At 39.4% G+C, this 144,179-nt stretch overlaps 1 protein-coding gene across 1 annotated transcript; it reads left to right on the forward strand.

Annotated features, from left to right (window-relative positions):
* The first annotated feature begins 2,407 nt into the window (after positions 1-2,407).
* Positions 2,408-113,120, forward strand: khdrbs3 (KH domain containing, RNA binding, signal transduction associated 3). The gene is made up of 9 exons (XM_053513956.1): positions 2,408-2,529; positions 56,120-56,238; positions 65,821-65,937; positions 67,041-67,187; positions 70,826-70,965; positions 74,716-74,893; positions 87,962-88,044; positions 110,928-110,986; positions 112,465-113,120. The coding sequence occupies exons 1-9, from the start codon at positions 2,436-2,438 to the stop codon at positions 112,554-112,556; spliced, it is 1,029 nt and encodes a 342-aa protein (XP_053369931.1). The 5' UTR covers positions 2,408-2,435; the 3' UTR covers positions 112,557-113,120.
* Positions 113,121-144,179: the final 31,059 nt, after the last annotated feature.

The following is a 144,179-nucleotide window of genomic DNA, read 5'->3' on the forward strand; positions in this document are numbered from 1 at the left end:
GCTTCTGGACATGTCTGTAATGAGAACGCATGTTCCCTGCAGCCAGCCGTCAAGTCCTGACCGTCCATTAGTGCTGATTGTGTGGTTTTGATGTGAGCTTTGAATAGGAAACTTCCTCGTGCCTGACTGAACCTCCGGACATAATGTTGACCTCATTTAGATGATCACGCTCGTACCGTGAAAAATGCATGCACAAATATGAACACTTATGCAATCCCAATAAACAGTGAACAGTAAAACAGATATTCACATGTTTTCTTTTACAACAGGGACTGAAATGGACATGGTTGGGGTTATTTGTCAAAAATCTACACCACAATAATGAAAACATCAAGCTAAACAAATAAATAAAATGTTTTTGTGGTTTGGGGTTTGTTTGTCCTTAACTTAGAGTTAGGCAAAATCCCAGAACACCAGAAGCATGATGGTGGTAGCACCACAGTGTGAAAAAGCTTTCAAGTGCCAGAAACTAGGCCAAGATAGTTTATGGTTAAAATGAAAACCTGTTCCAGTCCACAGGAAAATTGACATAGGGAGGAGCTTCACTGTCCAACAAGGCACAAACTTTACCCCAACTTTACTCACAAAGCTCAGGGTTCAAAACCAAGAGTGTAAATGTTTCACAATGACCACACGACAATTCAATTATCAATCTATGGCCAGACTTTTAAAATGTAACATCTGATGCTATCACCACAGTTATCCACATGTTAAGTGTTAGGTTTCCACCAAATGTAGTGCTTTGTACCAAGAAATAAAACACTTTCCAAAGAAGCCTGAGCAAAAATATCAGCATCCAGATGTTCACACCTGAAAGAGACATGCCTGAGAAAATTGCAGCTGTAAATGCAGCTAAAAGTGAGTACTCCAGGGAGTGAATATTTATGCACCTGATGTAGTTAATTTTTTTTTTATTTAATGGTCTGCTAAATGTGTAAATGTTTAATTAGTTCAAATAATGCACTTTAAATGTTAGACATTTTTTGAGTCAAATAAAAATCCTGTGTATTAACCCTGGCTTCTTGAAAGTTTAATATTTAAGATTGTTTATAATACATTTAAAAGCAATTTTTATTAATCTGTCAGTGTTTACATTTTGATATTTATGACTTTAAATAGGCTGTCACTGTAACGGTGCATCCCAGTGTCTGGGCTTGATTTCTGCCTCCGGGTCTGTGTGCATGGAGTTTGAATGTTTTTCCCATGCTTAGTGGATTTCCCTTCGGGTACTCGGGTTTTCTCCCACAGTCTAAAGACATGCAGATTAGGCTCATTGGTGTTCCCAAATTTGCCTGTAGTGTTTGCTTTGTGCCCTGGAATTAGCTGCAGGCCCCCCACAACCCTGTGTACAGAATAAAGCAGTATAGACAATGAGACTTGAAACACAGGAACATGACATTCAGTACTGATATTAATTAATACGTTTATATATGATATCAACATTAATTTAAACCATTGTTAAATGAGGGAGAAAACTAAAATATTTGCTAATAAATCCATACCTCTATGGACATTATTAGAACATAGGACCAAGATTGAATTTATCCATGAAACAATAGGCCTATATGAATGATTTTCAATAGCTTAATTTTGCATAAACATGTGATAAATAGATACTACTGTACACACATTGTTTTAACAATAGTAAACAAAATGCTGAGCATATAGGCTCAATCAATAAAAACAATTGAAAATCAATATTGTTAAACAAGCATCAACACATTAAACTTACAAAACCCAAAACAGCACATTATGGATTATTTAAATATAATTTTCACTAAAATATGAATAATACAAATATAATCAATATTACAATATTAATCGTAGTTAAACCTAAATAAATGTAAAAATATGAAAAATATTTTACTATTAAGTAAAACAACAAAAGAAAAAAAATCTATAAGAATGATTAAAAAAAAAAAAAAACTACTGACACCTGAGGGAAATAGTTAGCTCCGCCCATCTTCTTTGCATGCCTTGACTGCCACCTTTAGCGGACCAATCAGAGGGCGGAGTGGGCGGGCTCCCGGTTGCCCGTGGCTACAGCAGGGGGAGCTGGAAGCTGTAGAGAGGCAGATGCAGCGCAGGAGCGGGACGGATGGATGAATAGAGGGATAGAGAGACAGAGAGAGAGAGAGAGATCTACAGATAGATGAAGCCGAATCTCTGGGACTTTCTCCACCGCTGGCTCTTTCAGAAACACACCACTTACACACTCTTCCAGTGATGTGGAGCTCTTAGCTGATCCTCATGTGTGTGTGTGTGTGTGTGTGCGTGCGTGTGTGTGTGTGTTTTTTTCTTCTTCTTGGTGTATGTGTGTGTAACGCACTGGCGGACTGGACAGAAATAACATTCTTATTTACTATTTAAAAAATTATATTTATTACAATAGAGGAAAACAATTTTATTTATAAAAAATATTATTATTAATATTGATGATGGATAATGAGAAGTATTTGCCGGAGCTGATGGCTGAGAAGGATTCCCTGGACCCATCTTTCCAGCACTCCTCACGCCTCTTAGAGCAAGGTAAGGTCTGATCTCTCTCTCTCTCTCTCTCTCTCTCTCTCTCTCTAACTTACTGTATAAACTCCTTGCAAAGCGTTTTCATTTGTCCGGAGTCTTACTGCACTGGTGTTACTTTTTATAAATGTTACCCCAAACATCAAAGAAATCTCAACATAAAGAAACATCTGTGCAAACTGTTTATTCAATCATATCCTAAAACAATACAAGATTTATGTATTTATTTATTTATGTATTTATTTATGTGTTTGAAGTACACCTTATATTTGTGCCTATTACGGGTCAGATGTTTTGGCACCCTCTGCATTCTCACCCTGTGCTCCTGACTGTTTTGATCGGTTCACAACACAGATTCAGAATATTGTGTTCATGCTCCAAGCACTAACAGATCTGGAATTTATTTATTTATTTATTTTTTTGCTTGCACATCATGAGGAGTGCTCCTACTTTAAAATGATTACGCCGTCTTATCAGGAATAACCGGTTACACTTGATTTCATACTTTTGCACTCGTTTCCGTTTGATCATTGATACAATGTTTCAGTTTTTAACTGACACAGGGGCGCTCCCGCGAGACACTGGTCTCTGGCGCGCGTTCAGAGCGCTACTGTCGGGTTACAGTGGTTTGCTTGTAATGCGCGCGCGTGTGTGTTTGTTTGCGTGTTTTTTTTGTTTTGTTTGTTTTTTTACAGTTTAGAATGTCATACTTTGCTGTAATAGGGATTAAACAATGGATACAATCTGGCAACCCCGACGGAAGCGCAGGAATGAGCGACCTCCTGCTGATAATGCACTCGTTTAAGCATGACGTCACGTGGTTCTGTACTATAATAAATAAAGCACTGTACATGAATAAAACTTTAAACAGATAAAGAATAGGAATCTATCTATACACTATTTCTATCTATCTATCTATCTATCTATCTATCTATTGTTCAAAGATATTTCTATTCCAAACAAAAGATGTTTAAGTCACACCGGGACTTGTGATTTAATTTCTGGAGAATGAAGGCAAAAAAGCAATTGGCATTTACAGAAGACATGAAGCACATTTGCCACATTTGAAAGTTGAAACCGTGAACATTCTGCAGGTGAAATGCATGATCCTTAAAAAAACAACAACAGATAACTTGTAGCCAACTTGCAGAAGAAACGCATCTGACTGTGGGAACTGATACACAATTATTCACCAACACCACTTAACAATCAGCTGGGAGTTATTGCTACATTGACTGTACAGTCCTGACCTCTCTCCAGGCTGTTTCCACATGTTTGGTCTGTTAACGGAGTTCCTGGGGGGCCAGCATTTTAGATGTGAAGCAGACAGTCCGACCATGACTCCGGCTTACTGAGAAAACTTTTTACCTAGATGGTGTTTAAGCACTAGTGAAACACTGGGATAATTGCATTAGTTTAGCCGGGGATTATGTAGAGAAATAAAGGGAGTTTTCACTCTTATAACTGTGGTTTATTCTGCACAATCAAAAATCATGCTTTGATGTGTGTCCGTGTGCACGTGTGTGTTAGAGAGGTGTTTTTAGATGATGTGGATTTGCTAATAAACCTGAGACACAACACCACTCACATCTAGTTTACCTACAATGTTTAAATGTGTGTCAATAGACAGATGGACAGATCAATACTTGAGACCCTGACCAGTGAAAAAAACCTTTCTGAAGATTAAATAATAAAGCAAGCAAGCAATCAAATAAACGAACAAGTAAACAGGAGAACAAGCAAATAAACTGGCAAGCAAACAAACAATAAATAAACAAACAAACAAGTAAACACACAAGCAAGAAAACAAAAAATAAGTAAACAAGCACAGGAGTAAACAAACAAACAAACAAGGACACACACAAGGAAACAAACATACAATTTGAGAAAGAAACTTTGACCAAATCTTGTTGCTGGAGTAAACAAACAAACAAACAAAAGCAAACAAACAAATAAAGATCAAACCTGATCAGAAGAAAGTGGTTCTTAAAAATCAAACAAACAAACAAACAAACAATAAAATAAATCAAATAAAGAGTAAAGAAGAAGAGTGCAACCTTGATCCAAAGCTGTTAGTCAAAAATGAGAAAACAAACAAATAAACAAACAAATAGTTAAATAAATAGACAGAAAGCTGACCAGGAAATGGTTAAATGAATAAATTAATAATAAATCTGACTTAAACACCCCTCTTACTGTATGTCATGCATCATGATGTAAACATGCATACTGTACATTCTCGCATGCTGCCAGCTCTTCAGAAGTGCTCTTATAAAAAGGAATTCTTAATCTGTACAAACTGATATTTAACAATCAAAAACATAGTGATTTAATATAAAACCAGCTGCTTAATTTATTATTATTATTATTATTATTATTATTATTATTATTATTATTGCCATAAATAAAACACCACAATGTGCAAGATAGCTCAAAAAAGCAATAGATTTTTATGGTGCACTAAAAGAACTCCCGAAAGAGAGAGAGAGAGAGAGAGAGAGAGAGAGAGAGAAATAGCAGGGGTGTGTACAAGTACAGAAGTCTGTTAATGTTTTTGTCTTTATATCTTTGATTTATTAATTAAATACCAGTGTAAATACCTATTGTTGGTAAATAATTTGTAAAAATAATTAAAAGGATAAAGCTAAAAAAACAATAAAAAGATCAGTTTTAATGTTATAGTGTACTTGCGTTTTTTTGGAGTAGGCCATGCTGTGTCGTGATTTTTTGTGTTTTCTGATGATTTGGGCGCTTTGTAGTTTCCGTGTCTACTGCATACTCTGTGTATTTACACTAAACTATCTCACTGATTGGCTCTGTTGGATGATGCTTGTAGCCACACCCACGTTTAGGGAAAAAGTGCTATGTTTGTGCAGAAAAGCGCTAGATGCTGTGACGTAATCTGCCACAAAACTGCTCATAATGTCCCTTCTACTAACATTTAAAATTAATTTATGGTGTATGATATAACTTCAGGCAAATACTAAAGGACTGGCAAAGTTTCATAAAATTTTGTCCAGTCAGTTTTGCGTGGTGCAATAAATAAACAAACAAACAAGTAAACACACAAGCAAGAAAAACAAGTTAGGAAACAAACACAGGAGTAAACAAACAAACAAACAAACAAACAAACAAACAAACAAGGACACACACACGGAAACAAACGTACAATTTGAGAAATAAACTTTGACCAAATGTTGTTGCTGGAGTAAAACAAACAAACAAACAAACAAACAAAAGTAAAAAAAAAAAAAAAACCAAATAAAGATCAAACCTGATCAGAAGAAAGTGGTTCTTAAAAATCAAACAAACAAATAAACAATAAAGTAAATCAAATAAAGAGTAAAAAAGAAGAGTGCAACCTTGATCCAAAGCTGTTAGTCAAAAATGAGAAAACGAACAAATAAACAAACAAATTAACAAATAGTTAAATAAATAGACAGAAAGCTGACCAGGAAATGGTTAAATAAATAAATTATTGCTGTGATTCGACTCGATCTGTGGAGATCACCTCATAACTCTACCCTTTGACAAATAAGGAGTGCCATGAAATTAGAAACAAGGACAGGACAGATTGGGGTAGCGCACACACACACACACACACACAGTGGAAGTGCTTTTTTTTTACCTGGGATTTTTTTTTTACCGTAATGTAATACCCTGAATTCTTCTCTGTCTCCCTTTCCACCTTGGTGTGTGTGTGTGTGTGTGTGTGTGTGTGTGTGTGTGTGTGGCAGGGAGGGGATTTCCTCCAGGGCTTGCTGTTCTAGAGCATTTCCAAATTGAATGTGGTGTGTGTGTGTGTGTGTGTGTGTGTGTGTGTGTGTGTGTTTTTGCTTATCCTGTACATTTCAAGAAAGTTTAAGGTTCTTAGCATTGAAACTTTCTCATACAGAGCAGTGACTGCTGGTGTAAAGCTGTCTGTCCTGTAGTCTATTGATGTTCACCATGGAGGTATGGATAGCAATATGGATGGATGGAGGTATGGATACTAGGATGGATAGCAGGCAGGATGGATGGATGGATAGATAGATGGATGAATGAATATGAGACAATGTGTTGCAGCTGTTGAAAACTGGGCCGTACTGAGAGTCTATCCCTCGCAGAGTTATAGTGACTCAGAGCGGAAGAGAAGCGCAGGCTGTAAACATACTGTGTATATTTAGACTTGTTATATTGAGGTGTGAGCAGCTTCTCAACAGCCCGTGTGTGTGTGTGTGTGCGTGTGTGTGTGTTCAACAAAGATTGCAATTCAGATCTGTCTCATTAAGGCGGTTTAACTTAAGTCATAGTTGTTTCTTTATAAAGCTGTGATGTTCCATGAGGTATCACTTGAGCCTCAGGTCTTAGGTTGTGGGCGTGGCCTGTCCCAGAGTTTCCTCATGCGGTGCCGGGTTCTACTTTAGTAAGCAGTGTAGCACTGAATCCCTTAAGAATGATTTGTTTAGGTTTTCGCAGTGTTAAGTTGATGTAAGCAGAACCCGGGTGTTCTCTGTCCCTTGCTGTTCCTTGTTTTGTTGTATGATGGTCGACTCGGTGTAGGAAGTGAATCAGACGGGACGCTGCGGCACTGAGCCGCACACGGTGCCGAGCTGTAGAGCTGCAGGACCTCCATCTGCTCCACAGAGGGAAGGAGAACATACTGTAGGCCTTGGAAGAGGGGGGCAGGGGACACTAAACTTTTAAGTTATTGCAGTATCTAGTAATACTTGTTTTCTGTGTTCTCCATGTTTTTTATGTTCTCCATCGTCTCTATGTTCTCTGATTGCTGCGTTCTTCATGTTTTTGATGTTCTTTATATTCTTTCTTTACTGTGTCCTCCATTTTTTTATGTTCTGTCTTCTCTATAATCCCTGGTTGCTGTTTTCCATGTTTTTGTTTTCTCAATGTTCTGCACTTTTTATGTTCTTTAGGTTCTCCATCTTCTCCATGTTCTTTGATTGCTGCATTCTCCATGATTTTAGTGTTCTCTTTGTGCTGTATGTGTTCATTATGTTTTCATGTTCTCTGTGTTGATGTTCATGTTTTTAATGTTCTCCATGTCCTCCATATTCTCTGTTTATGCATGTTCTATATGTTCTCCATTTGCATTGTGTTATATGTATTCTTTTTAATGTGCATATTCTTTATGTTCTCTATGTTCTTCACATGTTCCATGTTCTGTCTTCTCCATGCTTTTCATGTTCTCTGTGTTCATGTTCATGCTTTTCATTTCTCTGATGTCTCCATGCTTTCCATGTTCTCCATTTTCTCTATGCTTTCCATGTTCTCCGTTTTCTCCATGTTTTTGTGTTCTTAATGTTCTGCATTTTTTATGTTCTTTATGTTCTCCATCTTCTCCATGTTCTTTGATTGCTGCATTCTCCATGATTCTAGTGTTCTCTTTGTGCTGTATGTGTTCATTATGTTTTCCATGTGCTTTGTGTTTTTTTATGTTTTTAATGTTCTCCATGTCCTCCATATTCTCTGTTTATGCATGTTCTATATGTTCTCCACTTGCATTGTGTTATATGTATTTTTTAATGTGCATATTCTTTATGTTCTCTATGTTCTTCACATGTTCCATGTTCTGTCTTCTCCATGCTTTTCATGTTCTCTGTGTTCATGTTCATGCTTTTCATTTCTCTGATGTCTCCATGCTTTCCATGTTCTCCATTTTTTCCATGCTTTCCATGTTCTCTGTCTTCTCCATGCTTTCCATGTTCTCCGTTTTCTCCATGTTTTTGTGTTCTCAATGTTCTGCATTTTTTATGTTCTTTATGTTCTCCATCTTCTCCATGTTCTTTGATTGCTGCATTCTCCATGATTCTAGTGTTCTCTTTGTGCTGTATGTGTTCATTATGTTTTCCATGTGCTTTGTGTTTTTTTATGTTTTTAATGTTCTCCATGTCCTCCATATTCTCTGTTTATGCATGTTCTATATGTTCTCCACTTGCATTGTGTTATATGTATTTTTTAATGTGCATATTCTTTATGTTCTCTATGTTCTTCACATGTTCCATGTTCTGTCTTCTCCATGCTTTTCATGTTCTCTGTGTTCATGTTCATGCTTTTCATTTCTCTGATGTCTCCATGCTTTCCATGTTCTCCGTTTTCTCCATGCTTTCCATGTTCTCGATTTTCTCCATGCTTTCCATGTTCTCTGTTTGCTCCATGTTTTTGTGTTCTCAATGTTCTGCATTTTTTATGTTCTTTATGTTCTCCATCTTCTCCATGTTCTTTGATTGCTGCATTCTCCATGATTCTAGTGTTCTCTTTGTTCTGTATGTGTTCATTATGTTTTCCATGTTCTTTGTGTTTTTTTTATGTTTTTAATGTTCTCCATGTCCTCCATATTCTCTGTTTATGCATGTTCTATATGTTCTCCACTTGCATTGTGTTATATGTATTTTTTATGTGCATATTCTTTATGTTCTCTATGTTCTTCACATGTTCCATGTTCTGCCTTCTCCATGCTTTTCATGTTCTCTGTGTCCATGTTAATGCTTTTCATTTCTCCGATGTCTCCATGCTTTCCATGTTCTCCGTTTTCTCCATGTTTATCATGTTCTCTGTGTTCTGATTGTCTCTGGAGCTTTAGAGGCAACAGGGTAAAGAGAACATCTACCTGGATGGGGTGCGCTAAAGCTTTCAGTTTTCTATGTTCCTTTGTGTTCTGAATCTTCTCTATGTTCTCTGTTTTCCATGTTTTGTTTATTCATCTTCTCAGTGCTCTCTGTGTTCACTATGTTCTTCTTTCATGTTCTTCAGGTCCTTCTTGTTTTCAGTGTTCTTCAATTCTCCATGTATTTTGTTCTCCGCTTCTGTCGACACTCCATGTTTGTTCAAGCTTCTTCATGTTCTTTATGTTCTTTGTGTTCTTTGGTGATGGTTGAGAACGCTACGGACACTTGTAAAAGTTTGTTTTTCGTTTTCTGTCTTCATGTCTCTGACTGTGAGTACACACTCCTCAGACAGCGCTCGTATCTGCAGTGTGTGTGTGTGTGTGTGTAATTATCAGATTTCACTCTCATACTCATAATTTAGTGTAGAAACCAACTTCCTTCCAAACTTCCTTGATTCATTTACACCATAAAATGCTTCCATGGAAACCTGTTTCCCCACTGATCCGATGTGTGTGTTCGACCCTCAACACTCTGTGTGTGTGGGTGTGTAATGATTATCTATAATAAACAAAGGGGCATCTTCTTAATAAAGTAAAAACAGCAGAGTGGGAAGAAATACACTTTATGTCAAAGCGCAGCTGATTCACAATAACAATTGATTCGTTTTATACAGTAAAAATATATACATTCATTATTATTCATAGTGCGATGAAATGTTTCTGAATAATTCATAAGTGGTAAGACGGAGAAGAACCATCCTCAACTAGAATATCGCAAAGTTGGGCAAGTCATTTGGGAAGTAAAAGAGTCGACTCGTATTTGTGTGAGTCAAATCATTCCCTGATTCACAGATGAAGGAACTCCCTGCTTCGTCTCACACAACTAGAACTACTTTAGATAGCAACAGGGTAGTCCTAGGATGGGACACACACACACACACACACACACACACACACATAAACACTTAGGTATTCCCACTTTCCGTCATCACTCCTGGAAAAGGAAGGCTGAATCAATGTGTGTGTGTGTTTCCTGAATTAGGCGCCGTGTGTGAGCTCATGGTTAATTTTTTATCTGTCTCAGTGGACACTCACCACTCGTCTGCCAAATCGAAGAGAACTGAATCGCTCTTATCTCCTCCACCACGCTGTGTGAGCTCCACTTCATTATTCAGCTGGCAGCACATGACACAGAGTGATACACACACACACACACACACTCCGAACATGAGCTGGATGTCTGTAACACACACACACACACACACACACTCAACTTATCGCCCTGAACAGCAGCCCTTGCCGGTAGTGCAGCTGCAAATCACAGCTGTATACTCATCATACTAATATGTTACAGTTTCTATAGTAACGACTCATTCACTAGTACAGCTAATTCATGATATAAACTCATTCAAATACGACATGTAATATAACGTATATAGTGGTAAAGCTGTGAGTTTAATGCAAGACCCTAGACATTTTCAGGACAGAGGAGCTCATGTGTCCGTGTGGTTTCTGGTTGAAGCGAAACAAACAGTGTTTTTGTGTCTCATTAACTCAAAGAGAGAGAATAAAGAGAGGCTTTGTTCTCTGCAATAATGGAACTGCAGTAATGATGTAACTATAAACAGATAAAAAGCATGATGTGTCTTTCTGTACTAATAAAACACTGTTACAGTGGCTGTGGTGTTGAGAACTCGATCGGTTAATCCTTCTGTCTCTTTCTCTCTATCAGATTAAAAAATATCAGATTTTAGACTCAGACATTTTTTTTCTGTTTTTGTGTCATAATATGTATAACTACTGCTGAGTAAATAAGAGACAACATCAGGGAAGTGCTGAAAGTTAAACTGAAGCCTGGAAAAAAAAGGCACCCTTATTGTAAGGGCCTTGCTCAGGGGCCCAACAGTAGCAGTGTGGTGGTACTGGGGTTTTAACCTGTGACCTTCCGATTCACAGGCCAATACCTTTCCCTCTGCCCATAGACAGGCAGACAAACAGACAGATAGAGACACATTATGCAGACAATGAATCCAAACAGAGATTTACTGACAGAAAAAAAACAAACATCAGATTAGACAGTGAGACTCACAGAAACAGACAGACAGACATATACATGGATAGAGAGACATTAGCAGTTACACAGACAAACAGAAAGACAGATTGCTACAGGGATAGCCACCACTGCACAGCCAGCCAAGAAGACTGATGGACAGAAAGGGAAGGAGACAGATAGCCAGACAGGAAGGGAAACAGACAGACAGGGAAGTGGACAGAAGAACAGGTAGACAGACAGACAGGAATGGATACAGTCAGACAGGGAAGCAGACAGATGAACAGACAGGGAACAGGGAAACAGACAGACAGGGAAGTAGACAGATAAACAGGAAGAAAGAAAGACAGGAATGTATACAGTCTGGACGGTAAACAAATGGACAGAAAGACAGGCAGTCAGACCAACAGACTGATGAGTTGGAAGCTATATGGAAAGACAGGGAGCAGACAGACAGGCCATTAAGTAGACAAGGGGTAGACACCTGAACAGAAAGAAAGACAGACAGACAGGCAAGGAAACACACAGACAACCAATGAGACAGACAAGAAGGTAGACAGATGAGCAGGAAGACAGACATGAAGAACACAGACAGACAAGCTGATGGGGAAACAGACAGATAGAGGACAGGCGAACAGGCAGTCAGATGAGGACCGACAGACAGGCGAACAGATGAAGGACAGACAAGCATCCAGACAGACAGGTAGACAGGGGACAGACAAACAGACAAGCAGCCAGACAGATGGGGGACTGACATATAGACAGACAGACAGACAGGGGGCAGACAGAACAAGAGGGAGACAGACAATTTAATTCAATTTAGGAAAGCTGTGTTCTCCCCCCTGTCCTGAGTAGGAGTTTGGTGTGACCGCTCTGGGAGAATCAGACTCACACATCACGCCTCTAACGACTGTGTGTTTAACAGCACCACTAACACACATGGATTTTCCCATTAACTTCTGATTCACACCGCTGCAATTTACAAGTGACTGATCCACGGACGAGAGAGCTGTAAATCTCTCGTAACTCAGCCATGAACCGCCTCCGTCACTCATCCCGCTGCAGACGCAGTGACACTCATCACACGTCCAATTCTTCTTAATTAAAATGACACATGTATTTATGATCTCCTGAGTGTCTGGATGTTTTGCGCTTCTTCTTCCTGTTCTGTAGTTATAGCTTTCAGATTTATCACTGTTCAACAATTACTGTACTTACGGTGTACGCTATACACATCCCTTAAAAAGGAGCTGTTGCTATAGTAACCATAACATATAAGAACAAGTATGTTAATATACAAGTGGGATTTGATGCTGTACAATTGTCAGAGCTGCTGTTATAGGAAACTAATCGACTCCTAGTTTAGAGCTGTGATGTTAATGAGGGAAAGTCTATATGGGCTGAAACGCTAGCCGAGGCTTTGTTGCTGCCCTGAATGTACAGCATGCGGTTGTTTTGCTCTGTTTTCCTTGAACATCCTGTTCGGAGACATCTCCTTCCACCCTGTTCAATAATGCACAGCCTGTCTGGCTTATTCAGGGCAATAAGCCTTAAGGAAACACTTTCACCCCCAAACACTAATGTTATTAATAATGAATGATAGCCAGTTGGGAACAGTTAGTGCTATGCAGATGAGAGTGCGCTAACAGGCAACTGCTGGGTTACGGTAATCGTTAACTCTGTTAGCATTTCGGGGTGTAACTTTTTGAGGTTGAGGGAATTCATTAGCCCACTTGTGTATGTACAGGTCTGACTTGAGGGATGTTCCTTAGGAGCATCCTCGACCGACACTTCTTAACGTTTTAATCACTTGTTAGAAGGATTTGCTATGGGGACGCCACCTTTAAACATGAAAAACATAAACCGATACGCAGAGGAATATGGTTTATTTATTTTATCTTAATTGCCACTTTATTTAGTACAGATAATGGATATTGTGTTCTATTATGCAAAGGAAGTGCATTCTGATTTGTTCCAGGAACTACTCTCTGATTGGGTACCCGGACATTACAAGCAGGAAGTGGGCTCTGATTGGGTACCCTGGCATTACAAGCAGGAAGTGAACCCTGATTGGGTACCCTGACATTACAGACAGGAAGTGAGCTCTGATTGGGTACGATGGCATTACAAGCAGGAAGTGAGCTCTGATTGGGTACCCTGGCATTACAAGCAGGAAGTGAGCTCTGATTGGGTACCCTGGCATTACAAGCAGGAAGTGAGCTCTGATTGGGTACCCTGGCATTACAGACAGGAAGTGAGCTCTGATTGGGTACCCTGGCATTACAGACAGGAAGTGAGCCCTGACTGGGTACCCTGGCATTACAAGCAGGAAGTGAACCCTGATTGGGTACCCTGGCATTACAGACAGGAAGTGGGCTCTGATTGAGTACCCTGACATTACAAGCAGGAAGTGGGCTCTGATTGAGTACCCTGACATTACAAGCAGGAAGTGGGCTCTGATTGGGTACCCTGGCATTACAAGCAGGAAGTGAGCTCTGATTGGGTACCCTGGCATTACAAGCAGGAAGTGAGCTCTGATTGGGTACCCTGGCATTACAGACAGGAAGTGAGCCCTGACTGGGTACCCTGGCATTACAAGCAGGAAGTGAGCTCTGATTGGGTACCCTGGCATTACAAGCAGGAAGTGAACCCTGATTGGGTACCCTGGCATTACAAGCAGAAAGTGAGCTCTGATTGGGTACCCTGACATTACAAGCAGGAAGTGAGCTCTTATTGGGTACCCTGGCATTACAAGCAGGAAGTAAGCCCTGATTGGGTACCCTGGCATTACAAGCAGGAAGTGAGCTCTGATTGGGTACCCTGGCATTACAGACAGGAAGTGAGCCCTGACTGGGTACCCTGGCATTACAAGCAGGAATTGAGCTCTGATTGGGTACCCTGGCATTACAAGCAGGAAGTGAACCCTGATTGGGTACCCTGGCATTACAAGCAGGAAGTGAGCTCTTATTGGGTACCCTGACATTACAAGCAGGAAGTGAGCTCTTATTGGGTACCCTGGTATTACAAGCAGAAAAGTGAGCCCTGATTGGGTACCCTGGCATTACAGACAGGAAGTGGGCTCTGATTGAGTACCCTGACATTACAAGCAGGAAGTGGGCTCTGATTGGGTACCCTGGCATTACAAGCAGGAAGTGAACCCTGATTGGGTACCCTGACATTACAGACAGGAAGTAAGCCCTGATTGGGTACCCTGGCATTACAAGCAGGAAGTGAGCTTTGATTGGGTACCCTGGCATTACAAGCAGGAAGTGAGCTTTGATTGGGTACCCTGGCATTACAAGCAGGAAGTGAGCTCTGATTGGGTACCCTGGCATTACAAGCAGGAAGTGAGCTCTGATTGGGTACCCTGACATTACAAGCAGGAAGTAAGCCCTGATTGGGTACCCTGGCATTACAAGCAGGAAGTGAGCTCTGATTGGGTACCCTGGCATTACAAGCAGGAAGTGAGCTTTGATTGGGTACCCTGTCATTACAAGCAGGAAGTGAGCTCTGATTGGGTACCCTGGCATTACAAGCAGGAAGTGAGCTCTGATTGAGTACCCTGACATTACAAGCAGGAAGTGGGCTCTGATTGAGTACCCTGACATTACAAGCAGGAAGTGGGCTCTGATTGGGTACCCTGACATTACAAGCAGGAAGTGGGCTCTGATTGAGTACCCTGACATTACAAGCAGGAAGTGGGCTCTTATTGGGTACCCTGGCATTACAGACAGGAAGTGAGCTCTTATTGGGTACCCTGGCATTACAAGCAGAAAGTGAGCTCTTATTGGTTACACTAAGCGCATAAGTTGATGAGCAAGAGCGAGCTTTACTTAGCTGAATCTGCAGGTTTAATCAGCTTCCTTTAGGCTCAGTGAGAAGCCAGAAAGAGCAACAGCTCTATAAACAGGATCCTTTTGACTCCTAGGTGCACTCTCTCGTCCCTCAGAGGTTTCACGCCTCGGTTTTTATCCTGTAAAGTGCATTCTTGGCACAGGTTACATTAATGAGAATGCGAGCCTGTACTCTACTGCAATGCTGTTTAGAAAAGGCAAGACATGGGAGTGTGATGGAGGAAGATAAACAGTCGATAACAATCCATTATTAATAATACAAGCCTGAAGCCAAATGTATGTAGGTGGTACAGGTGTATGTGTGTGTAAATATATCGTGTGTGCGTGTGTGTGTGTGTGTCCCTGCTATGAGAAGAGCACTCATGTTAACCTGGTCTGGAGTCGTCGCGTCCCCATGGCGCCTCCCTCGTCACTTATGCACACATTATAATTTCATGAGCTCAGCTGGGTAATGCAGCACACGGCACGGCATCAAAGCAGAACATAATGACACCGGATCACCGACACAGAGAGAGACAGGGAGCAAGAGAGCAAAAGACAGAGATAAGTCAAAAAAAAAAAAGAAAGGCACACTGAGATGGAGAAAGTGAGATCATCTGATGTAGTAAATAATTCTGTGAAGAAGTGCTGATGGTTGCCAGGTCTTAGTAAATTGTGCAGCCACGACATCTGGAAGCAAAACATACAAAAATACCTGAAACTAGCTGAAAGATCCAATTGCTACGGGAACAAACAACAGAAACATATCAAAGCTGGGAAATATGATGATATAATATCTATATTGGGATAAAATGTCTTACAATACATGTTTCTGAGATCATTATTATGTTACAGTATCTTAATGAAAATTAGTGTAACATCCACATATTAAAACCCTGGTGCTTTTGTCACTGTAATACTAATAGTTTTGGCACCTTGATTAATATAATGCATTTATAATATTAATAATATTCATTTATTTATTACCCTTCATATACACTACTGTTCAAAAGTTTAAGAACACTTGCAAATTTCTTTTTTTTTTTTTGTTTAGGGATTTATTTTCTACATTCTACAACAATACTTGGGATTTCAAAACTATAAAATAATACATAAGGGATTAGGTAATTATCTTACAACAACAAAAACAACAGTTAGTTGTTATTTTAAGACACAGAGGTCAGCCTTTCTGTAATAGTTCTTGCAAGAACAGTATTGTCAAGTGCATTTGCAAAATCCGTCAAGCACCATAATGAAACTGGCTCTCATGAAGGCCGTCCCAGGAGGGCGAGACCAAAACCTACCTCTGCCACAGACCAGAAGTTCATTTAGAGTTATCAGCCTGAAAAATGACCAATTAACAGCACCTCAGATTAGAGGCGTTATGAAGTCTTTACAGAGCAGAAGTAGCAGAAACATCTCACCATTAACTGTTCAAAAGGAGATTAATGCATTTTTTGGACGCCTTCAGCATTCCTTTAGAATGTAGAAAGAAATAAAAATCAGGAACCATCATGGAGTTAGAAAGTGTTCTAAAACTTTTAAACGGTAGTGTAAATATATATTTGATACCACCCTGTATGGAATATTGTTCTAGACTTCTTAAAGTAACATTATTCTGTAACTGTATTTAATCACTCGCGACCTGACTTTGGATAATCGGTTGAAGATGGATGGATGGATGGATTTAATTAATTATTTAGAGACATTGTTTTAAGTCTCTAAAGTTAAATCCCATTTTTTCCCAAGTAAAAAAGTTGCTTTTACAATTGTTCTAAAAACCCCTTAGTTATTTCTTTCCCTAGACGTCTAGTTCTAGAACACTTCAGTTAATATATTTTTAAATGCTTTAATTAACAAAAATCTCTGGTCCAGAACTCTATTAACTCTTAAAATTTTCTAAGAACTATTTGAACCATTTAACTGGATACCTTTATTTAATATTTTCTAAAGCCAGAACTGGACTACACCCCGTTATTGACTATTTCTAAATGCTCTATAATCTCTATAGAAAAATGCGTTTTTTATTAATTTATTTAAAATTGTTGTTTTAAAATTTGCTTTAGATTTGTTTAGTTAAGGTTAAACAACTCTTCAGAAAAAAAAAAAAAGATTGTGATGTTTTATGAGCATTTAAGTATTATTCTGACATCAACCTTTCAGCAATATTCTAGTTATAAAGAACGTATCAATGTTGAAGAACATCACACACAGAACCGAGCACAATGAGGACGCTCGGGGGAAACGGTTTGGTCAGACTGACTTGTTGAAACACAAGTGCTGAGATTAAACACATGCTGTGTTAATATTATGGGAGGACTTGTGTGCTTCTGGTAGCTGTGGTAACACTGACGCCAAACATCCTTCCTCGGATAGGAGTACATGGACGGTTGTTTTATAAAAAATAAAAAAAATCAAGTTTGATGTGAGCACAAAGAGTTCATCTGAAAACTAGTCCGTGAAATAAATTATTTCAGATTAATAAAAAGACCAAGAGTGATAAAAGACAGCAACAGAGATGTAGGAGAGCGAGAACGATAAAGAGATGGTGAGACCATGTGACAGTGAGAGAGAGAGAGAGAGAGAGAGAGAGAGAGCATCAGAGCAACAGAGAAAGGAGAGACAGAAAGGGACAGACAATAAGATGGAGCAGAAGTACAAGCAAGGCAGTGAGACAGGCAGAACAACAGAGAAAGAAAACGTTAGAAAGAAAGACAGAAAAAGGGACAGACAAAAAAAAATAATCCAGACATACAATGTGTGCAAGTAACACTAGTTTATCAGATAGAGGGCAAGCTGCATGCTGTGTGGTGTGTGTGTGTGTGTGAGAGAGAGAGAGAGAGAGAGAGAGAGAGGAGGGTGTTATTTATGAAGGATTGCCCACAAATTAAATTTCAAAAAGGAGTGAAAAGGCAATAGAGGAAGGAAAAAATGAAAGACTGAGATTGGAATTGAAATGGAGGTTAAAAAAATGACGCCACAGGGAGAAAAGAACGATGCGATAAAAACAAATACAAAAAGGCACTCAGCTTTTTTTTTTTAAAGGAATAAGTGTGAATGTGAATAAAGTGGAAATTGGGTGTAGAAACAGGAGGAGAATAAATCCCAGGGGACGCGTGCTTCCTGCAGAGCGGCTGAAGTGGTTTTCCATGCGGCACTGATTGCGCAGGTTAAAAAGGCCAAGCACGGCTAATTTCACACGGTCAGGGTTAAACACACGTGTGTGTGTGTGTGTGTGTATGTGTGTGAGGGACTAAACAGAGTAAATTCTACTGACTAGCTTTTGTTATTACCTTAAAGTTGCTTCACTATTTAGACAAATGCATGAAAGGAAACAGAAAGCCTCACAGGAAGAAGAGTTCTTCAGGATAAGAACAAGATGCCCTGACTGGACATGACTACACATTCACAGAAGTTCCTAAAGTAATAAACATAATTATAGACACAGAAGGCAGGTAGATAGTGGTGGACTTGGGACTGCTGGTTCTGGGGAAGTTCTGGATCAGGGGTTAATCTGGGTTGAATACTGTTTGAAGTATCAGTGTTTATCTGAGGGAAAGAGATGTTCTGGTTTAGATGTGCTTTTGGATCATGTGTGGTTCTGGTTTATGATGGATCAGTGATTGTTCTGGTTTGCGGGTGTTGCTGGATTATGGATGGTTCTAGTTAAAGGGTAGTGTTGGATCATGGATCGATCTGATTTAGCGGTGATTGTGCATCATGGATGGTTCAAGTTTAGGGGTGATTCTGGTTCAGGTAAGTTTTTGGTTTAGGGTGTTGCTGGATCATGGCTGGTTTTAGTTTATGAGTGATTCTGGTTCAGGGATGTTTTTAGTGTAAGGATTTGCTGTATTATGGATGGTTCTAGTTAATGGTCATTCTGATTCAGAAAAGGTTTTGGTTTGGGGTGGTGCTTAATCAGGGAATATTCTGGTTTAGGGGTAATACTGGATTAAGAAAGGTTTTGGTTTAGGAGTAGTGCTGGAAGAGAGAGAGTCTGGAACCCAATTCTACTGTTTGGATAGGCAGGTCTTGTATGCTTTTAGATAAGGGGCACTTTTGCTTGTGGTTGGTGCTGGATTGGGATTGTTCTGGTACAGTGCTGCATCTGGGTTGGTGCTGGATTCCTCGGTTTTTGTGGTTGGGGTGTTGCTAAATCTGATGGTACTGTTTGAAAAGGCAATGCTGGGTCTGGGGAGGTACTACATCAAAGGTGTTGCTGGATCTTGTATGGGGCTGGGTTTAAGGTGTTTCTGTATTAAAATTGCTCTTGTTTTAGTTTACGGGTGGTGCTGTTGAGGGGCAATCCTGGATTTGGGCTGGTGATGGTCAGGGGTAGTGCTGGGACAGGATAATTCTAACTTCAATTTTTAGTCTAATGCAGTTCTGGCCGTAAAGAAGGTGCAGTTTGCAGGTTGGTACTGGACTGGTAATTTGAAATAGTTTTATTTGTCATTTTAAGAGTTCTTTTTTAGTATTGTAAATTCTGCAGATCGATGCAGGGCTTGTTTTGTAAGAAGAAAAGGGGAAGGAGCAAAGCTGTTTAGTCTTTTTCTCAAGTACTGATTAGATGGCAGCTCAGCAGGTTCTCACAGGAAACTGGTCTTGCCCAGCTCTATGTGTTTCTCTCAAGCCTCTCCCTCTTTCTCTCTCTCTCTCTCTCTTTTCCTCATTCTATCTCGTGTATACTTGTGAATCTTTTTTATAGTTTAACTTGCTTCTCAGAAAAGTTCCTCACTTGAAGTATTGCTTCAGAAACCACAATTCCACACTTACCCATAACCAACAGTGTACTGGTAATGCACTCAGCATTTTCTACTGGTCTGAGCCAGTTAGATTTTCCCCCATTATGACCTCATATAAGTAAATACCCCTCCCTGAACTTGTTGCTCAGATCTGCTGTTGTCTGCAGGTGAGAGGCTTAGCTATAGCTCTTTTACATAGACACTGAAATGGTTAATTCAGAGAAGGAGTAAAATATAGGGAGTTTGAAGTATGAGATAATGCTTCATTATATTTGCCATGCATTTTACACGTTTAAGGAATAGTTACGTATGGGACCTTTAAATCCTTTTGATACCGTCCCTATTGACCCAAATTTTAGAACGGGATAAAAATGTGCGAAGTACAAAAAACTTTTTTTGTTGTTGTTATACCCCCAATATACATTAGAGGTAAGCTGCAGGAGACTTTAGCACTCCAAATCCGAAATGTGACATCAGATGGAGAGACGCAGGATCATGAATGGCAGCGAACCAGAAAATAATAGAGAAAGTGACAATGAGAGAAATAAAAAAGAAATAAAAAAAATATATAAAACTGAGACAGCAAAATATAGGCGTGAGAGGAAAAGTTCAAGAGCGAGGTTGCTTTTTTCTTTCTGACAGTGTGATGAGTGGCGCTAGGTACGAGCTCTTCACTCTCCTTTATTACTTTATTACTTAGCGCTCTCTATTCCCAGTGTGAGAAGCTAAAATTAGCACGTTAGAGACCGGATTGTTGCAGCAGAGCGCGACGTGGCGAAATGAAGACGCTCCGGCATGAAAAAGTGTGTTGTGACAAAGGATATTGCTGGTAGAGCAGCTCTATTACTCATCCCTAGTTATTAAAGGGGCTTTGGTACTGAGCTTTGGGGTTTAAAAGTGCTCAACTTGTATCTTAGTATGAGATTTTCACTTTATTACAGCCTTTGAAGCTTAGAGATCTCCGAGCTTTATTAATGTAGTTCTATTACTCTGTGCAGGAGGTAAAAATGACCACTATTACTCTGCTACTGCAGCTCTTTAACTTAGATCACGGTTTCAAAGAAGCTCAAGTACCCATGCATTAGTGTTATAATACTCATCTTTTCGTATTAAATGATCTTTATTACTATTAAACGTGTTCTATTGCTCGTGTCTCTGCAATAAAGGAGGTCTGTTATTGAGCACTGGGGATTAAATGCACTTTATTACTCAGTTCTTGGGAATAAAAGATGCCCCATGTTTTTGGAATTCATAAAGCTGCATTTTTTATTCAATTTAGGTTTAGTATTAAAGAAGGAGTTTGCGATTCTGGAGAAAGCTTAATGATATGTGAAATCAACAACCGAACAAATACACTCCTCAAATCTGGGGCAGGGGTAGCTCAGTGGTTAAGGCATTGGACTATGGTTCGAAAGATCCCAGGTTCAAACCCCACAACCACCAAGTTGACATTGTTGGGCCCTTGAGCAAGGCCCTTAACCCTCAACTGCTCAGATGTGTAATGAGATAAAAATGTATGCCGCTCTGGATAAGATTGTCTGCCAAATGTAAATGTAAATCTGCTCGTAAATTCATGGACACGCTTTGCCAAGACAGTGATGCTAACACCACGACTAGATGACCAATATAAAACATCGCCAAGCACACAAACCTTCCTGTAACTCGTCCCTGGGTCCGTTGTTTGTTCTTTGGCATTAACAGAGGTCGGTTACTCGTGTCACAGTATCAAAGAAACACTATTCCACTGCACTTTCTTTCTCAACATTAAAACTTAGGTTTAGGTTTTAGTTTTCAAAAACCTCTATCAGTCATGTCTGGAAGTTTATTTCATATGTCTGGGTATTAAAGGACCTTTAATTGAGTCTAATTTGAGTATTATTTGAGCACTATTACTCAGCTCTTTGCTCCTACCTCAACTTTAAAGGTCCTCTGAGCTGCATATGCAAGATCCTGTAAAATCAGTTCAGCGCATTAAGGGTTTTAATTGATTATGACCCTCTGGGTTTCAAGGCATATTTTTGTAGATAAGATGTACATGAGTGAGAGCAAACACACACACACACACACACACACACAAACACACAGGGCCCATATCGGGGTAATGATGTGTATAAAAACACCAGATGTTTAACCCCAGCATGAACAGTGACAAAACACAAGCTGGCTGGTGTCAGGGCTCAGTATGGATGATAAACTGCCTGCTGCTTTATCGAGTATAAATTACACACAACAACAACAAAACAACCACAACAGCAGCAGCAACAACAACAACAACAACAATCTATTATATTTTGATTTCTGTAAATGTAACATTTTCTTTATTATTACTCGATAAGTATTTCATAATTACTGTAATGCTGTTTATTAACAAGCCCTAGTCCAGTTAGGTTTACTATTTTCCCTTGGGCTTTCCCAGGTGTCACCACATCTGATCATTTGATTTGCAGGATCTGGCACTAGTGTTATGCCGGATGCACTTCCTGTGTTTGCAACCATCCTATTTTCTACCTGGGCTTGTGACCAGCACTGGGTTGTATGAGGTGTAGTCTTACCCAAGATCCCAACAGGGGCACCCAGTGGTTGCAGGGCTTAAACCCCCTGACCCTTTGATTAGTCTTCTTCTTCTTTGTCTTTCGGCTGTTCCCTTTCAGGGGTCGCCACAGCGAATCATCTGCCTCCATCTAACCCTATCCTCGCCTCTTCTCTTACACCAACTAACTTCATGTCCTCTCTCACTGCATCCAAAAATCTTCTCTTTGGTCTTCCTCTGGACCTCCTACCTGGCAGTTCCAACCTCAGCATCCTTTCAACAATCTCTCCTCTGAACATGTCCAAACCACCTCAATCTGGCCTCTCTGACTTTATCTCCAAAACATCTGACCCTTTGATTAGTAACAGCTAGTAAATGTCATTTATTTATGCACAGTGAAGGTGGTGTGGCCTGCATACTTGTCAGTGTCATGAAAATGAGGGGGGTCCATACACCTGTCAGTTTCATTGATCGAGGAATGGCCTATATACCAGTGGGTTTCACAGAAAGGGGTGCGAATGGTCCAGCACCCAGTTTCCTCCCAGCTCTAATCACACCTCGCACCGCACCATGTTCCCTCTGATCCTCCAGCACTGCTCAGCTGGTCCCACAATTTCTCAGGGATCGAGGAAGACATGCATCCAGACTCCTCTAGATTCTTGTACTGGCCTTTGCTACATTTGAAAGTTTTATCCAGAAAATCTGATGGGGTGTACAATACGTGTAGAATGAACTTGCAAACTGTGATATATGGATGTGTATACCAGATGTGATGTTTATAGAAGCTCAGTGCTGCTATTTGATCTCTCATCATCTCACCTGATCAGACACCTCGACCCGTTCGGTCCGGCCCTGTCAATGCACTTCCAGCTTCATTACATCATGTCACACTGCCTTCTGACCTTTTCACTCATTACAAATCCTGACCAGGTTTTAGGATCATTAAAACCAGATTCACTTACAGACACACAGCCACACACACACACACACAGCTGTCTGTGTTTGACATGGCGAGGAGCTTTGTCTCTGCAGACTCTTTGGTGTTGCAGTGTGGTGTTCACTGCAGAAGCCCATTAGCTGGAGCTCTTCATTGCTGAAGTGTGAGGTGAGAAAAAAAGTAAGACAGGTGACACATCTGAACATGAATTTTACTTTCACAGACAGAACTCTTCGCAATTTCCATTTTTATATGTAGGAGCTGTATATATACATACCAGAGAGAATTTTAGTTAGCGGTTCAAGATGATGATGATGATGATGATGTAGAGAACAGAAGAGGAGATAACAGGAGAGAGTCACGACCCTATTCGGCATGGTGGCTTACCGGTTAGCACCGTCACCTTACACCTCCAGGTTGGATTCATGCCTCGTTTCTTTGTGCATGGAGTTTGCATGTTCTCCCCGTACTTGGTGGGTTTCCTCCTGGTGCTCCGGTTTTCTTCCAGTCCAAACACATGCGGTTTAGATTGATTGGTGCTCCCGAATTGCCATTTTGATGGCCAATTGATGGATCAGCACCTCGTCCAGGTTGCTCCCCGTCTTGTGCCCTACTGTAAGTCTCTTGAGATAGCCTCCAGGCCCCCCGAGACCCTGTATACATCTGGAAGATGTATAGACAATGACTGACTGACTTATAACTCTTAATTACTCTGTAAATGTAAACAGAGATGTTTATAACCAATCATAATGTAGAGGGCAGGGTTTATAGAGTGCAGGGTGCAGCGAGTACGTCCAGGCTGTGGGTCAGCTGCTCACTGTTAACTGTTCCCTCCAGACAGTGTGTCGCAAACCTCACACATAGGGTAGGGGATTCTCCCTTTTACACAGACGATGTCTCGCCCCTGTCATTACCTCTGCTTCCAGAATAAACGTGTGACAATGACCAACAAATTTCACCACCATTCATTACATACAGGATGCCAAGGTACAACATTCCGTGCTGAACCGGCTGAACTCTCTCTCTCTCCCTCTCTGTATCTGTTTATCTTTCTGTATGTGTTTTTCTCTCCCTCTGTATCACTCTCTGCATCTCACTCTCTGTGTGTTGATCTCTCACTGTATCTCTATTTGCATGTCTCTCTCACTCTGTATCTCTGTCTCTCTCTTTCTGTGTGTGTGTGTTTATCTCTCTCTCTATCTATCTCTATATACTGTTTGTTTTCACTGGGTTATTCCTTTCTATAAATAAACACTTTTTTAATTAACGCGTTGCATCTCTCTTCACTTACACACATACACACACACACACACACACATGGGCACAGTGACGAAAAGCCAGTGACTTAGGTTGAGTTTTTAGACAGTGCTGTGAGATTGTGCGTGCGTGTGTGTGTGTGTGTGTGTGTGTGTGTGTGTGTGTGTGTGTGTGGTGGCTAAAGGACAGAACTCTGAGCTGAGGGACTCGAGTGACCTTGGAAAGGAAGCTGGTAATAAACAGTCACACTGTTTTACTACGCCTTCTCTATGTGTGTGTGTGTGTGTGTGTGTGAAACATTATATTTATTATATTTATATGCTGTATAATACACAATGTGATCCAGTGTTTTATCTCCGCATGCTCTTTTTTCCTTATTTCATTAACACTCATGATGCTCTGAAACAAACACTGACTCAGTAACACTCCTCTGTGTGTATCATTTTACTGCGTTCAGTTAATGAGAACGCACTGTACTGGACTGTGAGAAATATGATGATGTCATCTGTTTTATGATAAATTATGTAATGCAAATCTGTTTCTAAGCTTTAACAAACGAGAGCCTTGCTCAAGGGCCAACCGGTGTTTGTGCTGAAACACCTGATCTTCAGTCTTCTTGAATGATCAAGTCAAAACCTTAACCATTGAGTTTAAGCCATTGAACCTTAACCATCTTAACCTAATCCCATTTTTTTCTCTTGTTTAGTGGCATAAATCTATGTTAGTCCCAGTATTTAGGGCTCTGACCCTTCATTAGTCACAGTCTTTTAGGCTCCTACGACTGACTAATCTCAATCACCATTTTTTAGGCCTGTTGTACTAGCTAGTCCCAGTCTTATGCTTGATTATTCAGTCCTTGGGGTTGTGATCCTTGCTTATTCTTGTTTTTATTGCATGAAAATTCTCAGTATTTTGACTTCTCACTCTCAGTTTATTCTACTATTTTAGGCTCTGACTCTTGGTTTGACTTTCTCTTAGTACTCTGACTCTTGATTTTGTTCCAGATTTTAGAGCTCTGACACTTGGTTAGTCCTGGTCTTTAGACCTGTACCTCTTTGTTAGACCCAGACTTTAGTGCTCTGACTTTTGGTTAGTCCCAGTCTTTAGCGCTTTGACTCTTGGTTAGTTCCAGTTTAGAAGTCTTTGACTCTTGTTTAGTCTCAGCCATAAGTTCTTTGGCTTTTGGTTAGTCCCAGTCTTTATTGTAAGTCAGAGCACTGAAGATTGTGACTAACCAAGAGTCACATCATTTAAGGCGGAGACTAACCAAGGGTCAAAAGCCTTTAAAATGGGATTAAACAAGATTAAGAGCACTAAAGACTGGGACTAACCAAAGGTCAGACAACTGAAGGCTGGCAATAACCAAGTGTAGGAGCTGTCCCAGTCTACAGTGCTCTGAACTCTGGTTAGTCTAAATTGTTAGTGCTCTGATTCTTGTATTATTCCAGCTTTTGGTTCTCTGACTTTTGGTTATTCCCAGTCTTTAGTGTTCTTACTCTTAGTTCGTTCCAGAAGTATTTGACTCTTGTTTAGTCCCAGTCTTTAGTGCTTTGACTTTTGGTTAGCCCCAGCCTTTAGTTGCCTGACTCTTGGTAAGTCCCGAGCTTTATATTTCAAAGCCTTGTGTAGTCTTTGTTTGTTTGTGTGTTTCTGCCTCTTTTAGATGCAGACTCGGGAGGTTTTCTAAAAGAACAGCTTCTAGTAAAATGTGTTTTTACTGCTTTCATTGCTTTCTTCCTTATCCTATATCCCATTCAAGCGCAGGTCTGTGAGGGGTCACTGATTTCACCTGCACAGAATGTAGTTTCTACTTGGAGGGTGTTGATGCAGAGACAGACCAGGCGTATATGAAGGATGTTGTCAATGTTTGGATCAGCGGAGCTCGTGACAGCCTTGTCTTTTGAAAATGTGAAAAGTTTGTGTAGACCTTTAAAATCAAATTTTCTGTCAGAACAATGGAAAGGGCAAAGAGTTCTTCAGGGTGGATGTTAAAGTGCTATTAATATTAATACTGAAGCATTGAAGAGAGAGCCTCACTCAGTACCTTTGCTCACCGTTTAAACACACTTCAGTTATCATCGAAACACACACAGACACACACATATCCACTATATTTCTCAGCTCATGACAGCTCTGAGTGGATGAAAGTCTCAAGCTCTTTAATCCTTCCTGTTCTTTGCTTCACTCTGATTATTGTGGTGTGTCATTGAACTGCTGACATTCTCCTTTTTCCTCTTAGAAGTGTGTGTGTGTGTGTGTGTGTGTGTGATCACACTCATTTTTGGGACGACAGGACGATGCTAAAGTGGCTTTACGCCTTTAATGTGACAGCCCAATTTCCTCTCTGTCAGTCCAAGCATTGCCTTGGTAGACAGCGCACACACACACACACACACACACACACGCACAGTAAGGACAAGAGAAATACACTAGAAAGTATTAGTTTTTTTCACTAACTTTAAAAGTTAGAAATATTAACATATTCCATGTCAAACTGTAATTAAATCAGCTCTTTGTGTGTGTGTGTGTGTGTGTGTGTGTGTGTGTGTGTGTGTGCACGTGTAGAGAATCAGATCCCTGTTTCAACTAGGTGAACCTTCTGAACCCTGTTTTGTGTGTGTGTGTGTGTGTGTGTGTGTGTGTGTGTGTGTGTGTGTGTGTGTGTGTGTGTGTGTAATCTGCTCCACACTCCATCCTGACTCCCACCACAAAGCCCGTTTGTTTTAAAATCACACCTGTCCCTTTTTTCCCTGCTCCTGCTAAAAAACTCTTTCTCCCTCCCTCTCCCCTTCTCCCTCTCTCCTTCTCCTTCTCTCCGTGGCTCTGGTTAATGAAACCTGGCTGTAAGAGGCCGATAAAGATGCAGTGAAATGTGCCGGAATCCAGCTGAGCCTAAGATTCTATAATTGGTGACCCTGAGGAACGAGAGAGAAAGACAGATTTATATTATATTGAGCGAGCGTTTTAATAAATGTCTATCTACCTTCTAAATAAACAGTCAACTGTCCTATCGAACGTGGACTAATGTTTTAATAACCAGCTTGTTTGACTGATTTCCACATGTGTCCATACGGGTTCCTTAAGGGTTCTCTTTCATTTTTTCTTCCACGTCTCAATGACATACCTGATTAGCTACTCTTAATTAGTCATGCAGTCTTTAAAATGTGCTTCTTCAATTTTCTATTAAATTCAGTTTGAACTCCAAGGTCTTTCCCGAATGCTTAAGGCATCCAAAATATGCATTAATCTCCTTTGAACAGTTGATATTGAGATGTGTCTGCTACTTATGCTGCTTCTTCAATTCAATTCAATTGAGTTTTATTTATATACTGCCTGGTCATTGTCACAAAGCAGCTTTAATTAAAAGAGAAGAACCAGACTCAACAAGGAACCCATCCTCATTTGGGTGATACCAGATAGCAGGGATTGATTTGTGGTTATTCTGAGAATTTTATCGTTTTGTAAAAAAAAAAAATCACTTTGGTCCTGAATGTAAATTAAAATAATAAGGGAAAACTCCCTGAGATGACAATGGAAAGAAACCATGAGGAGATCCAGACTCATAAGAAAACCCATCCTCATTTGAATGATATCAGATAGTATGACCACAAATCAGTTCTTCATGCATTTATTTCAGTAGTTGTGAACTTCTCTGTGGTAAAACGTTCTACATAGAACCTTTAAGGGTCAATTTTCAAAGTTTCATTACCATTACCAGTTCTAGATGTTGATGGCCTCCATAAATTTTCTTTTCATTTTGTGAAGCTGCTTTGAGACCATTGTTAAAAGCGCTATATGAATAAAATTGAATGGAATTGAATGAATGGTACCCCTCCACAGTGTATCTCACTCCACTTGGAGTGTACAGATATGCTTGGGTTCCTCTCAGACTCAATTCTGACCAGGATTGAAGCTTTACCTGAAGATACATGTAGATTGTAGGGTTCTACAGAGAACCGTAAGGGACGAAGGTTGGAAGATTTGCCACCAAAAAAAACTTTTTAATCATGTCCACCTGTTTTTGTTTTGTACATAAAATAAGCAGCATCTCATTACTCTAGGGTCATTGTTCTGATTGGGATCCCATTTGGGGTTCCTCCGGTTCCTCTGATTTCCTCCTGCCTACCAGTACAAGTGGATTCAAAACTCAGGATTGTCAGTATTGGTGGATTGGTGTCCTGTGGTGGACTGGTGTATCATCAAATCCAGGGGGTGTTCCCACTTCATTCCCAGTGCTCCCAAGATAGACTCCAGATCCACCAACCACCCTGAACCAGGATGAAGATAAATGAAAAAAATGAATGAATCATTTAACCTTCTGAAAAAATGTATACTAGCAAAACACAATTTGGTTCATCCAATGTATCCTGAGGACTATAAGTGTGTATATTTCAGTGTATTGTATTACAGATGTGTGTAAGTGTATAAATTCAACATTACACTCGTGTTCATCTGTATGGTAGCTACATTACAGCAGCTCAGATCTCTGGCACCTGCTTATTGATCCTATCTTCTGATACTCGTACACAAGGTCCTGGCTGGATGTCATATCCCATCAGGCAGTGCGTTCCAATAATGTCTAACGACCCATGTGGGGAAGCGGGCTCGAAACCAATATTCACGTCTTTCCCGACAATTAGCAGTGAGCGGATCGATCGCTGTCTGCACGTCTGAGGTTTTCATTATGATAGTGGAGAGATTGCGATGATGTAGTGGTGGGCGGACTAGTGGAAATGAAGCTGAACATGAAAAGCGATGAGCTGCAAGCTCTGTCAACTTTATTTCTGTCTCTACACATTTTTTGCCATCATCCCCCATCCACACTGCGTCAGTTTTCTCTCTCTCTCTCGTGCCCTGTTCTGAGGTGGTGATAGCAGTGTTGACTTTCCAAGAAATCTAGGAGAGGAACTCCATCAGGGTGTTAATCAGTCACAAATCAGACAAGTTGACTCTCTCTCTCTCTCTTTTTTTTCTTTATTTTCTATCCCCAGGTTTATTTAATTGATTAGTTCATTCTGTTATGGTTTTCCTAGACCTGTGTTCTCCCTCTCATCTATTGTCTAATATGATTTATTTTTGCCACCTTTCCTTATAGTTTTTTTATTTTATTTCAGCAGATGTTCCTTTCTCCTCTTGTCTGTTGGACCCTCTGTATCTTCTGTCCATTCTCATTCACTTTGCACCTTCATATTTCCTTGTTTCTTTCAAATAAATATATGATCCCCTTCTGTTTCTGATTCTTCTTCCAGTTTCTCATCCAGTTCTTTCCTTCTTTTCTTTAGTATCTTGAGACCTTAACCTTTCCTCCTGACTCTTCTGTTTCCATGTCCCCTTAAGGATTCCTACTGTAATTTCTGTTTTATACCTCTCTCTGTCAGCCATATACTCTCTACCCCCCCTCTTCTAGATCTTCATTCGTCCTCTTCTTACTCATTCATTCTTACTTCTTTCTTGCCCTTGTCCATCCTGCTTCTTCAAGCCTTATTCTTTCTTTCTCCTATTGGTTTATTAAGACCATCATTCTTCCTCTTATCCTTCTTCTCACGTAGCTTTGACAGTCCTTTAGTCCCTCTGTCGTCACTCTTCTACCCTGTGTTTTTTTTTTTTCATTCTCACTTCCCTTTAATTTTTTTTTCAGATGTTAAAACCTCTACATATACATTTCTTTTTTATGGTTTCTTATAATTTTACGACAGTAGGTCTCCATTTATTTCCCCTGACCCATTTTGTCTTGTTTTTCAATACATTATTAGCTTCTGGTTCTCTGTTCTGTGTTTCCTGTTTTTTTTTTTTATTTCACCCCATCATTATTTGTCTTTTCTTCTCTTTTGTTTGGTTTCTTTGGTTCCATCCTGCTTTTTCTGAACTTTCATTCATTCTGCTGTCAAATTATGAAGACTATCATTCATCCTTTCATCACTTCTTCTCTACACCTTTATACCTCTTCTCACTTCTTTGTTCTCATGGTTAATCCAGACCTTCATTCCTCCTCTTATTCCGTTTTTCTTGTGTTTTTCTTATTCCTTCTTCCCTCCTTTCAAGTCTTCGTGTCTCCTTTTGTCCTTCAAAGTTTTTATACTTCCCTGCCTCCTTCCAAAGCATTCATTTCTCTTTTTTTCTGTTTTTAAGTCCTCCTTCCTGCTTTTCAGTCTTCATTCTTAATTTTTTTGTTTTTAAGCCCTCATTCTTTCTTTCCTGCTTTTAAACCTTCAGTTTTCCTTTCCTGCTTTTAAGATTTCATTCCTCTTTTCCTTCTTTCAAAATTTCATTCCGCATTTCTTCTAAGTCTTCACTCCTTCTCTGTTATATGAAACTTTCAGCATCATTATTTTTTTCCACTTGTTTTTTTCAAGTATTGCTTTCTCCTTTGTTTCCTCTGATATATAGTGTAAACATGTAGGACAACATCTCAATGTTTGTTCAATCAAAAAAAAAAAAACCCACCAAGCTATACTTTCTGTGGCCCTCCAGAGTACCTGGCAGTGTTCACACAAGGTCAGTGGATACAGAGATCACCAGCAATGCGTGTGCTTCATAATGCATGAGCCTTGTCTCAGCCTTGATACACTCCTCGGAACTATTTGTTGATTAGAAAGTGAAAGAGAGAGAGAGAGAGAGAGAGAGAGAGAGAGAGCATTACACGTCATGTGCATGCAATACGACTGAAACCTGAGAGAGTGTATATCTTGTTAATATTTATTCTTCCCCTCATTATTCAAGTGTATTGGATTTCTGTAAGAAGAGATGGTGCTTGATAGTCTCTTAAACACAGCTCTTGTCCTGATCGAGTCAGTGTGCCATGACCTTTAATTCCTACCCCATCATTTACTCCTTAGTGATTGTTTTATTGATCTTTATTACCATTTTATTGGGCCATCAATGTCTAAGCATGATTGTAAGCATAGGCCCCTCTTACTAAAAGTTTTAACACCATCAGTGTTTGTTATTAAATTAATGTTAAAAATTAAAACAGACACATGTCAGATTCTTGTCTCCACACGCGTTTAAGCCCTGCCCCTGTAGCTAGCGCTACATTCACATGCAGAATTTATGTAAACGACACTATTTAAATTTAAGTAAATGCTAATTGCTGTTGTTTGGAGGAGTGATGTCCTGATGCATGCCAACAGAACAGGAAGGGCTTGAATGAAGGAACGAAAACTATTTTTAAAACTATTTTTATGTAAATATTCTTATACAAATATTCATGGAGATAAAAATCTCTCCATGATAAAATGATTCGTGGCATGAATCCACACTAAGCGCTTCAGGTTTAAATAATCATTCAATGCTGGACACAAACAGCAAAAAAGCATGATAATATAATAATAATAATAATAATATTATGTAGCGCAGCCACATAAAAGGGCATTTTAAACAAACAGGGAAATGGATTAAGGAGCTAATGCTGCTCACCTGTGCTCGTAAATTTGCCCGATCTGGTTTTATTTGTCCCCATTGACTGTGTTGGTCACAGGGTAAGCTCTCGCGAGCATGCGCGATCGCAGCGCGAAGGAAACCCGGAAGCGGCGTCGGGTCACGTGTGCCGGTATAAAGCCGGAACCGGCAAGTGGCTTGACACGGAGAGATTTACCCAGCGCGCTGTTTTTCAGAGAGAGAGTTTGTTGGATGGTTGTAAAGGAGTACTTTTCCCCGGTCGGATTATTCCTCATAGACACTAACAATTCACCTCTCGTTCCGTTGCTCGAGCTCCCGGATTTGTCATCAATACCGGTGAGGCCGAGCCTATCTCTCCCGTGCATCATTTCACACACTGCAATATCATTAACTCTGGACAATCATACACGCACTCACACACCCGCATACACCATACACATTGTTTATATTTGTATATATTTTGTATATATTGGTTTTGGTGCACCTTGTTTGTTTGGTTGTTGGTTTAATACACTTTGGTTTGGTTTATATATAGTTATTGTGTGGCGTCTTTTCTTGTTCTGTCTTGATTGCGCAATACCGGAAGTGTTGTTTAAAAACCCGTATTTTGATTCTCGACCCCGTAGCAAAGTAACTAGTGGTTTAATTAAATCCAAGTGTTACATAGTGGTGGCCCGTACGGGGAATCGGTATTTTCGGGTATTTTCCGGTTTTGTGTGTCTTGGCAGAACAAAATGGATGCTAACATTGCTAATGCTAATGCTAGTGGTGCCGTGCAGGCCGACCTTGCTGTAGCTAATAATGTGCTGGAGGATGTAGATGATGCATTTGTTACACGCCGTAACCCTACAGCTGAAATAACCTCATTGATTAGCTCACTATATATATCTGACAGACATGATGATGATGATGATGATGATGTTGTGTCTGATATTAATGTTGTGCATACATTGCAAACTGAACTGAATCAATGCAAGGAGGATATGGGGGCGCTTACTGACAAAGTGAACACGTTGGAGCAGGATTTTAGACAATCCGTAAACAGCAGTTTGAACAGGGAAACCAGTTTTCGGGACGCAGTGGACGCTAGCTTAGAAGGGCTGGAGCGCTACTGCCAAGAGGCCCTGGAGAAACTGGAAAGAGCTGTCACTGACTGTTTTCTGCGACGTGACGTAATCTGGGAAAACCAGATGAAAAAACTACGGCTCACAAGTACGCCCACCATCCAAAGGTTAAAGGCCTACACCCCTGCATCCCCCCAATCTCCTGTTCTACATTCTCCCAGCACGGCGATTACAGCATCTACGGCAAAGGTAAAGCACATAAGCAGTCATGAAACATACGACATTCCTCCTTGTGTTCAACCACACGCTTCTGCTCAGCTTACCTCCTCAGTTTCAACCTCTTCTTCTTCCTTTTATGGCCGACCACCCATCCGCCTGGAGTTTCCAGCCTTTGGCGACGCTTCAGAGACGGCGGATGTTCTAAATTTCATCGAACAGTGTGAAAACTATCTGGAGATCAGACCACTGCCCAGCCCAGAACTGTTAGGAACCCTCAGCACGGTGCTACGAGGACCTGCTCTGAGCTGGTGGAAGGCAGAGAAAGGCAAGGTGAAGGATTGGAAGTCTTTTAAACAGGCATTTATGGCGGCTTTCTTACCGGATGACTATCTCACAGAAGTGGAAGAAAACTTAAGGTCTCTGGTACAGCAGCCCAGTCAACGCCTTAGAGACTTCGCCTATGACTACCGCGCCCTCTGTATGAAGTGGAAGCCTGATATCTCCGAGGAAGAACTAGTGGGGCGAATCCTGAATAACATCAACCCAAGAGTGGCAGGATGTCTGAGAGGAACAGTGAACACCGTGGAACAGCTTGTGAAGATAGGTTCTAGGGTGGAAAAAGACTGCAAGGGCTCCAAAGACTATTGGCAAAAGGTGGACTCCCAGCACAACAAGGAAAAGAGTCATAAGAAGGCAGGTGAGCGAGTTCCTTCAAAGCACGCAGCGGGACTCTCCATTGCTCAACCTCTGGCAACTCCTTCGCTTCTCCTGGTTCCAGTAACAGTTCAAGGAAGGAAGGTGAATGCTGTGGTCGATACAGGAAGCTCCTACACGTTGATGAGGGAACATCTATGGAGGCAGCTCTGCGAACGGGAAGTCAGGTGTGATGTTCCTTCTCCTCAGAAGTTTGTGATGGCTGATGGGAAAACACACCAGGCGCAAACCCAGAGAAGGCTGCGTTACAACTGGCACACGATCGACTGTGAGCTAGACACTTACGTCATGAGCAACTCTCACCTGGCTTTCCCTCTGATCGTGGGGCTGGACTTCTTAAAAGCCACAGGAGCGACCTTGGACGTCGCACGCGGGGAGTATGGGCTGAAAACAAAGGAGGGAGTCACATATCATCCCTTTATAATGTCCCAACCCCACTCGGCGCCATCGAAGTCAGCTCCAAGGACACACACACATCTCCTGGCTACAGCTAACCTGTATCTAGCCTTACCTGTGACTCCTGATGATCTCCTATGTGCGGAGGAAAACTTAAAAAGTGTGACATCATGGGACACCGACAACGAAGAGGAGCTGCTGAAACTAATGGCCGCTTGGCCCCGCACCACCTCCAACATCTTAGGCAAAACAGCATTAGAGAGACACAGAATCACTTTATCTGACGACACCCCATTTAGATCCAGAGCGTACCGAGTATCACCCTTAAAGAAAAAGATTATAGAAGATCAAGTCGACCAGATGCTGAAGGACAACATCATCGAACCTTCATGTTCATCATGGTCGTCACCTGTTGTTTTAGTACCTAAACCCGATGGGACTTACCGTTTCTGTGTAGATTTTAGAAAATTGAACAGCAAAACCAAACCTGATGCATATCCAATGCCTTTAATACACGACATCATTGAATCACTGGATGGCGCCTCCTGGTTCTCAACATTGGATCTGCAATCAGCTGTGAGAAGACCGCCTTCATCACTACCAAAGGTCTGTTTTAATTCCGGTCCCTGCCCTACGGACTCAGAAACGCAGCTGCAACGTTCCAACGACTGATGGAGAAAGTCTTGGCAGATCTAAGAGGAAAGTATTGCTTTGTCTATATAGATGACATTATTATTTACTCACAATCACTAGAACAACATAGAATGCATCTCAACGCAGTATTTTCCAGACTCACCCAAGCCAATCTCTCCCTCAACATGAAGAAGTGTCATTTCTTCAAAAGGCGGCTGAAGTTCCTCGGTCATGTCATCTCTGAAGAAGGTGTGCAGTTAGACCCGGAGAAAACCAAGGCGGTGGCAGAATATCCTCCTCCTCAAGACTTAAAATCTCTTCAACGTTTTCTGGGTCTCGCCGGCTGGTATCACAAGTTCATTCCCCACTTTGCAGACATAACAGCTCCATTAAATAATTTAAAAAGGAAGGGAGTAAAATGGGAGTGGACCGAAGAATGCCAGAACAGTATGGATGTCATCAAACACGCACTTCAAAACCCACCAGTACTAATACAACCAAACCTAAATCTGCCATTCCAATTGCACACCGACGCCAGCGAAGTGGGCCTGGGAGCCATCCTCACCCAAACTTCAGCAGAAGGAGAACGAGCAGTAGCTTACGCCTCGCGAACGTTGAGAGGAGCTGAGCAGAATTACTCCACGTCAGAAAAGGAGTGTTTGGCCGTGGTCTGGGCTGTTGAAAAATGGAGGCACTATCTAGAAGGTCGTGCTTTCGAGGTCTTTACCGACCATGCCGCCCTGTCATGGGCCTTCAACTGCCCGAAAACCAGCTCTCGTCTCACCCGATGGACGTTACGCCTACAACAGTTCGTTTTCACAGTACATCATAGAAAAGGCTGTTTAAATCTGGGACCAGATGCGCTATCCCGGGCGCCCCCGCCGTTAAAAGTGGGCACCGCTCCATGTCTCGCCATCACAACCTCTAAATGTTCATCCGACTTACCAAACGACCTGTGCGAAATAACTCAAGCCCAACATGAGGACCCCACCATCACGAAGCTGCTCTCTAATGACCAGCCACGAAGCACAAGGGAGCAGAGGGTCTCGTTCGAACATCACCAAGGGGCGTTATATCGCCGGGTACCGGTAAGACACGGAGAAAAATTTCAACTAGTTGTCCCCCAGTCATTAATAAAAAACTTTTTACATTACTATCATGACAATCCCTTGGGAGGACACCTGGGGCAACTAAAAACCCTGCTGAGGTTACTAGATGTGGCATGGTGGCCTACGGTGCGGAAAGACGTCTGGCACTATGTGAGAACTTGCAGCGTGTGTCAACAGTATAAAATGGAAAACACTAGACCTAGTGGGCTACTACAGAGCACGGAGGTTCCAGAGCCAGGACACACCGTGGGATTGGACATCATGGGTCCTTTTCCCCGAAGTAAAAGGCAAAATGAATATCTGCTGGTGGTGGTAGATTATTTCACCAAATGGGTGGAGATGTTTCCCCTCAGGGATGTAAAGACGCCAAAACTGGTGAAGGTACTAAGAGAGGAAATCTTTACTAGATGGGGAGTACCCAAATATCTAGTATCCGATAGAGGACCACAGTTTACGTCTCAGCTACTGGCACACCTCTGCCAAACCTGGGGGAGCGTCCAAAAGCTAACTACGAGCTACCACCCACAAACGAACCTGACGGAACGAGTTAACCGAACTCTGAAGACAATGATCGCTTCATACGTCGGGGACCATCACCAAAACTGGGACCAATGGTTACCAGAGCTCAGATTCGCCATCAATACAGCCCAACAGGAAACTACGGGAAAGACACCTGCAGAACTCACACTGGGTCGGCAACTAAAAGGGCCACTCGAAAGGCTCATGAACCACCCTCCAACACCGGATCACACAGCCTACTCACTACTGGACAGACAACGACTTATCACGGAGGAGGTGAGACAAAGAGTAAAACAACAACAGTCCAAACAAGCTAGATACTACAATGCCCGGAGAAAAGATGCGCACTTTAAACCGGGAGATCTAGTTTGGATAAAAACTCACCCACTCTCCTCCCCAGCGAAAAGATTTTCTGCCAAGCTAGCGCCCAAGTGGGAGGGACCAGCAGAAATAAAAAACAAAAAGGGACCAATTAACTACACAGTGTCTTGGGGCAATCCACAAAAAACTGATACAGTGAACGTGGTTAATCTAAAGCGCTTTTACGGACGTTCTCCTCAGACGCCGGAGGCTTGGGGGGGGGGTCTATGTAGCGCAGCCACATAAAAGGGCATTTTAAACAAACCGGGAAATGGATTAAGGAGCTAATGCTGCTCACCTGTGCTCGTAAATTTGCCCGATCTGGTTTTATTTGTCCCCATTGACTGTGTTGGTCACAGGGTAAGCTCTCGCGAGCATGCGCGATCGCAGCGCGAAGGAAACCCGGAAGCGGCGTCGGGTCACGTGTGCCGGTATAAAGCCGGAACCGGCAAGTGGCTTGACACAGAGAGATTTACCCAGCGCGCTGTTTTTCAGAGAGAGAGTTTGTTGGATGGTTGTAAAGGAGTACTTTTCCCCGGTCGGATTATTCCTCATAGACACTAACAATTCACCTCTCGTTCCGTTGCTCGAGCTCCCGGATTTGTCATCAATACCGGTGAGGCCGAGCCTATCTCTCCCGTGCATCATTTCACACACTGCAATATCATTAACTCTGGACAATCATACACGCACTCACACACCCGCATACACCATACACATTGTTTATATTTGTATATATTTTGTATATATTGGTTTTGGTGCACCTTGTTTGTTTGGTTGTTGGTTTAATACACTTTGGTTTGGTTTATATATAGTTATTGTGTCGTGTCTTTTCTTGTCCTGTCTTGATTGCGCAATACCGGAAGTGTTGTTTAAAAACCCGTATTTTGATTCTCGACCCCGTAGCAAAGTAACTAGTGGTTTAATTAAATCCAAGTGTTACAATTATTTAATAATGATAATAATAATAATAATAATTATCATGCTTTTTTGCTGTTTGTGTCCTGGGGTAAAATTATTTGACCGAGAATGGCTGGAATGGCTAAAATAAAGCAGCTCACATCACGCATGCTTTTACTTTTAAAAATGCAGGGTTTATTCAGAAAGTATATAATTGTTCTGTGTTAAAAAAAATCTGGCAGGTTTGTTTATTCTTCTTTTTCTTTGCTTTTCTGCTAAAGTTTCAAATGTTATTTTTTTCTTTGTGCACTTATATTACTTATAAGTTTAAAAGTTACACATGAATCTGACATATTTACATCAGCAACATTATGAAAGCCCAGTTTGTGCTTTACATAAATAGGGGAAAATGTATTAACTACTATATTGGTAAATATTTAAAAATTACACAAATTTAAGAAGGAAGCTGATTCACTGGAGGTTTTCATAAAGGCCTCAGACCCCTAAGGGTTAATTATTGCACACTTTTTGTTTTATGTATTAAATCAGAATCTTACCAGGTGTCTCTGAAGGACTTTTCTGACATGTAGAGTGCACTTGTCAACAACAGAGAAATAAAGTACAATGTTTCTGTTTGACAAACCTGCTACTAAGTGCCTCATTAATAAAAGCCTGAAAGACAGAGGGGGCGTTAATCAAGCCATGGGGCACTCCTATACGATGATAAATTATGGTGTGCCACTATGTCATGTGTTCCACCTGCTCCCTTTCTGGTGGTTGGTTTGCAAGAATATGAAGAAAGATCATATTCAAACAAAACAAAGTGGATATTAATGCTTTCTGACAAACCCCTTTCCACTTAGTCCAGTTCCCACTTCGCTATGAATTCCTGCAAAATCACAAATCACTGTGAGCTGTAAGGGTGACGTGTAGTTAGCTTGTTGGCCTGGCCTATACGACATGGCTTTTGCAGGTCTTTGTCATAGAGATGTCCTTTAGCTCTTTATTGCTATGCTTTAGCTAATATCAACGTATCCCTAAGGATACGAGTCTAAGGCAGGAAAAAGATGTAACTTTGACTAATAGAGAATAAAGTGTATTCCTCCAGGGCTTTGATTTCTCTGGGGGTATATTAAAGGGTGAAAAACTAGTAAGCATATATATATATATGGTTTATTATATGGGGTAGTTCCAAGGTCATGGTTTACTGAAAAATTCTTAAAATTCTGATAATCATTAAGGGGTTCATTAAGGGGACATAGAAAGAGAAGAGTCAGGGAAGGTTAAGGTCTCAAGGTACTGGAGAAAAGAAGAAATGTTGGAACAATGGAAGAAGAATCAGGAACAGAAGGAGATCATAATTTCTTTCTAAAAATATGAAGATGTGAATGGAATGTGAATGGAAAGAAGGAACAGAGGGACCACCACACAAGGGAAGGAATGAACATCTACTGAAATCATGAGAAAACTATAGGAAAAGGAGGTCAAAAGAAACCACACGAGGCAAGTGATGAGTGGGAGAACAAAGGTCTAGAGAAACCATATGAGATTGAACTAAACACCAGAATAAACTTTGTGATATCAGTAGAAAATTGAGAAAAAAATATAAAGAAAATTCCAAAGATGGACATTTTTCATTGTTACTGATCAAGTGGTGGGTTTAACAGGGCCAGTATTGTGTAGGGTTTGCTGTCAGACTAGCTTAGAGAAACCTTTCTCATCTTGGCTTTGAGACCGGAGTGATTTTAAATTGGCAAAGGGTTAAGGGCCTTGCTCAAGGACCCAACAGTGGCAACTCAGCAGTGGTGGGGCTTGAACCACACTCTGATCACCACCCCATAGCTTCAACTGCTTAAGACACCACTGCCCTTGTAGCTATCTAAGCATATAAAAAATATTCTGCTGTTTCACTTCTCATCGCGCCTCAAGAGACTTCCTCTCTTGCTTCCGCAGAAATGGAGATAGCCACCTCAGAGCGCTCCTCTAATGATGACAAAGCGTATGAGGAGTTACTGGAAGTAGTAAAAAAAAAAAAAAAAAACATGCGATTGAACGATTACACCTTGACTGGCCGCAGGAGCAAAAAAATAAAGATAAAATACCCCTAACGCTCAAAATTAGATGACAGGTTTCTGTTGGGTGGACGGAGGAGGGACCTCAACGATGGTCTCTCCCCTTCTTTGGCGACCTACATGACAAGTTAACTCATTCATGGAATAAGCCCTATTCAACACATGTTTTTGTGCTATTGACATCGATTTCTTCAAATGTCATTGATGCAATAGCGCGGTTTTATATGATGATGCCCCGGATTGAAGAGATGCTTGCGGGCTATCTCTCTCCTGGGAGCTCATCATTCCTAAAAAAGCACACACTCCCCACCAAGCCATGTAGACTAACATCTACATTGGTGGGAAAAGCTTTTCAGGAAGCGGGTCAAGCTGGTGCTGCCGTGCACACCATGGCGGTTTTGCAAGCATACCAGGCTTACGTGCCCAGGACTATGGGGGTGTCCCCCCAGGGAGGGTTGAGTAAAAATTCCAATAAGGAATTTTAACTCCTTCTTGGCACCCTCAGGAGGCTGTGCTTCAATCTTTGCCACCACTGGTGTTTCAGGGAGCAGCAGTCTCCAGCAAAATGTTATACATTCAGCAAAATGCGAGTAGCGGGGAACCTACTGCCAGCACTGTAGAGAGAGGCTACATGATTCATTTTGCACATCATCCTCTGCGTTTCAATAGCGTGGTCTCCACTTCCACGGAACCAGCGCATTTGCGAGGGGTGTTGTGTTCAATTTTACATCTTCGTGGGCTGAACATCAAAATGTCGACAGCCAAAATTATTGTTTCTCAAATCCAAGTGGAGGATAGGTTTGTGACAATCTACCTGATGGATGCATATTTTCATATATAAATATTGCCACAACACAGGAAGTTCCTGAGGTTCGCTTTCGGGGTGAAGCCTACCAGTATCCGGTTCTTTCATTTGGCCTAGCGCTGTCACCCCGCACACACACATACATATATATATATATATATATATATATATATGCACGGATGCAGCCCTAGCTCTATGATTCATGGGCATCCGTATCCTGAAATACATAGCTAGCGCTCCGACATCGTGATGTCGTCCTAGCTCACCTTGGTCCCACTCTCGTCGCAAGACACTAACAAAAGATGCTTCCCTTACGCGCTGGGGTGCAGTCTTAGATAGCTGTCCAGCCCAAGGGATCTGGAGAGGTCATCTTCTCGCGTGGCACATCAATTGCCTCGAAATGATTTCCCTATTTCTGGCCTTGAAATACTTCCTTTAGCAGTTGAGAGGCTATCATGTCCTAGCGCAGGTGGACAACATCACTGTAGTATTGTACATAAATCGCCAGGGTGGACTGCGCTCGCGCCGCTTGAACAATTCATCATGAATTGACACCATGGCTGTGCCTTGGTGTACCTGATCTCTCTGGGATATGGATTGACACCAAGGCTGTACCTTGCATAGTGCCCTGATGTCCCTGGGATAGGCTCCAGGCCCTTCATAATCCTGTAAAGGATAAGTTGTATAGAGTGAGTAGTTCCTGGAGAACTCCCATAGTTGTGTCCTGAGCCCCCTGTACTCACGTATGAATGCATGGCCACTACCAACTCCACCACCATCATCAAGTTTGCTGACAACACCGTTGTGGTAGGCCTGATCACTGACAACAAGTAGAAGGCCTACATGGAGAAAATTAAGAAAATAGAAAACTGGTGCCACTTTTGTAAATTCTATTATTACATATTTTTACTTTTTATTTAATTACATTTCTTTCAGTGCATTTTTTTCCTATAGCAGTAAAATCCTTTTAACTTTTTGACTTTCCACTTTATCCCACCCTTTTTTGGTCATGAGCAGTCGTTAAATGATTTCACTGCATATCATATTGCGTATGGTCGTATATGTGACAAAGAAATTTATTTAAATTTTAATTTGTGTTTAAGGTTCTAAGTTATAGCTTATTCAGTTTACAGCTTTATGTACATGATAATGCTACAGTAGTAGCATAGCGTAGCTTTTCTACCATGTTTGGCCATGGGGCAGCATGGCGTCCATGTCAAGCGTTCAGAAAGACAGAGACAGAGAGAAATGCACCTAAGGCTTATGCAATAGTTCTTTTTTATAGTTTCTTTTTTTTTTTCTTCACTAAACTATGTTTTTTTTCTTACTTTTGCTTCTTCATTTGCTCAATTAAGATATTTGTTTCTTTCTTTCTTTACACACTTCCGGGTTCTGCTTAATGAAGATGTCTCTCCATGTCTGTGTCCTGATCCCTTGCTCTCTCGCTCTCGCTTTCTCTCTATCTCTCACACACACACACACCTTTTCTCCCTATATGCTCATAGGACTAATTAGCACAGTTTAGAATGAATGGTTAATGAATGAGGTGAATGCTTTAAGTAAACACTGCAGGTAAAGGGTTTGAGTCTATATGTGTGAGCATGTGTGCATGTATGCGTGGGTGCGTGACCTTGACTGGTAGGAGCAGCGAGACATCTCAGAGTAAACAGATAAGGATGCGTGTGAAGGTTAATCTCTTTCATTCCTTGGCCGTGAAAAACACCAGCGCTTACACTCAAATTGAAATTCACACACACACACACACACACACACACGACATAACTGACTGGTCCTCTTCCCCTCTCAGTCTGAGAAAATGAAGTTGCTTATTCAGTAAAATAAACCAACCCCTACACTATGAAACATATACTATGATATTAAATAAACTGTTATAAAAAATGTGTGTGTGTGTGTGTGTGTGCGTGTGTGTGTGTGTGTATTCTCACCTGGAGCACACTGAGCTTCATTTCAATTAGCCCATCGATTTCTGAGCTTTCTCTCTCCACAGCACACAGCTCTGAGTGTAATCTGATCAATTCAGCTCTGTCCGTCCGTCTGTGTGTCTTTTTCCCCTCTCTCTCTCTCTCTCTGTCTCTCTCTCTCTCTCTCCATCTTACTCTGTGAGTCACGCGTTATTAGCAGCCCTGCATTATTTAGCAGCTGTTCATGTGGAGGAGAGCTTCATCAGTTTAGACAAACAAGTGCGTAGATTCAAGTGATTTGATCAGATATTGTGTGCTGTGTGTGTGTGTGTGTGTGTGTGTGTGTCTGTCATGTCCAGACTCTGAAGCCTGCTCGCTTCGATCAGTGTGTTGATTTTTGAATGACGGCATCATGCTGGTATCAGGCAACTGTTCACTCCTGAGAAGATAAAATCCACCAGAAAACACACTTTGTGCTGTAGGTGTCATTGTGTCTTAATGATTTTTTATTACATGATCAGAGGTCATGTGACCATGAATCAAGGATTTTTCTTTTTTTTTTTAAATCAAGTCCTATAACTAATCTTGTTGATGAACCTAAAGATGATTCACTGTGGCGACCCCTGAAAGGGATTAGCTGAAAGACAAAGAAGAAAATAACTAAACCTGTTAGTGTTCTCCATTAGTGCTAGTGTTAGTGTTCTCCAATAATGTTAGTGTTCTGCATTAGTGCTTGTGTTAGTGTTCTCTAGTGCTAGTGTTCTCGAATAGTGTTAGTGTTCCCCATTAATGCTAGTGTAAATGTTCTCCAATAATGTTAGTGTTCTCTATTAGTGTTCATGTTCTTCATTAGTGTTCTCCAATAGTCTTAATGTTCTTCATTAGTGCTAGTGTTCTCCATTAGGCCTGGTGTGAGTGTTTTCGATAGTGTTAGTGTTCTCCATTATGCTAGTGTTAGTGTTCACGATTAGTGTTCTCCCCAAGTGGTAGTTCTCTCCATTAGTGCTAGTGTTCTCAATAATGTTAGTGTTCTCCATTAGTGCTAGTGTTCTCCATTAGTGCTAGTGTTCTCCCTTACTGCTAGTGTTTGTGTTCTCCAATAGTGTTAGTGTTCTCCATTAGTCTTAGTGTTCTCCTTAGTGCTAGTGTTATCCATTACTTGTAGTGGTAGTGTTCTCCAATAGCGTTAGTGTTCTCCATTAGTCTTAGGGTTATCCATTAGTGCTGGTGTTAGTGTTCTCGATTAGTGTTAGTGTTAGTGTTCTCGATTAGTGTTAGTGTTAGTGTTCTCGATTAGTGTTAGTGTTCTCCATAATGCTAGTTTGTGTTCGCGATTAGTGTTAGTGTTCTCTATTAGTGTTAGTGTTCTCCATTAAATCTTAGTCTTAGTGTTGTCGATTAATGCTAGTGTTAGTGGTCTCTATTAGTGTTTGTGTAAGTGTTCTCTATCAGTGCTAGTGTTCTCGATTAGTGTTAGTGTTCTCCATTATACTAGTGTTTGTGTTAGTGTTCTTCATTATGTTCGTTTTAGTGTTCGCCATTAGTGTTGGTGTTCTCACCAAGTGCTAGTTCTCTCGCCAAGTGCTAGTTCTCAACATTAGTGCTAGTGTTAGTATTCTCAATAATGTTAGTGTTCTCCATTAGTGCTAGTGTTCTCCCTTACTGCTAGTGTTTGTGTTCTTCAATAGTGCTAGTGTTAGTGTTCCCCATTAGTGTTTGTTTTGGTGTTATATTTTATTGTTAGTGTTTTTCATCAGTGTTTGTGTTAGTGTTCTCTGTTAGTATTGGTGTTCTCCATTGGTGTTATTCAATTGTGTTACTGTTTTACATTAGTGTTCTCCATAAATGTTACTGTTCTCAATTAGTGTTTCTGTTCTCTATTAGTGTTTTCTATTAGTGTAAGTATTAGTGTTCTCTTTTACTGTTATTATTCTTCATGAGTGTTCGTGTTCCTTTTTATTGTTAGTGTTCTTTATTAATATTATTGTTCTTTATTTTTGTTAATATTCTCCCTTAGTGTTGGTGTTACTGTTCTTCAATAATTCCATTCAATAGTGCTAGTGTTCTCCATTAGTGTCCTCAGTAAGTGTTATTTTTCTCCATTAGTGTTAGTGCTCTCTATTAGTGGAAAGTTTTCCATTATGGTTAAAGTTTGCTAGCACTTCATTTTGGTTCTTCTTGTCAACACTTCAAAGCCCTCTGTGGACTACACCACCACTACCTATTTACCACTACACATTTACAGAAATTTACATGCGAGTGTATTTACAGAAATGTACATGCTACTGAATTTGCCTCATGAGTATTATTTGCATGTGAAAAATCTCACATCAGAGGTGTTAATATCACTAACAAAGAGAATCCTGTTAGAAAGAAGGAGAAAAATCTTCTTTGTATCAAGTTTGTAAACATGATGGATCCACTTTTTGCTTCTTTATTCATTTTTTTAGCAGATGTATACCAAGCAACCAGGGGCAGTAAGGCAAAAGTCAATCAGATGATGAGCACTACAGATGATCCAGTCCCTTAATTGTTTTTTTTTTGTTGTTTTTTTGGTCATTGAGGTGGTCATTGGCCATGTTTGTAAAGCCTGTTGTACTCTGCTGTTTGTGGTTTAATGCCATGTTTGGAGTCCATTCTGCATTTTGTGACCAATGTAAAAATAGGTTATGTGCTAATATTTATTGCTTCTATAGATTTAGATGAAATTGTCTAGATTTAGACTTTTATTGCATGCAGCGATTACAAATATATAAAGTGCTTACTGTCAGGTCCTTTGTCAGTTCAGTACCTTTATTAGATTCATTTGTGACTTTGATAAAAATGTCTGGAAAATGAATAAAGCGAAATGTAAATGCTGGTGTAAAGCACCGAGTCAGCAGAAGCCCAGAGAGAAGGCAGATAAAGCCCTGCGATTAGAGCGCATCTCCGTGCGTGTCAGGTGAAAGATCTCTGCCGGGGGTTTGTTCAGCCAGGAGCCTTTAACCGAGCACTTGGAAGCTGATTGTGCGCTTTCACAGCTGCTAAGGCAGCAGTTTGCCGTGCTGCAGCAGGAGAAGGAGGTGGTGGAGGAGGAGCGGCTATAGCGGCTTTGGGAAATCAGGCGGTGAAATGCATCCTGAGAGATAGATGCTGTTTTTTTCTTCTATTTTCAGTAGACTTAGAGACAGGAGACATGTCCATTAAAGGAACGTAGGGTGTGGTGTGTGTAGAGAACTACAAAAAAGCCATTACACTTTACTTATAATATGATTTCATCAAGAGCTTAATTTAATACTTGTTTTTTTTTTTCTTGTAAACTCCCTGCATAGCTTTGTAGACATAAGGCAAATAAAGGACATCAAAAATATGAGTACTTTGAAATAAATGTCTAAAAATCCAAAAGATAATCTCCACCAAGTGGGGAGATGTCAGCAACATGACCTACAGTAGTTACACAGGTTTTATAAATGTTTTGCTACAGTAAATCACTGCCAAATGATTTTACTTGAATGAATTTTGCTAGCTATAGCCAGCTAGCTCGCTAGCTATTACCATTACATGACTGTGATAGCTTTTTCTGGTCTTTGATATGGCTGGTTCTGAGAGACTTTGTGACTTGACACGTTGTCATGTTGTCATTATGCGATGCTTAACATCTGCCAAGAAAACATCTGCCACACCATGACATCACCTCCACCAACCCCAGGTGCCTAGACTCTTGGGCAAAGGAAGGTTGTGACCGCATATTCATTCTTTCATCTATCACATGAAGCCATCATCAGACCAGACAATGTTTATCAAATCTTCATTTGTCGTGTTTCTGTGCTTGTAGCCACGAGTTCCTGTCCTTGACTGACAGGAACAGAACCTGTAGTCAGCCCATGCTAACTTAAATAATCAATTTTGTTGTTTTTAGCTTTCCATGGTTCTAAAGAGTGGCAGTATTAAGCAAATTTTCTGTGATCCTCAAATTGGCCTCAAATTTGCCGGTGCCAAATTTCGAACCGGTTCTTTGTTTTCAGACAGCCAAAGCACCTTGCCCTCAGACACAAAAACTAGGGCTAGAACTTAGAACTGCTTACTTCAGGGGCTGGGGGGTGGAAATATCAAAACCAAGCAAAAGTTTGAGAATGTCATCTTTAAAAAAATGGACGCAATATGCAACAGGCAGCTCAAATGCTTTCTAGTAATGATAAAGCCAGGACAACTGCTTACAAAGCATTTTTTTTTTTTTTTTGCTGTTAGTATCGCCGCTAGCATTACCACTAGCATCAGGGCTAGCATTGCTGGGAAAGTGCCATAATGACATGACTCTCTAGCCGATGAAAAAACAAAACAAGTTCTTAGAAGGTTTGCTATTGAACCAGCTCTGAAGCGGCACTAGCATCAGATATGAACTAACACCTGGTTCACTTTGGTAAAATAAGGAGTACCTAAACTGGCACCCACAGCCAATATGGACATACAAGTCAAGTTAGTGCTATAAAATTTAAACCTTTTAGCTTTAGATTACGCAAGTGATGATGTGTAACTGTGAGAAAACAATCTATTATCCATACACTGAGAAATTGATGTCTAGAAATTCAAGATTAGCATTTTTTTCTTTTGAGTAAATGAAACACCTGAGCGCTTGTCATGATGGGAATTATGTACCGCGTTCTCTAAATCGTTCTTTTTGTGTTAATTTTTTTCCTCTTCACACATTTTTACACTTCACACCTGGAGAAAGAAGAGTAATGTCAGGTGATCCAGTAGATAATTTTTCACCAAGGTAAAAAGAAAGAAAGTCAGAGGAGACGAATGAGTGTGCTGTTCGTCCTTCAGGCCGGGCAGCGGAATCCGTCAGACAGGCTGTCGAGCGTGTCCGTGCGAGCTTCGACGTGTGACACGGCTTTTGTTTACTCTGATTGGAGCGCTTTTGCTCTGAGAGGCTGTCAGGCGGCTTTGATATGTGCGGGCAGAGAGGGGTGGGGTAGAGTTGGGGTGAGGTACAACACCACCGTGCTCATTTTTCCCTCTCTCTTTTTCTTCGTCCTCTGAAGTTTTTCCATCAGGCTAATGAAGGAAAGCGGCTACAGAAATACATCTCAGGTTTAAAATAAAACAGGTTGATTTTAAGCTTTTGTCTAAAGCACTTTAGCCTTTTGAAATATACCATACAATACACACGGCCTCATCTTTTTGTCGAGAATTTCTTGAATGGTGCTCAGTTTAAAGAACAACGCTTAACCTTATATCACTGGACTAAATGAGGAAATAATTCATGAAGCTTGAATGATAAGTACAGTATATTTAATTCAGCCTGGCTGGAAATTGAGGCATTGTTCTGTTAAGGACGGTGCTTTTACTGTTCGTGGAAAGAATAAGAAATATATGTTAAGATTGCTTTAAAATTGTTGTAATTTCTGTGGGAGAGTAATAAAAAGGTTTTGGAATCACTAGCTCAAGCTGTGGAAAAACTAACTTCAATTGTTTGTAAAATGGATAAAATTCATTGTAAATTGCATAAAAATGTGTTTTTTTTTGAAAAACTAAGAAATTTGGAGGTAATCCCAAACTTTTGAGTGGCACTGTATGTATCTGAGCTATGACCTCATACACAAGTGACTCAGATCCGATCTGACAAACATCTGATCTGTGTATTCAGACAGCCCTAAAAAAATCAGATCCGTGTTACATTAGGGTAAAAATTTAAATCAAGTCATGTCAGATTAGCAATGTGAACCCCACCAATGATTCCTTGTTTTAGAAAAACAAACAACAACATGGTGGTGCGATGAAACATAGCAACTGTTACCACTCCGAAGTTTATAATTTTCTTATAATGTAACCGCACATCATTAAAGTCTTTAATGTTCTGAATGTTCAACAGCAGTAATTTACCAGTGGTGATAAATACTAAGTATTTTAGAATTGATGCGTGAGCATTGTAAATAACCAAGCTGTTACTTTCATTCAGTTTTCTATGAGTCAGATTGTAGACTACCTTGTAAGTAAGTCATTATATCAACTTAATGACTTCAAGCTTGCTCTAATGTCAGGAGGTTTGTTTAAGACAGAGGTAGAATATAACTAAATACTTAATGCTTTGTACTTTACTTAAGTAGTTTTATTAGTGCATACTTTTTATTTTAACTCCACTACATTACACACCAAATCTCAGTATTTTATAATTCACTACATTTCTGCAGAGCCTTACATTACATAACCAGGGTGGTGTGCAGGGCTTGAAGCAGACAGGTCATCCACCTGCTGACTATTATGTGTGATTGTGTTATTTGCCTTTTTTCGTTGAAATGTTTTAAAATTTATAGGGTATTTGAAATCAGAGCGGAGGCAATTTCAAAGAGTGACAAAACAGCATGTTCATAGTTTAGAGAGAGAGAGAGAAAGAGAGAGAGGGAGGCTACTTTACTATGACTTTAATTTTAAATTTGAAGGTGAGCGCTTTTGGCGGCATGGTGGTGTAGTGGTTAGCATTGTTACCTTGCACCTCCAGGGTTCGGGTTCGATAACCCGGCTAGGCTTGATTCCTATCTCTGTGTGCATGTTCTCCCCGTGCTTAATGGGTTTCCTCCGGGTTCTCCGATTTCCTACCACAGTCCAAATACATGCTAATTAGGTTAATTGGCGTTCCAAATTGCCCGTAGTGTGTGAATGAGCATGTGAGTGTGTGTATGTGTGTGTGCCCTGTGATAATTTCCTGCATTATTTCGAATTTCGATTTATTTCAACTACCAAATGCATTTTGCCTCATTACTTTCTGACTCGGACAACTGTTGAATATTTATATATCTGGTGGTCTCAACAAAATAAGAACTGGTGTCTTTTAGAGCTTTTAATAATGAAGATTCATGGTGCTTGACTAAAAATCTGGCCCTTGCCAGAGGAGTCTGTTCCATGGACAAGTTTTATGAGTCTAAATATAATTATTCTTCTTTTAATTATGTAGCCAAAGACTTGCAGTGGCTAACTTAACTTTCCTAATTAAGAGCTTCAGTTTAGCGCTATTTTAATGTATATACAAATGTATATACAATGGGATGTTCAGAGAGCTGTTCTCCATGTAAAAGAACGCTGAAACTTCTGAACTGGGGAAAATAAAACATGTTGTATCCATGTTGGCACCACTTTAAAACTGCGTCTCGTTTCGGCTCACCTGTTCTTGGTGCTTGAGTCCGTCCTCTTTCCTTCTGCTCTCTCAGGAGCGGGACGTGAAATTAGAGGAGTTAATGGACCATCATACCCCAACCCCCCTCCTCCTCTCTGTCCAAACTACATCTGACCATATTTATGAATTTTAAATGCTCCCGTCCAAACCGTAGTACTCTTCTTCCCCTAAGTGATATTATCAGACATTGGTACGTGCACACAGGACAGAATTCCCCACGGATTTCCGACGCGCCTCCGCATGCATTTCCGAGCTGTAAATACGGCTTTAATGTCTTGTGACTACAGGACAGTAATGTGACTCCGCTGCAAACCCATCAAACATGAGCTCTGCTGGCTGTGGGACGCCTCCGACACAGATGTTAAGAAGACTGCTAATAGTTAGCATTAGCGTCGCTCCAGGATGGAGAATCAGTGTGCTAGCCGAGAACACTGTAAACACGCTGGAGGCTTGTGCATTACTAGAGCAGATGTGTTTGTAGCTATTTATCATTGGTTTTATTATATTTTGCTTCCCTCTGGAAGGTTTCGCATTAATGTTTTCAGGAATTTGTGTTGATTTTATGACCAGACGCATAAAACAAAATTATTTTAATTAATTTGTAGTTGGAAGGTTTTTTCCTGAATTTACTTTTTCACCATTTTTCGTTCTGACTGGTTTGAGGTCGACGGGGCTATGATTTTTCAGGTTATGCCATCGAACGATCAGATTTAACAGTACCACGCATGGAATTATCGCCGTGTCTGGTGAACAACTAGCTAGTTACTGTTCATGTGACCTACTAATGAATGAGAACAAGCACTTGAGAATGAGTACTTAATATAGGTCAAACAATCAAGGTGGATTTAATTTTTAAGGCTGATCAGAAGTACTACAAATGTCTTCGAGCAAGATGAGGAAACAAACACACATTGGGAAATACTATCCCATCCAAAACAATAGATATATATCAAGATACCAGGGACTTTAGCTGACATAGTGATGCTTTTACATCTGAAAGTACGTAAGAAAATCTTCACAATGAGAACACAGTCGTCAGTCCTAGCTCTAGTTAGCTATCATATTCATGTCTTTTATATTAGCCAGCGGGTACATCATCTCCTTACATCCCTTGTCTGATTAAAACCTGGTGAAGGCAACATTGAGAAGAGATAAACATGAAAACTGTCTGCTTGTGCGAAGGGTCTGTTTTGGAGCACATTGTAAATGTGAGTCCATGGCATCTTTGTTCCAGATTCAGGAAAGCTCTAGTGGAAAAGTGGGGGAGGCATCGGGATGTACGAGAGCAGTGTGTTCATGTACAGTAGGTCAGGAAGCGGAGACGGTGTTCGATTTCTTCCCCTTAGGCACAGGAATCGTTACACGAGCCGTCCTTCAGCGCTGGAACCCTAAATGAGAAGAGCGGCGAAGCGTGGAGCTGGGGCACTCGCTTTAACTAGAACACAAAGACACAGAGACGGACAGAATGACGGCGAGAGAGAGAGAGAGAGAAACAATTGTGTCCTTTATCTTTCAGAAACAGCATGCAGTTTTAAGAAATTTATAATGCTGTGTATTAAGAGAAGTACTTGTGAGGTAGTGACTGGAGTTTAGGAATTTCACTGGCTTTAATGCTAGAGATCAGTAAAGATCAAATCAAGGACTCTCTTCCTCCCTCTCTGTCTTTCTTTCTGTCTTTTTTTGATTTTCTGAGTTTTTTTTGAGTCCTGATCGAAGCCTTGATACTGTCGGTCAACTTGTCCATGCAAACATTTGGCTAAATTCTGTACTGTAAACACATCACCCAGTAGACTGTCAAAGATCTCTTTGTTTGTTTCTTAACTTTAAAATTTTAGCAGCCGTAGCCTTAAAGTACCTTATACATTTTTAAATATGATCTTTCATGCAGTGTGTCAAAGTTGTGACGCCGACAGTGCACGATAAATAAAGTTTTTGTCTATTAAAAAAAAGAGTCAGCTCACATTCGCCTAAACGAATCGTTAGCAATTAAAATCTTTTTCTGTTCCGGATCCAGGTCACTAAGTGACATATTTGCATAATGTTGCCCACGTTCTACATCGCGAACAATTTGCCCGTTAAAAACTAAACTATAGCAGAAACGTATTATACTACCTGTCCTACCTCGCGGCAGCACAGGTTTTCAACATTCACTTGGCATTCTGACACAGTTCCCACATGTGCACCTAAACAAATATTACAATGACGATGCTATCACATCTTACAATTAACGTTACCACACTCTTGTTAACATATGACACTTACCACTGAGAAACGTCCTGCTCCAGTCGTGCTTGCGAAACAGTTTCTTGTCGATGTGCCACTTCAACCGTTTCATCGTCAGACTCTGGCTCGAATTGATAGGGTGAAACCAAGGCCATTTTTCTATGTATTGACAGGTCTCCAAAGCTGTCGTTTAGTTATGGTAATGAGCAGTGAGGGCTCACAGAAAGAAGGGGTTTAGACAGACTGAATCTTCGAACTGCTTCACACGAGTCGTTTACGAATCATTTAGAAATGGGGTAAAATTAAATCTATTTTTGGAGAAAACTAAAGTGTTTTTTGACCTTACATACATGTAAACCTGTTTTAAGAGACTCATAAAGCAGCTTTAAAATGGCATAATAGGGGCACTTTAAAATAATTACCACTTACAATATAAAACATGTAAAAATAAATTAATAAATAAATAAATACAATTATTAATTTAATATATAAAAATATTTATTACCTATTAATATAAAAACTCTTTTTAAAAACAAAAGTAAAAGGTGAAAACAGTGTTTTAAATTATATAAAAATATAAATATTTAAAATAATTAGCACAATTACAAAAAAATGCTAAATAAAAATAAAATTATTAAAAAAATGTTTAAAAAGATATTTTAAATTATAAATATAAAAAACACAATTTAAAAATAAAAAAATAAAAAAGTAAGTAAAAGTAAAAAAACAAACAAATAATATTTCAAAAATTAACATATAAATTTCACCACAATTCCAAGAGTTGACATGGACTATACTGTAGCACCGATTCTAAAGGAGCTGACCCAGAAATTACTAAAGGATATGAGCTGATAAATGCTTATAAATAAGCTTAAAAGAATAAAAAAAAAGAATAAACCTAATAAGCCTAATAAACAAGCCAAGCAACAACATAGCAGGTACTTAAAGCAGCTTAGTAAAAATAAACATAATTATCATCAGTCGTTTGATTAATTTGGTGAATTTTAGCCCTAATTTATGATTTCCTGTAAGAGCGAATGCTCTGATAAATCATGCAGTGAGTCTGAATTTTACATCATACGTCTCAGGTCTCTCGCGAATAACGGAGAAAGCATTAAAGATAGCCATTAAAATGTTATAAGCTTCCATGCATGACAGTTCATAGGCTATTTTTAATCTGCTTCTTTCATATTTAAATTGTTTATGCGGTGCTCAGCAGCTCATTAAGTCTTCAGAAGGTGTCTATTTATTTTTTTATTTAGACCCACTTCTTCTGATCTGCTAGACTCTCACTTCCTGCACGGCCAGCACTCTTCATTTTTGACCAGAATCTGTTGTTATTATTGAATGTTTACTAGAAGTTGATATAGGTTAATATTCTTCACAATAAGCTAAGTGAAATGCACCTGGTCGGATCTTTGTGTTTATGTCGGGGGAAACATCAGGCATCCATCAATCCTGGGAACGTCCTGTTTTTCCAGTAGCAGATGCTGTAGATCACCGGGACTGAGTACTGTATAACATGCTGACATTTTTAGTGTTTGTTCAGTTTTAAATGAAGAAGAACCACTCGATCTGTGCTCCGTGCTTCAACAGGGTTGCCGATCACCTGTCACACACTCAAACACAATGGTGTCTAAATGTTCTCTTGCTTACTCACAGAGGTATGTAAGTCCTCAGGCTTTTCCTAAATGAGAACAATGTACAATGCTACTACAGAACCTCAAAGAGCATGAACCATTATATAGGATGTTTTATAATAATGCGTAGTGACAAACTATAGGAAGTATCGCCATATAAGGAATGAGAAAAATGGGGAAAGTTAACTCTGTCAAAGTAAAATATCAGTAAACACTAACAGTATTGTCCATGGAGATGACTGCCAACTTATTACATTAATAAAAGCTGTCCTACAGTATAAACAAGCTGTGGATGTGCAGTATCTCACAAAAGTAAGGACACCCCTCACATTTCAGCAACCATTCTATTATATGTTCTTAAGGGACAATACTATAGAAATGAAACTCGGAAATATTTTAGAGTAGTCAATGTACAGCTTGTATACCAGTACAGATTTACTGTCCTCTACCAATAACCCAACATCCAGACTTTATTGTCTAAATAACTCGAGACAAAAATGAGTACACTCTAAGTGAACATGTCAAAACTGTGTCAAAAAAGTGCCAATATTTTTTGTTATTTAGCACCATTGGCCTTAAATGGCCTGGAATTCACCAGAGCTGCACATGTTGTTGCTGGGATCCTTTTCCGCTCCTCCATAATGATATCACGGAGCTGCTGGATGTCAGACACACGGCGCTTCGCCACCTTCCGCTTGAAGACCTAACAGATGCTTAATAGGTTACCGGTCTGGAGATATACTCGGCCACTGACAAACAAATGAGCATGATGAGTAGGTCACATGACTTGCATGGTTAAAGAAGTACAGCTTACTTTGGTTGCCAGATATTTTGACATTAATGTTAGTATGTTGAGTTATTTTCATGGGACAGTAAATCTGTACTGGTATACAAGCTTCACATTGACTACTCTAAAATATATCCAAGTTTCATTTTTATTGTATAGTTGTTGTTGGTCTTTCGGCTGCTCCCGGCAAGGGAAGCCACAGCAGAATATCCGGTCCGCACAACAACTTGGCACAGGTTTTACGCCGGATGCCCTTCCTGACGCAACCCTCCCATTATATCCGGGCTTGTGACCGGCACTGCATCCAGTGGCTGGGGGTTTGGGCACTGGCTGGGAATCGAACACGGACCTTCCGCATGGCAGGCAAAACACCTATCACTGAGCCACCAGTGTTCTCGATAAATTTTTACTTTGTAGTATTGTTCTTTAAGAAGATAAACTAAACATTTCGCTGAATTTACTCACTTTTGGGAGTGGGTGTACATAAATATGAATATTCTGGTTAAAGATTGTCCTAAACAGCGATGAATACAGTTCTTAATATAAAATGCACTGACTTCGCTAAGAAAGATTTGTGATTTAGAATAGAGTTCCCACAGATTCCTTAAACATTATTGATTCTTTTTAATTATCTTATAGCGATTTCTGTCAAACCACCCAGTATGGCAACCCGTACCAAACTTCCTGATGATATTTGCTGGATTTCTCAATATTGTACCAGATTGGGCACAAAATCTGGAATGTGGTAAAAACCCCTACCACTCCTAATACAAATGCATCAGAAGTCTTCATGCTAGAACATGATCTGTATATTTAGTCCCAATGGTCCTTAAAGATACCTGGTACCACAAATGAGTTGTGCAAATTAAAAAAAAAAAAAACACTTGATACAGTCTCCTATCATTGGATACATATAACAACAGAACCCCAACACAACATAACACAACACAAACCTACAATTATAACCAGACTTCCTTTGGGAAAACGTTTTTTTAACTTCAAAACAATAAAAACAAGAGACTAATAGGGAAAAATCTATTTATAACATGATTAAGAAACTGGAATGGATTTGTTTTGTGAACATTCCACTATATTAAATGAAATAAAAGTCATATCATTTGTTCACCCAGAATAAAAAAGGTCATTGTTGATAAATTACTGCTCTGCTTCACTCTGCGTTTCGTTGCGCTAACGCTGCTTTGTCATGCCACCCCACTTTAAATGATCATTAATGTATATTGATATAATGATATGATTTTGAGCTTTGATTATGTTGCTGTATAATCTAAAGAGACGGGTTGGATCGGTAGCACAGGATGTTCTGTAGCAGTGAAATAAACCGTGGGGTTTTGAGGGAAGGAAGCTTCGAGACGACCCGCGGCTCGTGTTTCCTCGATCGCTCGCTGACAGCCTCGTTCTGTCTCTGCTGCCAGAAATAACCGAGCGATACCTATCAGATGCAATTAGAAGCGCGTCCAATTAAATTACAGCGTGACCGGGAGAGCTTATTTCACAGCTGAGCGAGCAGCTAAAACAGAGTCAGCGTGACTGACACCTGGCAAACGCAAAGAGGCGTTATTACAGCTCGTCTAACGGCCAAATGCATGCTGAACTACAACCATTGTCTGGTAATTGTGTTCACAGACTTACTGTCTGATTCCTGTTTCTGACTGATGAACTGTCTCACCTCTCTTTCTCTCTCTATTTCTGTCTCTCTACTTTTCAGAAATTGAAAAGATTCAGAAAGGCGAGGAGAAAGAGGACGAGAAGTTCATCGATGTCGTAATAAACAAGAACATGAAACTGGGACAGAAAGTCCTGATTCCCGTCAAACAGTTTCCCAAAGTGAGTACCACTGCGTCCTGCTTTAGGTATTTATTTATTCAAAGATGCAAATGAATGAAAATAAATAAATAATACAATATTTATTTTACCTCATTTAAGTTTCAATGTTATTTTTCTTTTATTTCCTTCTTCTTCTTCTTCTTCTTCTTCTTCTTTTTAAATCATTTAAAAACATGAATAAAATAATAATCTAGTAATCAGATAAACATTGGTCCTGGGCTGGTGATACTCACCCATGTTCATAATTTTACCTTAATCTGACATTTTTATGACTGTTAAACTTCCAAGAGCTTTTGGTTTTAAGAACATCCAGCCTTCGAGGTGTTCTAGGTGTTCTATTAGTGTTTTATGATCTGTTGTTTGTGAACAACATGGCTCATTGAGTCGGCAGTTTGAGTGATCTTTGATGTCTCTCTCTCTCTCTTGAAGTAAGCTTTTTAAGTAGATTCTATGACTTGGCTCTTGGGCTGAAACTTTGACCTGTCTCAATGGGTCATTTTTGACTTGGTGATTCGAGATGATGGTTTGATTTGGCTTTTAAAGTCAACTCCCCAAGTTGACTTTTTGAGTTGGTTATTCGACATCTCTCTTAAGGTTGACTTTTTGACTCTTTGTACTGACTCTTGAACTTGGTTTGAGTTGCTATTTGTACTTGGCTCTTTGAGTTGACTTTTTATTTTGGCTCTTTGAGTGATTCGAGTCTTTGACTTGGCTATTTGAATTTTGACTAGTCACTGTGAGTTGTCTTTAATTTGGCTTTTTAAGCTGACTCTTTAACTTGAGTCGTCTTTTATTAAGCTGCCTTGTAGTCCAATTGGCTGCACGGTGTTGTAGTAGTTAACACTGTCACCTTGCAACTCCAGGGTCCAGTGAGTGAGTGTAATCTGTCTTATGAGCTAACTCTTCGGTTTGTTAGAAAACTGACTCACATATACAGTATGAAGTCATGCAAGCCTTGGTTTTGAGTATATGAGTTGACCAACGTAGTGTATATAAAGGAACCTAATGTAACCTAATGTAATTAAGCAAATTCAGAACTGATAGAGTTAACTCAACTGATCAAACTCACTAAAAATAGACAGAATTTCCTCTCCTATTCCCTATGTTATAGCCTGTAATATTAAATAGAATGTTCAGAAAATGTTTCTTATAGGGACCTGTGATGTGTGTGTGTGTGTGTGTGTGTGTGTGTGTGTGTGTGTGTGTGTGTGTGTGTGTGTGTGTGTGGTGTGTTCCTGCAGTATTCCCATCAGCCCCAGTGTCTCATCTCATTTGGCGTCTTTGTGTTCTCCACACCGGTGCCTAATGAGATTCTTTGTTTGCTCGGGTCTCTAATCTGCACATGTTGTCAGAGAGGGAACAGGAGAGAACGTCATGGCTCATGAATGAGTTTAAACAAAAATGCACACAAAAATAATGAAAATAAGCAAAAGAAAGAACAGGTGCGACTGGCAGGTACTGTACACAAGGTGTAATGCTGTTTGTTCTTTACCTTACACAGTTTATCCGTTATACACACACACACACACACACATATATATATATATATATATAGAGAGAGAGAGAGAGAGAGAGAGAGAAAGAGTTATTTTGTTGGTTCCTAATACAATCTTTACAGGATCTTAGGATCTTTCTTCAAACCAACTAAAGAATGCTTTCTCGGTTTTGCAAGAGCACTTATGAGACCAAAAATCATTTTATTTTTCAGGGTACTTTTTATTTCGTTGGCAAATTATTTAGTTATTAAGTTAAGTTATAAAGTTATTAAGCACAGAATAGCAAATAAATAAATAATTAATTAATTTTGTGCTCTGTGTAGTTACTCCATATACAGTGGTGTGAAAAACTATTTGCCCCCTCCTGATTTCTTATTCTTTTGCCTGTTTGTCACACAAAATGTTTCTGATCATCAAACACATTTAACTATTAGTCAAAGATAACACAAGTGAACACAAAATGCAGTTTTTAAATGATGGTTTTTATTATTTAGGGAGAAAAAAAATCCAAACCTACATGTGTGAAAAAGTAATTGCCCCCTGAACCTAATAACTGGTTGGGCCACCCTTAGCAGCAATAACTGCAATCAAGCGTTTGCGATAACTTGCAACGAGTCTTTTACAGCGCTCTGGAGGAATTTTGGCCCACTCATTTTTGCAGGATTGTTGTAATTCAGCTTTATTTTAGGGTTTTCTAGCATGAACCGCCTTTTTAAGGTCATGCCACAACATCTCAATAAGTTTCAGGTCAGGACTTTGACTAGGCCACTCCAAAGTCTTCATTTTGTTTTTCTTTAGCCATTTAGAGGTGGATTTGCTGGTGTGTTTTGGGTCATTGTCCTGCTGCAGCACCCAAGATCGCTTCAGCTTGAGTTGACGATGGCCGGACATTCTCCTTCAGGATTTTTTGGTAGACAGTAGAATTCATGGTTCCATCTATCACAGCAAGCCTTCCAGGTCCTGAAGCAGCAAAACAACCCCAGACCATCACACCACCACCACCATATTTTACTGTTGGTATGATGTTCTTTTTCTGAAATGCTGTGTTACTTTTACGCCAGATGTAACGGGACACACACCTTCCAAAAAGTTCAACTTTTGTCTCGTCGGTCCACAAGGTATTTTCCCAAAAGTCTTGGCAATCATTGAGATGTTTTTTAGCAAAATTGAGACGAGCCTTAATGTTCTTTTTGCTTAAAAGTGGTTTGCGCCTTGGAAATCTGCCATGCAGGCCATTTTTGCGTGAACACTGACCTTAGTCGTGACCTTAGTTTATACCCTTTACCAGACTGATAGATCTCAATTACTTTTTTCTTATTTGTTCCTAAATTTCTTTGGATCTTGGCATGCTGTCTAGCTTTTGAGGTGCTTTTGGTCTACTTCTCTGTGTCAGGTAGCTCCTATTTAAGTGATTTCTTGATTGAAACAGGTGTGGCAGTAATCAGGCCTGGGGGTGACTACAGAAATTGAACTCAGGTGTGATAAACCACAGTTAAGTTATTTTTTAACTAGGCAATCACTTTTTCACACAGGGCCATGTAGGTTTGGAGTATAATAATAACGTAAACCGTCATTTAACAACTGCATTTGTGTTCAATTATGTTATCTTTGACTAATAGTTAAATGTGTTTGATGATCAGAAACATTTTGTGTGACAAACATGCAAAAGAATAAGAAGGAAGGGAGCAAATAGTTTTTCACACCACTGTATCTCATATATATCTCATATCTTTTTTTTTTATGTTTTTACTGAATATAAGCCTTAACACACACCATCAGTAGTATCTCGGCAGGAAAAGGAAACCACACACGTTTTACAATTTAACTTGAAGTAGGTAGCGTGTGATGTTACATTGGGCAGGTTTACCACATCCATAAGTTCTTCATAAAAATGCATTATGTTTAGATTTTTTTTTTTTTAAAAAGGGTGTGGAAACTTTTAGACACTCTATTCCACCCGGCTGTAACAGGATGTCTCGGCATGCACGCTCACTGCCTGGTTCCAGCGGCTCATCTCCCATCTCTGTCGCCTGTCTCTTCTCAGCAGTAAAAAGTTGCATCAGGATTTGCAGGAATGACAGAAAAGCCGTTCCTGACTGCAGGCTGCATTCTGTATTTATTCATTTTGCAAGATTATAAATTAATTACACACACTCGTGCTCTCAGGGAGTTTTCGTTTATGAAGTGTGTATTGCATGTTTATGAGTAGAGCACCATTAAGAACAGCAGATGAGAAAAGTAACACTCTTTAGTCGTCTGCTGATCAGATCACTTTATTGTTATCCCGTAGAAGGAGGCACAAGACGAAATAACAGAAACGCCTATGATGAACCATGGACAGAAAGATAAACAGGTTCAGATGTAACAAAACACACAAAATCAAATGATAAATAATCATCCAGTGACTTTTCTAATGAAAAACTGAGTGTTTCTCATTACTTCTTTTCTCTGGTATAAATAACCGAACAAAATGATAAATGATCGACATGTATTGTATCAAATATTAAACTCAGCATGTAATTTCCTTTAGTTGCTTATTTATTTTTGAACGTTGAGCATGGTAAAATCCGATTTTAAAAGAAGTGCATGCCATAACAAGCATAATATTTCAACCACCACTCTGTTATACTGAGAGTAATAAAGTTTGGTAACATGTAATGTGCCATGATTGGATAGAATAAACAAAAAACATGCTTTTCAAAGAAAAAGGTAATGTAAATACCAAGTTGCAAACTTAAGAAAACTGTAAGAGACAGGGTTCAGGAAACAAACAAAAAAAGGACAGTGTGCAGGACAGGCCCAGATCCCGTATAGATTTATTGATGTTAAACAAAAACCTAAACAATAAAAATATATTGCCAAACTACTAAATTGAACCTGAAAATCTGTGACCTTCTTAGACTATTTCAGAGTGATTTCTCTTACCCAAACTTAAAAAAAAAAAAAATGTAATAAAATTTTTTTTTCAGATTATCTTAACTTGTCTCAGACTTAACCTATCTCTATTTAATTATACTATCCCAAATAGAATGATTTACCACAAGCACAAAAGTAATTTTACAAAAGTAATTTATATTAGATTATATTTGATGTCTCCTGTCACATTACAACAATTCATCCATCAACTATCTCAGACTATCTTGCATTATCTATCTCAGACCACCTTGCAAAGTCTATCCAAAACTATCCAGAACTGTCTCACACTATTATAGGCAATCTTTGGCTATTTCAGACTATCCTGTGGGACCAACTGTGGTAGATCATCTCAGACTATGCTAGATCATCTCAGACTATCTCAGACCATTTACAACTGTGTGAGACCATTTTTGACTGTCTTAGACCATCTGGCACTATCTCAGGCCATCTTGGAGTAATCCAGAATTTCTTACACCATCTACAGTCGTAGCTAAAAGTTTTAAGAATTACATAAATATTCGAAATTAGAAAAGTTGCTGCTTAAGTTTTTATAATAGCAATTTGCATATACTCCAGAATGTTATGAAGAGTGATCAGATGAATTGCATAGTCCTTCTTTGCCATGAAAATTAACTTAATCTCAAAAAAACCTTTCTACTGCATTTCATTGCTGTCATTAAAGGACCTGCTGAGATCATTTCAGTAATCGTCTTGTTAACTCGGGTGAGAATGTTGGCAAGCACAAGGCTGGAGATCATTATGTCAGGCTTATTGGGTTAGAATGGCAGACTTGACATGTTAAAAGGAGGGTGATGCTTAAAAACATTGTTCTTCCAGTGTTAACCATGGTGACTTGCAAAGAAACGCGTGCGTTCCAAACATCATTGCGTTGCATAAAAATGGCTTCACAGGCAAGGATATTGTGGCCACTAAGATTGCACCCAAATCAACAATTTATAGGATCATCAAGAACATTAAGAAGAGGTTAAATTCTTGATATGAAGGCTTCAGGACATCCAAGAAAGTCCAGCAAGCGCCAGGATCGTCTCCTAAAGAAGATTCAGCTGCGGGATCGGAGTGCCACCAGTGCAGAGCTCGCTCAGGAATGGCAGCAGGCAGGTGTGAGCACATATGCACGCACAGTGAGGCGAAGACTTTTGGAAGATGGCCTGGTGTCAAGAAGGGCAGCAAAAAAGCCACTTCTCTCCCAAAAAAAACATCAGGGACAGATTGATCTTTTGCAGAAAGTATGGTGAATGGACTGCTGAGGACTGGGGCAAAGTCATATTCTCTGATGAAGCCTCTTTCCGATTGTTTGGGGCATCTGGAAAAAGGCTTGTCCGGAGAAGAAAAGGTGAGCGCTACCATCAGTCCTGTGTCATGCCAACAGTAAAGCATCCTGAGACCATTCATGTGTGGGGTTGCTTCTCATCCAATTTTGCCCAAAAACACAGCCATGAATAAAGAATTGTACCAAAACACCCCCCAACAGCAACTTCTTCAAACAATCCAACAACAGTTTGGTAAAGAACAATGCATTTTTCAGCATGATGTAGCACCGTGCCATAAGGCAAAAGTGATAACTAAGTGGCTCGGGGACCAAAACGTTTAAATTTTGGGTCCATGGCCTGAAAACTCCCCAGATCTTAACCCCATTGAGAACTTGTGGTCAACCCTCAAGAGGCGGGTGGACAAACAAAAACCCACTAATTCTGACAAACTCCAAGAAGTGATTATGAAAGAATGGGTTGCTATCAGTCAGGATTTGGCCCAGAAGTTGATTGAGAGCCTAGTCGAATTTCAGAGGTCCTGAAAAAGAAGGGCCAACACTGCAAATACTGACTCTTTGCATAAATGTCATGTAATTGTCAATAAAAGTCTTTGAAACGTATGAAGTGCTTATAATTATATTTCAGTACATCACAGAAACAACTGAAACAAAGATCTAAAAGGAAACTTTGTAGAAACTAATATTTGTGTCCATCTCAAAACCTTTCGCCACGACTGTAGAACTGCCCCATACCATCTGTCGCCATGTTGGACTATCTCGGACAATCCATAACTGCCTCAGACCATCTCAGACAATCCAGAACTGTCTCATACCATCTTAAACCATCTCTGAATATTTCAGACTATCATAGGTTACTATGATAGTAACTATCATGTATCAAGAACTCCAGAACTGTCTTAGACTATGTTGGACTTTCCCAATCCACAGTATATCAGGCCATCCAGAAATGTCTCAAGCTATTTCAAACCATCTTAAACTATAGCCGACTATCTCAGGTTGTGACTTTGACTTTACCAGCCTCTCCGTTCTAAGGGGCACTAATGGAATTTCTTTTCCCTTCGTGAGCACATTCAGACTCAACATGGCTCCAGGTTGAGTGACACTAAGACTGCCTGTACTGTAATCCGCTCTGGGCATTCACATCTTCACCTGTCCACATCGCTGTTAAATAAACGATTGTGTGACAGCTCCCATAAACGGAGACGTCTTACAGAACGAGGCTCGTAATGATCAGCCACTTGTGGTCAGCCAGAGCGATTTATCTTCAGCCGAGCAGGAAGACTAATCCGGCCAGATTCCTCTCCACATGATGCTGCAACAAATCCCCCTCCGCCCGCTAATACTCTCCGCCAGCCAGCCATGGAAGACAAATTCAATTTGTGCCGTGTGACAGCGGGTGGGAGTGACGGAGCGATCCTGGTGCTCCCATGCGCCCGCTTTATATGAGCCACGATTCGGGTCAAGAGGATCAAAAGCAGCCACTTTGGTTCTACATCTGACAGCTCAATTCATCTTCAGAGAGCGTGGCTTTGTAGCCAGAACTGAGGGGAAAGCAGCAGGGGGATCAACAAGACCAAATCCTGCTGCTTGAATTTTTTAACCTGAAAGTGATTAAATGTTACTGATTCACAAATGATTCATTCAGTCATTTAAAATGACTTGAACCAAATATGCTTATGCTAAATGTACACTTTTTGAAAAAGAAAGAATTTTTATGGGTTCATTAGCTTGCCAGAGTGGCTCCTTAATAGGAACCTTAATAGGAAATCATTTCCCACGTTGATAAAAACACATCTAAACAGCTAATAATGTGGCAGCACTTGTAAAATAATGCAGATAGAAGTCAAAAGCTTTACTTAATGTTCACATCAAACATCAGACTGAAGAAAGATCTGATCCCTTTGTTTTTAAGGATAGCATGATTGGTGGTACCAGATGGGCTGGTTTGGGTATTCCAGAAACTGCAGATCTCCTGGGATGTTCACTTACAAAAGTCTTTAAAGTTTACACAAAATGGTGACAGCTCAGTGTCAATAAGAGCGGTCAGAGAGAGAATGGCCAGATCAGTAAGGACTGTGAGGAAGGATGGGTGCAGGTGTACAAGCAAAGTGCAAATACCGTTTTTTATTTTATTTTTATTTTTTTAACATTAGATGCCAAATGTTAAAAGATTTAAAGTAAACCATATTAACAAAATACTTAATCTATTACATGTATTTATAATTTATATACGGTATATATGAAATAGAATTCAATAGCATTCCATTCGTGTGCTTTAGACCTCAGGCATGCCTTAGGTCTTAGACTGAGTTAAAAGTCAAACTATGTGTATTTAGTTTGAGTATTTCTGTAAACAGGTCATTTAAGGTGAGCCTTACTACCTTGCTCATGTTCTCATGTTCTCTGAAAATGAGCTCCAGTGAGTTAGTTCTCCGTAAAGCTCATTACGCGGTGTGGCTTTCCTGCAGTCTTTGGACGGCAATTCTGTTTCCTTTTGTTCGCCGTCTCACTGGGATTCAAATTATAGGGCTGCTCTGCCAAGCCTGTGGGATTTATTCCAGGTTTCGGGAATGAGTGACCAAAATAAGAGGCATAAATAAATATTTCTCATCAGAGAAACCTCCCAGAAATGTATCAGACTGTTCATTGTAAGTTTATTACTCTCAAGCTTAACAGCAGAGAATAAACAGGTGCAGAACCTTTTTCTTTTAGATAGACATCCGGCTCTCTGAACAGCACGTGTGCTGATGTCATCCTATTTAACGATTAGGTGTCTCCAAAATCGATTCAGTGTCTCCAAAACTTAAAAAAAAATTTTTTTACTTATATACTGTATGTTTGAGCTAGTAAAATGTTGCTATTCCTCTATAATCCGGGTGGCGTGCTCTATAGCATTTGCACATTGGCAGACAGCACCGAATCAAATGAATTATTTGCTAAGTTTCCTAAGAAAAATAATCTTGATTCAGGATATTCATAAAATCATGATTTTTACAGAATTGCGTCCCTGGTGTTTTTGATCCCTGCTGCATATCCCATTTCATAATAAGGAATAAAACAGTTAATGACATGGACAAATTGACATTAGGGTGATGTTATGGATTTTCTAAAAAAAAAAAAAAAAACACGTCCAAAATGTTGTCTTTTACCTTATTTTTATCTTTAAATTTTTTTATACAGTAGTTGCAGTTAATCTTGTGAAACATCCATGAATCGTTATACCAACCGTTGCCTTACCAGCCTTACCTCACTTCTCTCTCTCAACTACACAATGCACAACTACCCACTACAAACAAGTCATAGTACAACAGTACAGAATAAAAAGAATAGAGAGGAGGGAAGAGAGTGAGACAGGCAGAAAGACAAACTGAGAGGGAGAGGGAGATAGATAGATGCTGTCAACACACAGTGGGGACTCACTCCTGCTTCAAATCACAGACAAAATAAGACTTTTTAAAGCTCATCCAAAGCTCTACAAGACAAAACCTGCATTATTCTCAGATTCACCGCGGGACACTTCTTCTGTCTTCTCTGAGTCTCTGTGGGACGTCAGCCATGGCTCCTTCACTCTGACTGACAAGTAGAGAGGCCACAGCCCTTTTACTAAGACGGACAGGTACAACGGCCATGCCTACTTCATTTACAGCACTTGGTAGATGCCCTTATGCAGCGTAACATACATTTTATCTGAGCAGTTGAAAGTTAAGGGCCTCGCTCAAGGGCCCAGCAGTGGCAATTTGACGGTGCTGGGGTTGCAACCTGGGAACTTCCGATCAGTAGTCCAATGCCTTCACCACTGAGCTGCCCCACTTAGCTGAGACTGGCAGGTACAGAGGCCACACCTCATGATTTATTGATTTATTTTCCCTTCCTTTGCAGTTTAATTTTGTGGGAAAACTTCTCGGTCCTCGAGGGAACTCACTAAAGAGACTACAGGAGGACACACTCACCAAGATGTCCATCCTTGGCAAGGGGTCCATGAGAGACAAAGAAAAGGTAATGTTCATCTCTTTCCTTTTTTCTTCTTAAGGATGATTATAATCGGTATAGAGTGTCTCTTCTCTCCGCTCTCTGCTTCACTGACTCTCGCTACAAATAAATCAAGATTTCAGGATACAGGATGACGATACACAGAGTTTAAAGTGACGATGAAGTACACGAGCTAAGTATGACCATGTGTGATGATGATGTGTGTGTGTGTCTGTGAACATCCTGATCTGCTTCCGTTAGCACATTGGCATTATTGGATTAACTCCACACCTCAAAATAGTGAATTAGGAGTGTGATTCGAGAAAATAAATAAATAATAATAAAAAAAAAATAAGTCTGTGCATACATTATAATTTTATGATCCTTATGTAATATCTTGTGGCTTCGTTAAATTGTGTGCATGGGTGAAATAACAGGATGTGCTGATCATGTGCTAATTTATGCACTGCTGAATAATAAATGCAGAAGCCATTTTGGTAAATTAAATGTGTGATTAATGCAATAATTACAACTAGCACTATCCATGCAATACTTAATTTATAACTTATTTAATCCCTTTTTTAGATTAGATTTATTTTAAGACTCGCCATCTTCTCCTTCATACATCACCATATTAGTCTTTGTTTAAATTTTCTTCATGGTTTTGTGATATCGTATAACATCTGACGGCACCGAAAAAAAAAGCCAAATTCCATCACATTCACACACACACACACACACACACACACACACACACACTCCTTACACTCGCTCTATTGACTCACCTCAGCTCTCCATACTGTTCCCTAGTAAGGCCGCTCCTGATGCCCCTTCTCTAATGCTCAAATATTTAAATAAACAGGTAATGTATCTTAATGGGCAGGGTTTAGAATTATAATAAGCATGCTTGATTGACAGCTCACTTTCCGAGATGCCACTTAAGTAACTGAGCACAGGGACACAGAATTAGGGTTCAAACTCCATGTAGCTATGCCCGATACGTTAGATCAGCCTTCACTTAGCCTAGTATGTTAGATTTCTTTGCTAAGCTAGCCTTTGCTCACTAGGTCACCCGTCACTCGCTAGCTTAGCTGTTGGATCTAGTTGAAATTTTGTGTATTGTTTCTCAGGAAGAGGAGTTGCGGAAGAGTGGCGAGGCCAAATATCATCACCTTAACGAGGACCTGCACGTCCTCATAGAGGTGTTCGCTCCACCCGCTGAGGCTTACGCACGCATGGGTCATGCCCTTGAAGAGATCAAAAAATTTCTCATTCCAGTAAGTAGTTTGTTTGTTTGCTTGTTTACATTTGTTTAGTAATATGTGATCATACATCATATATCAGCCGTAAAATTTACTAAATTGGTTTAGTATTGATTATCAATTATATATATATATATATATATATATATATATATATATATATATATATATATTAGGGCCAGGACTTTAACGCGTTAATTTAGATTAATTAATTACACAAAAGTAACGCGTTAAATTTTTTTACGCATTTTAATCGCACTTATTTTTGCACTGCGGAACGTTTCTCACTGGGTGAGTTTCGGCGGACCGATTATACTGGAGCACCAACTAGCGTTTAGACAAAAACAACCCACAGTGAACATAAACAAAGAAGCTGATAAGACCGCTTTGGTTGGCCCTGTGGATGGAAAATTTTGTTATAAAAAACTAATGGATGGAAGCGTCGATAAGAGCCCATGGTTGTGTGGAAGCTATGCAACAAGGAATTCACATATCATTGCCGCAGCGTATCGAGCCTCAAGTATCACCTCATTGCTAACCATATAGAGTTGAAGAGTCATTATTCAATGGTATACTAAAAACCCATATGAAAAAACTTACTTCTTACTGTTCTTAGGTCAAATATTTATATGCGATTAATTTCGATTAATTAATTACAAAGCCTTCAATTAATTCGACTTTTTTTTTTTTCGAGTCCCGGCCCTAATAGTAAATCATCACAGAAACTCTAGCTATGCCGGAAAGGTATCTGAACACTCAGTTTACCACAGCTTGCTGTTAGGAGGTCCAGCCCAAAGTTGCTGACCTGGCTTCCAAACTCCCCAGATCCCAGTCCAATTGAGCCCCCATGGGATTCAACAGACTAAAAAGCGCATTCCACAGAGGACTTACACTGGACCCCACAGCACCCAAAAGATTTGGTGGCGTTGTCCATGTGCCAGACACCTCAGCACACCCACAGAGGTCCTGTGGATCCACGGCCTGGGAGTTGCTTCGGTAGCACAAAGGGAACCTAAAATATAAGTGGTCCTAATGTTAATGTTTTTAAAGTCATGGTGTATAAAAAGCACAAGAATGTAAGCATGTGTTTTTTATACTGGTTTGAATAAATGCAAAAAATAATGTAATTGTGCAAAAAATGTCACATTGAAAAACAAACAAACAAACAAAAAAATATTTGCACACCTTGTTTCGCTCTCTTTTTTGAGAACCCGTTCCCCGAAAAAAACATTGTGAAAAGAGGCGCACTTGACTGAGTGTGTAACGATGAGAGCAATTACATGGGAAATTGTATGCAGTTTAGTTTGAAAGCCATGTTTAACATTCAGGTTTCTGTCTGATTTAGTATGTTCTGTGTAATTAGGAGTCTCGTTTAACCTCGCTGGTTGTTATTATACATGTTAAGCGTCAGTAATGAGACACACTGTTCAGGTTTCCTGAGCTCTGTACACTGACTAATTAAAGTCCTAAATTTAATTTGCAGTTTGTTTTTCCTAGAGTGTGTTTTATTCACGACTTGTGGTCGCAATGATTGGGTGTTTGTTTACAACTGGTTAATTAGTCATATTTTGACGAGGGAGCTTATTGGATGTTTGCTAACCAGTCAGTTCTGTAAAAAAATATCCATAGCATGATAAGGCTCTTTATTCTGATATCATTGCTCGAACTCTTTTTTGGGTCAGTGCACTGGTGGTTTTATAGTCATTGTATGAAAGTGCACAGTACAACAAAAAAGCTTTTCACACAGCAGCCTTACAGTCTGAGCTGAAAGTGGGATGATTAAAATACTGTAAAAGCTATTTAAAAAGTAGTGGAAAATAAAACAGTTTTCTATAAACAAGGGGTTGGTGCTGGAGATGGTTTCAGAACTGGTGCTATTGTCAGAGAAGGTACTGGTGACAAATGTGCTGCTGGTGTCAGAGATTGTTCCAGTGACAAAGAAGGTGCTGGTGTCAGAGACAGTGCTAACAAGCTACTGGTGAAGCTGGTATCAAAGTTGGTGTTGATGCTGGTGGTGGAGCTGCTTTTGGTTTTAGAGCTGGTGCTGGTGTCTGTACAACTGAGTTACTGCCAATCTTTAACTGACGATTAAAGACCTCTCTGTTTTTAAGGTATTTGGGTTAACTCAAAAAAAAAAAAAAAAATCCCCAACAGTGTTTGACTAAACTTCCCAATAGTTAATGACCTAGTAAACCAACATGAGCATCTATTCAATGACAGAAACGTTAAAGAACTTCTGCAAATTGCTCTGGATAACAGCATCTGCGAAAGGCCTAAATGTAAATCTAAATGGTGGTATTAATACTGGTGATGGTGAAGCTGCAAGTGGTATCATATTTGGCACTAATGTTGGTAGTGGAGCTGCTGCGGTTTCAGAGATGGTGCTGGTGAATGAGCTGTTTTTTTGGGGGGAGAAACGTCTGGATCTGGTTGTTTTAGAATGTTGTTCTTTCAGCCGCACTACAACTTGGCACAGGTTTTACGCCGAATGCCCTTCCTGACGCAACCCTCTTATTTTATTCGGCCTCGGGACCGGCACTGCCTCCAGTGGCTTGGAATCGAACTTCCGCATGGCAGGTAAAACACCTCCCACTGAGCCACCAGTGCCTTGGTTGTTTTAGAATAGTGGCGGTGATGAAGCAGCCTTCATGTTTGCAAATGAACTTTCCGCCTGATCAGACCAGTAAAATCTAGGAGGAGGTTAAGGCAACATATTTTGGATGAACCACAGATAAAAAATTGGTGAAGCCTAGAAAATGCTACAGGTCCTTTTTAAGTTGAGGGGTTTTTATGCCAGTCAGTAACAACAATCAGCTTAGCTGAATACGTCTGGATCTTTGATGAGGCAGTGATAAATCCAAGAAAGGAAACTGTGTCAGAATAGACTTCACATTTCTTTGCCTTAGCATAAAGGTGGTTCTCTAGGAGCTTAGAAGGACCTAAACATTTTTACCAAAAATTTTATACTCCTAAATGTGACCATATGGGGCTTCCTAACATGAATATGATGGGGGGTATCAGTGGTTTTTTACAAGGCCATTCCAGGCCTTATTAAAAAAAAAAAAAAAACACTCAGAATATCTAAGGCCATTCAATCATCTGTCATGGACAATGAAGCTGAGAAAATAAAAAACAGTTAGTTCTGGTCATCTGCACATTGACTGGTGCATGTCTATTATAATGTGAAAAATATTTTTTTATTTGATTTGGGAGTAGTGTGGTGATACTGTACCTGAATTAGATACTGTGTAAGATTTCAATACATTCTTGGCTAAATTCTATATTGGAATGTGGGATTGTGTTGGGTGTCAGATTATATCATTCACATCCTCTAACGATAGACCTCAGATTAAAGTAAATGACTATGTTCAGCCGCACTCCATCAGTCAGTGAGACCTGGAAATCTGCTTCTGCAGAAACCGGGCTCTCAAATACATATACAAGTGAATTTGAAGTAGTTGACATAGCAGCTCTTACATTCTGGAATGTATTTAAAAATTTCTCATATTGTTCAAAATTTATCATCAACCATATTTGTCACAGCGACACTAAATTGCTGATGATGATGATGATGTCAGCAGCTCATGTCGTGAGATCTAATACTCATCTTAACACATGATCCAATGAATGTTTTTGTGTTTGTCTATATGTAGGATTATAATGATGAAATCAGACAAGCTCAGCTTCAGGAGTTGACGTTTCTGAACGGCGGCTCAGAGGATGCCAAGGTGCCCGCAGTAAGAGGGAAATCCAGCTCGAGGGCTCGTGGCACACCTACCGCTGGCTCACACAGGTAGAGTGTGTGTAGTAAATGCAGAAGTGTTTCTTTTGACATAATGGTTAATTTGGAACTACATTTAAGGGCATCAATGCCATCAAGTACAAGCACTTTTTTATTGATGTTAGTGAAGAAGTTGGCGTACCCCACGGGTACTTAACTAGATTGGGATCTGAGCATGTTTGAAAGCCTGGTGTCTGATGCATGGTGGGCTGGAATGCACTGGATGTTCTTGTGCCATTCTATCATGCCCAGCATTAATATCGATCAATTATATGCCAGTTAACTTGTGACAGGATTATGTTTGTTTCTTTGTTTCTTTGTTTATTCATTTTGAATGAGCACTAAATATTTATTAAAACTCTTCTAATGGTTAATGCAATACCAGTTATAGCATGGTGATATTGATTAAAAGGTGAATATTTTTGAAAAGTACACACTGCACAGATAAATCAAGCCAGGACTGAATTAGACTGATTTAACCGCATCCAGGTGCCTCACACTGGGTGTGTATATTTGCACACATTACAGCATGAGGCGATTAATAAACACTCGTGTGGCTTAGCCAAGGGTGCGGATTCACACTGACATATACAAACACACACGCACAAACAGATCGATGTGGCCTTTATATTCAAGGGAACACTTGCGAGCAGATTCGTTCTGGGTTTTTTGTTTTTTTTTCTTCTTCTGGCCAGCCGGTGGTCAGATACTCAACCTGGAGATTTGATCGATTAAGAATAAGAGGCTGTGTGTGTCTCTGATTGTGCTCATACTGCTCGAGAAATTGGGTAAATATCCGTCCCACAACTGTGCCCGATCACAGATCAATAGACACACAGAGAAAACGTGATGACTGACAGCTGTTCTTTTCTTTTCATTGAGAATGATTTTATTATTATTATTATTATTATTATTATTATTATTATTATTATACTTTAAAAATGATTACATTTATCTCAACTCTAAATATGATAGTTATAAGTAAAAAAAAAACAGAAGGTGGATTAACATTTAAGTCTGAGATGAAGCTTTTAAGAAAATTTTTTTTAAAAGAGTAAGCACACAAATGAAAAGTTAAACTTTTTATTTATTCATTTATTTAACTTCAAGCAGATGTAGGTACTGCAAAAGTTTGCAAAAATATAATAAAAATGCGCCCACACTTTGATTTGATTTACGGTGCAGGTTTAGGTTCAGGCCTTAGGTTTACCTAAGTACAGCCAAAGGTTCATTAAATCCTTTCCAGACAGTTTTGTGTGATGCTGTGACAAAATCTGGCCAGACATACAGACATACAGACAGAACATTTTTGTAGACTGGCTTTGGTTCCTCCAATGTATGAAACATAAAGATATAATTTAAGGAGTGATTTCAAAAAAATTCGTCTGGGTCAGGGGTAGCTCGGTGGTTAAGGCATTGGACTAGGGTTTGGAAGATCCCTACTACTTGTGCTTCTGGATTTAACAGCGGCCTTTGACACCATAGATCATGAGATTCTTTTATCCAGGTTGGAACAGTGGGTGGGCATTACAGGCTCAGCCTTGCGGTGGTTTAGGTCCTACCTCTCTGATAGAACCTTCTGTGTTAATATAGATGGTTTCACTTCCAACTCTGCTGCCCTTCCTTGGGGGGGTACCACAGGGCTCCATTCTTGGTCCACTTTTATTTTCTTTGTATTTGCTCCCACTCGGAGCTATTTTCCGGAAATATAACATCTCCTTTCATTTTTATGCAGATGACTGTCAAGTTTACCTCCCATTAAAGCACAATAGTGCATGTTCTGTCAAGCTTCTTTTGGACTGCCTTGTTGATGTTAAAAGGTGGTTGGCTTTTAATTTCTTAAAATGCCACAGCTCGTTTTTTAACTGGTATAGGCAGACGAGAGCATATTACCCCAATCTTGGCTTCCCTTCACTGGCTTCCAGTGTATTTTCGGATCCGTTTTAAAATTCTTTTATTTGTATTTAAGTGTTTAAATGGTCTTGCTCCAGCCTATCTGGTGGAATTGTTGCACCCATATGTTCCATCTCGCTCTCTCAGGTCTACTGACAAGCTGCTTCTTGAAATTCCAAAAACTTGTTGCAAACTTCGAGGTGATCGTGCCTTTTCAGTAGCTGCTCCTCAATTATGGAATGAGTTACCCTTACTCATTCGACAAGCTCCATCAGTGGCTGTTTTTAAATCACGGTTAAAAACTCATTTTTACTCTCTGGCCTTCAACTCGGTGTGAAGCATTTTGAGATGTTTTGTGTTTTATATCTTGTTTCTCCTTGGATTATTATTATTTTTATTATGACTATTATTAGTAGTAGTAGATTATTGTGTCGTTATGTTCTTAGTTGTTTCCTTTTCTTGTTACGATCATTTTAAATTTTTATTTTTCCTTTTTTATTTATCAAATTTAAATTTTTATTATAAAATACCCTACTGTATATGTCCTGATTGTTGTCTTTTGTACAGCACTTTGGTCAACTTTGTTGTTGTTTTAAAGTGCTTTAGAAATAAAGTGGTATGGTATGGTATGTATCCCAGGTTCAAACCCCACAACCACCAAGTTGCCACTGTTGGGCCCTTGAGCAAGGCCCTTAACCCTCAACTGCTCAGATGTGTAATGAGTAAAACATGTAAGTCACTCTGGATAAGAGCGTCTGCTAAATGTAATCTGACTTTCATTTATATAGATTCATATGACATTTTCAGCAACAGAAATCCAGCTAGAGAGGTAAAATGATCCCTAATGAACGAGGCAGAGGTGACAGCAAAAGGGAAAAAGACCCTGAAAGGAACCAGACCTATCCTCCTCTGACTTAAAGTGACTCACAGATGAAATCACAATATGAAGAAACAAAATCAGGATGTTCATAAAATATGTTGAACATGTGAGCAACATGATGCTAGCTCACTGAAACCTAACACTTTAACTAGTATATATCGTTGTTGGTTTTTTTTCCCTACTAAAACATAGAAATATCTAAGGAAGTCAAGGAAATGTATGAGAACGTCTGTAACGTTTCCAGAGAAACATTGCCACAATATTATGACAAACCATTGTGTTACCGTAAGATATGCATAATAAAAATATTATAAGCTTGTGACTCTTAGATTGTCTTCTTCATCAGTGCCACATGTATTTTTTTTTCTCACAGCCGTACAGGCTGTTCTGAACGTTCAGCTCATTACCATGTGGAGAGACTGATGTTGCAGATAGACAGTCATGTCCTCCTCCTACACACCTCCTACAGTACAGACCCAGCCTCCACGTCTTGAGCAGGAGACTGTAATACTTAGGCGAGATATAATACTGCAGGGGAGATATAATACTGATTAACGTCTTTTTTTAGGCTTGCTGACATTTCTGCACATTATAAATAACTAGCTGAAAATTTCTTGTGCGCTTACCTTAGTGACAAGCAGTTAGCACATCTTTATCTTAGTTTAATTAGTAAGAAGTGAGTTTTTTTTTCTCTTTGCTCTCCTGTGATCTGATTTTCACACTTTTTACTTTTCACTGATGTTTTCAGTACAAAAACAAGATGCTGTACCAAGTAGGCAAGGCAAGCTAAAAGGATTATGGGCCAGAAGGTTTCAAGTTGAAAGCCCACCACAACCCTTTTGGGCCCTTAAGCAAGGCCCTTAACCCTTAGGTGTATAATGAGATAAAAATTTAAGTTGTTCCTGGATAAGGGATTCTGCTGGAATACAAATGAATCTTTTACAGTATTTCTTTCTTCATGTATTTGTTTTGTTTGTGGTCATTTGCAGGAGTAGAGGAGGTGTTCCTCCACCCCAGGCTGCGGTTCCTCGCGGGGCAGCACCCAGAGGAGCTCCACCAAGCCGCCTTCCGTCTAACAGAGGGAGAGCACAGAGAGGACGTGGAGCTCCACCGCCTGTAGGATACAGACCGCCGCCCCCTGTGGTGCAGGACACGTACGGAGAATACGTGAGTATAATTTTTCTGCATCACAAGTGCTGCTAATGATCTGTTCTACCTATATTTATACACCCCAGAGCGTTCGGAATAAAATGCCGTATTAGCTTTTGTAATAAATATGTGGCATCACATACTGTAAGATTGAAAGGATCTAGCTGCTGGTGTGTGAACAGGATATCCTATCAGGATTCCAGGTTCATTCAATGTTCCCTTAAACAATCAAAGGTGAAAGAAAAGACGCAACTCATGACATGGAGTTGGCCCTGGCCTCGCTGACTCAGCAGTCTGATGAAGGTTGTTCATGATGGGTTTCAATCATCTCTGTTGTGGAAGGTGCACTAAGTCAAGGCTGTTAGAGCAGTGTTATAAATTCCAAGGAATTTTCCCAGGTGGACACAAACCAACAGTTTTTTTTTGGCATGAGTTTTATGTTTATCTAAAATTGGCATTCTGGGTTTTTTATTCAAGCTTGAGAATTATTTTTATTTTTGCTGCCTCTTAGCTTCAGATTACGTGGTGTAATCCTTGGGTTAAGGATATCTCTGTATAAATATATTGTGTATAAAATTAAACTATGATGTCAAAGAAATTATAGATTCACAAGTGAAAATAAATTAATAATTAAAAGAATAAAAAGAGAAAACAATTCTATCCAATTCAAATTTATTTGTATAGCGCTTTTTACAAAAAAAAAAGTGTAAAAACCAAGGCATAAATGTAAAATATATATATATATTTACTGAAGAAATAGTCAGTTTAATCATTGACATGGGACATGGCCATGGACGTGATTAGAGATGCATTAGAGATTATTGCATTAACAACCTCGAGCTAAGTGCAACATTCCGCTAGTTGGCATAAACACTAGAAACATACATTTTTGCTTGGCAAAATCAGCTCTTTCGATGGAGAATGCCCCAAATGCAGACATCAGTACTGATGTGCTCGGAAGGAAACCATGGCAACCAGCAGATATTTGTGAGTCGGTGATTTCACCAACACTTTAGGTAACGCTCGGTGGAAGAGGCGTTCTGAAAATGACCTGGTTCCCTGCTTTATAATCGCTTCTGATGGCGTAATTCAAGGGTCAACACACCGACGTTCTGAGGTCACGGCGCATGAAGCCTGCACCACCTGCTCTCTCTCATCACCTTGTCGCCCTGAACGTTACCGAGCGCTTGCTGTAACCCGATGCTCACAAACACAAACACACTCCAGAACATCTGCTCGATGATAAATACAGCAGCATCAATGCAAATCAGGGCTCGGCTAGCCTCGTCTCTACAGACGAGCGTGTAAACATGCGAGCAAACACATGCCAGAGCTCTTGTTTACTTCCCTGGAGCTGTTTGTGATTTTTTTTTTTTTTTTTCTATTATCAAGAGGATCATACTGGAAGGCTTTGATTTCGAACCGAGCTTTTGTTCCTGACTGTGTACACAGATTAAATCCCTGCTGTGTCTGCATGTTTCCCTTCTTACCATTTAATTCATAACAGGGGTTTGAGGGGTGAATTTCTCATAGGTCACTGATGGTTATGGGACACCTGATGTAGCCGGATCACGTCAATCAATCAATCAATCAATCAATCAATCAATCACTCACTCACTCACTCACTCACGCACTTATTTTCTATACCGCTTTATCCAGTATTCAGGGTCGTGGGGACCTGGAGCTTATCCCAGGAGACTTAGGGCACAAGGCAGGTTACCCCTGAACAGGGTGCCAATCCATCGCAGAGCACACACATACACACACTCATTCATACCCTACGGGCAATTTGGGAACATCAATTAACCTAACCTACATGTCTTTGGAGTGTCGGAGGAAACCAGAGTCCCCAGAGGAAACCCACCCAGCAAAGGGAGTACATGCAAACTCCATGCACACAGAGATGGGAATCGAGCCTGGCCGGGAATTAAACCCGGACCCTGAAGGTAATTAAATAATCAAGTGTGAAATAACTGAATTGTGGGAAACAATCCAATTTGAAATCTCTGGCTCTGTTGCAGTCTAGCCGTCTCAAATTTGACCTGTGTGCATTAAAGATGGTGTATTTATATGGCCTCATTGGACCTGTGGGGATTCAGGAATTCTGGTAAAGACATGATCATACTGGCTCGAGTTTAAAAGCAAACATGTCCTGACTCTTTTTAAGTGGAACAGGGTGTGCATTTCACTTATCAGTGTTTTTAACCACAGATCTTATTTTCTGTTCAGAATCTCAGTCGTCTGCCCTTAGAGTCTCCACATTGGCAGCAACAATAAATCCCTGCTCTAAATTTCTCCTTCTCGCTGCTCTTTGACCTCCTCCTCCTCCTCCTCCTCGTCTCCAGCATCCTCTTCCTGGACTCCTGTTACCCATTCATTAAACCCGCAGCAACCTGAGCCATGCCGTCTTCCTAATCTCTTATCCAGGCCGAAATAAATTTCCCCGGAATGTGATTTAGAGGGTGGATATGATGGCCATCCTGCCAGAGAGATCGGATTTCATAAAGTAACCCCCTGAAAAGCTTGGGGCTGATACCTGAGAGGCTCGTCGGAGGTCTCTGCTGTCTCGGGGACGTCGAGAAACACTTGTTGCTTTAATTAGAGCTCAGAATGAGCCATTGTGCAGGGTTTAGGCTTTACAGGATCAGAGGAAAGATGAGAAAAGATGAGAAAGATGTTTTCAACAGCCTGGCTTTGCTTTGGATAAATACATCTGCCGAGATGCTACATATTTAGTTTATGAATAATTTGGCACACTTATGTTTGTACCAGCTGCCACATGCTTTCTAGAGGACTCAGTGAAAGTTTGCAAGATGTTGGCAAACAGGAAGTGCATGAAGTGATCAGAAGGTTTATCAAGAGCTTGTGATTTAAAATGTTCAGCCTGGAGCAGGAAGCGACTCAACCATAACAACAACAAAAATTACTACATCAGTTCATCACCATGAGCAAACAAGTGTCAAATAGAGGAAGGGGCGGGGCTTAAAATGAATGTACATTAATTTCTCCTTATCCCAGTCCTGACCCCTTTTATATCCGTACTCCCCATCCCCATTTCACTCCCCTTCTGTCCCATACACTGTATCTCCATTCTGATCTCATTTGATCCCCACACATTGCATTTCCACTCTGACCTCCTCCATACTCCGTACTCTACATCCCCATCCTGACTCCTTTTGTTTGAAAAGGGTGATATAACCCTTGATGTGCAGCAACACTTCCTTCTCTAAGATCATTGCTTATTTCTTTCCCTCTTGGCATTGTATTAAGACACACCTGAATGCTCCAGTGAGTGAAAGCTGAGTTGATCTGTGTGAAATCTGCATGAGATCTCTGAGAGATCTCTGAGAAAGCTGAGTGAGATTAGTGTGAGATATGTGGTTGAGGGCTGAGTGCGATCTGTGTAATGTCTGAGTGAGATCAGCACGACACCTGAGTAAGATCAAAGTGATATCTGCATGAGATCTGCTTAAGAGCTGGGTATGATCTGCATGAGCGCTAAGAGAAACTGAGTGAGATGTGAGTGAGATCAGCAGAGATCTGTGTGGAATCTGCATAAGATCTGTGTTTTTCTGATTATGAGCAGTTCCTTTATTCTCCTTCATGCAAAAACACAGTTAGTATGGAATTAATCTACTGGATAAAGCCAGGGTAATGACCGCAGAGGGAGAGAGGGGGTTTAAATTGAATGTGTGTGGCCTGCTGGAATACCAGCTGTATTCACAAACACACACACATACACACACACACACACACACACACACACACACACAGGACTGTCTGAGCTGAGCTGTGATATGACCCCCGATCTACTTACTGGCTTACAAAGCATACAGAAGCCAGGTGTGTGTGTGTGTGTGTGTGTGTGTGTGTGTGTGTGTGTGTGTGTCAAAGGCCTCTGAGGGCAGCTCTTATCTTCTCACAACACATCTCCTCACCACACTCGTGCATACAAATGAAACACACACTTTAGGGACCAGATGCTTCTCTCTCTCTTTCTCTCTCTCTCTCTCTCTCTCTCTCTATCCTTTTCTTACTGACTCTTTGTTCCTCTCTTGCTTTCTCATTCTCTCCTTGTCAGCTTTTTTCTTTTATTTCTCTGTTTGACTCTATCTATCTATCTATCTATCTATCTATCTATCTATCTATCTATCTATCTATCTCAGTCACCTGATTCTGATGTTTCTATAACGATGCCATTTGGCCAATCAGTGCTCAGCACTATTTTTAGCTCCACCCACACGTCTCAGTGGTGCACTCATACAGTGGCATGCACACACACATACATACACACACACACACAAAATGAAGAAGCTTTTCTCTTGGCTGACGTCACACAAGTGCTTATTGAATTTATTGAATTATGGCTCTTTTACACCCTCGCTCAGACTTCTGTTCTAATCAAATCCTAATACACACTGCATGTACAGTAAATGGCACCACACACACCAGGAAAAGTCCGGCTGTGTGTGTGTGTGTGTGTTAGAGACGAAGCACCATGCATCATGCTGTGTATTTCAGAGAAACCGCTATATCACCTCATCAGAACAATTATTCTGTTCAATAGAAAGTCAAGGCTGAATAAAGTCAGAGATCTTTCCTCACTTAAAGCTTTAGCTCTTAGCTGCAGTCAGGTTCTAGTCTCTGTTTAAAGGGCACCTATTGCATGGAATTCTTTCTCTTTTTTTTACATTTTTACACATTCGGATTTGTCTTCAGCATACATGTACATGGTTTTACAGTTTTGAAACCAATTGGATTTTTCTTCACACTGTTTGACTTCATATACTGTAAGAAGAGCCCCTCCTCTGGCTTCTTGCTTAGCGCTGATTCTCTCTAGAGGGGCGTGGCTTGGGAGGAGGTCATTTACATAAGCACTGAGAAGATGCATTTGGAGGAGAAGTGAAACAGAAGGGCGTTTAAGGTAAAGTGTGTTTCAGCTTGAGCATTAACACACTCAAACACACTTTGAAGAAGCTAACCTTTTACAGAAATAGTGAAATATGGGACCTTTAAAGGTTTCTTAATATAGTGCATTTTAACGAGTTTACATATGGTCTCCAAGATGTGTCTGTGAGTGTTCCAGCTGAAACAATTCAATTTTATTTGTATAGCGCTTTTAACAATTGGCATTGTCCCCTTTACACAATCAAAAGAATTATTTAAGTTTGTATGGAATTTGAATGTGTATGAATCAAAATGGTCAGTTTGTCCCTGGTGAGCAAGCCGAGGGCGACAGTGGCAAGGAAAAACTCCCTGAGATGGTAATAGGAAGAAACCTTGAGAGGAACCAGACTCAACAGGAAACCCATCCTCATCTGAGTGAAACAGAGAGCAGTAAATGATCTGCATTTATACAGTGTGTAGGGTGGGAGGCAGTTCAGCTATAATAGCTGATGTTAATAGATGTTAATATGGAGTCCAGGTAGTTATTGAAAACTCAGGTAGACTTGTATGAAGTTCCAGTCCTGAACTATCGAACAGTCAAGTCCTCAGAGAAACAGCTGCCAACACCAGTCAAGGCCAGAACCGTCTTCTAGGTAGAGAGAACCATCCCCAGACACCAGACGCATCCCAGAGAGACACACGGGGCATCCATGTGACGAGATCTTCAGCCAGAAGCGGGGCACCAGGATGGGTCAGACAGGTCCGGAGGGCAGAGGGAGTCTGGGTCACTGGCACTGAAACAGAATTGGAATACTGGCCTCCCTGGACTTCCTCTTGTTTCAATTCTGTTTTAAACATGCTACAGTATTTCAGTGTCTGTAGCTTTAAAGGCAAATAAGCTCCTCCTCCATGCCCCTTTATGGAAAAGCAAGTTCCTAACCAATCAGAACACAGGAAATAGGAATTCCCTCAAGCTGGAAGAGCTCCTATTGTTGGTCTTCTTGCAACATCATACAAGACAGATATTTTAAACAGCATGTTTAAACGCATTTATGAAAAAATGTAAAATTGGAAAAAATGGACTCATGGGAATCTCTAAAAATGAGCAGAGTTTTGCATAATAGGTGCCCTTTAATTGCATTAAAATTAGTTTGAGATGATTGGGCTGAGAATCAGGATGTTTGGAGAGAATTTCAGTTACACTTACAGTTGCAAGAAAAAGTATGTGAACCCTTCGGGATCACGTGGAGTTTTGCATGAATTGGTCATAAAATTCTAATCTCCATCCATGTCTCAACGATAGAAAAACACAATCTGCTTAAAATAATACTACACAAACATTATATGTTTTATTTTTTTATGTTTTTATTAACCATAACATGTAAACATTCACAGTGCAGGGTGGGAAAAGTATGTGAACCCCCTAGCCTAATGACTTCTCCAAGAGCTAATTGGAGCCAGGAGTGAGCCAACCTTGAGTCGAATCAATGTGATGATATTGGATGTGTTGCTGAAAGCTGTCCTGCCCTTTAAAAACACACACCAGTTTTGGGTTTACTGGTTTCAAGAAGCACCACCTAATGTGAACCATGCCTTGTGGAAAAGAGCTCACAGAAGACTTACGAGCAAAAATTGTTGACTTGCATGATGCTGGAAGGTTTACAAAAGTATCTCCGAAAGCCTTGATGTTCACGTGTCCACGGTAAGACAGACTGTCTACAAATGGAGAAAGTTCAGCACTGTTGCTACTCTCCCTAGGCGTGATTGTCCTGTAAAGATGACTGCAAGAGCACAGCACAGAATGCTTAATGAGGGAAAGAAGAATCCCAGAGCGTCAGCTAAAGACTTCTCTGGCACATGCTAACATTTTTGTTGACACATCTATAAGGAATAAGGAAAACATTAAACAAGAATGAAGTACATGTGAGGACACCACGGAGGAAGCCACTGCTGACTAAAAAAAAATATTGCAGCACATTCAAAGTTTGCAAAAGAGCATTACTGGCAAAAAATTCTGTGGACAGATGAAACCAAAATTGAGTTGTTTGAAAAAAAAAAACACACACACACAACACTATGTGTGGAGAAAAAAGGCACAGCACACCAACATCAAAACCTCATCCCCAGTGTAAAACCTGGTGGAGGGAGCATCATGGTTTGGGGCTGCTTTGCTGCCTCAGGGCCTGGATGGATTGTTGCCATTGATGGAAAAATGAATTCCAGAGTTTATCAAGACATTTTGCAGGAAAACCTAAGATCATCTGTCTGCCAACTGAAGCTCCGCAGAAGATGGGTGATGCAACAGGACAATGACCCAAAGCATGAAAGTAATTCAACAAAAAAATGGGTCCAACAGAACAAAATACGCCTTCTGGAGTCCTGACCCAACCCGATTGAAATGCTGTGGCATGACCTTAAGAGAGCGGTTCAAATCAGACATCCCAAGAATATTGCTACACTGAAACAGTTTTGTGAAGAGGAGTGGTCCAAAATTACTCCAGATAGTTGTGCAGGTCTGATCTGCAGCTACAGAAAAAGTTTGGTTGAGGTTATTGCTGCCAAAGAATGATCAACCAGGTATTAAGTCCAAAGGTTTACATACTTTTTCCACCTTGCACTGTGAATGTTTACATTTTATGTTCAATGTTGTGTAGTATTATTTTAAGCAGACTGTTTTTCTATCGTTGTGACTTACTGTGGATGAAGATCAGAAAACATTTAATGACCAATTCATGCAAAACTTCACATAATCCCAAAGGGTTCACATACTTTTTCTTACAACTGTAAAAGTCCTCCCTCATACAGAGTGATACAACACGTCCAGTCTCTGTACACGCGTCCAACTTTGTGTGTGTGTGTGTGTGTGTGTGTGTGTCTCCCTCAGTTCATCTTCATGAGATCATCGCCTCTTCTTCTCTCCGCAGCAATCAGAGACAGTCTCACGTGTTTATTTTTATCCCAAGGTCTCTCCTCGGCGTGTGGCCTCCATCTGCACTGTAACTGTCTGAATAAATCATGAGAGGAAAAACTCTTTCTTTCAGAGAATGGAAAGAATGAAAAGTTAAACCTGTATCTCTTCACATCTTCACACACATACACACACACAGCACTAAGATCTACTTAAATATAATTATACATTACCTGATAAAGAAGACAGTGAGAGGGAAAGACAAGAAGATAAATGAATGAAATACACCTGTGTTCCTTGAAAGAAAAAAAATGAGTCTATGAGTCTGTGAAATATAAAGGGTGAGGGCGGAGCTACGTTGTGTGTTATTAAATTAGACTAAACACTGAACAAAAGAAATCAACATTCCCAGTTTTTAACAACTCTATATAATCACTTTTTTAACTGACATAAGCATAAAGACCACGCCTCCTTTACTACAGAAGAGAGACACAGGCCACACCTCCTCTACTGTAACCACTGTACTGTATAACACAGGCCATACCTCCTCTACTGTAACTCTAACACAGAGGCCACACCTCCTCTACTGTAACTCTAACACACAGGCCACACCTCCTCTACTGTAACTATAACACACAGGCCACACCTCCTCTACTGTAACTCTAACACACAGGCCACACCTCCTCTACTGTAACTATAACACACAGGCCACACCTCCTCTACTGTAACTCTAACACAGAGGCCACACCTCCTCTACTGTAACTCTAACACAGAGGCCACACCTCCTCTACTGTAACTATAACACAGAGGCCACACCTCCTCTACTGTAACCACTGTACTGTATAACACAGGCCACACCTCCTCTACTGTAACCACTGTACTGTATAACACAGGCCACACCTCCTCTACTGTAACTCTAACACAGAGGCCACACCTCCTCTACTGTAACTATAACACACAGGCCACACCTCCTCTACTGTTACTATAACACACAGGCCACACCTCCTCTACTGTAACTCTAACACACAGGCCACACCTCCTCTACTGTAACTATAACACACAGGCCACACCTCCTCTACTGTAACTATAACACACAGGCCACACCTCCTCTACTGTTACTATAACACACAGGCCACACCTCCTCTACTGTTACTATAACACACAGGCCACACCCCCTCTACTGTAACTATAACACACAGGCCACACCTCCTCTACTGTTACTATATTACACAGGCCACACCTCCTCTACTGTAACTATAACACACAGGCCACACCCTTCTACTGTTACTATAACACACAGGCCACACCTCCTCTACTGTAACTATAACACACAGGCCACACCCCCTCTACTGTAACTATAACACACAGGCCACACCTCCTCTACTGTAACTATAACACACAGGCCACACCCCCTCTACTGTAACTATAACACACAGGCCACACCTCCTCTACTGTTACTATAACACACAGGCCACACCTCCTCTACTGTAACTATAACACAGAGGCCACACCTCCTCTACTGTAACTCTAACACAGAGGCCACACCTCCTCTACTGTTCCTATATTACACAGGCCACACCCCCTCTACTGTAACTCTAACACGCGCGCCACACCTCCTCTACTGTTGCTATAACACACAGGCCACACCTCCTTTACTGTAACTCTAACACACAGGCCACACCCCCTCTACTGTAACTATAACACACAGGCCACACCCCTTCTACTGTAACTATAACACACAGGCCACACCCCTTCTACTGTAACTATAACACACAGGCCACACCCCCTCTACTGTAACTATAACACACAGGCCACACCTCCTCTACTGTAACTATAACACACAGGCCACACCCCCTATACTGTAACTCTAACACTCAGGCCACACCCCCTCTACTGTAACTATAACACACAGGCCACACCTCCTCCACTGTAACTATAAAACATAAGCCACACCCCCTCTACTATAACTGTAACAAACAGGCCACGCCTTTTCCGCCAGGATCTCTCTGTAGGCAAATGTCATGAATTGTCGCAGATATGTTGGCGAATAATCGACTTTCCTTCCTAGCCATTTTAAGAGCCACATTGTCTTTGTTGTGTCTTAATCTTGAACACTGATTTCAGTGTCACTTTGTTTCCTAAACGTTCTGCCAAACTCTAAATCCCAGAACCGGAAGTTAAAATTAAACAGAGACAATTTAATTAAGGAACATATGGTCATATGTCCAAGCTAATTAGCTGGATGTAATGAGCGTGCTCCCAATCTCGAGCTGTCCTACTCACTTAGGTTCTTCAGCTAACGCTGTCACCGTCCTCCTGCTTTCATTCCCTGGTTCACTTTAACTAAAAAAAAAAACAAACAAACAAAAACTAAACCTCAAGTGAAATAACAGAACGTTGTAAAGCCCCATCTGGCCTGTGGATTATGTGTGTTTTTTTTTTTTTAAAGATTTTGATAAAAAAAAAAAAAGGTTCTTGTTTGTATTCAGTAAGGTTCTGTGGATAGATGTTCAGTGTAAATGTCACTAAAATAACAGCAAGAAGCGAGTCTCTAATTAGACTCTAATGCACCTTCAGTAATCAAAGAAGGAAAAGAGAGAGAGAGAGCGAGAGAGTGAGAGAGGGGGATTTTTTTGTCCTCTGTGTATTCACATTGTGTTGCTGTTAAATCCTGAGTGGTTGATTTCACGCATGTTAATTGGGAATGAATGGATTTTCGGCTGAGAAAGTGTGACAGACAGATTGAAGGAGGAGAACATGGAGAGGTCGGAGTCTTTAGTCCCGTTTATCCTGCTTTAGTCTGAGAGCGGCTTAGCTTTGAAGTCTGATTCGGCTTTAGGAGAGCAGAGACGAGAGGAGGACATGTGAAGCGCTTGGATTGATTGTTCTTTCCCTTTTCTTTTTCTCTCCTCAGCAGTTCGGCTTCAGCGTCATACAGTAACTCTGTTACATCATTCAGTGACAAGAGCTCTTATTCATCAAGGTCACATTCTTAATGTGTGTGTGTGTGTTTGTGTGTGACACATTTCATAAGCTCGTTTTCATTAAGTTTGAGTGTGTGTTAAACCTTACATCTTAACATTATTTTCACATACTGTAACATCCACCGGTTTGGAAGTGCTAAAATTATCTTGTTTCACCTCATACGTAAAGTCAGAAGTGTAAACTGAACACACATGATGGACAGCAGTTTGTACACTTATTTTTATACGCCAATCAGCAATAAAATATTGACTAACAGATGAAGTATACAATAACATTGAATATATCATTACACTGGCATCTGTCAAGATGGGATACAGTGGGATACATTCAGGAAGCAACCGAACAGTGGGTTCTCAAATATGATTTCTTGGAAGCAGGACAAAAAGCAGGACAGGTATAAGCATCTGAATGACTGACACGAGCCAAAACCACATCTTAAAAACTGCAGCTGCTGTGGGATATTCCTGGACCTAACAAAAGTGCTCCAAGGAAGGAAAGCCAGTGAACCAGAGTCATGAGAAACCAAGGCTCACTGATGCATGTAGAGATCAAAGGCTGGAATGTCTTGTCTGATCACAGAGAACAGCTACTAAAGCTAAAATTGCTGAAAAAGCTAATGCTGTTTCCAATAGAAAGGTGTCAGACCACACGGTGCACCATAGTTTGCTGTGTATGGGGCTACATACAGTAGCTGCAGATGGGTCAGGGTGCCCATGCTGAAGAAGGTGGCTTGATCTGATGATTCACATTTTCATTTATATCATGTGGATGGTTGGGTGAGTTGTGTGCACCCTGATGCTCTGCTAAAATGGTTCAAGAATGGTTGGAGGTACATTACAAAGTGTACAAGACCTTAATATTCCAAAGACTTCAAACCGATAAAAAACATCTGTATAATGTGCTGTAAAAACAAGTCCAATCCATGGAGGTCCACCTCCCTTGCAGGAGGATCTGCTACTGATGGCTTGGTGCCAGATACCACACACATCTTGGTCTATGCCATGACAGATCAGGCCTGTTTTGATGGCACCTACATAAAATTAGGGAGGTTATTTTTGATGTCAGGGCTAACTGGTGTATTTGTCAGTAATAAAAAATAATAATATAAAAAAAAACAAATGCAAAGAAATAAATATTGCCAAATGTACAAAAAAATAGCAAATATTATTATTATTATTATTATTATTGAATCAAAAACTTAAATTGCTTTATAATGTATAACAAATAGAATAGTATATAAAAAAAATTATAATAGACAAAATAAAAAGTGAATGTAAAATAAAAAATAAGGATAAAGGTGCATTAAATAATAAATACCCAATATCAAATATGAGTAATAAATGGGATAAATTGTATTGCTAAAAATGTAAATTAAATATTTATAATAAATATTTAAATAATTAAAATAATAATAATAATAATAATAATAATAATAATAATAAATTTGTTTAAACAACATTTAACAAATAATTGTTGTTGAATATTTTCAGCTTAATAAATATTGTAAAGGGAAAATACATTTTATCACTGTATTTATTTATTTATTCATTTTAACATTAGAGGATTTACCACAATGATACAATTAAAATGATAAAAAAATCCTAAATGCTAATAATCACCATGTTAGTATCTAAGTTTTTTCTGTTCAGCACTTCTCCGTACACACAGCTGTGTTCTCGCTTCAATAACCCCATATCATGTCTAGCAAATGAAACACACAAATTCGATTTAGTTACTTATAATCTGAGCTGCAGACATAGTCCAGAAATCAGATTTAGGAAAGAAATTGGATTTGTCCTGCAGTGTGGTGAAGCATCAGAGGCTTGTGGTGTGGAGGTCTGGTTACTGTAATGACGTCCGGACCGGATATTGGCCGATGTATACAGCTTTGATGTCACTACTGTATACAGAATGATTAAAGAATGAAAAAGAGTGGGATTGAGTTTAGATATCAGCCGTCATATGGTGCTTTTGAGTCTTCTGTCCTCCAGTCCACTCCACTTCCCTGCTTTCTTTTTTTCTCTGCTAATGGAGGATTAATGTGTAAAGTGGTCCAGTGGAGGAGATTAAGCTCTTTACTGAGAGCCTATGTGTGTGTGTGTGTGTTGTGACATTAAAGGTCTAGAAAGCTCATTTTGAACTAAATGTCTGCTTGACTTTTCTCTCTAAGGCAGCATGCACGCTCAATTAGGACTAGCGCTGATATTATATTAAAGATCATATGAAAAAAAAATCTGATTCATGATAAAGCACTGCTAATGTCAATCTTTGTTTCATATTTGTCTCTTTACTGTGTGTCTCTGTAGGAATACGATGACGGATATGGAACAGCCTACGACGACCAAGGGTACGACTCATACGACAACACTTACAGTAACCAAGGACAAAAGTAAGCATGTGTGTGTGTGAATGAGTAGTTTGTGTGGAGACAGGGCTGGAAATAGATGGGGTTTTTTTTCCTTTTGAGCGAGCACTTGAAGAAAGGGCAGGTCCGCTGAGAGACGTAGAGCATCTGAAGAGATGTTCACTCATTTATTTCCTGCAGAGCTCAAATGTAGAGGAACTGTACTTTGTCACATCCTTAAAGTTTTAATTTGAGCTCAGTCATACTGAAGAACGTGGGTTTAATTTATTTATGCTGTGTATGCTAAGACTTCTGAGTTTTATTTTTTATATAATGATGTAGCGAGGTTGATTAGGACTCTAAGCATTTAAGGTACATTTAATAAATTTATGATTTTTCTGAAGTTCTTAATACTTGCCCGAGACATAAATCACCAAGCATGTTCGTGGCACATTTATATTTAGCCACACTCACAGCTTTTTATGTAGATATTTATGACTCTGTTGGTGTTGGTTGGGTGCATCAAGGACAGACAGAAAGACCAGAACGAGGCCCTGGTACAGGAAGAACCTGCTCCTTAATGTGGTGTGGATAAGACCAAAAAATGGTGGTGGATTAAAAAAGTAAGAGGGCACCAACCAGATAACTTGGTGTCCATTTTGGCATCAAGCAGGACCAGAAAACCATCTCTGAAGTTTTGTCCTTTAATGTTTTCAGCAAGATGCTAGAGATCATTTACCAGTGTGTGCGTATGTTAACCAGGGCATCAAAGCTAGAGATGTTGTTAAGACATTGGTCTAGTTCGATCAGAAGGTTATTGGTTTAAATCTCAGCACTGCCAGTTTGCAACTGTTGAGCCCTTGATTTGGGCACTCAAAAGCTCACAAGTATAATGAGATATGTCAATGTCAAAATAATGTCCATACTATTAAAAACAATAACTTTATAACCACCTAAGTTTTTGTTCCACTGAGGCATCCCTGCCACCTGACTCCAGAAGACATCTTAGTGGTATCTGTCAGAAGATTTTTTAGTTGCTGTGGGTTGCCCAGTCTGGTCTCCAAGAAATTGACTTGACATTACATGCGGGCTCAATCACATTGCAATCTCTGGACTTCGGGGGTCTGGGATGGCAGCTTGGTCTCTTTGTCTGCTAGGGTCTGTGTTCAGCACCCTGCAATGCTATGCTTCAAGCTAGTAAATCGTTGGTGATCAATGTTTTTTAGTTCAGCATTCAGTGGTCACAATGTCATATCTGCTCAGTGTAAATGTAAGTTGCTTTGGATAAGGGTATCTGCCAAGTGCTGTAAATTCAAGTGATCAAGAATTTTATTCACTTAATTTCAATTTTATTTGTATAGCACTTTTAACAATTGACATTGTTGCAAAGCAGCTTTACACAATCAAAATAATTATTTAAGTTTGTTTGAGACGTAAAAGTGTATGAATCAAAAATAATAAGACTGTCCCTTATGAGCAAGCCAAGCACAACAGCGACAGTGGAAAGGAAAAACTCCCTGAGATGGTAATAGGAAGAAACCCTGAAAGGAACCAGACTCAACAGAGAACCCATCTTCATTTGGGTGAAACAGATTGATCTGCATTCATACTGTGTTAGACTGGAAGTTCAGTATAACAGGAGATGTGTTTAAGGCAAAATTGAGTCCAGTTCATTATAGGAGGCTCAGGTAGACTGTAGGAAACTCCAGTCCTGAACTATCGAGCGACTGAAGTCACAAGTTCTCAGAGAATAGCTGTCTGCATCAGCTGAGGACAGGGACATCTTTAGGTAAAAGTGGAACCGTCCCCGGTCATCATACGCATCCCAGGCAGACCACACGGGGCATCCATGTGATGAGATCTCCAACCAGAAGCAGGACACCAGGATGAGTCAGACAGCTCCAGGGGGTAGAGGGAGTCTGGATCACTGGCAGCTTAGGAGCGACATGTACTGTATAGCTCGACAAAGAGACAGGTAGAGGGAAAGTAAGAGAGGGAGACAGAGAGGAGAAGAGAGCGCAGAAGAGGAAGGAGAGATGGCAGTTAGAATAATCACTTCACCGTCAACAAACCTGAGTGATCAGTGAGAGTGGGTAAGACAGCATATAAACATACCAGTTCACCATAAAACTCCACAGCCATGAGTCCCCCAGATCTGCTCCTTTACCCAAGGCAGATCTATTGAAAAAAATGCTTGGCTAAGTAAACACTAAGACTGTGTCTGAGTCCCAAACATTAATTGGAAGACCATTCCATAACTTTGGGGCGTTGTAAGAAAAAGCTCAGCCCCCTGCTGTAGTTTTCATAATACGTGGTACTGACAAGCAGCCTGGTAATAGGGGTGATGTGCTCGTATTTTCTGGTTTTAGTAAAACTCTCGCTGCTGCATTCTGAACTAACTGAAGCTTGGTTATGCACCTAGTTAAACAACTAGACAGTAAAGCGTTACAATAGTCCAACCAAGAGGTGGTAAAAGGATGAATGAGTTTTTCTGCTTTGTTACTGACAATATATTTCTTATCTTGGCAATATTTTTGAGCTGAAAGAATGCTATCCTGGTAATATTATCTACATGTGCTTCAAATAAAAGGCTGGAATCTATAATCCTACTGAGGTCTTTTACTGTTGCACTTGAAGTTACAGTGTGATCAGAAAGCTGCATGTGGTCCTATGACTAGAACGTTTGTCTTATCAGGATTAGGCAGAAGGAAGTTAATTAATATCCAGTCTCTTATGTCCTGCACACATTGCTCAACTTTAGTAAGCTGTTAGTTAGTTTTTCTCATCTGGTTTTGCTGAGACATATAACTGTGTCATCAACATAATAAAGAAAACTTATACCATGCTTACAAATAATGTTGCCCAGGAGAAGCATGTAAAGAGAAAAAAGCAGTGGGCCTAAAACTGAACCCTGTGGAACACCAAACTCCACTTTTAGAACATGCTGAATGGTCACCATTTAAATCTACAAACTGAATAACAATCAGTCAAATAGGATATAAGCCACGAGAGGGCTGTTCCCTTAATTCCTACTACATTGTCTAATCTGTGAAAGAGAATACTATGATTAATAATGTCAAAAACTGCACTGAGGTCGAGTAACACAAGTATAGTGACGCAACCCTGATCAGAGGCCAATAGGAGGCCATTTACTACTTTAACAAGTGCTGTCTTTGTGCTGTGATGAGGCCTAAATTCTGACTGATACAGTTTGTTTATGCCATTCCTATGTAGATATAAACATAGTTGCTGTGCTACTATCTTTTCGAGAATCTTAGAGATAAAAGAGAGGTTGATATTGGCCTGTAATTTGACAGCTGACAAGGGTCTAGGTCAGGTTTCTTAATAAGTGGTTTAATAACTGCTAATTTAAAGAATTTGGAAACATACCCACTGCTGAGTGAAAAGTTAATTATTTTTAACAGGGGTTCTGTTATTGCTGGTACTATTTGGATAGTCAGGTTCTGGGCTGGTTTTAAATTCCAATCAAAAAATTAGACACATCTTCTAATTTATTTATTTGTGTGATTTTCTTCATTTTTAAACAATTCTTAATGCATCCAAAAGTATCATCTGAACACTTGCAACATGTATACTACTTCAGCTTGAGCTCTGAAGCATTCCTAGATGCTAGAGGTGACACATATTTATTTAGCAATTTCCCACACTGGTAAAACTGCTGCAAAGATTTGATCTCCTTTTTCTAGAATGTTCTTTATCCTATAAGAGCCATCACACGTTTGATGTTTTTTGTGACCCACGTGCATGATCCTATATAAAAATCTTGATGTTTTTTCGGAGGGAAAGAGCTTCATGTCCTAAAGTAATAATGTGCTGTAAGTTCTCTTTACTTAATTACATAATTTAATTGGCGTTTTATTTTTAGGGTTTGGGGTTTTTAAGGGTTGTTATTTAATGTCAAAAAGGTATGTTTTCCAAACTTTTGACTGATATTGTCAATTTTTAGCCTTGTGTTCTATTGCAGTGTTTTGTTTACATTTAAGCGGAAGGTTATATTTTAATGTGCACTGAGGCACCAGTTTATTATATATTAAATAGTTGTGTCTTCTAAACCCAAATTATTTATAAGCAATAATGATTTTGTAGGGGGATAAAAAGATATATATCATCAGTATTTTTTGAATACTGAAGTGAACGGGTGAATGCTTAGTTTGGTTCCCATTTATAATTCTGTAAATAAAACTATTTGCCTTGCTCTTGGCTTTTTTTATTCTTATTTGTCACACATAAATGATTCAGATCATCAAACTCATTTTAATATTATTTTATTATATTTTATTTGGTATATTATAGGGATGTAACGGTATTGTAAATACCGTCGTACCGCAATAACAAATTTTTCTATACTACCGTGGTCGCATGACTTGATAAAACAATAGGTCTTCTGAGAAAAGTTTGCTCAGGCGAATGAAGCGAACGGGAGGTAGCGGTCCTTTGCGGTCTGTTGTCGCTAGAGATCCAGTAATGCGCACATCCGATTTAAAATCCGCGTACTCCGTAATGATTAATTACTCTTTCCATCTCTTTTCCTTCAGCGCTAATAGCAGCACCCGCCATTTCCACATTACTGGTCTATGCGTTTTTTTTTTTTTTTTCACCAGCACTAGCATAAGCAGGGTGACCAGCATCACAACATAATTATGCTGGTCACCAGCATACCAGCACCAAAACAAAACATATGCAGCCCATGCATACCAGCATACCAACATTTGATTGCTGTTCATCAAGTTTTGGTATGGTACAAAATACATGCAAGATGGTCATCCAATAACTCAAACAGTATTAACAATGTGTGATATGTAACAATATATACAATATGCACATTTGTAACAATATTGTAGCGTTTTTACGCCGGGAAGAATGCTGGAGAGACGAGTGAGCTTATTTGCTACCCAATGCAATGGCTGGGAATACTTTATTAAGCACACAGCATGTAAAGCATGAGCAGCACCTTCACTCAGGAGCCTACATCCAATTCAGCACTAGCTTGAACTGGAGCACATTTCACACGTCACACCCCCCTCAGACACAACAGGCACCCACACCGACATCCCCGCAAGGCATGCTGGTCGTCAGCCGCCGCCCCGCCCACGCCACAATATGATAATTTAACAATTAACAGCAAACAAGTTTTGATAAAATACGTATAACAAAAACAAAACATGAGACCAACCTCTCAGGGAAACATTCACACAATTACTTTCACACCACAGTAGTGCAAATGAGTGAGCTTGGCCCCCACCTATTATTATTATTATGGACCCTGAAGTAGTTCTGACACATTCTGACATTTGTGTATTTTTGTGTGTCACAAATGTGACCTTACTTTTTTTACCGTTACCATAAAAAATGCAAGTGGTCCCGACGCCGGAACAGCTGGCCTTATAACGCTGGTGCTGGTATGCTGGTAACCCGGCCAATGCTGGTGTGGGGGATCACCTTACTGATGCTGGTGCCCAGCATACCTGCACCAAAACACAACATATGCTGGTATAAATGCTGGTCAAGCTGGTGACCAGCTATGATGGTCTATGCTTTTTTTAAATTGATTTAAAAGGTAAATAAAGGTAGATAAAAGGTTCATGTTATGTTTTTAGACAACCCAGCAGATATTTAATAAATGTAAAATAATGTGTTTTTGGTAAATGGATTATTTTTGTCTCTTGTATGTAAATGCGTTTAAAGATAACACTACACAGTCCATGTATTTACATTACGCACTATTTTTAGTACTAGCTATTAAAATACATTTACATTTACAGTTAGGCATTTGGCAGACGCTCTTATCCAGAGCGACTTACAAAAAGTGCTTTAAAGTTTACATCACTGGATACATACTTAATTTTTTACACTTTAGAGAATGAGCTAAAATGGTTACCAATTTTAACTATCAAAACCATGCTGGTGGCCCAACATATAAATCATGCTGGCCCATGCTGGATTTTTCAGCAGGCATTCTGGTCTTTCAGAAGTTATGCTGGTTCACCAGTTAAACCAGCACCAGACCAGCACTAACCAGCAAGACCAATGCTGGTGGTAAGGTTTATCGGTGTATATATGCTGCATATAAATATATATATATATATATTGTAAATAAATAAATAAATAAGGGAATGCTTGGAGGCTGATCTTCCTGGCAGCAGATGATTGTTTTCAGTAGCCTGTAGATTACAGTGTTGTGCCTGTAGTTGGGACCCTGAGCTTGATAATAGGTTTGGAGTGCTGAAAAGTAGTCTCTCTTTCACCAGATAGCGACAGCTCAGATATACGTTTCCCTCATGCTGTCTGACTGCATTTCTGCAGTGATGTGTATGTGGAGTCAGGGAGGTGTTGATGGGTGTCGGTGTGCTTTAATGGTGAGTTTAAGCGAGTCAGGAGGGAGCGGGGACTCGCAGCACTTAAGACATCAGTCTGGTGAGATGGTGGGAGAAAATGGGAAGAGGAGTGGGAGATTGAGGAATGTTAAGTGCTGGTCATTTCGCTGATGGCCATGTGGCTAATGCATTATTATTTTTTTGTGGTTGTGTCAAACCGACATGATGCACACTACTGCAGAACATGTTTCCATTGTTCGTTGTTCCTTTGTTTGCTTTACTACTGGTAAAGAAGGAGTATTCAAAATTACGTTATACAACTTAATTTATTACCACACAATAATGTAAGTCCTGTTATTGTCTAGGTTCCCACCGGGGCAGCTCTGGCCCTTCGAGACATGACTCCATAAGATTTCTGTAGAGGGCTTGTGGTGTCTGGCAGTGGATCATCTGGGTGCTGTGGGTGCTCAAAGGCACTCAACCAGATAGGGATCTAGGGATCTAGTGCCTCTCTATCATGACCTTTTAGTGATTTGTGCTGCATTGTCTTTCCTAGGGATCAGTTAATCTTTCGTCCCCATGGGCATGGAGGACCCTTGGGTGCCCATGATCCTTTCGCCAGTTTGCTGGTATATAATTGATAATCAGTGTGAATATATTATTGTTATGTGGTTTTAATGTTAAGTTTTATAAAGCAATTATTACAAAACTAATAAACACCATATTGTCCATGTACTAATTTATTATAATGCACACTTGTCTTGTTTTATTAAATATTGTAAGTTATTTAATTGGTGCACTAAATCAAGAAAGACAAATTTGAGCATTCACACAATTTATGCTTCTTGACATGTTACTGCAGCCCAATTCCCAAGGTTTTACATTTCTTACCTCTTTCATAGATTAGGGCTAATTATTTCCGAATTCCTGTCACTCTGGCTGCTCTTAATTTCCACGGGTTTACCTCTATCCTCTCTGACATGTTTTTTATTTTATTTATTTTTATTTTTTTTCGGAATTTATGAAGCCACCCTGGCGATGACCTCCATACAACTGATCCAATAATAGTACTACAGTTATGGTTTAATTAAAGAGAACATGACCTACTGTACATTAAAGAGAAAGCGTTGTGATCCGAGGACTTAACAAGATGTACTTTGGTAACCAGAGAGTGTGATGTTCGAGAAACATTAGGAAGAGATTCAGAAGCTTAAGATTTCCGCATGGTCAGATGGAGTCAGAGAGAGAGAAGTACAAAGAGCTTTCACACAGAGGTGACAGCTGATAAAAAAATCCTTTGTCACAGGAAAGATGTCAAGGCCAGGGACACATACACTTTCAGCCATTTTTTTCTTTTTCCAGCTCTTTCACCCCTCTCTCTCTTTCCCTCTCCCTCTTTTTCTCCTCTCTCCGGGGAGTCCGTTGGTCACCTCGTTACAATGACTGCACTGCTTCAGGACCGCAAGAGAATAACAAGAATATTTTAACAAGTCAGTGTGACAGGTAGAAAAGAAGGATGGATAATATTTTGAGTTTTGAGTTTGTTAAGACTTTTGGAGAAGCATGTAACTTTTCTTAATGCTAGGACTCCCACTATGTTTAACCAGTACACAGTTTTGTCTGCACCAGATGTGAAACAGGTTACATCTCAGCGACCATGTCCCAAGATTGTGTTGGTTTTTATATTGACACACCGGATTTAGACAAATACCAATATCAAGTTTCAAGTTACTGTAAGCTATTAAATATGCTGCTTTACACCAGTGCATTCTGCATTCTGATGTGGGTTTCTTCTGTTTCTACCCAGAGTGGTCTTTAGCTGAGTGGTGGGGAGACCAGACCATTGATTAGAGTGGCAGCAATCAGCAGTGTAGTCACCGGAGCTGATCGCTGCTACTCCAGTCAGTGCCGAAGAGTGTACGAGGTGTGTTCAAGTCAAAGTGGGACTTTTGATTGTAACTCCCTTTATTTCTCCATATAATCTTCTATATAATGCGCTTATCCCAGTGTTTCACTAGTGATTGGATATCACCAACATAGAAAGTTTTCTCTGTACGCCAGGGCCATAATTGAACTGCCTTTCCGCTTCACCTTTAAAACCCTGGCCTTCCAGGAACACCCTTAATGCCCCAGTGGACCCCAGTGGAAATGGCTGTACTGGGAGGTGGCGATAACTCCCAGCCAAGTTCCTGTAACGTGCAAGTGGTGTTGGTGAATGATTGTGTGTACAGTTCCCACAATCACATGCATTTATTTTGCAAGTTGTCGACAAGTTATTCATTGATTTTTAAGGATCTTCTAAGGATTTTTAAAAGGCGTTCCACACTCTAAATGTTCACGGAGCGACTGCAGTCGAATCATTCAGTTATTCACGAGTTTCTAGCAATAAACTTTTTCTAATATGTTTTTATTTACTTATTAACATTGTAGCCCACTGATGTATAAAATATTACAGTTGTCTTTGTGTGTTTGTCCTGATACCTTTACGTCACCCATGACTATGTGCAAATGAGCTGTGGTTCCAGACTAATTGGCTCATAGCTCTGCATGTGTATTATATAAATATTTAAAAGACAAAGTAAGCTGTCCAAGAAGAAAATTGTCCATGCTCGACTACAATCTGGAGAATAATCTACGTCAATGCCATGGGACAGGTTAGGGAACAAAACACGGCTTTTCAGGCCAATGGAAATGATTCATGTCAATTAGTGCCATTTAATTTTTTTTTCTTCAACTTTACAAAGATGGAAATGCACATGTTCCTCACTTAACCTTGATGTGTATATAAGGATGCTAATCAATTCTTCCTTGCCTTTAATCGCATATTTGCTTTAAACACACATTAAAATCTTTTTTTGGATGTCTTCCTTTTAAAACCCACCTGCTATCTAAGGGAACGATAAGGACTTTGTTAGCATTGACCGTCACATTAAAGCACAAAGAAAAGACATTTCCGCACAGACGTCTTCAATTTTGATCTCTCTTTCGCACACAGACGTGCAAACACACACACACACACACACACACACACATACTCGTCTATATTCTCTCCCTCTTCTCCATCAAGGTGAAGCACGTCCTCAAACTCGACAATATCTTCCAAACATTTAGACGTCTCTAACCATTTGAAGTGCACACTTAGGCTTTTCTGTCCTTTATATCTTTATAACATCCACTTAGATGCTGTTATCCCTTTAAAACACAACTATTTAAAGACACAAAGACACCTCGCAAAAAAACAAAAATGCACTTGAACTTTCATCCCCTAAAGATACCTACTCAGACATCTCAATTCATTTTAAACATTACAGTAGACTTTCTGGTCATTTAAAAAACACATGGAAAGACAGATGTTCATACTGTGTGTCAAGAAATGTTTGAAGCAAAAGTCGAATAATGAAAAAATGCTGGTTGAAAAGTGACGTGAAATGGTCAAACACTGAACCATGAATGCTTAGAATTAAAATGGAGATGGTGAGTGTGGCAAGTGGGAGCATGGTTTAGTTGGAGTCTGCAGCAGGGGTTTGAGGGAATGAGCACATTAATGTGGCACACCTGGTTCTTATTTAGAGCCGACTCCCTAACGTACCCGGCAAATCAGTTCCCAAAACTACTGGGTTGGAATAATGAGGAATAATCAGGGTTTTGGTACCAGATTTACAATGAGATGATCAGGATTGGACCCGACTAAGGAACAAAGAAACAAAGGTGATATGTTCGTAAATGGACGTTCTGTCATGGCAGAATACATACATACTGTAGTATATTCATATTTGTTTTTGTTTAATGAGTATTTAAAAAATAGAAAATTAGAATATATATCTTTTCATAGTTAAACATAATTAATGTTCATTTAGTTACCATCCACACACAGTTCCAGTATCAGTCTACAGGCTTTTTTCCTTTCTAACTGGTGCTCCTCTCAACCAGTACCCTATTGTGTGTCCCACTGGAGCTAGGATGCTTCAGGTATTTGTGATACACTTCCATTCCTGACCTCAGTAATGGTTCATCGCCAGTTCTTCAGGTCTTCCATGAATTGTTTGTGCCACTTATTTTTGACGGGTCATATTCCCTCCATTAAAGACAATATGACTTGATTACATTTACTACATTCTACTTCTACATTTACTTGAGTACTATTTGCCCTAGGGAATCTCTACTTTTACTCAACTACAGAATTTGTCTACTTTGCTCACATCTACCTTCTAATGGAGGTGAATGTTGTCCCAAGATATTTTTCCCCTTGAACCTATTTAAGATGGACCTCCATGTTGTTTCTAGCTCCAGACATTATCATGGTATTTGTCTTATTTTTAAGCCCAATCTGTACAACAATATAAGGATTGACCATAAATTTTACTATAACTAAAATACTGAAATAAAATGATCTTATGACAACATACTGTACTGTATAATATAAGGATTTACCAAGTCTTAAAACACCAAGCCATACATAGGAATGACCTGGTGGCTAAAATGATTTATTCTGGAAATGAGAAGCTCATGTCCATCAACAGCTGTCCTTATAATCCAATGACCTTTCTTGGATAAAGAACATGATGTCTACAGTAGTGCAGTAGATGGTTTTTGAACCATGTTCAGTGTTTGGAAGCATTTGTTCAGGATTGCACCAAATCTGTCCTGATTCTAAGTTAGTTCAATTAAATTTTATTTGTATAGCGCTTTTAACAATTGGCATTGTCCCAAAGCAGCTTTACACAATCAAAATAATTATTTAAGTTTGTATGGAATTTAAATGTGTATGAATTAAAATGGTCAGTTTGTCCCTGGTGAGCAAGCCGAGGGCGACAGTGGCAAGGAAAAACTTCCTGAGATGGTAATGGGAAGAAACCTTGAGAGGAACCAGACTCAACAGGGAACCCATCCTCATCTGGGTGAAACAGAGAGCAGGAATTGATCTGCATTCATACTGTGTGTTAGGTGGCAGGCAGTTCAGCTATAACAGTTGATGTTAATTGATATTAATATAAAAGTCCAGGTAGTTATTAAAAACTCAGGTAGACTTGTATGAAGTTCCAGTCCTGAACTATTGAACAGTCAAGTCCTCAGAAAAACAGCTGCCAACACCAGTTGAGGCCAGAACCATCTTCTAGGTAGAGAGAACCATCACCAGGATGGGTCAGACAGGTCCAGAGGGCAGAGGGAGTCTGGATCACTGGCAGCTCAGGAATGACATGTGTAGCTCGACAGAGAGAGAGGAAAGGAGAGAGAGGGGGAGAGAAGAGATAACAGTTAAGATAGTTGACTTGTGTTGGATGGTGATGCATGTCCGACTGCACAAATACACAATTTTACCTGTTGTGCTTGTCAACCCTGCTATGCCATCAGTATGTACAGTAAGAACTCTACTTGTAAGAGTTCTTACTGTCACTCTACTGTAAGTACAAACCTCACCCTGTTCATTTAAAACTTTCACCTTTAAAAAGATACTTAATGAAAGAGTTGATCTGAAAAGGGACACATTTGTCTTAGTTAAAAATGTGACCATGAAGTCCAGACATTCCACCGTCTCTTTCGAAAAACACCTCAGTTCCCACACAAGTCAAAATCTCACAATTGCGACCCGTTGTGCTGTGTGTGATGTGTTCCTCAGGCCGTCTCGTCTAGCAGGCTCCTCCCTCACTGGCTGTCCTGTGGCCCAGTTATCCCAGAGTTTTCCCTCCATCTCTATCGCACTGTGGTATTTTAAAAGTTTTTTTTTTTTTTCGTCCAAATTCCCTTGCTTTCTTGCTCTCGTTCTGTCGAGGTGTCTCTGCTGAGGCTGTGTTAGCTCGTCTCTCTCACCTTGTTAAATTACACTCCAGCTCTCTGCTGCAAATGAGAACACTGAAAAGACTTTGCACATGACTTCTCTTTCTTCTCACCCCTTCTCTGTCTCCTTCCCCCGCTCTACATTTCTCTCCCTTACACCTGTCCCCTCTCTGTGTCCCTGTCTCGTTTTCTTCTTTCTCTTCTTCTCATCTATCATCCCCTCATTCATATATACAGTAGTAGATGATGATGACAGTGGCTGTGTATGTATGTAATTAGATGCTTTTAAATATTGACTGAACTTAGCTCTCCGAGACAGAACGGGCTGAACACACACCTTAACACACCGAGCAACCGGGGAGTCGTTCATGAGCCACGCACACTTATGCACAAGCCTAGACCATCTGCTTGCTCACGACATTCGGGTACACGCAGACACTGCTTCACAAACACAGCGGGGTGAGCGGAGTGTGTGTGTGTATATGGAAAGTGCGTCTCTCTCAGGTAATGCGATGCTAGACAAGCAGGGGTTAGCACGGAGGTTAGCACAGGGGTTAGCACAGGGGTTAGCGCTCCGGAGCTTGTGTTTGTTTTATCGTGTCCTGGAGGAGGGCTGTGACAGATTGCTCCTCTGCAGGAGATGTCTGGCCACAAGAGTCGGATCTTCAGATGTGTGTTATAGAGAGAGAGAGAGAGAGAAAGACAGAGAGAGACTTACTTACAAGCTGGCATTGCAGCACGTCTCTGGACATGCTGAAATGCCAGCTTGTAAGTAAGTCTTTCCCTCTTGTTCTCTTTCCCTCTTGTTCTCTATCTCTCTGCGTCTTCTCTGGATGTCTCGCTGTTCTAAACGTTCATTTGTGTTACTTTTTATTTCTGCCACTTCACAGTCTGTAGATTGTTGATAAGTCTGGATTCTTTCATTCAGTACCATTTTAGTTTCAATACGGAATCTCGGAATGATTTCAGTCTACATCTTATATTTATCTTTTCCTTTTTTTTGCAGACACTTTTATAAAAAAGAATATTTAGAAATGACGCTGAATCCAATCCAAGCATGAAACTAGAACAGTTACGGTGACTTGGCAAGTGTTTAAAGAAATTTAATATAAGTCTAGGATAATCTTAATATATCTTATATATCATATATTATTATTTTGCATATTATTTTGTGTGCATATATACTACAGTTCAAAAGTTTGGGGCCACTTGCAAATTTCTTTGTTTTTGTTTGATGATTTATTTTCTACATTCTACAACAATACTGGGGATTTCAAAACTATCTAATAACACATATGGGATTAGGTAATTACGTAACAACAACAAAACCAACAGTAAGTTGTTATTTTAAGACACAGAGGTCAGGCTTTCTGTAATAGTTCTTGCAAGAACAGTATTGTCAAGTGCATTTGCAAAATCCCTTTTGCACGGTCCTTTAAAATTTTGCAAGATTTTTGCACGGTCTTTTATTAAGCAAGCAAAAAGTGTCAAAGAATAGTATTAATACATAGTTTTGTTTTCTTGCACGCACAACCTTATTGACGATGAAGGCACAGAATGAATTAAGAGACTTATATGAATATAGTAACTCTGATGTCATCACATTTTATCATTGCAAACACTTCTACTGACTTTACACAACGCTATGACATTTACATTCCAACTACACAACTTATAATTCTCGTAATCAGGTTACCTTCTTATTCAGTTAATCATATACTGTAGCAGAATGGTGTGAGTGATTCTTACGGCTGGGATGCCGATGGTGTTTATGAGCATTGTGAGATCACCGGTTCACAGGCTTTGACAGAATAATGTGCGAGTAATTTGTTGTGCTTGTGTTACGTTATCGTGTTTCTTTTGTTATTCATTACTGTTATCAGCACAGCGAGAGGCTCTGATTTGATTTGTCTGAAGTGTGTTTCGAGGCTTTGCTCTTTTTATTCTGCATCGTATCAGCCGCAGGTTGATTTTCTCTCACACGGTAATTGATTTGGATCGAAATGAATTGAACGAAGCAGAATTGTTTGGATCATTTTTAAGGTCGCATGAATCATCTCGTCTACAAGACACATTTATTTAGAGATCTGGACTGGATCCATTTAACTTTCAGATACGGATTCAGTCCAGTTTATCAATTTATCAATTCCCTCGCTATGGAATTCCCTATGGAGCTGTTACTATGGAAACAATAGCATTGTTCAATTCCTTATGACTCATTAGAATCCATGATTTAATTGTTTTTTTGCTATAAAAAGAATTTATATAGTGTTAAGAAAGAGATTTATCCATTTGGACGTGTTGTCCCGGATGAAAAGACGGAACACGGTTGAAATCCTTCTTGTTCCTGCTGTTTATCTGTTTGTTGTATACCTTCGACTTTTTTTTTCCTCACTGAACATTCTTACAGATGTATTATTAATGGTGTTTATGAGCATTAAAAGGTCATTAGCTTCTGCTAATTGAGTTTTGACTGGAGGCAAAAATCTCACATCTGTTCAATTCCTTACCTCCTGCGTCTGATGAGGCGAAAATGCGAAAACAACCTCCACTCCTGTCTTCATATTCAACTTCATATTCTTCTTCTTCTTCTTCACTCTTGGATGTATGAATTGTAAATATCACGTAAAAATCCTATGAAACTTGTTCAAAACTTGTTCTTGTGTGGTTTCTGCGCATCATGTCCACGTGAACGTGAGGTGTTTAGGTGTTTCAGACGCTTCTGCTGAATTGCGACATAAGATCGCGCCTAAAGTTTGATAAATGAAAAGTGCAGCATCTGTGATTTGCTGTACAGTGTATTGTCAGTTTATTATATACCAGATTTAAATTCCAGTCCAGTTAAAAAGCTGGTGTTATTGTGAAAACCCCCTTGGTGCCGAGTCCTAAGAGTTTTGACATTAACTCGAAATAAAGTCAAAAAGAGAAACAAAACTGAACCAAGATTGAGACAGAAAACCACTGAATCCTTTATAAGGCCAATACTTTACTTTTCTTTTCCTAAGAGGATCTTAAGGCAGACTCATGCCTCGGACTAAGACAAATCCAAGTCAATAAAGAAAATGTCCTGAAACTGGGCTCAGCCCTATAAAATATACAATACACACTATCAAGCAGTTAGTTTAGTTTAAGTCCTATTTTAATCACGGTACCATGGAAAATATATAAGTAATAAACATATTTAAGCAACGTGAAAGGTTTATCCCTTTTAATACTAATTAAGACTTTAAGATATTAATCAGATTAAGTAGACTCTTAAACGAACTTGACAAAGTCGTTAAATAACCTTTAACGATAGTGCAGCTGAGTCGGGATTCTGATTTGGTCAGATTTTGTTGCTTATTTCTCTGTAACAGCAGCTCTGACAGTAGTGCTGCATTATATTAATGTGTTCGTTCTAACGTTATATACAAACACATTAAAGCACAGTGATTTTTTTTTTCTTTTGGGGTCAGGGTGAGACACAGCAGAGGCCGGTAAGGGCCTCGATCCCCTGACGTTCTGAGTTCTCAGTAACCCGCTGAGCCACCACGGCTCCTATAGTTTCCATAGTAACAGCTCATTTATGTGGACTTGTACAACAGATGCTCCATATAGATGATATTTATAATCCCTGGAATGGTTAAGATGTTTGTTGGTTGTACATTTATGGAAGGAGTCTCCAGTGTGAGTGCTTTGTAACAAGCAGAGGTGAAGCTGTGACCTGTGAGATGTTAGGGTTGGGAATCTTTAGGACAAAGGAGTTTGGAGTTTACAATTCCATTGTAAACATGACAGATGAAAGGAAGAAAGGTATGAAGTAAGAATTGTTTATGGCTAGTACTATAGCTAGGAATTACTTGAATCGATTTACAAACTCAAATTCCCAGCACACCCTGGGCTGTTTTAACAAGGGGTTTGGTGACTGCAGTTCCAATCCCCCAGATTTGCTCTGTCACATTTACACACCTCGCTCCTGCCTCCAGTTCCTGACAGTAAGCTAGAATCTCAGCTACAGTTTCCTAAGAGGACTGTGAAGTGCCAATGTTTAATACAGCGATATATCTCTGCACAAGCCTTAAGAATTTTCACCTTAAGAATGGCAGTTTTTGAAGAAGAATACCTCGGCATATGAAGCATTTTCGGGATACCGGCAGCCAAACCGAACCAGTCAAAACTTTAGGGTTAAGCCACCCTAACCCTTAGTGGAAAGACAAGCAAAGCAAAGTTTCCTTTTTCTTTTTTCGCGAGATTTAGTGAAGACACAGCATTATGGTTCACAAGAATGGAGCCGCTTTCAGTTTGGTGGCAAGAGGAATCATAAATTAAGATTAAGTAAGGGTTTATTGTTTATTTATTTTATATTTTACTTTATTTACATGTCTTTTCCTCAATGCAAAAATATGATTACAGTGTTGGAAATTGGTAATATCGGTAATATTTTTGGGTGCCTGGAACGGATTATCTCTATTTACATTATTTTCTATGGGAAAATGCGTTTCACAATACAAAATGAAGAAAGCGCATTCGGAACCTCCATAATAAACTTAAAAAAAAAAAAAAAGGTGGCTGTTAATTTTGGAGGTAAAAGAAAATTCTGCATTGTGTTTGTGGATTGAGAAACACACTTCATCCCTCCTTCAGCTGACTTTGAAGGACTCTCGTGTTTTTATTTTCACCTCTTGAGTGGTGATTCAGATTCAGCAACACTGAAAAGAGATTTCTATCGGCCTGGACAATGAAACAAGAGACACGGTAAGAAAGCGAAAGACAGACAGACAGACATGAAGAAAAGGATGGAGAGACAAGGTGAGAGAGAGAGAGAGAGAGAAAATGAAGGACAGAGAGTGAAGGATATTGGCAAAATGTCACGGTACAAATTAGAGGTGTCTAACACGGTTTGGAGGGCCAACTGCTTGCCAGTCAGACCTACAAGGTGTGTGTGTGTGTGTGTGTGTGTGTGTGTGGGCGCGTGTGTGTGAATAATGGGTCTGAGAGAAAGCCCTCGGCTCTTTGAACCATTCATAAAGGCCTGAGGAAAATGGTTTAAATTCCCCAGAGGCATAAATGCACCTGACACATGGCTCTGTGCTCCTGTGTAAAATGGATGATGGAGGTGTGTGTGTGTGTGTGTGTGATTTTTTTTTTTTTGTGTGTGCCCCTGTGTGCAGACCATGCCAGTGGTCTAAATGCTAAGTTCTTCTCTTTGACCAATAACATGCTGTCTCATTAGTGGAGCTCCTGGCAGAAACACCATGTAAACAGTCTCACTATCTGTGTTTCTGTCTCTCTGTCTCTCTCTCTTTCTCTGTCTGTCTCTCTGTCTCTCTCTCCACTGATGAATGGTGTCAGACGCATTTGTGAGTGTGAATCCAGCAGCAGTGGGTGTGTGAAAGCACCCCTAGAGCGCTTTGTTATTGGAAACTTCTCTCGCCGAATAATTGTCTCTGCGGGTTTTTGCACTGCATGCAGAACAGCTTGAATAATTAACATGAAATGTGGACATAAACCTTTACGTCAGGTCCACGGCATTTGGAGAACTAACTTTCCATTATGCATCTGAGAAGTTGAGGGTTAATTGCCTCGCTCAGAAATGCATCAGGGGCATCTTGGTCCTGCTGGGGTTTGAACATGTGATTGTCTGATCAGTAATGCAAAGTTTTAACCACTAAAACTTCAGGTCAAAAGGAGCATTGACATCATAAAAGCATTGACATTTACAGAAGACTTCGAACATGGCACGGTGATGAGACTCTCAGCCGCATTAAAACATTCCCGAACAATCCCGACCAAACATTCCCGAACAATCCCGACCAAGCCACTTCTACACGTTTGGGCAATTTAAGGAGTTCCTAAAGGAGATCATGTCCCATTCAAGTCAGTAAAAATTCGATAGCGATCCCATGGGATGTGTTTAATGTGCTACAGGAAGCAATAGATCATAAGGAAAGTGATGAGGATTATGAGACGCACGTACATTGCATCTATATGTCAGTTCTAGCTCTGTCCTCTCTCTCACACACACATGCACACCGATCAGGTGTGAGTAAAGAGTCAGAAATGAGCAGTAAGTTTCGAACCGTGTACAGTGAGTGTAAAGCTGAGTGTAGATACACACTGAGATGCACATTGTGCTCGGTGTTGGTGCGATCGATAAACACCGAAGAGAAGCGCGGCGTGTTCTGTTTGCGCTGTCACTCCTCCTCCCTGTGTGTGTGTGTGTGTGTGTGTGTGTGCTGTTATCTAATCCCTATTCTATAGGAGACAGTATATCACTTTCTGACAATGTAAAAGAAATATTATTATCATAATAAATAGAGATAATTTAGTTTTTGTATTTTATTAAAAGGTCTGCAAAACGGATATGCTTCTTTAAAGAAGCGTCTCTGCATCAGTCCAGCGTTCGGTTATAGATTTTATTTACATCGTGTTGCAAAGGATCTGTAGCGAATATGGAAGGATGAGGAAATGTGTTGATGTGGGCTTTTCTTGCACATTCCTCACCTTCGCCCTCGACACTGCAGAACGAGACAGAGAGAGAAAAAAAGAGAATGTAACAGGAACAGCATTGGGGTTTGGTGAGGTTTTACAGGACAGGAGGGAGTGATAGAGGAGGTGCTGTTGGATATTTGCAGTTTAGGGTATAGCCTATTGGTATTGCGGATGTGACATGCTTACACTGCTACAGTAGGTATGATGTGTCTGCTTAACAATCTGCATTTTGGCTGTTGCATGTTATTTGTTACACATATGATATGCACTACAGGTATGACACATTAGTGTGACAGTTATGGCGTGTTTACATTACTGGAATAATTTATGGATGTTTAAGTATGGTTATAGGTATGACTCATTAATCTTATGGGTATGGCATATAGGTACAGGTAGACACATTAGTGTTATAGCTATAATGCATTAGTGGTATGAGTATGATGCATCATTGATACTGCTATGACATATTATTGTTACAGGTATGACACATTAATGATGCCTTATTGATGCTGGTATGGGTAGGACATACAGTGAGGTCAATAAGTATTTGATCATCCTGTGATTTTGCAAGTTCTCTTACATAGAAATCATGGAGGGGTCTACAATTTTCAGCATAGGTGCATTTCCACTGTGAGAGACAGAATCTAAAAAGAAAAATCCGTAAAACACATTGTAGGATTTTTTAACAATTTATTTGTGAATTACTGTGTCAAATATGCATTTGATCACTTGCTTATCAGCCAGATTTCTGACACTCAAAGACCATTAGTGTTACAGATATGATATGTATGTTACATGAAGTGTATGCTATATTATTAATATGGGTATAATGCTTTGGGTGACAGGGTTGGTGCAGTGGTCAGCACTGTAGCCTCGCACCTTCAGGTATGAGGATTTGATTCCCATCTCGAGCCTGTTCTCCCTGTGCTTGGTTGGGTTCCTTTGATTGGCATCCCGTCCAGGGTGTACAGTATGCTGCCTAGTGCCCCAAGCTCCCTGGGATAGACTTCGGGTGTCCTGCAACCCCTTTACAAGATAAGTGCTATAGAGAATAAGTGAGTGTGTAAGTACGATGTTACAGACGTGATGTATTTGCATTACAGGTCTGACATTACTACATGATCAGTATGACATTTTGTGTTATGGACATGATGGTATTATGAAGCTTTCGTGATGCACATGACAATTTTATCGAACGTTTCGGAGGTTTTCAGAGTCTGAGTGTATGACCACTTAACATTACAGACATGATATTTTTTTAATTAGATTTTTTTAGCATCGTGACATTTTCTTCACAGCCCCACACACACACCCATGCACTGTTGTAAAGAGCGACTGAAATATGAACACTGCTGTAGGTCAGGATGGTGATGCAGCAGGACTGTGCTAAACCAGAGCGAGGGTTAGCTTTATGGTGCAAGCTTTTGAGAGACATAAAGCAAACGCGGTTTGTGAATGAGACCGAGAGAGAGACTGAGACGTGAGACAGAAAAAAACATAAGTAAAAAAAAGGTGAGAGGTGAGTTCAGAATGTGAAAGATGCATTATACTTATTGCACAATGTTTGTCTGACAGGTGGTGGAGAATATGGGCTGTTCACAAATATTTCAGTTGTTCACATGTGGTTATTTTGTCTCATCGCAGCAACAGCCTGGTGCTACAGTAACTTGTGTCTTATCCCAAATTGTTTATTTTATTTTTACAGCATATGGACATTAGAGCAGCAAATGTTTGCATCTATCACCACCAGACACTGCGTCTATCTAAAATCTCAGGTTGCTGTGAGGACTAGGCTTCCAGTCCTCTGCATTACCTGATGCCGGTCAGCAGGGAAAGGAACGTTGTAAACAATGTGAGAGAAAGGAGAAGCGAGCAAGTGGGTGGGGCCCATGATAGGCTAAAAACAAACTTCCTCTCCAATGTCTACTCCCTGGACAATAAATTGAACTCCATCCAACTCCAGTAGATTACTCAGTGTGAACCTGGAGACAGCTCTGCTGCATCATTGTTTTCACAGAGATGTGCCCCAGCAATAGAGTTCAGCGACAGGACTCATTCTGCATCGACGGAAACGCAGATCTGTACATTAAGACTTGCGGATGGAGCTCATGTGTTTACATCAACACCAAGACCTTGGTGCTAACCCCTAGTTGCTGCTCATTGCTGGCATAGTTTGTGTGTGTTAAATGCAGAAAATAGTTTTTACCATGGAAATTGTCTCCAAGTACTAATAAGAAATGCATGGGGCTTTTAGGGAATTGCAGGACACACACCCTAATAAACTGGATGTTTATCGTCTGAAAATTTCAACAATAAAGGCATGGGCTTTGTAGTAAGAAAGGTTTCTCTAGTGCATACCAGGTAAAAAAAACTTAATGAAGAGTCAATCTACTGTATGTATGGCTGCTGGACTGGATAATATTTCTGGCAAAGTGCTCAGAGGATGTTCAGAGCAGCTGGCATACGTTCTTACTGACATCTTTACCATCACTGAGCAGCACAGTTGTACTGAAGAGCTTCAAGACCATGACTATACCCATTTGGGGCAGTGGTAGCTCGAAGGGTTAAGGCACTGAGTTACTGATCAGAAGATTGGCGGTTCGATCCCCAGCTCCACCAGGTTGCCACCTTAACCCTAACTGCTCCAGGGGCGCCGTATCATGGGACACGTATCAACCCCAGTTACACTGGGATATGCGAAGAAGCAATTTTCCTCTGGGATTAATAAAGTTCTAATTTTTATTATGAAATCTTCACTGTTCTTCCTCAAGAACTACTGTCCTGTTGGACTTACCCCACCATTATAAAATGCTTTAAGAGCCTCATCATGAGGAACATCCAGACTCTGCTGTCCCTCACTGGACCCCCTGCACCTGTGTGGAAAGCTGAGCCTGCTTGGCATGAACACTTTCCTTTGCAGTTGGATTCCAGGCTTCCTGACTTGGAGACTTTTATTAGTCTGGATCAGGAGCAGCATCTTCAAAACCACCACACTCAGCACTTGGTCTATGTTCTCAGTCCGTTGTTGTTCCCTCTGCTGACCATGACTGTGCACCAGTGCACACTCGAATTCCATCATCATCATCTTCACTGTAGCCATGACCATAGTGGGACTAATTAACAAGAATGACGAGGAGTGTAGCAGATAGCAGACTGTTGCAGGGCAAAAATTCAAGATTTTAGAATTTCAAATTCAGATAAAGCTAAAGTGATTGTGGTTGACTTTAGGAGAGCAAGGCATGACCACCAGTGCTCATCCATGGAGATCATCAAGATTACCTGATTCTTCTAAGTTCAATTTATAGAGAACCTTAATTGATTGTACAGTTATGATTGTGAAGAACATAAAAGTCATGAGTGTAATGTGTTGAGTTAGGAGTGTGAAGGATATGAGTTACATGTTTGAGGTGTAAATTAAGGACTTGAGTTAGAGAATTGTATTGTTTAAGTTATGAGTGTGAAATGTTTGAGTTACAACTGTAATGTGTGGAGTTAGGAGTGTGAATTATGTGAGTTATGAGTGTGATGTATTTGATTTATGAGTGTGGATTTGAGTTACAAGTTTGATGTTTTTAAGTGAGAACGGTTTGAGTTATTTTATTAAATTAAATTGTATTTGTAAAGCACTTTTAACAATTGGTATTTTCGCAAAGCAGCTTTACACACTCCAAAGAAAATTACGGAAATGTGTATGCAATGTGAAAAATGTGTCCGAATCATAATGATCAGATTGTCCCTGATGAGCCAGCCGTGGGCGACGGTGCTGAGAGAAAAACTCCCTGAGATGGCAGTGGGAAGAAACCTTGAGAGGAACCAGTCTCAACAGAGAACCCATCCTCATTTGGGTGATATCAGATAACAGGGATTAATCTGCACTCATACTGTGTGTTAGGAGGCTGGAAGTTCAGTATAACAGATGATAGTGTGAAGTATAACAGTATAACAGACTATGAGTGTAAAGTGTTTGAGTTATGAGTATAAAGTGTAATCATTGATAGTACACTTATTAAGTGTATAATAATATAATTTTCCTTTGGGGTTAATAAAGTACTCTATATATGTCTTTAGGTTATTACTGTGAGGCGTTTGAGTTACGAATGTGATGTGTTTGAGTTACAGACGTGACATGTTTGAGTCATGAGTGTGAAGGGTTATAATAATAATAATAATAATAATAATAATAATAATAATAATAATAATAATAATAACAACAACAACAACAACAACAATAATAATAATAACAACAACAACACCAATAATAATAATAACAACAACAACAATAATAATAATAATAATAATAATAATAATAATAATGTTCTTTCCTTTTTTCTCTCTCTATCTCTCCAGCTCAGAGGACTATTATGACTATGGACATGGTCTAAGTGCGGAATCCTATGACTCATATGGTATGATTTCATATTCACATTATTCCAAACAAACATATCAAATAATCAAATTACATATGTGTAAAAAGTGTACATATAAATAAGAACATGAATATTTATGAAATAACAGTGTAATCTATATCTGTAATTTATATTTATTTTCCCTCCACTGTCTCTCTGCTTTTCATTCCCTCTCTCTCTCTCACACACACACACACACACACCCCAATGACATTTCCTTTAGGCGTCCCGAATAGCCGACAGCTTGACAGTTCAAAGGAGACCTGTAGATTAACCAGGCTAGCGTGCGTTCTTGTTCTCTATAAACACAAGGTCGAAGGTTCGTCTTTTCCAAAGCGCTCAGCCACACCGCCAGATTGACAGCTCTCTTATTAAAGACTATCGCTAATGGGTCTCGGCTCTGAATAGCTGGTCCGAGAGAGGACACCGCTGTGCTCTGCGAGGACTGAAGACAAGCAACAGCAAAACTCTCATTTATCAACACAGACAGGCGTAAAAAAAAAAAAAGAAAAAAGACAAAATAAAAGCATAGGTCTGATGGTTCAGCTGTGATTTTAGCTCGGCCTTTAATTAAAGCTGTAAAGCTGAGTGGATGAAGGATCATCATGCTGGTGGGACGAGCCACAGTAGATAAATTAGACATCTTAGACTTAAGTTATCTGCATCAGAATAGTTCCTCAATAGTGTATCATCATCATCATCATCATACTGGGAAAATATCATTTAAAATCTAGTGTGTTAGAGAATTTCAGTCACACCACCTGACATTTCAGGGGTAACGTGAGCAGCCTCAGTCCCTCAGTGTTCAGTGTGTTCTGGTGCACATGAACCGATGAAGGCGTGAACATGAAAGAATGTGAACATGGGCAAGGCATTGTTAACATGCAAGCGTTTTATATTATTCTGTGAGCCGAAGAAAGAAGTCATCCATCTCTTCACACAAACCGAGATGGAGCGTATCTCCTGAGAATCAGAGACCTAACACAATGTGTGTATGTGTGTGTGTGTGTGTTGTAAACAATGCTGCTTCCAGCAACCTTTTTTTTTTTTTTTTGGCCAGGGCATGTGGTCTGGTGATGGATGAGTACAGGGAGGTTTTGCTGAAAAAAAAGAAAGAAAGAAAGAAAGAAAGAAAGTGTCTACTGTTCAGATCAGTTTAAATGTGCCTCTTTTGCTTAATTCAAATCTGTCTATATATATGATTAATATTTACCATAAATCAGACATCACGAGTGAAGGGTTTTAGACTGTGCATCCAATCAGGAAGACATTCCAAATACAGCTTTCTTGTCTTTGATGTTCATTTTGTAAGTATTCTGTCAATTCAATCATAGTTTAGCAGCTGCGAAATGAACAAATCAAAAAGGATTATAAATAAATCCATTTTACGATCCTCCAGAAACAACATACTCTATAACCACCGCTATCGGTTCCATTTCTGCTTGAAATTGAAAGCTTTTTGTTTTTTCCACTTTCAGGCCAGGAAAAGTGGACGAATGGCCGGAACAAGGCTCCGTCAGCGAGAACAAACAAAGGAGTGTACAGAGACCAGCCTTACACACGATACTGAACTCTAAAGTCAGCCACACCCGCCCATGCATTTCCAAGTAATGGATTTTATATGGACTTCCCCCCATTTCTTTTCCATTTTTTTTTTTTTTTTTCAGAATAAAATCAACTAAAACGCTGAAAAAACAAAACAAAAGCATCCCAGAGAGGAAGGGGAAGATGGGAACATGATTTCATGGGGACGTTCATGGGGACTGATAGACACTGGTGTTTTGTTGCATGGATGCAAGATTAATTAAACCTGTGATCACTGATTATGTGTAAAAGAGGCAACCAATCAGAATTCAATGCCAGTATTGAAAAAAATAGGGGGTGGGGGCTAGTAATTAGAAGGTGGTGTAAGCTTCAGGTGTTAGGTATTTAGATTTAGTCAGGTACATTTATATAGACACTTTTTTGATTAGTGATTAATTTCAGTGTGTCCCTTGTAAATTGTACTTTACTCAAACAAACAAACAAAAAAAATCCTGATACACATATCGTGTAATTTTTTTTCTTTTTTTTTTTTTTTGTAATGCGATGTTCCTTAGCATTAAAGGGCTTATGGGAGCATTTAAACACTGTACATAACAGTTTTATCATGGTCAAGAAAGGTCACGTTGCATTGTCCAATATTTTTTATTTTGTTTTGTTGTTAAATAATTGATCAGCGGTCAGATGCAGAGTTGCCAACCATCTGCAAAAATTACACCCAACCTCAGTGACCTAAAACATCAATATGAGCTTATGCATAACGCTTCTTTTGACCAAACTCTGCAGCAATAAGTAAACACAGGAAACGGATCAATAATGTAAAGTATGCAAATAACGCCTCTGACTAAAGAAATGTGAGCCAGTGCAGCTCCAATCTTTTTTTTTTTTTCTTCTTAATAAACATGCTTAAAGTATCTCTAATACCCGAGATTAGGATGGATTTCTTTCTCTTTTTATATCCTGAGATTTTGCATCACGCAGCCTAGTCTACAACCGAATAGCTAAGTAGCTCATTTTACTAAAAGCAAAAGTAATAGAAGTACAGTACTGTGCAAAAGTCTTAGGCTATCTAAAGCAGATTCAGTTTAAACCATTTGTAGGGCACGTATTTAAAAAAAATGAGATGGAGAGATGGAAATTTTACAATTTCAATACTTTTTTCCAAACTTTTCTTTGCTGACATTTTTATGTTGCGAATCAAATTTGGTGAAGTTATCATATACAATATGGTTCCTCATCTGTCTAGAGTATTATTTTTTTATTTAATTTTTAAAGTGTATATAAAAAACACAAAGTCAAAGACACATTTATTTAAACATCAACAAAATAATGGAATAATTTGTTTTATAAAAATGTAAATCTATTTTTTTTTTTATATCACACTCACATCAAAGTCCAACCCAGTCTGATTTAAAACATTCACTTAGGCAACTCTGAACACTAAAACACTTCTAGAATAACTTAATAATCCTTTTTTTCAACAGTTTTGAAAAATATTTTTAATTACACCTTAAAATCTCACCATATGTGGATGGCACTAGATAGTAGGCCTTCATTGTACTTGAATGGAAGAAACCACCTAGTTGTACTACCTCACAGTCAGGCATGGGGTCACCATTTTGGACACCCATAGAAGTTACCAAATGTGTTTTTTAAAGTAAATATTTATTTTCTGACTTCTTCTTAATTAAATCAATTGAAAATTCATTATAAATATTTAGAAAGTACTTTTCAAAAACATTGTTTTATGGCTGTACAGGAAGGAATGCATTACATAACGCACCACTTTTTAGACAAAAGTGATCATTAAGTCTATGTGGTTTTATCTGGAAAACAGATAAGTATCTCGAGGAACTGCGGTGGATTCTTCCACACGCTCAATTTCCCAGTTAATGGTCCTTATTAAAACACCTATGCATTTTTAAACAGCAAAGACTTGTTTATATTGACTTGTTGTTATTGTTTTCAAGAGTGGATTTTTCTTATATACAAATTTTTAGTTTTATTATTTTTAAAAGATTCTTTCCTGTATATAGCTTTTATTTGCAGATGCCTCAAACTTTTGCACAGTACTTAAAGTCTAAGCTACTTTTTCATTTTTTTTTTTTTTTTTTTTTTTTACAAATATTAAGGTCCCAAAGTCACCCATATGTCAAATTAGAAAAGTGAACCCCTATATCATGTTGAGGTTTGACATTAACAGGATATACTATGACAACAGGATATATTAGTGCATAGTGCTAATTGATGAAGCACTGAAATGATGCAGATTGGTTGGCAACCCTAATCCTTTTAAACACAATATGTAAAGTAAGATATTAAGATAGATTTCTTCTAAGGAATCCACAGTGCTTGCAAAAGTATTCCAGCCCCAGGAACCTTACACAACCTGGACATTTCCCTTTAACCATTTATACCCCATTCATGAAAGATGGTCATCCTGTTTCTTATTGTAATCTCATATAGGTTATTTATTATAGAAGGCATCACTGAGTTACCCAATGGATTTCCCAGACCCTACTCACCCAATAGTGTGGCCATTTGCTTTGTCTTGTGTTAATGCCTAATATTGTTGTCTTGTCTAGTTGTATTCGGCAACCTTCTTCTCCTCCTGGTGCTGGTGATCATTTTACTGCTAGTCAGTCTTCATGATAAGGGTGACACCCTAATCTTGTGGGTCTATCACTGCATCCGTTCCCCAGTTTGAACCATATGACTTTTAGATAATGCTGATCTTAAGGAGATCCAGGTCACAGACCCTTTGGATAAAAGCATCTTTGAAAAAAATTATGCAAATCTCAGCAGAGCTCAGTAGGTCTTCAGCCCGGGCAGTGCATTCCTGATCACCGTCTTCCCTACAGACCCAGCATGGCATGTCTTAAATATTCCAGGACTTTGATCACCTCTTGGAGCCTGGGTTTACTCTCAGATAAAAACACTATGATTCTCCTTGGCTTAAAATTAATTTTTTGGGTGACGCAAACAATGAATCCATGTTAACCCAGACATGGAAGGGACTGTGAAATCTCTTTACTTTGTTTTAACCCACAAAATCAAAATGTAATTTGTATGCTTGCCATGATACAGTATACCAGAGTTTGACTGCCAAAGTGCATTTGGGCATGAAGCAATGTTTGTCCGTCTGTGTAAAAGTCCTGGAATTTACAAATTAGTCTCTAACTTCTGCTAAATAGATCTATTCCCCAATCGAAATAGAGCGTTTAGCTGTAAATAATCTTGCTACCTTGAGGGAAAGCATTTTGTCTTAGTTATTGATCCATTTAGATCTGGATTATAATTGGTCATAATTGGTCACTGTTAATTAATACACGAAGAACAAACCTCTGCTTTGCAGTTGCACCCCTCTCTGGACTGCTGTTAGGGAAAATGAATGAGCTCATTTTAATATACCTTTGGGGAATGTGTCCGATACTTTATGTGGCCAATAAGATGTGGAAACCTGACCTTTACACTTGTACTGTAAATGTTAAATAGTTGTCACAAATTTCATTAGAACTAGAAGGCCCAAACCCTTATCCGATATAATGATGCCCCTGTGCCCATGGAGACATGGTGTGTTAAGGTTGGAGTAGAAGAACTCAAGTGTCCTGCAAAGAGCCCTAACTGAATTCAACCCCATTAAATCACTTCAGCATGAGCTGGACCTGGCTCCTTCTCAACATTCCAACAACAGTGCTTGAGCTCATTAATGCTCTAGTCATTGAATTAATATACATTTTCACAGCCACTAGAAAGAGGGACCCTTGGGAACATTGGGCACTGGGGAATATTGGTCACTGGGGAACACTGGTCATTAAGTTATATAGAGCTCTGAAGTTGGTGATGACCTTGATACCCTGCCACATCTCCCACATGTGCCGCATGTTGCTGGTGTCCTGGAAGTGGCTGTGGGTTTTTTATGTGTCCTCACTTTGCCCCACTGATGGCTCAGGACATTTTGGGTCTGGATGTTCTTAGGTATTCCTTGTCACCTGATTTGAAGGTGTAGTCTTATCCTCAGCACCAAATGCACCTTTTCCTCTATCTACAGTTTTTTTTATTGGAGTGAATAGTGATGGTATTGCAGATGGTGATGTCGTTGATGCATTTGTCCTTGTAACTATTCACTGATGTCCTGCTCCACTCGATGCAGCCTTCCTAAACACGTGTCAGTCAGTGTGTTCAAAACAGTGCTGAAGAGCAGAGATGGCACCTGATGGCAAGGTTTTCACCAGAATTGATTTGGAACATCTCACAGATTCAAGAGCCAGGTCTGGGATGTTTGCATAACCAAGATCTAGATCCTTTATCATAGCAAAGTCCAAATTGGTCTACCTAAGAACATTGACATTAGATTTGCTTAATCAGTTATAAGCAGTAAATAGAAACAAGTATAAAGTTCTTGTACTATTCAACAGAGATGTATTTTTGTTGGTGTGTAATGAAGCAAGGCCATCTAGCTATAAAAACAAAGGCACAGAAGTCTCTACACTCATGCTCACACTCACTCACTCATCTTCTATACCGCTTTATCCTGTATTCAGGGTCACGGGGACCTGGAGTCTATCCCAGGAGGCTTAGGGCACGAGGCAGGGTACACCCTGAAAAGGGTGCCAATCCATTGCTAGGCATACACACACTCACACATCCATTCACACACTACGGGCAATTTGGGAATTTCAATTGGCCTAACCTGCATATCTTTGGACTGTGGGAGAAAACCGGAGTACCCGAAGGAAACCTACCAAGCACAGGGAGAACATGCAAACTCCGTGCACACAGAGATGGGACTCGAGCCTGGCTGGCAATCAAACCCGGACCCTGGAGGTGCAGGGCGACTGTGCTAACCACTACACCACGTACGCCTACACTCATGCTAAGTCGTCAAATTTATTGTCCAGGGTAAAGCTATTGGACAGGAAGAGGAGAGCTGGCCAGCTAGGGTTTCATTTTCATCAGGACAAACCCACCTTGCTGACATTTCCTGATATTTTCCCCCTCGGCCATCAGCATCAGAAGTTGCTCAGGCCTGAAAGCCTGGTCCCTGATTTAAAAGTCAGTTTTTTTAAGTTTTTTTTTTTTTTTAATTATTATTATTTCTATATCTAAGCAGTTTTTGGCAGTGGTAGACATGAACACCGTTTTCCTTGTGCATAGAAACGAAAGAAAAAAGTTGAGTTTAGACCCAAACTAACAGTGTTTTAAATTCCTAGTAGCCACTGAGTGCTACTGCTTTCCTGCCAATCATACAAATCTGGATTCACTGCACAGTTATAAACAGGTAAAATGGTTTTATACGTTGTACTCTTGTAAGCTATGTAAAGTTTGAAGTATAAATTTAACCCCAAAATATTAGCATCACAAGATTTGCATCAATACCCATGGAATACCTTTGCAAGCATTTTAATAAAGACAACTATCTAAAATAAATAATCAATACATAATGCACAATTGAATCTAAAACTAAGCTCCAGTACCAGGTTCAGGTAGGACTTTTCATAAATTTAAAATTCAATGTATTATATGAATGTTGTTTGTGTGTCCCGTGTACCCTAACCTTTAAAGTGGCTGAAATTAAATCTTAAATCCACTGCTGGCTATTTTTGTTTTTGTTGTTTTGTTATATTCTTGTTTTTTTTTTCCAAAATAATTTTGTTTAATAGTATAATCTGAAGCTTGTGTAAGCCCTTTAATCTTTTTTTTTTTGTTAATAACAAAATAAAAGTCCTTTTTGAAAGATACAATAATCGTGTCTGTGAGAAAATTTTTGTTACTAAATTACCTTCATCTAAACATTACTAATGCTAACATACATATAATAATAAAAAAGGTATATTATAAATAAGGTGTGGATTGTTTTTATGTATGTATAAATAAATTCCAATTTTAATCCTAATAATGAATTAAAAATAGATTTTGACCTAAAAAAACATAAATACACATGTACTGTGTATAATGTGATATAATAACTGTATATATTTATTTATCTTAATTATTTTGATTAAAATTTGTAGTTATAATTCTCTAATTTGGAATTATTAGAAGTAAAATATATGTGAAGTTTTACATATCCATAAAAAAGATTATAGAAGGGTATTTATATTCAGTTCATCTATTAAAATTGTAAGCTTTGTAAATATGTTGCACTTTGTGTACATTTGATTAATTCAATTGGCAAAATGTATACGTAACTGCATTCCCTTTATTGGGTAACATTCGTTTATTAGTGCAAGTAGCTACAAATGTCAGCCATTTGTGTTGATTTCTATATTGCTTTTTTATAAGGTAGGAGATTACGTTGCTATACGTCTTTTTGTCTTCCTACTTCCTTTTGTCCTTACTTCCCATGTCTTACTGCACTAAACGGCGTGTCCCCCACATGACCCCTAATTGACCCCAGCTGACCTTTGAGCAGTGAGAGGATGGCAGTAGCTGTATATAAAGGCCTTCGTTCAACAAGGTAAACAACCCGAGACAATGCTCACTATAGTAAATCTCAGCCTTTAATATAAAGTGTCTTAAATAAGTCTACTAAAACTGAATAAAAATCTCTTAAATTAAGCACACCTGGCAATAAGATGTGTTCATTAAGTAATTTTATCTAGTAGATCCAAATAAAAAATAAAGACATAAACAGCTGTAATTCTTCATTAAACTCATCACTGTGACTAATTGCAGTATATAATTTAACAAAGATTAAAAACTTTATAATAATAATTGTTATTGTTCAGGGACATGCTGTGTTTTGCTTTGCACTGTTTGGATCAATGTCTTTAATAGAAGTGTACAGAAATAGAATATACAGATATTTCTTTTTATTACAGGGGGACAAACGCAGGGGACGCATCGTACTGTCCTCCTGCGCTTCCAGTTTGCATCTGAGGTGAGCTCTGTGTTTTTATCTGATTACCGATGCAGTGCGATATGCAAAATCAATGCCAACTGATTAAATGAACACACTGACAAACACAACTGTCCAGGCTTAGCTCATAAAGTCAAAACAAGCAAAGGCATGAGTCCTGTCTCAAAAAAATAAAAAATAAAACAAAGCAAAAATATTCAGTGCCATGAATTGAACCAGGGCTGTATGCAAGAGCAGAACGTTCCATATTTCAGCAATATCACACAGGAGTGAGTGCTGTAGTGCTGGTTATCAGCACAGCTGTAATGCACTTGTAGGCACAAGAGCGCAGTCTGAGTAGTGAAGGTATCACAGCCGTGCTCATATCATATCACTCTGCTGATATCATATCACTCTGCTGTAGGATATCAGCTCTATCAACTTCTAGGTTCTGGGGTTTATCCCCAAATAGCATTAAATAGAAAGCGATTGTGCTACAGTATGTAGGCTGTACAATCCCTTGTTCCTCACAAAAAGTAGTGCCCTTGGTATATGAGTGTGAAATTAAATTCCACGTGAACAAAGTCGCAGGTGTTCTATAAGAATGGAAAGACATTGCTCTAGCAGCACTAAGAGCTTTCCTATAGTTTATGCTGGAAATGTTAGTTGTTAGTAAAATAGAGAAAAAAAAAATTGGTCTTGAGCTTGTTTATTATTTATGTGTATCATGACACTAGTTCGGAAATTCTGCTTGAGAATATGGTTTAGTTTTTTTTGGATTAGGAGTCAAATCTGCTGACGTCTGCTATCTTCATTCTCCACAGTTCTGCACAGATTTATTCCCTAAGTCCTCCAGGAACTGAAAAATAAAGGCAAGCTTGGTCTTCTACCCACAATTCTCCTGGGTTAGTCTTCATGATATGGACAGGGTTTTCTTCTAAATTCAACATCCAGCTTCTTTATTCCCCTGGGTCCCTTAACAGGCTTTTTTACTGATAAATGCCAAAACACACTCATGTTTCTGTACTCTTGGAAATTTAAGTATTCCCACTGAGCAGGAAAAGTGATTAGCATTACATCTTTTGAAGGGAAATGGTTTATTAATATTGATAACATATTCTTTTCTTTTCTTTTTTTAAATATATAGTTTTCTCCTCAAAAGAGAACGACACACACGCTCCTGAATCACATCCTCCTGGACGCATCATTTTTTAAAAAAACTTTCTGGGTAATTTCAGAACCCAGGCTGAAGTGTGGAACCTCATGACCTCCTGGATGCCAGCACGTTGGAGACGGTGTTAATGTGGCGATGGTGCTGTAAAAGCTCAGCTCAGGTTGCTGAGTGAAAATGGGATTTTATTTTTCTCGGAGGAAACATTTCTCTTTTTTTCATAGCTAGAACAGAGGAAATGAGTCTCTCATGCATTCTGCTGAGAGAGGACTCGCTTCTGAAAAGCATCTGATGACTGTTATGTCCCATATGTCCTCATCCACACAGACACACTGAAAATGAATTATTGTCCACAAAATTATGTTTGTGTGTGTGTGTGTGTGTGTGTGTGTGTGCTACTGTATTTTACCCGCTCTGCACAATGTCCCCACAATGAGAAGAGGACATCATCATTAAAATGTTGACACTGTCATGACATTTTGCTCAGCCCTGTGAGAAATATGTCTTTCATGGAAAAGTGTCAGTTTCTGTCTCACGGCTGCACACAAGTCAACTGTTACACCTGACAAGTTAATTAAAATATGTCTTTTAATATATATATATATATATATATATATATATATATATATATAGAGAGAGAGAGAGATAGATAGATAGATAGAAAGACACAATTTTAGCACATTTTGCAAATAGCCAAATTAGCAAAGAAAAAGTAGAAGAAAGGATCGAACGAACAAAAGAAAAAAAGAATGGGTAAAGAAATGAAAAAACTTTTAAGTAACTTTTGAGTCACACAACTTTTGGGTTCTTTTGTTAAAATGCCCTTTTCTAACTAACCAACTAATGAAAACACAAACAAACAATTAAATAAACAAAGAAATTAACAACTTACTGATTGAATATTATTATTATATAATAATATTATATAATATTATTTAAAATAAATAAATAAGCAAAGAAACAAACAAGTATGCATAAATAAATAAATAAATAAATAAATACAGTAAGTAAATTCTTTATTACTTTATCACCAAATTTGTAAGCATTATTATTATTATTATTATTATTATTATTTAGCAATGAATAAATTAATGAATTAACAAACAAATGAACAAACAAACACGTGAAGCATGTAGTATATACTGTACATGTGTGCAGAAATATCTTACAAACTCTTAAAAAAACCCTCTAAAATGTAATGGGTGATTTGTGTCTGTTTGGTGTACTTGCATATAATTTAAAATAAGATGTTTAAAGAAAAAAGATGACTAAAGATGAAAAATCTCCTTACGTGATGCTATTATAGTAAAATTATAATGGCTGGGTGATGGTGAGAAAAAGTTAAATGTTCCATAGGCATGTGCCAGCTGTTACTACAGGAACAATAATACATTTCGGGGCCCTGGAGGATAACAGAGTGTGTGAGATAGGATTTAAGGGAGATCAGGATGTGTGAGACAGGCTCTAAGAGAAGTCATGATGTGTAAGATGGGTTGTTTTTATTTAGAGATGTATTTTGTAATATCATATATATATATATATATATATATATATATATATATGTGTGTGTGTGTGTGTGTGTGTGTGTGTGTGTGTGTGTGTGTGTTTCTGTATTAATTTTATGTACAAATTTAAAACTAGGAATAAACAAATTAAATAAAAATATGTGTGGAAATTATTGCATAATATTAAAATGCCTAGGTTAAGTCCTGAATGTTTGCTGTCAGTTCTGTAAATGATCATTTTGGGAAACAAATTTGCAGTGAAATTCCCCGTCGCCTTGTGACAATGGTGTCCCTGAAGTCTCAGACGTGTGCATTACTGTTAGGGGTGGAAATCTCAGGAGGAAAAGAGAGTACATACGGCTAGCAATGTGAGACACGCATCTCTCAACCCTCTCTCTCTCTCTCTCTCTCTCTCTCTTTCTCTTGCTTTCTCTCTCTTTTGCTCTCTCTCTCTCTCTCTCTCTTTCTCTTGCTTTCTCTCTTTACCATGTGCAGGGTAAGCGCTTAATGCTAAGTCCCCAGTGGGAGCTGAAGAAATGTCAGGCTTATCGCTCTCACAGTAAATCCAGCTTAATGTACACGTCCTGGGTTAAAAGGACATTTTCCTTCCAGCGGTCAGATGCTTTATTGCCTCGATATTTTTAGAGAAGCACGAGTATGAAAATTTTACATGCTCACACCAAACAGATGTTCAAACTACAACGATACTTTTATTTATCTTTAGAATGCATTTTCAATATGCTTTTATGAAAATGCCTTGTAGTACTTAAAAAGTCATTTTTATTACTTTGTTATTTTATCAAAAATGCATTAAATTATTTAAACTATGCATAACAAGCAGCAGTTTGATATTTAATATTTAGCTGCATTTAGCTGTTAGATGAACAGCAGGGTTGAGGCGTTTAGTACAGAATCAGCAAAAACACAAAATGTGAAAATTAGATAGCAACTTACTGTAAGTCTAAAACTTTTGTAACAGGTTAATAATTTCAAAATGACCCCATCAGCCATTTTCTGTTATAGAAAATAAATGTCTCTCCTTCTCAAATGATCTTCTTTTCGAAAGTTCAGATGATGCAACTTTCTGTTCAAACATGTAACTTTGTCTATGTATTTTAGAAGACCTCCAGCTGTGGAACAGTCACAGACCTCAAATCAGGCACTGCAGTTCCTCTGGCGTGCGCTTATTTATGAGACAATGAACATGCTGTCACCGTGGGTAATATATAGCTGGGAACTTTTTCCCCCCAACGTTTAGAAAAAGACAAGAAGACAGCGTATTATAGTAAAAAATGAGTTCCTGCGTGTATCTGGAGGTGTTGTAATTATCTTCTGTGCGTTTTAATTAGCTTTAATAGCCTCGCTGACCCTCCTTACCTTTTATTTGTTAATTAACTCAAGACCGTCCTTGATCTCAGCTGAATCAAATGGTGTGATCAATTTTAAACAGCCATCTTATAATTCCTTAAAATTTTAGCCGAGCTCAATATAACTGCAGGTCTGATCATTAGTGTTGAAAAAGAAGAGAAGCTCAGAGTCGAGGCTTCAGCTGGACAACCATAAAAACTTCAGTAATGTGTTATTTAGTTCAGCCAAAGCAAAACTGGCTAATAAGCAAAAATCTTAATATTAAATTGAATGCTGTACATTAAATTAAAAAAAATGTAAACACAAGTTTTATTGTGACAGACTGCAAAGTGCCTGAGGATACAATTTAAAAACTGATTGTTTATGTAACAACCTCAGCAGCAACCTCATTTCCCCTCTCGTCTGTTCCTACAACTCAGCCTTCAGCATCACCAGTATCTTAACCCAGGCCTAATCATCTGTCTCTATCTGCACCTGTTTCGCAATGCCTTAAATAAGATGTTTTTCATTCTTGAATGATTCACAGATCAGTGTGTTGTATAACAAACAAAAAAACATTCCTTTGCGCAGGTACAGGGACTGGACTGAAAATTAGAGACCAAAAAAGTCTTTCAGGAAGCCTGGAGAACTATTTCTCAAGACTACATTAAAATATAGTAAAGTCTGACTTTTTGAAGGTGAAATATGAAAAAAAAAAATGCTTTGGCACAGTACTACATGTGTGTCTGGAATTAAAAAGTGCTGTTCTATAGTGGATTACACAAGCTATGCTGTTGATTCAGCACCATGGACAGCTACAGCACACTTAAGCCCAATCCCAATTCTATTTTCTACCCCTTCCCCTACCCCTCGCCCCTTTTCCTGGCCCTTGAAACGAAGTGGAAAGGGGAAGGGTTAAAATATTGCCCCTAAGAAATGGGACACCACTACAACACTGTTATACGTCATCATACGTATCCGTTCATTTACATGTACACATATGGCCGTAAGCAAAACAAACAATGCGTTCTTAAATGCTCGGCAAACTGCCATGCTACTTAACTTTTATATTTGTTTGTAGCATGCAGTAAAGTGTATATGACATAAAAATATATTTTTGTAATATCGTGCAATCGGTGCTATCCGCTAGCAAACTTTAGCGATCTTTTTGCAAACGTTTCTTTACAGAACATCACCATAAACACAAACACAAGACTAAAGGTAATATACATATAATGAAAACTTGTCATAAAAATCCCTATTAATGGCAAAAATTACTTAGATTTATGGGTCTGCTTGCTCGAGTGAGCGGCCATCTTGAAAATTTCGTTAGCCCTTCGTTTGAAGTGAGGTCCCGAAAAATCTTCGTTTGGAGGTCTATCTGGCCCTTCCCCTTACCCCTACCCCTCCAACCAAAAGAGAAATGAGAGACCCCTACCCCTTCACGTGAACGCGCCAAACGGAGGGGTAGGGCTAAGTGTAGGGGTAAGGGGTAGAATTGGGATTGGGCGTTTAATATACTGTATATTACAGTATATCCATGGTGCCAACAACAGTCTCTAGATACAGAGAAAACCAACACTGGTTAGCACAATATATATATAAAAAAAAAAATATTTCATACAAATTATATTGGAGTTGAAATCTGGTGGTGTCATGTTTAGCACTGTGGCCTCACACCTCCAGGGTTGAGAGTTCAATTCTCAACTTGGGTGAGTTTGAATGCATGCTTGGTGGGTTTTCCTCCTGGATGTCTGATTTCCTTCAACAGTTTAAGCACATGCAGATTGGGCTAACTGCCACTCCCAAATTGCCTGTGTTCAGTGTATTTGGAAGGGTGTACCCTGCCTAGTGCCCCAAGTCCCTTGAGATAGGCTCCAGGCTTCTCTCTACAGGATACTCATTATGGCAAATGATTGAGTAAGTGAAATTGAATAATACACACTGAAACACATTGTTTAGGAACATAACAAAGACCTCCATGTGTTAATTTGGGCTCAGAGTTTCCAAGGTCTTAATACAAACGGTCATTATACTGTATGTGCTGTAGAAACAAGTCTAATCTAGAGACAACCTGGCAACTTACTGGACTTAAAGTATGTGCGATAATATAATACGTGCATAATTCTGGTATGGGTTTTGGTCTAAAGGTGTTTTAGATCCTGTGATTTTAGTGAATGCACAGTGTGCATTATCAGTCAATCTTAAATCTTTATCCTCAGATAAATAGCAGAAATAAAAAAGCACTTTCTGTGTGTATAAAAACAATCCGAGGATAAACTCTAAACCTTGGCAGCAGCCTTTCTTCCACACTTCAGAGGTGCTAATGACAGCGGGATGCTATTTACTCAGCAATGACCTTGAAACAGTGCGAGTGGATGAAACAGGTTAGTGTTGAGAGTGCAGTCGTCTCCTCCTCTCTGTTTAATATCTCAGTATTGATTCATCTCTCTCTCTTTCTCTCTCTCTCTCTCACACATTCTCCCACTTCTCTCTCCCTCCCTAAATTGTCTTTCTCCACATAAACACACCACTGCCTTTATCTTTCCGAGAGATCTCTTCTACTGTTCTTTAATCTCAAGTGTTTTTTTTTTTATTGCTTTTAGTTTTTATGCTTTGAGATGCACAAGTTATTTTGTCCCTCTCTCAAATCTAGTCATTTTTCAGCAAACATGTTAAAATAGCCACTGCCAACACCACCACAACATAAAAAACTAAATCCATAGCAAAACCTGACCCTGCAAATACACTACCAAATAGTGTGCTTTAATAGATACTAAATAGTACGCTCTATTATCAGCTAGTGTAAATCCCACCCTGTGCACTAAACTAATAAATAGTGCACTCTAACAGATACCAAATCCATGGGTAAATCCCACCCTGTGCACCAAACTACTTAAATGGAAGCTATACTGCATACAGTATAGTGCGATTTACTTTGAAAATGTAAAGCAAGTTTATTGCTTTAGTAGCCAAGGGCATCCAAGATAACATGTGAGAAGTCGTATCTGTTCCTGTGGAGTCTTGACAATTCATACCAGATCATGTGTGGTAGTAGCTACTGTGTACCAGTTGGGAAAGGAACCTTGACAGTTCTTGACAATTAGTACATCTTACGACTCCACAGCTAATGTGTAATCAGATTATAGGTGAGTTAAAACATGTAACATCACAGAGCCAAGAGATCAATGCCATCAAGAATTTCAACTCTAGGCAATTTGGCATGCTCTAAAAAAAAAAAAAATCTGAAACAAGCGGGGCGACTCCTAAGACGCACGAAATTGAGTCATTCAAGCTGCCAATACATTTTACACAAACCTGAGCAAATTATTTAGACAGTTACTGGCATTAATTTTAATCTTTTTGAATCAGCTGTCATCTCTCCCTGTAAGAAATGTGGAAACGATGTGAAATGTTACTTGCATGTTGGTAAAAGTTGTCATACACACATCACTGATTTGCATGTTTCTTGGCACCAGGTGTCATGAATTTCACTGGGAAGCCTACAGTCTGGCTTTTAAAAAAATGGATTTAAAAATAAACCTGTCTATAAACCATGAAAACATCCACTGATTCTGACTCGAGGCATATTCACTCATTGTCTATACTTTAGGTTAAGGCTGGAGATAGAAAGGGCAGAGCAAAAACTTTTTTTTTCCCTTTTGTTTTTTTTCTGTAGACTTTGTTCACAGTGCAGGATACACCGAGGAGTTTTATGTATTTACTTTCCACTAAGGAACCACAGGGGATGCAAAAGATTGCACAATGTATATCTCCAAAATAGGTATCTCTCTGCATGCATTGTTTAATAAAAATGCAAAATTGTTCAATAAAAAGACTCTTTCTCTCCTAGGGACCCTATTTGGATCGGATTAGTTTTACACAGGTATAACCGGGGTATTTCCTTGATTGAAATCCCTTCTAAATCCATCATGTCAGTAATGTTTTATGGATTGAGTGTGTAGGCATCTGGAAAGATTACACCATACTTTACTTTCTATAAAAGGATAGCCAAAGTATAACTAAGAGTTATATACTGTACTGTATATCCTATAAAAAATGACGTATTGGTAAAGATTCTGTTATCTTTTATATATATATATATATATATATATATATATATATATATATATACGAAAAGTCTCCATCAGAAAATAAAAATGAAACATGCCTGTGTTAGTTCAAATAACATGGTGGCAGAGCATTATCACACTGCACCTCTATGGTTCAGGTTTGAATCACACCTTTGTTTTGTATGCATTAAGTTGATATGTTCTCCTTGTGCTTGGTGGGTCTCCACCCATACTCCAAAGACAATTGGCAAGTCTGCTACTTGGTGTTTCAAAATTGCCCATAGTAAATTAGGATTTGAATATGTGTGCTTATTCCCTGGAATGAGTTTCCACCTTGTGCCCAAAGTTTTCTGGAAGAACTAACTACCCCGCTCTAACTACCCTGTGACCCTACACAGAATAAGTGGCATAGATACCAAGTATGCAACAACAGCTAAAGCTTTCTCTTGTTCTATAAACACACACACACACACACACACACTGGCTGAACTTACTTTGATTCCTCAGAGTTTTACATTTTCATTAACTTTCAAAAATGAATTGTCTTTTTTTTTTATAGATATAATTAGTGTGAACAATGAGTATGGAATAGAGTTAATAAAGAGGGAAAGTGTTTGGGGATTTGAAACCTTGGCTAAGCTTCTTTGCTCAGACACAATTCTTGCGGTGGATGATGCACTGAAAGCTCTGCACTAGTCTGTTACACCTTGATAAGAGAGGAGCTGTAGTGGACAAAAAAAAGCAAATAAACCAAATATTCATTTAAGGTTCTGGTAATTTATTTAATAACAGACTGATTAGATTTAGCCAGAATTTAAACTTCATTATATAAATAAAAAAGTCAAGTCAGGTTTGAATTCATTTCATTCCTATTTATTACACACATTTTCTTAGGTTTAAGTTAGGGTTTAAGCAAATGAATTTTAGCTTATACTAACAAGCAAATCACGTATGACCTGTGGTGTAAGAGTGAGCCCTGTGGCCTCTTCCCTCCAGGATTGAGGGTTAGATTCCTGGCCTGGCTTCTGTATGTGTGAAGTTTGCATTTTCTTCCCGTGCTTGGTGGGTTTCCTCCAGGAACACTGGTTTCCTTCCACAGACATGCAGATTGGGCTAATTGGCATTGCCAAAGTGCCTAAAGTCTCCTGAGATAGGCTCCAGGCTTTTTGCAACCCTGTACAGGACAAGGCTGTGGAAGATAAGAAAAAAAAAATGAATATTTCTCTAACCAGACATTCTGGAAATCATCTTATCCTGCAATCCTACCACCGTCACAGATCACACATCAGAAGACATCCTTCCCTCCATCACAACTATCATCAATAGTCCCATAACAACAAGCAACACTGCTTATACCCTTCTGAAGAAATCCACTCTGGATTTTGGAGACTTTAGCAAATACTGACCACCATAACATCCCACTTATTTCTCATATCCTCCAATTAACGTTTTAAGACTACATTTTTGGCTGTCACTGAGAAGCTGTTTGTGCTGCTAAATCAGTCAGTCTGTCACTTTTCCTGATCCTTATTGACCTGTCAGCAACCCTTGTCCAACATGAAAGATCTTGGAATCTGTGGCACACCATGACAACGGTTTGGTTCCTTCCTGGAAGGTAGTTCATATCAGATTACGTGGAAGGAATCAACATCTGGTCCACACAAAACACTCCACAGGTGTCCCACAAGGCCCAGTACATGGAACCCTTCTGATCATATTCTGTACTTAATCTATGAGTTATCATATTATTTCTATACAGATGATGCTTAAACCATGCTGTCCTTCCCTCCCTCAGATACTCATCATACTGTACCAAGTTAATCCCAGAGTAGCTGAACTGTATTGATCTCTCGTGATCCAAACCCTGTCAGAATCTTACTGTATGATCTTACCAGCTAATCTACACTAATCACAATTGTCTCGATTTCTTCAGAAGAATTTGTTTATTTTTGCCCACACAGGCCACTTGTTCTGTCCTTTGTCATTTCGAAACTCAACTAGCTATGGGCAAGTCTTTCCTCTGTGCACTATTTAACCTCTGCAGTGGATTCAGTGTGCTGCTGCATGACTTGTTTTCAGTCTTCCTAAATTCTCATACACCACCACATTACTATTTTCTTTTCATTGACTTATTGTAGCTAATCATGTCAGATTTAAAACCCATGCTTGCCTACAAAATCGGACAGACTTGCACCCACCTACCACTACATTCGCTTGGTTCTTTTAGCATTGCTTAACCTGTCCCATTATCTCTCAGGGTAGAAGAAAGAACTGCATCAAAACTCTTTTTTCCCTCACACCTACATGCTAGTAACTTCCTTTAGTTGTCTGAACAACTGCGTCATCTTTAAACAATGTCTGAATTACAAACTTTAAAAAAGCCCTTCCCTAAAAGAGTTTTTAAAATGATGGTGCTGATGGTCAGTAACATAGTGAAACTGAATCATAATGTATTTATTGATAGAGATTTTAAAGTACAGTTGATGCAAGTAGTTTCAAATAAGGGCTTCTGGCAAACACCTTAAATGATGCAATAAGCACAACATGTACGAAGGACACTAAAATTTGAGTATTTGTGGGAAGGCAGATGAGTGAATGAACGAAGATAGATAGATAGATAGATAGATAGATAGATAGATAGATAGATAGATAGATAGATAGATAGATAGATAGATAGATAGATAGATAGATAGATAGATAGATAGATAGATAGATAGATAGATAGATAGATAGATAGATAGATAGATAGATAAAGAAAAGCCTGTGAAGCCTACGGACGGAGTAAGTACAAAACAATAACAGTTTGCGGCACACGCCATGACAGGAACCTTAACCACATTATAAGGTTACTTGCAATATTCTACACTGCCATTTCCAAAATCAAATATTAAAGCAAATCTATTAATTATGTCCGATTATTGCTCCAGCAGAACATCTCTGCAACTGTCAGTGTGATGTAAATGCCATCATTTAGGAGGCTTTGTAAACAAAAGCTTCAAAGACTCTTTAAAGACTGGATCAATATGGAGTTACATTCAGTGAAAGACAACAGGCAAATTAACAGAGAGGGAACCTAAGTACTTGAAGATAAACAAGTAAGAGAAGAAGAGAGGTTGAGCTATGGGTAAATAAATTAGATAACACATCTACATTCCAGGGAATTGTTGTAAGTGAATACTGCTGTGCCAATACAGCTTTTGACCTGAATTGATTGAAAGTGAGTGACATGAGCAAGCAAGAAAAGACAAAGAGAGTGCAGGAGCACAAGAATCAGGGACAAAAGCCCTCGTTCACTTCAATTTCTAAAAACACTTATTGACGTGGCCTTCACGCCAGGACTCTGCTCTGCCCTACCCCCCAGGTTACTGCTGCCTCTCATCAGTGTCACACACTTGTCACCTTGGCTCCTTTTGTCCCCGTTAAATGTCACAAACTAGTTCCTCTTATTTTTTTTCCAGAAACTGGTCGTTCATGCAGTCTGCTCCTGCTCAGTGCTACACGATACTGTATTTGATTGAGTCTGCTCTTGGTCAGAGTTGATGTTGTTCACAATGACTTTCTTTGGAATTATTGTTTTTGGGAAGCTCATCACTCAGGACCTCTTGTCATTACAAGCAAAAGGTCATCAGGGATTTTCTATCAATTCTCTTTGCTTTTTCTGGCCATTAGTTAGACGTTTTTTAGTGTTGTCATGTGAATCTGGCCTTTACTACTTTATGCTCCTGAAAAGTGTCAGATGATGATCACTCCATTGGGTAATTGTAGACCATAGGAATGTCATGAAGTTATTACTTCTGATCCCCTGTATTATGTTTTTTGGGTCAGTGTCAGTATATTGTTCACATCTTGCCTAAGAGGTGTATCGATAAACGGAAGATGGCGCCAGTGTGTGTGGCTTGTCGTCTGGTTTCCATATTTTTAGTTTTTGTTTTATTGTCTACATCTTGTTTTATTAATATATAATTTATAATATATAAAGATGTTTTATCTTTTCAGGTGTACGATCGAGCAACACTTCTTATGATACCCTCTACTGTTGTCGGACTTTATGAGCAAGATCTTGGAGGCAAACAACATCCTTTACCCCCCTTTGAATCTACGCAGCTCTGTTTGCGCCCTACCCCAAGTAAAACGGCATAGGCGCCGGGGGAAACGGGGAGGCGTATTGGTAAGGCTCAAGACTAGCACTCATCACCAGTTACTTATTTCTGGACTCTTACCCGAAGGTTGTTATATTGCATGCCGCTCACTGCAACCCATCTATCAATGGGTTCTACCTGTTGTGCCATCGCACTCTTCGAAGAGGAGGAGTGAATCATCAGAACCTTCATCCAGAGACGCACGTCGGAATCCGAGGACGACTCTGTCCGGATCACGAAGGCTTTGGTTAATGCTCGCAATTAATGCTCACTAGCAAACAAGACTTTCATTCTTAAAGATTTTTTCACTTCAAATGGATTGGACTGTCTTTTCGTGACTGAAACCTGCTGAGTGGCAGTGAGTTGAGCCCTTTATCTGAATTTATTCCTGTGGACTGTAACTTCTTCAACCCGCCCCGGCTAACAGGTCACGGTGGCGGCTTGGTCTCAATATTTTGGAACAGTTTTCAGTGCCGACATATTTCCACCGAAGTTTATACCAGTTATGAACTTCAGTTATTCCATGTGGACTTGAAATATCCCATACTGTGTGTTGTGATTTACTGCCTACCAAACTTGAACAAAGATTTTATTCAGGAGTTTTCTGATCTTTTAGCTGTGTGTATGCCAATTTCAATATTCATGTATGCTGTCCATCTAAACCTCTGGTTAGTGACTTTTTAAATCTCATTGAATCTTTTAATTTTGTTTAATAGGTGTGTAGCCTGACTCGTGAACATGGTCACACCCTAGATCTAATTTTATCACACAGTTTGCCATTATATGATGTTCAGATATGTGATGCTTATCTTTCTGATCATAAAATCCTGTTAAATCCTGCTAAATCCTGCATTCCGGCATCTCTCACACGTAAAATCAGTCCTGGTACTGCGGGACAATTTTGTACACAATATGAGAATACTGTTGAAATAGTTTAGCTGGTAAATCCTGGTCCCAAAGTGAGTGCTGAGAGTTTACTCTCTGTTTAGCTCTACCTGTTCACGTATCCTCGACTGTGTCGCCCCTCTTAAACCAAAGCACTCCAAACTAAAATCTGAGCCCTGGTTAAATAAGAGAATGCGCTCTATTAGACAGAAATGGCGGAGAGCTGAACATAAATGGAAAAAAAGATAATTTACAGGTGTCCTTGGAGATTTTTAAAGAATGCCTGTCAGAACACTAAAAAACTGTCAAAACAGAGAGAAGTAAATATTTTTCTAATCTGATTTAAAACAACCACCACAGACCAAAGATTCTATTCCAGACTTTAAAAACTCTTATTAACCCCACTGACACTACCTGCCATGATATTACTGCAATTAAGTGTGACATTCTTTATAAATAAAATCAATGACATTAAAGCACTTATTACACCGCCTGCTCATGACCCATCCGTGCCTCCAGTGTGGTTAACTGTCTTAAACCAGCTTAACCCTGTTTCTCTCTCTCATTTGCATGATATCATTGTTCATTTAAAACCAACTTATTGCCCCCTAGACATTGTTCCAGCCCGACTCATTAAAGAAACCTTTAACACAATTGGTCTTACTGGTTTTAACATTGATAGTCTTGAAACTGGAATTGTTCGTGATGCTTTAAAACATGCTGTTGTCCAGCCTCTACTGAAAAAGCCCAATCTTGACGCCACAGATCTAACAAATTTTAGACCTATATCAAAACTGCCATTTCTCTCGAAAGTATTAGAGAAGGTTGTGTGCTTACAGCTGCAGACTTTTCTAAATGAAGATGCAATTTTTTAATTATTTCAGTCTGGATTTAAAGCACACCAAAGCACAGAAACTGCACTTTTAAAAGTTTTTAATTATATTTTATTAACAACTGATTCAGGAGATCCTGCTATGGTACTTACTGTTGTGGGAACTTTTTTTTTTTTTTAAGATTATTATTATTATTATTATTATTATTATTATTATTATTTATTATTTATTACTTTTATTCTTTATTACATTTCTTAGTTAACAACTGTGAGCACCTGTAACCGAGCATAAGCAATTTCCCTCTGGGATTAATAAAGTTATTTGAATCTTGAATCTTGAATCTATGTTAGTACTGTTGGATTTTAGTGCTGCGTTTGATACTATAGATCACAACATTCTTATCTCACGCCTTGAAAACTGCTGTGGCATTCAAGGATTAGCACTGAACTGAATTAAATCCTGACCAACAGAACCTTTTCAGTGAGCCGAGGTTTTTTGTCTTTTTCAGAGGTTCCACTAACTTGTGGGGTACCACAGGGTTCTATCCTAGGTCCCATCCTTTTTTCCTTATATATGCTATCTCTGGGTTCCATAATAAACAAGTATGGAATCGATTTTCACTGTTATGCTGATGACACTCAGATCTATTTGCCTTTAAAGAAAAAACACAAAAAATGCCATCAAGTCCCTTATAGCTTGTTTAGATAACATTAAAGCATGGATGTCTCATAATTTTCTCAAATTGAATGAAAATAAAACTGAGATTGTGGCCTTTGGAAAAATTGATTCCTTGTGTGCTCCTGGTAGCGACTTTGCTCTATTAGCAAATTACTGTAAACCATTTGTAAGAAATTTAGGCAGCTTATTTTAAATTTGATAAACAAATAAACTCAGTGGTTAAATCTAGTTTCTTCCAACTGAGAATTTTAGCTAAGATTAGAGCTTTGTTATCATTCACAAATTTTGAGAAAGTAATTCACGCTTTTATTTCATCTTGCCTTGATTACTGTAATGCGTTATATACAGGAATCAGTCAGTCATCTCTCTCTCTATACAGCTTGTCCAAAATTTTGCTGCTAGACTTTTAACCGGTACATGCAAAAGTGACCACATCACTCCGGTAAGTCACTTCACTGGCTTCCAGTTCGCTACAGGATTGATTTAAAATTGTTTTACTTGTTTTTAAATCACTGAATGGTTTTACACCTCCATACATCTCTAAGCTTTTACAACTGCATACAATATCAAGAAATCTTAGATCCTCAGACCAGTTACTTCTTTCTGTCCCAAGGTCTAGATTAAAGTTCAGAGATGAACGAGCGTTTGCTGTCGCTGCGCCTAAATTTGGAATGGTTTACCATTTAATATTAGACCAGCACCTACATTAGAAACTTTTAAATCCAGACTGAAAGCTCACTTCTTTTCCTTGGCTTTTACACCTGGCTGAGACATTTGACCCCCTTTTATATATTTTTTATTTTAAATTTTACTCTTTAGTTAAATTTAATTGATTTTTTATTTTAATTTAATTAATTATGCATGATTTCATTTGATTATTGTTTTATTAACTGTCACTACCTGATTTTGATAGTTATATTTAATTTAAATTGTTTTTATTTTATGCTGTTTAATTCTGGTCATTTTATTTCTATCATTGTACAGCACTTTGGTAAACTTCGATTGTTTTTAAATGACTATAAATAAATTTGACTTGACTTGAGTGTCAAAACCTGGTAATTTTAGTACTAGTTGTTTGGGGACAGTTTCAGTATATTGGAATTTCTTCAGTCAGAAGCTGTTTTTTTCTCAGAATCCCGCCCTTGCATAACAACAGAAGCTGGTCACTAATGATTTCTCCCCTTGTATGGTGTCAGATGCTGGTCACCCTATGACATTCTGTTCATGGATACCTGCAGAAGCGGTTCACAGATGATACCCTTAGACAGTGTCAGATGCTGGAAAGCTGTCTGAGATTGCACAGGATCAAAAGTTGGCTGTAAGTCAGGCTTCAATATACAAAATAAATACAAGGGGTGGGCAAGTACAACCAGCAATTGTGATGAAGTTTCTTGTGAATGAAGGTATAAAAGCGATTGGCATTTACAAGAGTCTTCAATCACATTACAGTGATGAAACTCTAAGCTGCAGCAAATGTTCTAAAGTAGGCTGTACATCAGTGAATGGCGATCCAGGACGACATGGCTCAGAGCCCACAGCAGTCGTTCTTGTGAACATTCCGTGAGTGGAATCCTTGAAAATTGATGACACCACCTGGCACATCTGTCTATGGGAACTGTACACACAACCATTCACCAACAGCATTGGGAGTTATTGCCATGGCTGCGAGTTATTGCCACATCTTCTGTACAGTCCTGAACTCGCTTTTAGCCACTTCAAGCCATTTCCACATTTGGGGAATTAATACAAGAGTTCCTGGGAGGCCATCAATAGGGCGTTTGCTTGGTCTTTGTTTATAATGTGTTTTAAATTACTCTTAAAAGTGATTGTGTGCTTTAGAAACCAAACAAGGCAGTATACTATGTAAATACATCTGCTGATGCATCTGGACACATCTTCAGTAATGTTCCTGGAAGCATTGAGTGTTTCGGGTCTTTCAACTTCATACACCCTAACCAGGTGACCCAGCCAGGGTTGATCAGACCCCAGCTCATGTCCAGATGGCTAACTAGCTACCACTACTCCATGGTTGGCCTCGCTAGAAAGGGCCACAGTCATCTTGAGGCCCTTTCTGGCACTTCGGTGGTACTGCGGATAGCTCTCCTCTTTCGCTCTCCAATGATGCCTAAACTACTTAAGGCTCGGGCTAAGCAAAATCTCTGGATCCAACCTCCACTGGAAGGCACCTTGCTCTTTACCCAGCCTGCTGACAGTCACTGACTAGTCCTGCGTACCTGGATAGCTTCCTCTCAAAGGCTTCATCCAAGTGGTCTTCCCATGGGACTGTAAGCTTCAACAGCACAACTTCGTTTGTAGCCTTACACACAAGTACCATTTCTGGTTGAAAGGTGGTGACAGCAATTTGGCTGGAGAACTTCAGCTGTCATTCAAGGTCCACCAAAAGCTGCCAATCTCTAGCTGAGGTCAGGATCCCTGCCGGAGTTCTTTTGACTGAGGCTACCTGCTCCCCAGCTCTAACAAAGGCGATTGTTTTCTTAGGGGCAAAACTGCTTTGCCCACACCAGTCCTGTGTTGATAATTTCAGCTATTGTCTTCAGGACTTGGTCATGTCTCCACCGGTATCGTCCTTCTTCAAGTGCCATGTTGCAGCAGCTAAGGATGTCCTTTAGGGTGCCTCTCTTGGAACACAATGGGCATGCAGGTGTTTCTGCTATGCCCCATGTGTGTAGATTAGATGAACATGGAAGCACATCATACACTGCTTAAATAGTAAACACTGCAGAAATAGTAAACAAAACTCCTTATTACTAAATCTAAAGTAAAGTGATCAGCCCAGTGATTTTCAACCACATGGCTGTGGCACACAAGTGTGCTTTGAAAGATCGTCAGGTGTGCTGTGGAAAATTATCCAATTATACTTATTGGTCCAAATAGATATATTATTTAGTTACTATAAAAGTAAAACAAATTTGCCCAAGACTGCAATGTAGTGACTGGTAGGGAAATGGAAATACTCCTGACAGCATGATTCCGTTATGCTTGGTGTGTGAGAAACAGCTATCCAACAGTGCCAAAGTCCCAAGCAAGCTTAAACATCATCCCCAAACAAAACACCCATCAGTTCACAACAAGAATGTAGACTATTTTGTAGTCTACTTAGTCTATTAGGCTAGTCTATTTTTGTAAATTATTTTGTATGCCTTTGTGAACACTTTTGGAACAAGCACCTTTAATGAAAAAGAACCCACAAAGGTGAATGAGGGAGAGCACTTAATGCTAGCTACCTAGTATCTATCTATGTGAGCTGAGCTTTTCAAGCTTGATTGCTAGAAAAACTAAAAACATAGAGAGACTAATAAGTGTTGAGCTTAGAGTGAGGCTTTCTTCAATTCCTGCCAGGATATTTGAGTTATCTAAGTAGGCCTTAAGAAGAGAGTATAAACAAATTGAGATGTTAGTTTATTATTATACAGTATATACTGTTTTAGGCTGTTAGTTTCATCATGGTGCTTGGTGTTTTTTTTGCAAGAAGTGTTCCAAAACAGCCAACCATTGTGTCTTAAAATAACATCTGACTGTTGCTTTTATTGTTACTTGATTACCTAATGCCATATGAGTTATTTCATAGTTAAAAAAAAAAAAAAAAAAGTAAAAATATTGTTCTAGAATGTAAAAATGTTGGACCGGTGTCTATTACCGCATTTATTTTTCACTTTTCATCTTTGGGACAGTGTTAGAATCTGGTCATGTGTGCACTTCCTACCTCTTTACTTTGTCCTAGACTTGTCTTCTGATTTTGAACACTGTCAGAAGTTTTTGCATTTATAGTGTCAGAAATTAGACGGTCTAGCACCTTGGACAGTGGACAGAGTCAGAAGCTGCATTTCTGCCCTTGGACAGTGTCAGGAGTTGCCCATTCTGGCACTTTCTTCTATGCATAGTGTCAGAAGCTGGTCAGTTTAGCATATATTATAGAAGAAGTTATTTGGTTACTTTGTCCTTATTCAATATTGTTTCAGCAAACTTGCTTCTAATGATAAATTCTGATTACCTGCAAGCCCTTAAATAAAAACCCGGTAAACTTGCAGTTCTGATCCACATGTACAGGGATGATAGATGCAGTGAGAATAAGTCTGAAATAATCAAGGGTACCTCCTCAATAATTTACAGTTTCTGCCCATCTAGCCTTCTGTCCCAGGTCTGTCAGTACAAGTATCTGTATTTATGTACGAGTCTATGTCTTATGTCCCACCCATGCAGGTCTTTTTTTTGTCTTTCCCTATGACTGTATTTCGGTCATTTCTAACTATATGTTTGGTATACCGCACGTCTAAACTATCTGTTTAAATATCTGTCTGTTTGTTCAACTCTCTCTCTCTCTCTCTCTCTCTTTTTCTCTCTCTCTCTCTCTCTCTCTCTCTCTTCATTTGCATCTTCAAGTGTATCTATTTGTACTTATCTGTATCTACGTCCACCTCTCTGACTATCCAAGTATTTGTCTTTCCAGACATCTGTATATCATTGTGTCTGTCTGTCTGTTCAGGTGTCTGTCTGTCTATGCAAAAGTCTGGTATAATGCAAGTCCAATATTGTTATGTCTTTTATGTCATTTATCTGTCCCTCTTTGTGTCTTTTATTCTTGCAGTTGCCTTTTTATCTGGCTCTCCTTAATTTTCTGTTTGTCTGTCAATGTATCACGTTGTCCACCTAAATGCTTGTCTCTTTGTTTAAGAATTTGTCTTATCTATCTATCTATCTATCTATCTATCTATCTATCTATCTATCTATCTATCTATCTATCTGTCTATCTATCTATCTATCTATCTATCTATCTATTTGTCTGTCTCCTTAGTACATTTTCCATAAATCACCTCTCACAGGCCTGAGAAGTTACACTGTAATGGATTTTAATAGCACTGTAGTAACATGATGCATGACGACATAACAGAATAAATGCGTATCCTTCACACACATTTGTTTACTAGCACTTCTCCACACGAGTTCTCACACACATTCATGCCATGCTTCTAAATGCGTTTTGTGTTTTTCTGCATTCCTACAGTACGTGCCTGATATCCTATAGTGTTTAAATCATTATTTAAACATTCATCATCTGTTACGATCATTAAAGCTGACAGAACTGAACTCGATTCAGTTGTGTGTAAATGTCTGCTTTGTTCAGAACACATCAGCACTGATTACACTGGCTGATCTCTTAAAGATTCAAACTCATCAGGCGCTAATATGCAGCAGATTCAGATGGATAACATTAAAGATTGAATGTGGGAACAGAGATGCAGGTAACATAAGTGTTAATTCAAATAGTCAACACACATCAACAGGTGCTAAATGCGTAAATAAAGACGAGGTAAAACTACATATCTAAAAACAAACTAATCTCTTTTTTATTATGTTGTTTTTTAAAGAAGTATTACATCTATTACAAACCTGGAAACCATTTGCAGCTCGAATAATGAGGTTTTCAGGGACGCTCTCCACCTTTTTATTGCTTAATGCATCGCTAAGCGTGAGGTCTTTTTTATTAAATAAACCATTTGAAAAGCTTTTAGTGCCTCTGTGTCTCGGTGTCTGAATATGCATAATAGCAAGACGACCAGGTTTTTTATGTTTATCCATTCAGTTGACATGTTCATTCAAGATAATTTGCACAGCTTACAGAGCTTAAGGTTAACAAAAACAGTTCTATTCATAATCATTTGTTTATTCATTTTCACTAAGCACTTAATGATGTTTAGCGGTGTGAGGGACCCAGAGACGATACAGGTTCGACTTTGATAGGAAAGGCCCGTCTATCTGTCTACCTCTCTAGTACCTGTTTCTCTGAATGTCTGTCTTTCCTATAAGAGGGATTAATAGACATTTTTCTTCATACTTTTTCAAATTTACTTCCATATTTTTTGATTCTGTAAAGTTGCATCATGACCGTCACCATTGTTAATTATGCTATATAAAATATAGTTAAAATTGAGTTAATTTATTATGGGTTTGTCTCTTTATTATTATTATTATTATTACTATTATTATTATTATTATTATTATTATTATTATTATCTGTTTACAAACATACTATCAGACTTTTGTTCTGAGAAATAACATAAAAGTACTAAATTTCATATCTGGCCACGACAAGGAGCAAACCTGGCTGATAGGACATCTTTAACTGAACGCTTTATAAACAGCACATACTGTATGTCATTTAAACAGGAATATGAAAACTAATGTAAGACTAAACGTATGATAAATTTCTAAGACCAACCAGTTAAAAGACATTAACAGGAAGAAGAACAACAACAGTAAACCAAACAGTGACATACACAGGCAAAAGACAAAGAACCAACTGAAACATGGACATTAAATAGACAAACGGATTAGTATAGAACATGGTGCAGGTAAAAACAATTAGAACAATGTGACTGTGAAGTGGGAAGTGAACGCTGGGAAATCTGGTGTTCTGCGAAATTGTGTTGCCTTGTCAAAAAATGCTACCATAGCATAAATGGATAATAGAATCTATAGACTTGTGCTACCTTATGGAAAAATGCTACCATCTAACAAGCGGAGTATTGTTAATAATGAATTATAACATTCTGTATGAATCAGGGAATTTAGGTCTAGTATATTCTGATAAACAAATATCCCCATGATAATAATGCTTCCAGTAGAAAATTATCAAAATGAATGAAGCAGTTCCCAAGATTGTCGGTCTTTGCTTGCACAGACTGTTAAGTAGCAAAAAATGATAGAGTGACAAAACACAGGGATGAGTTTCAACATTCAGTAAGTCGGCCTGAAATGCAGAAGTCAAAAACACAAACCAAGGAGGATTCTGACACAACGCAGTTGAGTAAATGACATTATATAATTTTCTCTAACAGCGGCCCTGAGAGTCGTGTGGTAGTAAAAAAGGAGCTATACATGATCTGTGGTGGTCCGGTCCCCTACAGCATGCAATATGTGAAAAGTAAATCTTCAACATCAAGCGCTAAACTTATGCTAGTTATTCTATCTAGTTAACAATCACAGTTATATAAGTTTTTATGTTTTTTTTTTTTTCTGCAGTGTGGTGTTTTTATTATTTTATTATCCTGTTTTCCACCCAGTGGTCATATTTGTGCTCATTACGCCTTAAACCTCCCACACGGAGATGTCAGAGACTCAACGCCCAAACACTGTGACCTTCCATGTTTGTGCTGATTGCTGTCACCTCTCGAGCTTCTCCTGTTCATTATGGTGATGTATATCACTAAGCCACAGCACACCGGCACTGCAGGAATAAACACGCGTCTGGTTTAACTGATAAAAAAACCTGTAAGGCTGAGTTAGTTAATGAAAACCCAGGAGCATGCAAATCAATAGGCTGATTAAATTTACCGAAAGAAAGAAAGAAAGAAAGAAAGAAAGAAAGAAAGAAAGAAAGAAAGAAAGAAAGAAAGAAATGTATGTTCCTGGCTCTGCACACAAACAGGTGACAGATTTACTTATAATTTCATTTATTATTATTATTATTATTATTATTATTATTATTATTATTATTATACTTTTACCGGACTTATTGGTAATTGTGCATTCCTTTTTTAAATGTACTCAGGTCCTATTTCTACATGTGTAATGTTAAACTTTATGGACTTTATGGATAACTTTGACAAAGTTCTTTTTTATGTACAGTATTAATGTCCTTATTTAGTCATTTCCTGTCTGGGGCTTGCTAGGTCTCCTAGGTGGAGTGGGTGGGTTGGAAATGATTTACAGCATGAAATCACCCGAAGTGTTTACACCACCTCACTCTTACACTCCATATTCGACTCACCCCATGCTATTATATCTCACACATGCAAGAGCTGTCCTTTAGAGTATTGTCTGTGTGTGTGTGTGTGTGTGTGTGAGGATAGTTCCTGCAATGCACTGGTGCACAGAAAGACTGCTTCTGGTTTTAGATTAAAACATTATCAGCTAAGGAACCCCAGTGAGCCGGTGCTTTAAAACCTGCCTAAGTGTTTTACAGTTGCAGACTTGGGGAACTTCAAAACCCCGGTGTGAAATGAAAATAAAAAAATATTACTTTTCAATGCATAAAAAAACACTAAAGTTTAGTTGGAAACTTTAGTTTATCTTTGCAATAAATCTTGAGTTATAGCTGTTTTTTAAATGAAAGAATTAAAGCTCCAAACCAAATGAAAAATTATTTTTTAAACAAATCTTTCTCTCTCTCTCTCTCTCTCTCTCTCTCTCTCTCATATATATATATATATATATATATATCGCAACCTGACATAAAAGTCCACAACATCTCGAGATATAGGTCATGGATCCATGGTTGACAAACAAGTGAGATGACAATAGTGATGGGAATAAAATAATATTACTTTTGTAGAAAGGTAAATTACCATGCTTCAGGTTGCAGAGGGTCTTTTTTTGGTTTTTCAATTTTGCGGCCTTTACCCCTAAGTATGTAAACATGGGGCCCGTGATTTTTGCATGCACATAAATTTACCATGTTTTCAGGAAGAGCGCCTGGCTTAACCACAGTAAAGAAATGTAGAACAATGGTCCCTGGACAGAAGACGAAGTGAAGTGTCTGATAGTGAAAAGTCCTTAAAACTATGCAAAGCTAGAGAGAAAGTAGAGAAACGTCTCGGGTTACTTTGCTGTAACCCTGTTCCCTGAAAAGGCGGGAACGAGATGCTGCGTGAAAACGCTATGGGAACATCTTGTCATGTTGCCGGTTGTGAAGCATGTGTGTACCAAACACGCCAAATTTTTGGCTTTTATAACCTCGGTCAGGTGACGTCATCTGATAGGACGCACCTGCAGGTTATAAATAGGAGTGAACCGGAAACATTCCTCAGATTGATTTGTCTGAACGGACGTCCGGTCACATAGGCAGTGCGGAATTGGGACGCAGCATCTCGTTCCCGCCTTTTCAGGGAACAGGGTTACAGCAAAGTAACCCGAGACGCTCCCTTTCAAAGGCTACACTCGATGCTGCGTGAAAACGCTATGGGAACGAGAGTGCCAACGCCGCCGCACTGCAAGTGTCTGGACTCCAAGGTTGTGTAGCGTGTGCGCACAAGGCCGAGAAGGTCTCAGAACTATGTCTGGGTAGCTGACTCGAGGACCCGTGTGTGCGGAGAGGACAACCCTCCGTGTCACACACTTGCTGCAGGGGAATACTTCTTGCTAGTGGAATAGATGAGGCGATCCCCCTGGTTGAATGAGCCCTGATTCCTAGAGGCGAAGTGAGCCCATGCGCCTCATAGGAGAGGGCAATAGCCCAATGTAGTGGGGGCCACCCCCCGTTGCGGCCCCAGACCATGTAAAAGCTGCTTTGACTTATGCCACTAGCTGATGCGGTGGACATAAATCTGAAGAGCACGTACTGGACAAAGTAACTGAAGTCTTTCCTGCTCCGAAGCTGTAAAGGCGGAGGACAGAAGGCTTCAAAACAATAGGATGCATATTGGAAAATGTGTGCAGAGAGGACCAACCCTCCGCGTCCCAGACTTGCTGCAAGGGAATACCTCTTGCTAGTGCAATTGATAAGGCGATTCCCCTGGTTGAATGAACCCTGATTCCTAGAGGCGAAGTGAGCCCACGCGCCTCATAGGAGAGGGCAATAGCATCTCTCACGCAGCTTGCGGCTTCAAAACATGTAAAAGCTGCTCTGACTTACGCCACTGGCTAATGCGGTGGACGTAAATCTAAAGAGCACGTACTGGACACAGTAAGTGATGTCTCTCCTGCTCCGAAGCTGTAAAGGCGGAGGACAGAAGGCTTCGAAACAATAGGATGCATGTTGGCAAATGTGTGCGGAGAGGACCAACCCTCCGCGTCACATACTTGCTGCAAGGGAATACCTCTTGCTAATGCAATTGATGAGGCGATTCCCCTGGTTGAATGAGCCCTGATTTCTAGAGGCGAAGTGAGCCCACGCGCCTCATAGGAGAGGGCAATAGCTGTCCGATCCTCTTAGAGAGGTATCACCATTTAGAAAAACCATCTTAAGGGTCTTCTAGTGGTTCAACAAGGGGCACAAGCCAGAGGACAAATTCTTTCTGCAGAAACTCCAGCACTGAAACAATTCGGCAGTGGACTGGGTCTACCTGCTTCGTCATGCACCAACTTTCAAATACATTCTATTTGAGGGGAGGCAGTCCTAGTACTTAGAATAGTCTTAATTTACGCTGTCTGGAAGACCAG

This window comes from Clarias gariepinus, chromosome 2 (genome assembly GCF_024256425.1).
Source record: "Clarias gariepinus isolate MV-2021 ecotype Netherlands chromosome 2, CGAR_prim_01v2, whole genome shotgun sequence".
Taxonomy (NCBI): Eukaryota; Metazoa; Chordata; class Actinopteri; order Siluriformes; family Clariidae; genus Clarias; species Clarias gariepinus.

Excerpts from the sequence above, each read along its gene's own strand:
- khdrbs3 (XM_053513956.1), top strand. The coding sequence starts at position 2,436 with ATGATGGATAATGAGAAGTATTTGCCGGAGCTGATGGCTGAGAAGGAT. Across the intron at positions 2,530-56,119 it reads CTCACGCCTCTTAGAGCAAG|AAATTGAAAAGATTCAGAAA; the intron begins GTAAGGTCTGAT and ends TCTACTTTTCAG. Across the intron at positions 65,938-67,040 it reads CCATGAGAGACAAAGAAAAG|GAAGAGGAGTTGCGGAAGAG; the intron begins GTAATGTTCATC and ends ATTGTTTCTCAG.